The 144,179-nt window shown below is 37.7% G+C and overlaps 1 protein-coding gene across 1 annotated transcript; it reads right to left on the bottom strand.

Annotated features, from left to right (window-relative positions):
• Positions 1-10,792: 10,792 nt before the first annotated feature.
• VIPR2 (vasoactive intestinal peptide receptor 2) lies at positions 10,793-68,939 on the bottom strand. The gene is made up of 13 exons (XM_035564298.2): positions 68,892-68,939; positions 65,888-65,990; positions 54,301-54,408; positions 50,533-50,630; positions 32,233-32,330; positions 27,673-27,814; positions 24,126-24,276; positions 23,102-23,162; positions 21,729-21,798; positions 16,399-16,490; positions 13,030-13,159; positions 12,911-12,952; positions 10,793-11,999 (listed from the first exon to the last, which is right to left on the bottom strand). The coding sequence occupies exons 1-13, from the start codon at positions 68,937-68,939 to the stop codon at positions 11,826-11,828; spliced, it is 1,317 nt and encodes a 438-aa protein (XP_035420191.1). The 3' UTR covers positions 10,793-11,825.
• Between the last annotated feature and the right edge of the window lie 75,240 nt (positions 68,940-144,179).

A 144,179-nucleotide genomic window follows, 5' to 3' on the forward strand; every position in this document is an offset into this window, starting at 1 on the left:
TCTCATGACTGTGTCATCTCAGCTGTAGCTCTGTTCTTGTTCTCCTGCCATAATGATTCTGAAAAGTGTGTCCAGAGACAGTAACAAGGTAGAAACTAACACTAGCAAATAACTAATATATGTATAAGGTCAAGGGAAATATGTAAAATTTCATAAAGTACTCATAGTATTGCAAAAGAATAAACTGTGTCATGTGGAAGTGCAAAAACAGAATTACAAACATGCTGTACGATAGGTTACTATCAGCAAAGGATTCTCAAGATCATATATCATTTGTATAGCTGAAACCATGAAGCTGTATTTATGATCAGCAATACCCCTGATGAGCTCCTTAAGATCCACTTATGTGTTGGGACTTAAATGTAGGTTTAAAGCTAGAAATATGCTAAGCTAGATATTTGAATGGGTCTAAGAAAATGTTCTTTTGTAGGAGATGGGCACAAATTCCTAACTGGTACCATGCTGTCACCTATACACCTCCAGCAGACACAGTAGAGCAGTAGTTCAAAATTGAATACTTAAAGTGATAAAACCTTACGGTAATCAGATATCCATATGCTTCTTACTTTTTTTTTTTTTTTTTTTTTTCCCAGAGTTAAATTGATTGTAATGAAGGACAGGTTAGCCTAGGGTCAGCCAGGCTTAAATTAATAGGATTGCGAGCCATGGGGCACATGTTGTTATGGTTTCATTCCAATGGGTAATTTATTAAAGGTCTTTAAGTTAGCCAAACTGGCTATAGATGGGATTCACAGTAAACATAATCCTTCAGCTGATATAGTCAATATCCCAGTGTTTGATTTTGGTGATGAGACCAAGAATCATGATTTATATTAAGTGCCTCACCAAAAAAACTTATTACCTTATTTGCTTATTGGTGTAAAAATGCTTTATTGGTCTGTTGGTGCTTTTTTGCCTTTTCTACCTTAGCAGATGAATCAGTGTTTCCTGACTTTATTCTTTACTCAGAAAGGTTTTTGTCATATGTGGAGAGCCAAAAAAAGGACCTTCATATCACGTAAAATGTGTAAAAGTTCTATTCCAGAGGAGAGAAATATAGATTGTCAGTTTATAGGTGGATTGTACCTAAATTCCTGAACTATTCAGCCTTAGCTGTGAACTGGAGCAAAACAGTTCAGGTTTTATATGCAGTGCACATTTGTTAAAATATAGCTTCTAGTTCAGCTTCATGTATATAGAGCAGAAAGTGCTCTGGAAGACCATTTGGAGTTCCCCATGAAAATTGTCCCTAAGGAGTGGTCGACTCAAATAGGTTCTTCAGCAAAACTCTTGACTTCCTATCACAACCCTTTTTCCATCCACCTCCTACTACATGTGGTCCCCCAAACCAGGCTTCCTTTAGTTCTTCTATCTTCCTGTCATAAAATCTTATTCCCATTAAGTAAGAACCTAGTTTTGACCCCATTCATTCCACATATTCATATCTTTTTTTTTCTTTCTCGAACTCTCAAAACCCAATCTGTATGTTTTTCTTTTAATTTATTATTTTGAGTTAATCTGAATTTTAAAAATGTCCTTAAGCAGTCAACTGCAAGTTAGTTTTGAAGGTCAGAAGACCCTTTCCAATTTATAAGCCAACCAAACACTCAAGTATCCAGATTGTCCAGAGAAACCACTATTTTTTTTTTTTTAATTTTAAACCTGATGACACATTAGATGAGAAAAGTTAAAAACTACTCATAAACATTGCCAAATGTTGAGAGGAATAACTGCAACTCAGAGGAAATAAACTATTCATCACAGACATTTTGGGAACATATATAGAAGTGCAGTTGTACTATTCATGGATCTGTACATGAATAGGTAATTGGAAGAACTTTTCTAGGCTAGGGATGAATATAGAACACAATAGAGGGAGAAGATGATCTAAGACTAAAAATCTCTTTATAGTACTCACATTTTCTTCCAAATTATCTACGTCAACAGTGCTGTCCGTTCACCCAGGCACGATGGAGCCATGTCACACTGAATCTGCAGCTGAAACCAGTGTCTGAAATAGCATTGTTAGAGTATCTTATAGCAACTGACAAAGTATAAAAACCTAAAGCTTTTTTTTTTTTTTTGTGATTTGGAAAAGTTCGTAACTTTTTTCTAACTTCTCTGATTTCTTTCCAAAACATCACACAAATTCATGCAGTTAAGATCCTGTAGTCATATAAGGGGAAGTTTATGTGCATGGGTCATGAGGTTGAATGCTCCACCATTTTAGACTCATACCACATTATTCCTCTAAGCCATATAAATAGGTATCTAAAAGTGGAATTTTTCTTAGATGCCACTAGGCTTTTTCAAAACCTGTCTTCTGGTGATTGCAAATATTTTTCTAATTTTTAACCCCAGTTTATGGGATGCTAGTCAACACCTGACTTTCTATGGAAATTTGCATAGGTAGCAGAACCAAACACAAACAAAAAAGATCTTCCTGCATTTGTACATCCAGGAACAGTTACTCAATATTAATCCCTTTAAATAAAACCCTCCCCCTTCTCATTGAGCTCTTTCAAAGCATCACTGTAAATTCAATATTTCACTGCAATGAAGCTAGAGAGGGTTGTAAAGTAAATAACTGAATGTCATGGGAGTATGACAATAAAACTAGTGATCACTCAGTTTAAATTAAAACTCAGATTTCACAAGCAGCTGGAAGAATTGGAAAACCTCAACATATCTATAGCACAGCCCTGTCAGACTGCCAATGAAAGGGAAATGTGTGTCTGAGGGGCAGCAGCAGTGCCAGGGTTTGCTGAACACACCATGGGGACAGGGCTCTTCCCCCTGCAGCCCCTTGCAGGAATCAGGCAGGTCCTACGTGCAGCCCTGCCTTGGGGCAAGACCTGAGCTGTCCCAGAGGTGGGATCACTGGATATTTGGTTTTGTATTCAGCCAAAAAGGAGATTTATAAATAAAATGCTTAACTGAGATATTTAAAGTTAGATAGAAACAAATTAGACCTACATGATAAAAAGTCACTACTGCCTGTGTCTTCCAAGCTGGAGTCAGCTCGTATTTGGGGCACCAGGACAAGTCACCAGAGCTACAGACTGAACAAGGTATATGTTGGGCTTTTAAAGGATCATTTTGAACTTATTTTAACAATATTAATTCCATATGTTACAACTCAAAAGGGTATGTTCAAGCATCTAAGTTGATAAATTGTTGTCCCTATTCAAGAAACAGGATGTTATGGTCTTTACAGGCAAAATCATGAAAATGATTCTTTAAAGATGTTGTGTTTTTGAGGAAAACAGTATTTTTCTTCATGTTTTTATTGTTGAGTAATAAGGTCAAGTTAAGTGTTTTTTAACAGAGGCCATATGGTTTGGATACTTACCTGAATAACAGAAGCTAGAATCTGCAGGAATGATTAAAATGTCTAATTCATCACCTGGCTAAGACATAATCATTCTCTACAGCACCATTTTCTATAATACTTAGATTATATTTTAATTTTCAAATTGCTTCTCATGAATACGGCTCTACATAACAAAATACACCCCGTAGTCACAATCCATTTTTAATTATATTGTTATAAACTTGATTATTGATTCTGTCATTATTTGTGAAGTATTTTTCATATCCCACAGAGACAGGCAGCCAAAGCCCAAGGCACTAATTAAGAGCAGGTGAAGAATATAAGCAGGAAACCAGGGATAAGCAGTGGCTGGGGGCTATTGCTAAATAAAGCCTTTATGAACAGAGAATTTCACAGCTCAGCAGGCTTCAGTTGAAAAGCAGTCTCAATTACAAAGGCACCAGCTCAGAAATGCAGAAGGACTTCAACATAGAGCTTGGCTCTTCATTTCAATTTTCTTTTCCAAATCCAATATCCATATTTAATTGAATAACCCAGGGCATTTATTATATTCTCTAGGATATCTCTAGAAAAAATATTTATTTTGCCTGTGTGAAAAATCTATAACTAGTTTGATACAATATATACTTCCCTATTATGGTTTGAGATGATTGTTCAACCTGAATTGCATGTCAGCTAGCTCACTACACATCCCAGCCTACATTAGTAGGGGAAGATGAGGGTATTAAAATGCATAATAGAACTTAATTAATAGAAAGCACTTTATTTTATTCCCCCTTGGACACTGGGATGACCTCTCCTCTGCCAGGAAGTCCCCCCGCCTCCACTCAGAGCGCAGCGTTGTAGGGGGGTTTTACAGGAGCCCTGCCCTTGTACGGCAACCTGCAGCTTGTGGGTAGACTGCTGTTTTTCCTGAGCACAGGCTGTCAGGGCTCACAGGGTTGTTTGCTGTGGTTCTGAGGTTCAGCAGCCTGATGGAGGAGAGGGGAAGGCAGCCAGACTTTCTTACTGCCTCACCATCCCAGGCACTGATCTCCTCTAGCTCTTCAAATGCCCCAGTTAGAAGCTGCTTGGTACAATCAGAGGAAAAGTGGCAGCTTTGTGCTTTATCCAAGCCTGCCTGCAAGGCAGTGGTTGGTTACAAAACTGGTAAGGACTCCTGCAGCTAGTACTGCCTTTCATGATCATGCAGAAGTTGTAACAGAAGTGCTTGCTTCTTGAGTGCAGTCTCCCTTACTCTCTCCTTTCCTCAATATGCTCATGTTTCCTTTTATTCTGGGGACATCCATTTCTCTATGGGGGTCTGACAGCATCAAAAGTGTTAAAACTTTCAGGTTTTGCATCTGACAGGACTCAGGCCTGCCATGGAAACCTTGCCAGCACTGATGGGAAAATGATGTCTGGTTGCTGGCCCCTCTGCTCTCCAGCACCCTGGCTCTCCTGCCCATCCAGGCTCATCAGCTCTAAAAGCAGCTCACCCGTGGACATCGAGGTGACCTGGCTCTGGGGCCACCTGATTAGCAATGGGGGAGAGAGGACGTGTGTGTGAGCAAGGGCACCGAAGTACTTTGCAGGCACGTAACTGAATGTAAAAAGGTTCAGACTGACACTCAACTCATAAAGGCACACGCGTGAGCTGGGAGAGGGAGATAGCCCTCTCAAAGGGTTGGAAGACCCCTCCTGGTGACATAACTTCTGTGGTGCCTACAGATACACACGGAAGGAGCCAGACTCCCTTGTCCATTAGGAACAGCAAAACAGCTCTCCACCATTTATCCCTGCTGGGTGTTGCTGCCCTGAGGGATGCACTGTCCCGTGGGGCACCTTGCTACTCTCACGTCGCAGCTTCTCTGGTGTGTGCTCACCTCCCTTGCTGGCCCGCACCACTGTGAGCCTCGCTCTTGTGAACCCCCTTCTGTGCATCTCATTCCCATGGCAGGAGCTGCCTTGGCATTTCATTTCCCATGCAATAAAATTCAGTTTCAAACATATTGCTGAGGATCCCTTGGCTGCCAACGGCTAAAGATCATTTTCAACTGTGAAAACCTGGTTTCTGAGCACATCTAGTTTCCAAAAAAATACCCATTATAGATATATGGATATGTATCTTCTAGGGAAGAAATACATAATTATATAGCATTCCTGTAGAAGAAATTCCATAGCTTTATTTTTGTTCTAGGTCCATTATGCTGTACTTCTGAAAGATACCTGGACAACACATTTAAGCAAGATGGAGTAAGGTAAGAATAGCTGCCAGCCATCCAGGTATTGACATGCACCTATGCTCTGTGTATGTGCATTTCTTACATCCATGTAAGCACACCTATGTTCCATGAAGCTATGTATTCTTCAATGCTGTAACTTGGGTAGGGACTGGTTTTCTTGAACATGCACATCTTACTGCCGTTGAGTTACAAAGTGAAGTATTAAGCTAGCCACACCTTTCAGCATGGCCCTGACCCTCTGAATCAGTAAGAAAACTGCATCGTTATATGCCTTGAAAGAAATAAAAGAAGTTCTGTGCAAAACATTTAAAATGTTTATTCTCTGATTCCTCTTCAGTCCATTATGGTGTTATTAACTACTATTATCACTGATAGCATAAAGATGTAAACGCTTATTTGTTCACAGCTTTATATACAACAACACAGAAAAGGCTGTTAGGTATGTGACATTAGAAACTGAAAACAAAAAAGAACAAAAAAAGAAAAACCAGAGGAAATGTATGGTGAATTACAATATAAAAAGGAAATCTATTTACACGCATTAATCTATACAACATCATAGTCTGTACAATTTGTAAAAAATAATCACATTCATTTACATCATCTTTAATTTTACTGAACTTGACAGATAAAAAGTTATGAAGACAACAAAAGAGAATTTCAAAACAATGCTCATATCAATGCTCCAGGAGAAAAAAGCCGCATGTTATAAGAAATTTACTACAGTGCTTTGGGAAATAAAGGAGTTTGGGACATTTCAGCTACTGGTTTAGCTGGCAATGGAAATGTTACCAACTTAGATTTAACTACATGCTGTTATCGTTGGGCAGAACCAGGTTCAACACAAAATAGTTAAACCATATAAAAAAAAAAAGCTCTTTTAAATGTTATGTTGATGTAACCTTGTAACACACCAGAATTTATTATTATCATCATTAATTCAATACTCTTTTTTTTTTTTTTTTTTTTTTCATCAACAGAATAGCACTGTATTCTAACTTCTGCTATTTGGTTATGTCAGGGTAGTACTGACAGCCCACAGCTTATATAGGCACTCATGGTAGTGTGAAGGTACTTCGTTAGTAAAAGGTCTTCCTGTATCACAGACAGCAATTGCTCAGGCAATAACCCTTACATACACAGGAGCCTTCTCTGCAGGTTACTTGCCAGTTGTACTTTTTTATCAGGCATATTTAATGCTTAATTTTTATTAAAGATATCTGAACAAAACCCATGGAAAGTGAGTTTGGACTTCACTCATAATCACTTTGCTGAAATGGACAAGTTCAAAGTCAACAGGAAAAGTTTTTTAGGACTCACAAAAATAGGAGACAAATAATGTCAATGACTCATCTCAGTCCTAACACTTGGAGTGTGAGACCCGTGCACTTGGCAATGCCTTATTTCATAAGCAGTCAGACAGATTCTCCAGTTTGCTGAGGCTCTGACTCTTGCTTTCCCCTTCATCATGTTAAAGGCAGAGGGAAGCCTGTCTTGGGGTGTATCAGGGTGTGAAGTCGATGCTACAGACGGGCAGGCTGCCTCTGACTTGACTCTAGAATGATTTTTGTAAAGCATTTCGTCACCTTTTGCCACCAGTAAGTTATTGCCACTAAAGTACAGTTCCAACATGATTAAACTGAGCAGTTCCTCAGCTGGCTACATGCAGCACCCATCACCACCCTGGTCGGGTGCAGTCTGTTGGGCTCATGTGCACTCCAGAATGGTGTGCATGGAGTACTTACTTAAATACGTCTAACTTAAAATGCCATCAAAGCCATCACGGCTCTCAATGGCTAAAAGGATGCTTTCCACAATCCTAAGGTTATTTTGCAAAGCACATTAATGCACCTAAGCCAGACTCCAAGGTCAACATATTTTAAACAAGTTATTAGTATATACAGTAAAAAAACAGGCCAGTAATGTTTTCACTTTATGCCATTAACCAGTACCTGGTCAGCAGCTGATATGACTATGCACAGATTTTAATGGTATGACCAGGTGAGCTGCAAATGGGAGGGAGAAATGTGGTCAATGGTGTGTGCACTCCTGAAGGGATATACTGGAATACTTCCACCTTGTGGCTGAAACCATTACAAACTGAATGGGGCATAGAAGAGAAACAGGAAAAAATTGAGAAAATGCCTTGCAGTCGGGGTTTTAGAGATTTTACATGTCTAGTTTCTTGGGAAATTAAGATTTGATTTCAACAGTGATTCAAGAGACTTCACTTAAAGAAAATTTCTGGTATTCAAGAGCACTTTGTTTTGGTGTATGACCCCTCTACAAAAGACAAAAAGCCAAACACCTAACATAATACAAGAAACAACTGAAAGTTGAAGCCAGGCAAATCAAAACAAGACAGAAGGCCATTGGTTTTATCATGGAAGGCAGTCAACCACGGGGACACCCCACCAAATGAACTGAGGGATCCTCCATTGCTTGAACTTTAGAATCACACTTCTGATGGATAACTTTGACCAACCAAGTTATTTAGCTTAAAAGTTAGTATTTAGGTATCATCTACTAGCAACATAACTGAATGGCCTCTTCTGGAGAGCTCCATTTAACCTGACTGTAGATGTGAAGTAAGAAATATAAATTCTTTCCTTTCCTTTCCTTTCCTTTCCTTTCCTTTCCTTTCCTTTCCTTTCCTTTCCTTTCCTTTCCTTTCCTTTCCTTTCCTTTCCTTTCCTTTCCTTTCCTTTTCTCTTCTCTTCTCTTCTCTTCTTTTCTTTTCTTTTTCCTTCCCTTCCCTTCCCTTCCCTTCCCTTCCCTTCCCTTCCCTTCCCTTCCCTTCCCTTCCCTTCCCTTCCCTTCCCTTCCCTTCCCTTCCCTTCCCTTCCCTTCCCTTCCCTTCCCTTCCCTTCCCTTCCCTTCCCTTCCCTTCCCTTTCCCTTTCCCTTTCCCTTTCCCTTTCCCTTTCCCTTTCCCTTTCCCTTTCCCTTTCCCTTTCCTTTCCTTCCTTTTCTTTTCTTTTCTTGGCTCATTGTAAGTACAGAGAAAAAGGTGGTTTAGTTTACATGCTTGAGCAGCTGAACATAGGATGAATCATTTACAACTAGGGCCTATTTCTCTATGATGACTACTGAAGGCACTTAAAAACAGTCTTTAGCTCAGAAAAAGACATCTAGCTTTTAGATATCTAAACCAGGACAGACGAATTTCATCTGAGTTTATCAAGCACCTAGAATCGTCGATTCCGAAAAGGAAAATTTAAGTCAACTCTCTATATATTTGGATTTTGGTCATGATTAGCAACTGGAGGGTAATCTGTCACTGTCCCTCAGGCATCAGCAGCAGATAATGCTGATACAAATCACTTAGAATGAATGGTGCCACCATTCAAAGCCATTCAATGGCTTATCAATGGGCACAAATAAACCAAACGGGTTTCCTGCTCTGAAGACTTTATGATGCAGTTTGGACCCTTTCACCAAAGGGAGAAAGGAATAACGATGAGCAGGAGAACTAAGTGACAAGGCCATGTGAGCAAAATAGATGTCTGCCTAAGAATTATGTTTAGCGATGACAGATGGCTGAGTGATGTTTTCTTGTCTTGTCCTTTTGACTCTCAAGAGTCACCACAGTGCAGAGCAGGACCATTTAACTCCAGTTTTGTGCAACACCTAATGCAAAACGAAGCCATAAGAATCTATCTTGTTTCTGTGCATTGTAAAGATGCAAAACACTGATCAAGTACTAGATTCATCAACTGGCTTTCAGTTTGTGCATGCATTTTAACATACTGTGTACCTGTGTGTGAAAAGGCAGCTGGAAGTCAAGCAGATCCCATGATGATGGGTTTGATGCTGGAACATTGCATAAGGTTATCTGAAGATCAGAATTTTCTGGAAGTAAAACGAAGTAAGAACAGTGCCTTCTGGGTTTTTATGAAGATAGTTCTCTCTAGGATACAATGAATTCTAAATACATACAGTTGATGATGCATCTTGCAGAATAGACTGATGGAACTGATTGCTTGAAATCTCTATTTCTATAACGTTTTTTTTTCTCTCTCTGTCAACTCAAAGAACCTGCTTTGAACATAAAGATAAGTGTGTTTGAATGCTTGTCAGGTATGCCTGTCCACTCTAGATATTCCAGAAAAGAAAAAAAAAGTACATCGTGTATTTCAAATCTCAGGGAGCCGAGCAGTCCCAATGACACTTCAGGCAAAGAAGCCTAAAGTGCGTAGATGCATTTAATTGAGGTACAGGAGCAGCCCCCGGAGATCAAATGTGTCTTCATATATTTGTGGAGTTTGTTGATAAGGTTGTTTAGAGATCCAGGAAGAAAGCCTAAAGGTTAGTAGCTGTTTCTGAGACTTTGGGAATATGAATATACATGGTTTAAATACAGGTGAAGGGGTTTATCTTTTGACCCTGCAGGACTGCCATTAGGCAGCCTACTTCACTCCAGAATTTCATAGCTCACCAAGCGACAGTCTATAACACTCTGAATAACTGGAGGTGATTGCTAGCTTCTTTAAAGTCAAATTTGGCAAAGTAACAATTCATCAACTGATTATTGTTTAACTCAAACAATACCTACTACATGGAGGTTGGTGTCATGCAACACTCACAAGTGTAGCCCATGGGGCAGTCACAGAGCATTTTCTCTCTTTGATCTAACGTAACAATGTATCACTCCAGGGTAACCCCCTCAAAAATAAATTGTGTTTGACAGATAAATAGCTACATTAAATCAGAACAAGAGGTGTACAGACATTTTAATGGCTGCCAACAATATTCCCAGTCTTGTTAATATGTTCAGGAGTGTACGTGTATGCCTGCCAAGACATACCCTTGCTGCCATTCTTCGCTTTCCCTGGCAATATTATTGACCTTGGATTCTGCTGGGCTTCCTATGATCTGTTATCTGAAATATCAGTGCAATTGCTATTATCAATCAGAGGTACTCATGCAAATATACATTAGTCCCACTTGTTATTTAGAGTGGACATGGTGAAGCGTGACATGAGAAGTAAACACTGGGTTTATTTCTTTTAAGACTGCAAATATTCCATGTGTATTTATAAGAACTTATCAGTTCTACATCTTCTTTTAGAAAGTGGCTACATAAGAGACTTGGTGTTGTTGAGAATTCCTTCTATTTATGCCTTTTATAGTAATTTTTAGGGATTGTGATTTATTTTTTTTCATTTTTTTTTGTTGCTGGAGTCATGGGCAGGACTGAATATTAAATCAGCTTAGATAGATAAGAAATACAATTAAGCTTAAAAAACTTTTATTGTTCCTTAAATGGGAGTTGCATCTTTATTGCAATATTCCTTGTTTTAGCTGCCAAGTATGTAGTTCTAGATATACTTCAATGAAATTATTATATAAAAATGATATTTTCAATGGGTAATGTGATCCAAGGCTATTTATCCTATGCCAGACTACTCTAGCAATAAAGCACCTCTTCAGAAAATTGTTTAATAAAAGATCAACAGAAATCTCTTTGATTTTAAACAGAAGAGTACAACTGGTGATTACAACAGCACTATTGGCAAATGCTGATGTTTTAATCAAAACTATTACAGTAGCCATTTCTGTGTGGACTGCAAAGGCAGTCCTACTTTGTGCACCAAAACATAAAAACCAGGCACTTTCAAAGGGGACCACAGGATAGGAATCAAACTCTGTGGAACATCATCTTTGAAATTCATACAGTGAGCCAAGAAGCACTACTTTTTTTTTTTTTCCTTTTTTTTTTTTTTTTCCCCGTGTGATATTAATGATTTCCTGGATTAGCACATTAAACTCCCAGTGTAGTTAATTATAGCCTTACATTTTTCTTTTGTTTTCCATAATTAGGAAGGAATTTCCTGGTCCTTAAGGAAATAAATGCTACCTGAAGTATAAATATAATGTAAGAAATTTTCCTGCTTCCCATCATAACATTTTCAACATGTACCAAAGCAGTCAGCACTGAACGGGATCCCACACACCTATCTCATAGACTGGTTGGAGGGGAAAGGGACCATTACAACAAATGAGTTTTTGAATAGTTATGGCTAGTAAATGGCAAGAGAACATCAGAATTAATGTGAATGTCGTTAAAAAAAAAAAAAAGCAGGAAGCATCCATGGGGCAGGTGTTTCTGTTATTACCTGGTTGGCTGCACTAACTAATTTCCCAAATACCAACATGTAGAAAAGCAAAGCACTAAATTTTACATGTTAGAAAATACCACATCAAGCTGCATATAACAAATGATATATCCCACAGTTTTTGTATGTTTTGGGGGACATAGCTGACTTAGATCATGGTGGTCTCTGTCTGCATAAATGACTGAGCCCTTGAATTCCGGTGGAGCTGAGAAACACTTTCTGATCCATTTCGAGAAATTGAAGAGCTGTGGAGTCTGTAATCTCTGCCTGCTGTCTGCTTCCAGCACAAACTCCGCCATTTTCTTTTCAGTTCTCCTTGCACCTGTGTTAAAAAGTAAATGCACAAGATGGGCTGAAAACATTCTTTCTATGTGAGGAACTTTTCCACATTTATTGGCTATCAGATGGGGAGCTCTGGGTACAGCTTCTAAACAGGTTTTACAAAATTGAGGAGAAGACTGTGCCTATGCTGTCTGTGACGAGAAGCCCCAGGGCCACTTTCAAAATCAGATTTGCATCACTTGTGCTGCCACAGTGGTGTTTATTAAAATACTAGCTAGTTATTAATCACTTGTACTTAAAACCAAATCAAGTTATTAGGCCCAAATCAGGCATCTCATGAATACCAAAGACCAAACTAGCACTCAGGAGACCTGTATGTTAATTCCCTGTGCAAGCAAGCGTCTTCTTCAGACAGATTCCTCCTGTCATACACTGAATGCTGTTTAATATATATTGTACCTTAAAAAGTGGCTGGAACAAGGAAGGAATCAACAGGAATTCCTTCCATCTTCCTTAGTCAAGATGAGAAAAGCTGCTACATGCCAAGCACTTCTGAAAACCTGCTGCTGTGCTGGTGTTATATTCTCTCAAATTACCCCTAAATACCTACTAAAAGATGCTTCAGGTTTTGGATGAATTTCTAGTATTGTTGCACCTCACTTGCACAATACACATTGCTTGTACAAAGGCTAGAATTAGTTCACACCAAATAAGGATGCCCTTACTCACACCTCAATTACCAAGGAATTAGATTTCAAATGGCTCTTAAGTCTTCACCCAAGTACACTAATTTCTCCTGTTGCACAGAAAAGCATATTCTATAAGCAGGAATGCAAAAATCTGCTAAATCTACTAAATCAGCTTCATGTTACATAGAATGTAATTATTGGGACACTTATACATTTATTGAAAACAATTGCTAACATCCTCAGTAGGAAAGGTGAGACTTACCTCACTGTTCAAAAAACAATACAGGACTGCAACAATCAATCCCTGGAAACAGACAATATTCATTAGTATGCTGCATTAACCCAAGTCAATAAAGCTTGAATAAAAACCTTAAAATTTACCTGAAAAGATCCCAAACACAACTCAAAGATTATTTTGTAAGTGTTGGAAGTGTGGTCAGGAAACAGAGCAAACACTGTGTAGTGAACTCCAAATAATGGAATAAGCAACAATGTGGATTTTGCAAGTCTCCTGGGTAAATATATAAAACAGAAAAATAAATAAAGAAAACAAGTTTAATGATAAATTGTTATTTTACTAAGATAAGAACCTGATGCAATGTCGTTTTGATAAACCTCATATAACTTCAGTTTTACAGTTAGTGTCATTTATTGAAAATTGTTTTCCTTTCAAGCTTGCTATGAGATTAGCCACACAGTAACATTATAAACTAATGTGTGCAGTTACATGCTGTATTTGATCTTCTGGATCTTGCAGTCTTCCAAAAGCTGGTAAAAAGCTGCAAGGCCTCTCTAAACCAAAAGATCCTTTTTCTGTTGACCTCTGGACAGCCTCTGGGGTTGGAATTAGATGGTCTTTAAGGTCCCTTCCAAGCCAAACCATTCTATGACTCTGTGATTCTATGATTCTATTCCATAGGACCATGTTCGATAAAGCATCATGAGCTGTGATCAGGCCTTTTGGGACATTTTTTACTTGGCATAAAGGGTTAATAGTGGAAAGAAATATTTCCTTCCTGCAAAATCATACAGACATTTCCTCTTGTGTGGAAGGTAAGGTCTATGTCCTGAAATTAATATTTTCATTTCCTTTACATTTGCAACCATAAGGTTTGCCTGTACATTTCATATGCACAGTATGGAAACAGTACCTCAAAGATGCAATCCAGAATAATCTCAGCTGTAAAATTTTCATCAGAAATTTCAGATTTATCCCCAATTCCTAAAACCTCATAGCTATACTGATGGTATGAAGCATATACCCATGAATCATTGTAATGTCATCAATTCTGTAATACAATTTAGCATGAGACACTACTGAAGTTAAGAAGACCTTTAAATTATTAAACCGGGCAGTTTTGACAAACTGCCTGTGAATCCACTGAGATGCTGAATTGCTAATTATCCCTTATCTGTCACTCAACTCACTCTAATAACATCAGTTTTATAGATTATACAGGACCAGTCATGCATGATTATGGATGTCTGGTATCAGATGAAATTCAAGAAATTGTAATGTTGAGTCCTAGAATTCATCACTGTTTTGATGAATATAACTGGATTCAACAAAGAAAGGAAGCTGCTGTGATTTCACCTATTTTAACAGAAAAAGGTCACAGTATTACAAACAGTTTTACTTTTTCTTGTGTCAGTCCTCATGGCCTTCCTTTGCATATAGTGTCCCAGAGGCTGCATCTGTCTATGTGGAAATAATCAGTTCTGACAGTGAAGTTTCTCAAGAATAGTAAAACCCTCACACTTAAAGGAGATACCAGTAAGTGGGACCAATAGGGTTTCTGTGGCAGAAGAAATTCATTTACAACTGAAGATGATGATGGCAGCAAATTTCCCGTTTTCCCAAGTGAAGTGGAAAACTGATTTTATTTCAACATAACCCTTCCCACTGCAAAAGTAAATTAAGCAATAAAAAGGACAGAACCAGGTACAAGCAAATGGGACACACAGGAAGGGAAGAAAAACGGTGACTTGAAACGAGTAGTATTTGTTTTAAACTCATCTTTCACTTCCAATTCATTCTTGTTTAAATAATTTTTGTCTAGGTGATATAATTTCTGTATACTTCATTTACATTTTAGTGAAGGAAAGAGCCAGGCAAAAATAGCCTTGTTCTTCCCTATATTTTAGAAAGTGCATTTGCATTTTGAAAAATGAGCCTCCTAGACCTTTAATTTGATCTGTAGAGGCACTATTTCTTGAAGAGGTTAATCTACTGTTCCCATGGGTATCTGCTAAAGAGCATCCAATCCAAACTTAATCAGGCAATGAATTGCTAAAAGCAAAGAATTCACAGGCCTAACAATGAAGGACAAGGTTGCTATTACAAGCACTACAGTAAACTGTCAAAAATAATGGGACGCAATGATAATGATAGCTGGAGAATGCCTCATTTTCATAAAATACATAAATACCACAGGGAAACAAAGAAAAGTTTGTGTCACAAGAAGTAAACTTGAGCAGATTTCATGCCAGTATATATATATATGTGTGTATGTATATATGTACATATGTATATATGTCATTGTGTTAAATAATACTGTGGTGACTGCATAATTTCTTATAGGTTGATTTAACTCTCCCAGATGTTCAATTAATTCAATCAAAAAAACACACAAAAAAGGAACTGTGTAGGTCTGTGAAGCACAGCCTTCTGCCTATCTAGTAGCATCTTCTTGATGCATCAAAATTCTTTTTGCATTTAAATGTGTCACACATTGTAAAACACAAAATGTCCTCTTGGCTTTAAAGTTATTTTTTACTGTAGCACACTATGATCTTAGCTGTTTTAGAACAGGAATTCAGTATTATTTAACTGAAGAGGTATTATCCAGGAGCCCATTTCCAAATGACACTTGCATGGTTTTGAATTTTCAGCGTTCATTTTACTTTTTGTCATTGAAACACCATATTAGTGTCAAAAAGTGCCAATTCGGTGTCTTTATCTGGGCTTTCAAATAAGACATAGTACAACAGAATCTCGACTCTAGGTTACCGTATTCAGCAGCTACTATAATAAATAATAATAACTGATATGGTAATATAACAAAGAATAAATCCAATTTTAGCAGTGTATTTAAACTACCCCCCAAAATTCTGTGATTCTAAAGCTGTGGAAATAACAGATGTTAGGATTAAATGATGAAATCGAAACACAAAAAAAGAAAGCCTAATCAGAAATTATGTTGATCTAAATCAGAAACTTTTTTTTTTTCCCTTTGGAAAAACAAAGACGTTATTTTAAATCAAAGATGCTATTTCTTTTTAATTTCTGAGAACAACAGAACTTCCTTCCAGCTCTTAAAATACATGTAAATATTAAAATGTATTTTGGAAATGGAAAAAAAAATGTTTTAAATTAGGTTGAAGCAATAAATTCTGATCTTCCAAAAACTTTTCTTAATCTTGAAATGTAATAACTATACATTAAATGAAAGATAGTAGTCCTCATATTTTTTGCATAAGCATATTCATTCATGGTATTAAACTCAAATTCAAGAGTAGTTTGTTGGCCTTTATGAAATTGCTTGAAATTGCTGAATTTGGTATTTGAAAAAAAGTTAATCTCTATTTCAACATAATGTTAAGATCTTTATTAAACTACATTTAAAAGTAGGTACTCCTGAATTAAATGTAGTTATAGTATCGTAGCAATGGCTGCTAACAGGTTTCAGCACAGTAAATCTTACTGAGATTATTTAGGTTCTGTATGTAATGTCTAAAAATATGACTCACTTGTACTGTGACTGGTCATTTCCTCCAACATCTGGAGATCTTAACTTCTGCAGTAAGATTCTTATAATACTAATGAAAAGTATAAAATTCAACTGCAAAGAAAACAAATAGAACAGTGATTTCTGACTTCTCCATTCCATACACAGCACAAAGAAATGCTTATCAAGTCAGACTCATCAACTCAGCAGTGAGTGTTGTGTACCTCCTGCCAGAACATGTTAAGCTCTACACTGCCAAACCTATTGTCTGTTTTCTGCCTCACTAGCTTTGTTACGTCCAGTGCACCTCTACATGGCTACCAGTTCCAGTCTGGCTGGCAAAAGCCTTTCAAAGCCCCAGTTGTCAGCAATGACCTCCTTCCAAAATCTCAACTGAAGACAGATTTCTTGGCAGGATGGGACATGGGATGTGATTTGGTGCCATCAAGCATTGCCCTAAATTTTCATGTGGATTCACAACTGGAAGCCCAAAGGACAACATGAGTCCCATATAGTTTTGACCCTCTCTTGCCTCTCATCTTGACTTTTATTATTTTCCGTCTGGATTAGGGGAAGAGAAGGTTGTTGCATGGGTGATCTGCCCACTCCCATCGGTGATCTGCCCACTCCCATCAAGTATGGAGAGGGCCTCTCACATATCTGTCTGCCTTGGGTACTGATGAACACTGATGAATGAAGCAACTGAATCCTTGCAGTTGAAGATTTTATCCTCATAACAGTTCTCTGAGATGGAACGGTAGTATTGTCTTCTTTCATAGAAGGAGAATGGAGGCATTTCATTATAATCATTGTGATCAGGTCCTGATCAGTCTAGAACATTCAAGATAAAAATTCAGTAGATCCTAAATCTCATTCCCATAGTATCTTTGTTGGCTTCTGGCATCTTGTGTTCACCAAGTTTTCAAGTTGAATGACTTTTTGTGTCTTCTCTGAAATACCCAGTACAATTTGTGATGTTAATAAATGAACTGTGATTGTAACAACTGCATATCCCTCTGTACTTTATACTTTGTTTGAAATGACAGGTAATGTGAAGTGACAGAAACTGAGAGGGATGAAATAAAAAGCTGGGAAATTTCAGTATTTTTGAAAAAGAAAAATAAAAAAGAAGCTGTTAGAAAATATAGGCCTTTAATGAAGGCCTTTAATGAAGTAAACACACCTTTTTCAGGAGGAAGACAAATTTCAAGTTTTACTTGATTAAAGTCTCCTATAAAAGTAATAGGTAGCAGCCAGTATTCTCGCTGATTTTATCTACAGAATTACGTATCACAGCATAGTGTACAGATCAATGGAGGTACATTTGGTATGGTACATGCACTGGAGGTATTATTTGTGAACAAAGAGAGAGCTTCCACTTCATGGTATATTTGTTAGCCACAAAATAGGAGAAAATAGAAAAAAAATCTTTACTCTGCATTTGCACAGAAGCAGAATAACTTATTGTTCTTGACAGGTCTCCCTATTTTCTACTGCAATAGTCATTCTACTACAACTGTTATCCTTTTGGTTTCTGAGGCATCACATCAGCTGCCAAACTAGACACAGGTGACTCACATTCTTGACTGTCATTCATGTACTACTTTTACATCTGTTTTCAAACAAGTCTCTTTCTCTCTGTAAGCACGATTTTGGATTAATGAAAAAAAGGCGTTCTTGTTTGGAGTTTGTAACACTCCTTGACACTACTGACCTTGTAAATCCAGCCAGAGAAAACTGGGTATTGGGAACTAAAAGTGGCAACTGCCACTTACCTTACTGCAGTGCAGCAATTTCATTTCTGTAAGATTATCATTGAATAAATCATTTGTTAAAATCCTTTAAAATATACATCTGGTCTAGAATAATACGTTTCAATGAACTATGAAACAAGCAGTGCCCTGAAATTTCACTTTTAGTATTGCAGCTTTTCAGTCCTGTAAAACGACAGGACAAGAGACAGTGGGTACAAACTGAAACACAAGAGGTTCCTCCTGAGTATCTGAAAACATGTTTTTACTGAGGGTAACCAAGCACTGAAATGAGTTTCCCAGAGAGATCTTCAAAAGCCACCTGGACATGGTCCTGGGCAAGCAGCTCTGGGTGGCCCTGCTTGAGCAGGGGGTTGGACCAGAGGATTTCCAGAGGTCCCTTCCAACCTCAGCCATTCTTTGGTTTTGTGAAGATCCTTTGAGCATGATCTCTTTAAATAGAATATATTATGTATATTATTGGATGAGTATCTAAGAACAGTAAAATAAGAAAATAAAGTGAATGCAGAGAAACTGCAAGAGTGATGACAAATGATGCCTCTTTGCTGGAATAAAACCAAGATGCTGCTGATACTGTTTTAGTTGCTGACTTCTGAGTTTTTGAGTCTAAACACATGGCCTGAGCATGCATCATTTAAACTATCTTCATATTGCTTCTCTCTTGCTATTTAGTCTATCACACTAGCTGCAATGTGAGATAACAAGATGAACATTTTTCAGATACTTTGAAGTAACGTAAGTACTGTTTCCACCTGAAAACCTTTCACCACTCTTTCTCAAATGAAAGCAGTTTATTGTAGTGGAAGTATGGAGAAGGCAGCTGTGGAAGCATTTGCCAAATGAGTAGTACTCCAAATTAACTGTCTGGAATAGTCATCTCCAATTAAACAACTTTGAAATGTGTACAGCATGAAGCATGGAAACCTGCCAGTTAACTTTTCTCAAGCCAATATTGTCAAAATGAGATGCCAGGGAAGGCTTCTGACACTGCATTAACTGAAGCCATTCCCACTTTGAGAAGTGACTTCAGAACTTGCTCTCACCAGACTATTTATTGTTGGATGATAGCAATATAGATAATACAGTCTTCTAACCAGTGAAAATGTTTGGAGGTAACAGAGAAGTCAATGGAAAAAAGTGAATATGGCATGAAGACAAAGTGGACTTCCAGATAAATCAAATGCAGTTAAACTACTGCTCCCTAAGTACTATTTGATTTCCTCCTTCTTTCAAAAATATAGTCATGGCATCATCTTCACAAAAAGGCTCTGTTCTAATCTTTTTTCTTTTCTTTTCTTCCTGATCTTAAAGATTTTCAGTATCACCCATTATCTGTGTTTTTCTTCCGTGCCATTACATAAGACAGTCTGTAACGGTTTTCAACTCCTGTGTTCTACTCTCCTTTATTTTCCTGAAATCCAGCTTCTCTCAGAATCCTGCTTTGTCCATCTAATTGACTAATTATAAGTCTTTGTCCTTCCTAATAATGAAACCATTCGTTACTCATCATTGTTTTCACTATTCTAAGTTTTCCGGTCCTTCTACATTCTCAAGAACTGACTGAAGGCTCTGTGTGAGCATGATGTTGGCACATCATACTTTCATTCAGAAATGTCATGACTTTCACAACTCCTATTCAAAGAAGTTGCAATGATCTATTTTCATCTCTGAATGGGAGGCAGCACCGACCTCATTATTCAAAGACTTGTATCTTCAAATTTTATTTTTTTCTTAAAGGTAACTGAAAGTACTTATATACATTGAAAACGATTTTCCCATGAATGCAGTATTTTCACTCATCAATGACTGATTTTACATGACATTTCACTAGCTACTTTTACTCTTTGAATGCGTTCTGCACAGCAGTAAACTTATATGGCATCCTAGATGCCACAACAAATGTGATGTCTGCAGGCTGATGCTCCAACAAGATAGGTTACTTATCCAGCAGGAAAGGGTGAGTATCACTGCTTTATATAACTCCCTGTACTTCTGAATTCTCCTTTCAAAGCTTTACTTCCTAAACGCAAAATGTGAAAATGATCAAATCTTCTGGAGACTCATCTAATCAGAGAACACAGTACATCATGTTGCAGAATCACTTGGCCATCTTTAACTGCTCTCATCCCTAAAACACGCCGCTTAAGACAAGAGACGTCTTTGGAAGGCAACAGCAGATTCTAAACATGTGCACCTGGCAAACCAGAAAAGGTCATTTGCAAAATGTTTCTGCATGTCGTACAATCCCATCGTATGATAGCAGTAATAGAACCAGTATAAAAATGGAGCAAGGCTGTTCCTTCACCTCCATGATCAGGGTCCATGTTTTATGATACGTTGGACTTTTGCTGACTGACTAGTTAGTACTCCATTTTCTTAACGCCTGATGCGTTTACTAGTCTATGCTAAGAGCCAGCTGGAGTTCAAGTCTGCCAATGAACACTTGGATAACTTATGTCTCCTGGTCTAGGATTTCTTTGGAGATGCACTGCTTTCTGGCACATGAAGTCTCATCTGTCTACCAGATAGCTGTTTAAATAGAACCTCCAGAGAACAGGCTTTTATCTTTCTGTAAACACCGGGTGGTTTGTTTTGCTTTCATCTTTGAGTATATTTTCTTTTCTCTGCACCGTCCCCCATCCTCCAGCTCCTCTGAGGTACACGTATCCTCTTCATGCTGTAGTTCTGTTGCACACCTATTACTTTGGATAATAAAACATCTTTTCTGGGAGTCCTTACCTCATGTTATTTCACACATACATGTACTCTGTTTCTCTTTAAACACTGTAGAATTCACTCTGATGAAAATGATAGGAAGTTCTCTCAAAATGATTTTCAGTAGGCGCAGATTGAAAGGAAAGCCCAGGTGTAAATGCTGGACTAGTCTGGACTCTTGAAATCTTGTGTAATCTAATAATGCCTTAACTTTTCTGGCTGAAATGTTAAAAACAAAGCACGTGTATCTGAAATGGATTAATTTGCACTGTGACTATTTTCAGAAATGGACATAAACAATAGATTATTATGCCCAAATTTAATTACACAATCATCACAATGAACAGGAATTTTATTATGCTACTCCAGTAATTCTAATGAGCTCCATACATGAAAAGCTCCATGAAACATTCTCAAATAGTATTCTTTTGCAAATATTTCATGTTCATTATGTATTTCAGTAGACTACCAATTAAAGAAAGATATACACAGCTATATTTTTTTATGGCTGCAATAATATCAGATTCTTAGTTGCAGGGCTATCTATTTACAAGCAAAATCAAATCTGCATTTCATTGAAAAGTGTAATTAGATTTTTGCTTCCCCCACGCTCATAAACAGAAGGGATGTTAAAGAAAGAACAACATACAAATAAAAGCAACTGTTCATTTAATAGGAGGCAGATAAATTTTGAAGGCAACAAATTTTAATGGCCCTGGCATCTGTTTAACATGTCTCCTACAGTGCAATTTCTTTTCATTAAAACAGAATTCTGGCCTGTCTGTAACTAGCAGTAAAGAATAATGGCTATATGTACTGCACAATGCTGAACTGATATATAATTCATGCTTCAAAGTTTACTTACTATAATAGAAATTAAAATTGGTATTCGTATAACCCACCAGGGACCACCATGCTCATTTGTATCCCAGCAACTACAAAAAAAAAAAGAGGGAAAATGGTGTTGACACTAATAGCATCTGGCAAGCATGACCTATGAAGAGAAGTATTTGGTATATACAAGTCAAAGAGCACTAAAATAATGTTCTAGCTTAGAATTTGGTATTTATTTTTTTCCATGTTTACTTTTTGTTTCCCTGTTTTCAATATGCATATTCAAATCAGCTGAAACACCATGCGCTGCACCATGCCTTTAGAAACTATGGAGATCATTGGCCCTTAGGGAAAGTAAGCTTAGTTTCACTTTGAGTCAGGATACTTCTACAGTAAGCACTTAACAATAGCCTCTAGGTAGCAGGAAGATCTAAAGCAACTGACAGATACAATTTAAATGACATAATTTCCTTGTGGGATATTTAGGTTGCGGATGGCTGGAACTGGTTTAGGAAAATATGAGACTGAACCTGAAACTTTGTCTGAAAAAATGAAAATTTAATTTTCACTGTCAGCTCAACAATTCTGGTCTGAGTACTCTGAGAATAAATGCTCTGAAAGACTAATTAGAAGCAACAGCAATACCCTTCAGAGTTCCTCTAACTGTGACAGTAACAATGAAGGAGAAAGGAGTTAGCCTTCAGTCTACATGTTAGAGGTCTTGCAAGGAAAACTTAGAAATTATTTAGGACATGATTTTTCAGTTTAAAAACTGAAATGGTGAAAACCATTTACCCCACTAACTAGGAATGCTCTCCCATTCCTTGGGGCTAGCAAAAGGAAGTCTGATCTTCCTACAAAATTCTTATCTCAGCTCCCCTTCCCATGCCAGGAGCCAGGCTTAGCTCTAGCTAGTGACAGTTTTACCTGAATACATGCATCTTACATATGTTTACATTACATTGCTTCTTTTCTGGGAATGTATTTTAGATATACCAAAAAAAATCTAGATTTCAATCTTTTGCATTGCTAGTTAGCAAATTAGGATGCCTGGCAAGTTACAACACTGTATGGCAGCACTGAACTCAAGGACCCCCACTGCTATTTTAATAGTTTGACTTCCAAGGCAGATAGCTCTACATGTGGGTTTCAAGGGCTAACATTAGTAATAACCTGTCTCTGCCCACTCCTGCCCTTAGCATTTCCAAATAAACAGGAAGTATAGGCTGCATGCCAAAGAGCTCCTAAACACCTGTCCCTTTACTGCCATTTCTGAAATTTTAAGTTCTGTGTTTGTCTCCTTCAGAACAGCAAACTACCTTTGGATGAACAACACCAGATCCAAGGCAAGACTAGCATGGGCACAGATGGAGGCTGTAAGCTTTCCCTCCCTGACATACTTACCCAGTGTCCTCTAAAATAATCCGTGTCACTGTCCATGTAATAATGAATATGGTAGGAATTCCTAAAAAATAAAATAAAATAAAATAAAATAAAGAGGTTTAGAGAATGATCATAAGAAAGTAAGTCCAGCCTGCTAGTAAGCATCTATTTCCCAAATATGCAGCATATAGAAAACAGTTTAGTGAATGGAGGGAGAGGCCCATGTGATGAGCTATATGATGTAAGCAATGTGTTTCAAATACTATAGAGAAGTGAGCATATTTCTTATAAAAATGTAGCTATAACCACCAATACACAAAGCATGTATCTTAGATTTCTTTCAAGCTGTCACAGTGACCTATAGGGATATAGATACAAATTAGGCATTCCCAATCTATTTGCAAGGACTACAATATAAAACCGAAGAGTAAATCATTTCATATGGAACCATTCCCACACTGGTTTATTCTCATTTCCAAGCAATACCTAATGTTTTATGACCACTTATTACCGGAAGCTTTAAACTGCTCCAAATATATATATCATTGCACTTTCTGTAAGTGAATGGAATGTGTATTTAGAAACAGATGGAAAATATCATTGTGCTTTTGTAAAAGGCAAGTAGCCTGTTGCTGTGCAGCTAAACTTCCTCTCCCCCCCCGCTAAATCAGGACAGCCTGAATTATGTTTTGTGGTGGTAGTCCCACACCATCCCATCCCTGAACAATCCATGAGTGTTGTCAGGGAGTGCAGATTGGCAGAGGTCAGAGCCAGCCAAGAAGCAAGCTAGCATTTACAGGTCTGCAGGAACTAGAGGGATGAGCATGGAGGTTTTGTGTCCACTCTCCTCCATGCCAGAGTGGCTGTACCTACACTGGAGCTGAACAGAAGAACTAATGTGCCCAAGGGCTCATGTCCACCGACCAAAGTCATCCAACAGAAACTGCATGAATGCTTGGTATGAAATACTGAATTTGACTAATACACACATTAAATATATATATATATATATATATATATAATTGGAAGATGCTTAAGTTCTTACCCCATCCAATGAGCAGATAGACTGTAAAGTGTCTGTTGGGGGAGAATATTAGCACAAGGAGGATGTGGAGGTAAAGTCCTTCAACTAATAGCCAGTAAAAGTTTGCCATAACACCATACTGAAAAAACACCAAAATAGCCTTGCAGCCCACCTGAAATGTGAGAACAGGGGTCCAAGTTATTGCAGGAAAGATGGTGTGTAATTCTGTTACTAATATATCCTACACATTTTAACTCTCCATGTAATGCTAGTCCCAGGTTCAGTAGAAATTATTTTCCCTCAGTCAAGCAAATTGAGACATTTAAAATGTTACAGTATATATATAAAAAGAAATTGAATTCTAAGAAAAAAAAGCACACATTTTCAATAGTTAGTTAATGAATGGCTATTAGATTAAGTGATCATCCAGTAGGTGGCTGATAAATACATTAAAATTTCATCTGTCTTCCTAACAGTAAAAATTAACAAAGCAATTGCTTTATTAGTTTTTAAAGGCTAAACTGGAAACTGAGGGAAAAGAATAATTTCATATGCTGAATCCTCTAAGCAGACTTAGAAAAAAAATCTGAATGGACTTTTAAAAATGTTTTCCCCTTATAAAATGCTTTAGTGTTTCTTAATTAACAAGACACATAAGCATGTATCATAAAATGATGTCCCACCATACTTATAGTCTCTGTGCTGCTCTTCAGAATTAATTTTCAGATTTCTGCTCTGCTGATGTTCCACAGTGCTGGCTGCTGCTACTTTGGCACTCCCCAGTAGGAATCTGGGATGTGTGAATTGAACATAAAAATGCTCCTGCTGAGACTGAGCTGAGAAATGTGGTGATACGGTGAATGTAACAGACTAAACAAAATGGACTAAATAAAACTTCTAGTTTCTGCCTGCTTTATTCTTTTCCCCACTTTAAATACCCTTCATACCTGCACTGTTTCTGTTAAAATTCCAAGTACATCAAATACCTAAGTAAGTAACTTACTCGTTTAGTGATTGATTCCGCTGTCTAAACAGGTGTCTGTTAGGTGAAACTCTCCCAGGTACCCCAGCCTCCAGCTGGTGGTTCATAATGGCATGGGTCTCCCAGAGATACTTCTTTGTATCCATCAGCCCAGTGTGGTGTCTTGGATAACTCACTGCATCCCCAGGAACACTACATGCCCGTATACATGTCTACATTCAGACAACTAGAGAAGAGTCCAAAGTCTTGAATTCATTTCACCCAATGTTAGCTGCCTAAAGGTAAGGTTTCTGGTGTAAGCTAGACACCTACTTGCCCCTTCTACAGCTCATAAAGATAGACAGGCATGTCCTGAGAAAGCTCTGCAGCAGATGACATAAGCCGTCCAGTGAGAAAGGCAGAAACCCAGAGAAACAGCTTAGTTCAGTCATCTTGTTTGGTAAAATTAACCTTGCCTCTGGACTTCGTATGCATGGAAGGGATATCCATTGCAGACCAGTACTGGGCCAGAAAATATAACACAGAGAACATTAAGTATTTTAAAATGAAAGTCAAAATTTGTTTTGATGTTTATGGCTGCTCGCAAACAGATTGGCGGTGAATGTCTAAATTTTTTGTAAATCCCTTCAGAATTCCACTACAGATTTACCACACATACTCCCCTGTATTATATACTTGACTTACATACCAGAACCCTGCATTAAAATAATTTCCCTTCCTCCTGCAGTTAATCCTGTATCGGGCACATCTCCAGATGCTGAACGGTCTATCTCTCATTAAAGAGTCAGCCAAAATTACGGATCTGTGTTATTCAGATCTAGTTACCCTGCATTTTGAAGTGTGCACTTTTAAACATCTTTGTGTGCAGCAGAACTGTGGAACATCACACCCATGATGAAAGGGGTCACTCCTGTGTGCTGTTATGTAAGGAAGGTAGGATCCAGCCAGAGCAAGGCAAAACAGCCTTACCCATCTGGTGTCAGATCATCCCACGTACAATGCAACAGAAATTATTCAACAGTCCACAAAACTGGACAAATTCAAACAGGAAAGTATGAGGCTTTGCAGCCAAGAATAACTGGAGGATAAAAGAAATAACAAAAAGCAAATGGTATTTGAGGGTCCTTTGACCAACCTTTGAAGGATTTAACAATGGTTTACTCCCCCTGGAAGTCTGCCTAACTACATTGCCTACTTTGGTCCTACTAATCCAAAACAGTTACTTCTTCATTGGAAAGCTCTCAGATTACTGAGTCATACATACAGCTTGGTAGTCACTGCTAAGGACTGTACTCTTTGGGATAATGTGGCTTCATCTGTATAAAAACATCTTCCATCCATTTTATTTTCAAAAGCTTAAACTCTAGTAAATTACTTCTGAGGGTATTCAGCAATATTTGTAGGGTTCTTTTGCTGAAACAAAAAAGGTAAAGAATGGGGAATATTATATGGTCGCCAGTCTTTTAGCAGCAAGACTTGGTGTTTTTCTAACCCTTGTGCATGAAAATCTAGTAAATACACTAGCGTGCTGTTGTGGTTTAACACTGACAAGCAGCTCAGCACCACACAGACACTCTCTTGCTCCTGCTCCTCTGGAAGGGATTGAGACAAACTTGTGAGTTTGAGATAGGGGTAGCTTAATGGGGAAAAAAAAGGCTATATAGATGCAAAAGCAGAAAAACTGTATTCTCTACTTCCCATCAGTGAGTAATGCTCAGCCACTTCTTGGGAGGCAGGGCCTCAATACGTGCAGTGGGATCTTGGGGAAGACAAATGCTTTCATAGCAAGAGCTCCCCCTTCTCCTTCACCCCCAGCTTTTATTGCTGAGCCTGACATCATATGGAGTATCCTGTTGGTCAATTTAGGCCAGCTGTCCCTCCCCACCTCTTGCCCGGCCCCATTTTACTGGCCTTTGTGGCCAGGGGTTGGAGATACAGCCTTGATGCTGTACCACCACGGCTCAGCAACAGCCAGAACAGTGGTGCCATATCAACACCATTCCAGCTGCAAGTGCAAAGCACAGCCCTGTGTGGGCTCCTGTGGGGAAAGTTAACTCCATCCCCCCCAGAACCAGTGCACTTGCCAAGAACACAGACCACAGCAATTCTGTCCTATTCAGAAAGTACAAAGGACTTGTTAGAGGTAACTCCTGCAAATAAAGGATAAAGAAAACTCCTCCTTCCTTATTTCTTTCCCTCCACTGGTATCTGCCTGGTCCCTGGACTCCTGATAGAGCTGTTGGAAAACTTCCAGACAAGCTGCCTTTCACCCTTCCCATCTGATGGCACTCCTCTTAATCTTAAAATCTCCCAGGATTAACGCAGTGGCTATATTTATTCTCATCTATAGCTGTTTGTGATTTGTTTTGGCAGATTGATCTGCTGTCCGTACATGGACATGCAAACCAACAATAACTTCTCTTACTTCTTCTCTGGTTACTTCTAATAGACCTCCTGACCGGTCATTATATTCTCTGCAGAACTGTGTACGCTGACAACTCGGTATTTCTGAATATTTACAAGGAGCCAGGAGGACAACTTAGTGACACAACAGTATTATGCCAGGTAGTAAATGAGGTTTATTACCCATGAGGTTTGATCCTCTTCACAGGGAGCAGTGTTGGAGCTGGAATAGAGAATATCATCCTTGACTAAAACAGAGATTGCTCTTAGAATGAAGGAGAGGAACAGGTTCAGATGGATGTAGTTCCGAGTACAGTGAAGTTTTCTAAGAAATTAAAAAACAGGCATTTTAGATTTCAAGACAGAAAGGCTCTTGAACAAGCTTGTATTACTTTCTGGTTGTTTCTTAGTAATAGGAACCTTAAGAGCCTACCCTTTCTTTCTCTGTCGAATTGTCAGTACTGCCTTGTTGTTTTCTTTTATCATCATCACCATCATCATTATTATGTGCTGTCCAAAATATACAAATAAAGTTTCTCTTACACCTTTTCAGTATCAAAGACCAAAAGATCACAGTGGTGTTTTAACATAAGTTGACAGTAAACATATGTAATCATATCCTTTTGTGTGTGCACTCATTTTCCAGCAAATAAAATGTTGATTAGCCTGGAAATATTTCAGAAATGCTACCTTCTATTTTTTTCTGGTTTCATTTTTTACTTCTTTAACTCCTTTATTTTGCTAAATAATGCTTTTTTTATCCTACTATGTGAGTCTATGCAAGAACAATTAAAAATGCATGCAGAGCATTAGATGGCCTATCCTTTCTGTCCACTGAGATGTAAAGCTTTCCTTCTTTAGTCCAGCAGACACGCAAAAGCCTTACAAACAAATGACAAATTAAACCTTCCAAGTAAGTGAATGAGTGTTTGGGGGGAGTGAGTTAGAAGCCGAGGGCATTTCACTTAAGACACACTCCTTTCAAGATCTTCCCATTTTACAGATATTTGTTTTAGCAAATGGCCAGAAACCAAACTGTTAAGATTTTTTTTGGTCAAAAACAGAACCTTGAACTACATCAGGATATAAACCAGAAGCCAGGCTATTTTAGCAAGTATGAACAATGAAAGAATGAAGATACAATAGAATGTTATGGCTAGTCATTGTGGTGTGCGATGTCAGCTTCCACGCAGTCTTCAGGTTTTGATTTTTACAGAACACTGAATAATGCAATGACTAAAGTAAGCACAGTTGCAGTGAGCTTTGGGACATAAATATGTCTATCTTGCTAGCCTATGGTTTGGCAAAGGACATAATACCAGGCTAAATTCACATCAGTTGTTAAAAAAATCAGTGATTTCTGTGGCTGTATGTGTCCTTTGCTGAAAATGGTTCTGAGAAAAACTGAAATACCACTATTACTCTGGACTGCATCACATGTTCCTATAGGACTCAGAGATACGTGCAAGATGCGAGTGGGAGAAAATATTTTTCATGAGTGACTAACTTAGATTATTAGTTCTTCATCCCTTTCAGTAGAGGAAATTATAAATGTTAGATCTACAAAAGGCTGTCAAACCAACATTTTGGAGGTGGTGGGCAAGAAAGTCTCTTTAATTAGGGTTAGGTACTATGATTCAGAACAACAAAAAAATGCTGTTTTTTAACAGTGAAACAAAAGGTGCTATCCATTTTTCCTGTGATAAGGCTAAGTTATGATAGAAAAATGTCATGTGAAGAATGTTGACAGTTAATGCACGGGAGCACATCTTATAAAAATGATTGAGATTCATATTTTTCTCCTTGTTAATAAACACATATTAGAAAAACTGACGTTTTTGGTAAGGTTTGCTATACAGGAGTTACCCTGAAGAAAGTATATTAAGGTAACTAGAATTTCAGTGTTAAGCAGAAATATGCTGTTCTACAATTTGTTTTCACTCTGAGTTGAAACAAACCAATATGTTTTAAAATATTTGAAAAATACTTATTTTCAAATCAATTGTTTTGTTTCCACTTTTCTAAAATTTTATGACGTTAAAATTCAGACATTCAAAATGAAGAAACATGCATTCTAAGAATGGTAAAGGCACTTCTCTTGACTAAATCAAAATTATTAATTTGATGTTCATAAAATGTTTATAGAAATGAGAATGTGCCTGACAAATTGGCAACCTCTAAGAGAAAAGTATTGTGCCAGAAAATTTACAGTTAGCTTTAACCACAGTAACTACATGGAGTATTATGTGGGGAGTGACACTGTAGTAACTTGAAAAATGCTGCCAGCTTAGTCTAGCAAGGTATTTTGAGATATTCATATTCTATGTCTTTGTTCTGAGATTAGAAGATCAGCCAGAGATAAGATCCTTTTGTTTTACAATGCTTCTAAACCTATCGTTTATATTAATAATGGGAGCCTATGTACTATTTCTATAAAAATCAAAATCTAGTAAAGTGGCAACCATCTTTTGAAGAAATGTAAAACAGAATATTGCAACTGCACAGAAACTTCCACCAAAACCAAACCAAACCAAAACAAAACACTTTTCAACACCCGACAGTTCTGCCTTTCATGTGCTTAAAACAGCTGATACTTTAAGCTGATACTCTAAACAACTGCAAAGCCCTGAGGCTGAATCTGCTCTGCCAGACGATACATAACAATTTACAGTGGAGTGCAGAAGTAAAGCAGTAATACCTAAAAAAGAATTTCCACTTCTTTGTCATGAACACATGGCCTACACTTAAATTAAATTCCACATCACTCCATGTTCTTTCAGAAAATAATACTGCACATAGTTGGGATTACATGCAGTATAATTTGAAGCATACATATACAAATCCAGCAATGCACAATTTTAATTATCTCTGGGTTTAGTAATATCCAGAGTTCAAAACTTAATCCTGCTGGAAAAAGTCAGGATTTTGACAACCCCACTGCTTTAGTAACTTCTGATTCATAACTCACTGCCTAACTACCAAATCTCCTTTAGACAGTTTCACTTAGAGAAGTTGTTTGCTCTGCTTTTTAAACACAGCAAGGTGAAAGTTTGCAGGTTACATTCAGAGGTGAATATACCTCAGGGGTGAGTGAATGATCTTTACAAATACAATAATTGACATTGTCTATAAAGAACACTGGGACCTTTCAGGGCAAAGTATGCTTCTTGGGTAAGAGGTGTAAATAGCTGAGTAGTAAAAAGTTAAATCTGAGAGAAACATTCAACTTTTCCAGTCTCTGTCCTTAGAAAATAACCAAAATGTATGGGATGACCTAAAATGTGTCAGAGACATGCACAGACATACACACATAGCCCTTTGCTTTACAATTGCTTCAGCTGTAGCCTTACACAAGAACTGTCTCTTTGCTACTTGCTTGGGAAACCAAAACAGGGGTATTTTTACAGTTTATTTGGGTTCCTAATTTATATAATTATGTTAGGAGTCTAATACCCTAGATTCCCTGTAGATAATCAAAAGAAACAGACAACTTCAGGGTAAGACTTGGAAGACCTTATGAACCCCTGAAAAAACTCTGTGTCTTTCCGCTGAACCAACAGAGAGACTGGGAGATCTCAGCTTGGATATTTAAATTGTTTGTAAAGTTGCAGGACTTGAGTGAACCTCTGAAATTCTTGATCTGTTTGTTACAACTGACTTCTGGGTATGGACAACATTCATATGTCTATAATGTAATGTCTTCGGTGTGTTAGTAGGTTTTAGCAGTTTTGAAAATGCATGATTTGCCTGTAGTGTTTGGTAGTAGAAACCAAAGATAACTATGAATGACTCCTTTTTTTTTTTTTTTTTTTTTTAAAGATATTCCAAAAGATAATCATAGGTCATGTATCTGCTCTTAATCATCTCTGAATATTTAAATATTGAGAAAATTTTATGTTAGTCTCAAAGATTTACAGAATGTGGCATAGGAACTGTTCATCAGAGGACTGAGGCTCTGTCAAACAAACATGCAGCCCTCTACAAATTACATGTACTTTTTTTTTCCCTGCTAATCTGAGAGATGTATTTGCTTGTTCTTCTTGGCGCAGAGTGGAACTGAAAAGTTGTATGAGGTTAATAATGGAGAATATGAAAGTTACTCTATTAGACAGAAGTGAAACATAAAGGCATGAAAGTGGAGAAAGTGAGAAAAGCTATGACATCAATAATAAGATTTTGCTCTTTATTTTGCCACTTGGGGATTCCTTTCCATCTCAGAAAACTCCCAGAAATAAGGCAAAAACAATACACAGTACTGCCTTTCCCAACACTGCCTAAGGAAAACATTGTCCACTCAACACTATCCTTCAGCACAATCACCCACCCTTGCTACTTCTCTTGGACAAATTAATGATTACCTTCAATTATAGTACCCCTGGAGACAACTCAGAAGCTTCTGAAAAGGATGGCTGCCCACTTGTCTGGTTAAGACCAGCATCCTCCTCATTTTCAAGACCAATTTGTAGTATAAATTTTTAGAATCAAAGAAAAAATACTCTATAAGTCCATTCCTAAATGACTATTCTTTTTTACATAGGCTGTGATGTCTGTACATTTGTTAAGTGCTTTGACATTTTTAATATGATTGGTGCTAGCAAAAATCATGTTAGCATCACATTACTGTCAGCTGTTTGAGAAAAAATGCAAAAATTATGCATTTTCTAAAAATCAGAGCAGTGAGTTATCAAACAACAATTAAAACAGCCTTACCATTGTTCATATTTACTCATGAAAAATACATACCTGAAAAGGCAAAGGATTATACTTCCTGTTGTAAGAGCAATCAGAGATACGCTGTGTCCAAGGGTATAAATTGCCTTCACCCTTACATAGAAGTTGGCCTGCACAGAAATATATATATATGCAGAAAGCACTTACTGACATGCAGAATTGACTGAAATTACGTAATTTTCCATTAAATAGACCTGGAGACTAAATAAATAGCATTATTTTCATTCTTTGCTCTACAGAATGTGATGAGAATGTCTTACATCCTTATTCCATCATATTTTTGCAATCCAACATAACAAGCCAATTGACATCTGCAGAAAATTCAGCCTCAAGAACTCAGATGCACAAACTGGTGCAATTTCAGCTGATTATTCCATGTCAGTGAGGTCAAAGAAAGTATGAGATTTAAAAGCTTCCATAAACAATTGAAATGAAGAATGAGCCACAGTTTGAAGGAATGTATCATCCCCGAAAAAGACAGTCTCTCTGTCCTTCTGCTCCAGTGTGCTTAGCAATGCATTTATACATGAGTTTAATTTTAATGACATATCTAAATCCCATTAATTTTGTAATCTATGTGTTCAAATACTTGCCACCCAAAGAACCCTTTCCTTATTTAGTTAAGTTATTTGCTATAACTTGGAAAGGAATTTTTTCAGCAGAGGAAAAGCAGACTGAAGCACACAGTCTGTTGATTAACTGCAGTTATGTGTAAATTTACCAGCTACGTATTACATTAAATCCCATTCTAAATGACAACATCGAGTAATGCTAAATACCTCAGAATTAAGCAGCTTCTTCATTTGTGCTTACAACGAACACATTAGATTGAGATTGTTTTCAACTGAAGCTAAATAAAATACTAAAACAGTTGAGTTTTTTAATATTCTGAAATTGTTTTTTATAGCAGTGTAGCAGTACATGTGCTATGTAAAACAGACAGAATTTCAATATTTATTGCACAGTTATAATACCTAGCTTCTAAAGCAGTGTCTGTAAAAAGTAGCGAGAAAGCAATACCTTTAAATAAACCAAGTTAGCAAAAAGAAAAGTAAATCACTTCATATATTTATTTTTATAAAATTTAAAAGGCCAGGTGAAGAGGCAATTTCAGCAACTTCAATTCATGCTGAAATTAGCTGGACATTCATTTAACACATTATACAGATCATGAACAAGACTAAATGAAATGTGTTAAATGAAATTAAGAATCTTGGAACTACAAGCTGTGGTTAAAGGGGAAAAACAAGGAAAACAGATTAACTGCAGTAGTTCTTAAGACTATTCATTGCAACTGTCATGCTTGTTAGGAGCTAAAAGTGGTATGCAAGGTATCACAGAAAACAAAAATCTCTTTTTTTAATTAGAGAAGGAAGACGTGATGACCTTTTTGACAGCAGTCCTGACATTATAATGCTCTGTAAGCTTTACATAATATTCATGTACTGCAGACTACATACAAAAATATAGACTTACTGAAGGTTCCAGTGTGACTAGAATGACCGAAAGAAAGTTTGTCATTTAAAATCCTGAAGAATAAATATTGCTATAAAAAAAAAGGGGGGGGGGGGGTGCATCCCTGACTGGTTAAAATAGTAAAAGATGAAGTATTATTTTATTGTTCTCTCCAAGATTTGACTCTATAACAGGTCTGCAGCATATTTGGAGAACTCTACTGCCTTCCTAGGGACTCTGCAGGCATAAATTATAGGCTCTATTTCACCTAGCATTAGGTGTCAATACTGCAAATATTAACATTTAAGACAATGTAGGGTCTCTATAAGGACGTCTAGGAAGCACTTCATGTAACTATGTAAGCAGTCAATATGGACTTCACTGGATATATTTCTACTGAGAAGCCTCACAAGGACTAGTGTAGCTACCCACAGACTACCAGCTTGCACTTCGATGGATGCCTGACAAAGATCATTTTTTTCCACATGAATCCCATGATTGCTAAATAGGACTCTAAATAGTTCAGTGTTTCTTGAAGTTATTTCTAAAATAGTTTTCAAGGATAATTCTAAATTAATTTTTTTTTTTCAAAATCAACATAATTTCACACAAAATCAGTTCTGAACTGCCCTTCAATTCCCTGCTAGAATGGCAGAATTATATTCTCCAATTTGGCTCATTTTTGGACAGCTCTAAAAACTATGCCTGGAGACAACTACTTATGAGCACTCCTGTGCTTCTTTAATTTGACTTTTGTCATAGCAAAAGGAACGTCAGACAATCTCCAGGCAATTTTATGGTAATAACGTGATAGTTTCTCAGCAGCAATTACTACAGATCACTGCAGCAGGAATGTTACAAATACATTGGGCACCCTATTTCACCTGTTCAATCTGACCTGCTCTGCAAAATCATGAAGAAAGGATGTTCCAATAAATGACTTAATTTGGCAGCCTTATACACCCGTCATGAGTATTCTGGGAAAAAAAAAAAAAATCCTGATCTTGTGCAGATCAGGAGTTGCAAATGTAGGCTGTAAAGTTTGGAAACAATGCACAGCAGAACCACAATATGTTCTATTTGTTATCATCTTGTTGGCATTTGGAGGCCCCATTAAAACACATTTCTACAGAACGTACAAACAGAAATCAGAAGGGTCTCTAAATCAAAACTTCCTAACATCCACTATGTAAATATTGTAAATTTGAGGGAGATAAATGTCATTTGCAAAAGAAGTTGCAATGACAATAAATCTGTGTTGTTTAAATACTGACTGGAAATTTTCATTGTTCTCTTTCTCAGAAAAAAAAAAAAAAAGATTAGCAGAGATACCCTTTTACTAACAATGATGTTCAGCTAAACAGAAGTCATCACATTGTAACAGAGTAGAGGCAGGGTCTCCCCAGGTGTGCTAAAGGCATGCATGAAAAATCTGGTAAGAGAGGACGTAGAGACAACTTTAAAATGCTCTCATCTTGTACTGGGAACTACCAAGTAGCTTAACCAAAGCTTAACCAAGTAGCTTTAAAACAAACAAACAAACATTGTCTTTCTGTAAATTGTATTTGCTAATAGTCTTCAAAAGGTAATCATGGAAACCAGGACTTCTGATGTAAATTGTGTCCTGGCCCAGTGGAAATGTCTTCTTCCCTCTCATTCAGGTTTCTCACTGTGCTAGAAAATCTTAAAAAAGCTGTAAGGTCCCTTTCTGCTGCACAGTAGCGGAGTAGTTCTATGAATTGGTTATAAGAATTGCTCCAAAGACAGTCTTAGGTCTGCCTGGCTAAGCAGCAGAAATAACTCCAAGATAAGTTTGTGAGTTTGGCACATGCAAGCTCATGCATTTGCTGCTAAACAGATTACTCAGCTGACTCAAATGTACACCTCTCTAAGTACCATGGTCTTCTGGTATTCTCCAGACTTAAGATTAGTTCTCTCTGCGTAGAACCTTCCTTTACCTCCTCACTTGATTCAAAAACTCTTGTGTTGACTTTCTCACTGCTGGTATTTATATTAGGCCTTGAACCCCTTTTCTGCAGATTCTGTGAACAACTCTGGAAATATATAGAATCCTAGAATAATTTAGGTTGGCAAAGACCTCTAAGATCATCAAGTCCAACTGTTAACCCAGCACTGTCAAGTCTACCACTAAACCATGTCCCTAAGCACCAGATGTACACGTCTTTTGAATAGCTCCAGGGATTGCGACTCAACTACTTCCCTGGGCAACCTGTCCCAATGCCTCACAACTCTCAGTGCAGAATTTTTCACTCATATCCAATCTAAACCTCCCTTGGCACAACTCAAGGCCATTTCCTCTTATCCTATCACTTGCTGCTTGGGAGAAGAGACCAACCCCACCCCACTAAAACCTCCTTTGAGGTAGTTGTAGAGGACAATAAGGTCTCTCCTGAGCCTCCTTTTCTCTAGGCTAATAAATGACCCCAGTTCCCTCACCTGCCCCTTGTAAGACTTGTTCTCTAGACCCTTCATAAGCTTCATTGTCCTGCTTTGGACACGCTCCAGCACCTCAATGTCTTGTTGAGCCTCATAAAATTGGCCTTGGTCAATCGATCCATCCTATCCAGATCCCTCTGTAGAGCCTTGGAGAGAACTGGGCCTAATACTGAGCCTTGGAGGACACAGCTTGTGACAGATCTGCAACTAGATTTAACTCCATTCACTCTGTGGGCCTGGCCAAAGTTCTTTACCCAGCAAAGTATACGTCTGTCCAAGCCATGAGCAGCCAGTTACTCTGGGAGAATGATGTGAGAAACTGTCAAAAGCTTTACTAAAGCCTAGGTAGACAGCATGCACTTTTCATTGCTATTTTGATGTAAGGAACCATAAGAATATTTGAATTAATAAAATACATGTACTTACAATAAAGATACTAGCAATTCTATTTATATAATTCTGTTGCTAGTGACTACTTATCCAACATTTACTTGAGAGATCAAATAGTCCAGCAACTATGAGAAGTAATTTCAGCTTACACACTTCCTTTCAACGGTAGGAAGTAGCTATTCTTGAACATTTCACTTTTTTGAGAACCCATTACTCAAGTATTTGACTTCTGCCTGGCACTGAATATAACATTAATTTCTCAAAAATGAGTCATAACATCTTTTACTAATAATTGACACAAAGGATTATCACATTTGACAATCTCACACATGGAGATCTAGTCTCATCTGCCACAGTCCCACTTGCAATATTTAATGTTGTCATCATGTTTACCCAGCTTTTCTGACTTTCATAGCAACACACATACTAGCTCTCCTTCTGCAGCCAGAGATACTGATTACAGAAACAAGACCTGAAAAAAAAAATGCAGTCAAGGGAGACATTCAGTTCATTCTTAAGTAGACATTACCTTTTGGTCAGCACAATCCCACCAACGTAATTAAGTACGTACTTGCCTAAATGTAGTCAACTAGTACCTCTTGAGATGCCCCACGGCATCTAAGATATCTGCATGGCAGATATGACAAAGGCCTCTTAGCTGGAATGGGAGTGGTGTATAAAATGATGCTAGATGTCTATGTTTAGGCAAACACATCAAGCCCTGTTTCCACACACTAGTGATTAGTCAGCTACATCTCAAATAAATATCTAACTTTAGGAATTCTGATTTACAAGTTGAATTTCAGCCTTCCAGATTTTAAAATACATGGTAAGTAAGCTTATGTAAATGACTGGAAAGAATTCAATGTGGTTGACTGTGCAGATGTGGACAAGACTGAAAGACATAAGAAACTTGTTCCAGGACAAGATCTGATGTTCTGAACATAGTCAGTTTCCACCAGATTAAAAAAAAAAAAAAAAAAAAAAAAAGCTACCGTGTACAGTGAAACTTTTCACATTTGAGTTCTATTTTGAATGGAAAAGAACAGATCTCTTGTCTTCGGACCACTTCTCCTGATGCAATATTTGCTATTCAACAAGTCCATTGCTTATAAAACAGACACCACTTGTGTCACCATCTAATTCTCATCTATGTATTGCATTTTTATGATGTTAGTAACATTTTAAAAGGCCTAAGCATACCAGATCTAGAGAGAGATAGTATATTCTCCTTAATTTTTGTCTTGGCTTGGAAGTATTTGCTTGGGAAATATGTAAATTGTTTGGTGCCAAGTATATCACATTTATATCTATGTTTAGTCTGCATTGCCTTTGCTCACTTTTTCCATATCTTTGCCCATCTTCACTTCAGAATGACTTGCACTGGTCCTACGCTCGTTTCTTTCCTTCATTGCTGCTCTGGACAGAGAACCTTGTACACTTGCATAAATAAAGAACACAGAATCAACTGATTTACAGACACGAATGACCCAAGGTCACTCCACTCCTTAGATGGCATGCACCAAGAAGTTTATAGGAATGATTCTGGACCAGAACTCATTATTGGGAAATTGCAGTCAGACCACTGTTCCCATGGGAAACCCTCAATTCTGCTTATATGTTCTGAATTACTCCATGTCAAGAACAATTTGAACTCAATATATCTTTTCCTTTCCCTGTTCTTGGAATCATAAGGGATTCCATTACACTGAGTAAAAACACTGAAATTTCTCTGCTTTATGCAATTCAACTTAGATTTTTTTTTTTTATGGCATAATTTTTTTTGGAGATCCCTGTAAAGTCGATCTTAGGAAAAGCAATTTCACTTCCCTGTAAATGTTTTCCATGCCCAGGAATGTACAGTTTCTGTTTACTTCCTCGAAATAAGTTAGAATAAAGTGCAGGATAGTACAGTGAAGTAACAGATGCACTAATTCATCTGTTACTGTTACATCTGTTGAATGCAACAGATGCACTTAAGCTGCTGAATTTTACAGAGGTGAGTTCATCTGAACTAGGTACCAATTTTCTTATTATAACCTAGGAATAGAAGCAGCAGTGTTATTCATCTTGTCCTACAAGAGACATCTAAAATAATTTGGAGGGACAGTGAAGTAAAAACACCTACTTCTTCATTAAGTACAAAGGGAACCTAGAAAGACTAGAGCAGATGCAGATGATAGGTGTCTACATTTAGTCAATATGACTCTATCTCAGGAGTTTCTCCACTGACTTTGTTGGCCTTCCAACAGGCAGTAAAAGTATTACACAACTTTGGCTCTTTATTTAAGATTTTTTTCCTTTATTCTTTTTTTTTTTTTTTTTCTTCTCCTATCTTGTTTTAAAGGCCATCATATGAAGTTTAGCACTTGTTTTTGCCTCTGTTTGGAAGTTTTTGCAACTGAGGTTCAACTCCCACAGAATTTCAGATATCACGTTTTCTCAGTAATAATATCATGAAAGCGACAACCCTAATATTCTTAAAAAAAAATTCAAGTAACTACCAGTGACTAGGTAAAATGAATAACGTAGGTCTCCTTTAGCTTAATCCATATAATGATGGTATCTAATCCTTCTAAAAGGTAGGCAGCTCAACAGAACTAGTCATTCTCTCTCCTGAGAGAGAGGGAGTCAGTGGAGGAGAACAGACTCTTCTATGCTATGATTCATGTTCTTCACTGTGCTCATGATGATTCAAAGAAATTAGGAGGAAATTATTTGCATCCAGGCTCCAAAGACTTGGTCTACTTTGACAGTACAGAAGGCATGGGCTGTCTGGAATAAATGCAGGTGCGTACATTGTACAATGTAGTCAGATGAAGTTTGTCAGAGTTTTAAATCTTAGCCACGTAAAAGTGTGTATTTTTTTGCTTACTATTCAGAAATATCAGTTTTGTGATGTGTCCTTATGTTACCAGCCATTATATTATTATTTTTGATAACTACACACAATCCTATAGCGATGCCAGCATGTAACAAAACGAGCATGTATCTCAAAGTTACTGAAATAATGAAAAAGAAAACAGTAGTGTTTGGTACACAGATATTACAGAGAAGTGAGAGAGGAGACATTTTTGAAAGGAAATTTACCTACAGATCAGGTGTCAGAAGCTACTGATTAAGGTATGCTTTAAATAATCTTTTGAAATAGAAATATATAAAAATTATGGATTTTAATATTCTGTTGCACCATTCTTACAATATATAGGAACTTTAATATGTATATATACAGCTGTGTGCACATATATTATGTATATTTTATAAATCAGTTAGATACTAAAGTAGTTCAAGTAAACCTGATTTAAATCAAATTAAAGACAATGTTCTTCAATTCAACTTAGTTCAAAACTACAGTTTAACTGATGAAAGCATAGCCAGAGTTTGAGATCCCATCTTTTTAATTCCTTTCTTCTGTTACTATTTACATTTATTCAGAGTAAGACATCGGTGAAAGGACTTGTCATTCTCAACAGATCTAAAATGAGCAGAGTTCTTCACACAAAGAACATGAACACATCCCAATTCTAGATATGACAATCTGCAGATGTTATTCTTGTTCAACATATCCTGTCCTTTTCTCTTAAAGTGCATCTTGCAGAAGACAACACTGCAGAATGATTTTAGAGCAAGTCAAAAAAAAAAACACAGGATGTCCATTTCAAATTTGTTCCTCCTTAATAGCACCCCTATGTTGCGTTTGTGCAAAGAGAAGTTTTGATAAAAACTTTAACAAAAGTTAAAATCCCTTCTCTAACACATTTTGTATCTTACAATCAATGTCTTAAAGCTATGTTGCCTCTTATTAACTCATCATATAACTTGCCTTTCTGACTTGTGCCCTCTATTTTCTGAGATGTGAATCTAAACTTAAATAGGTAGATAGTGAGAGAATAATATCATTGAAAGGTATTTTTTGCCTCATGGCCTCCTTACCTTAGGAATAAAATTCTATCTTCTGTTTTTACCAATGAAGTAAACTCCACTGTACGGAGTTCTTGACTAAGCTGTCCACAGTAATATTTCCGTAATTTCCTGGAGAGTTGATGTCTAATTCATAACCCCTGGGTGCTCTTGGTTAAATGTACAAATTGTTCCTTTCAGGTCTGCTGTCAGCTGGCTGGTCCAGACTATGATCTGCTATCATGTTGCCATGTTACCCAACTTTGGCTGCTGTAATTTTGCAAACGCATTAAATGAATGGGCAAAAGCAATAATATAGTAAGAAAAAAATGAAGGATGTTCCTATTAAAATTGTTTATGCACATTGAAAGAGAATGAAAGCAATTTAAATGGATTTACAGGCTGTCTCAGAATTCAATACAAATGTGTCCATTTCTGACATTACTGTTATTTAAATAGTGAATTTCCAAAGTCAGTAGTAAATAATCTGCTAAAGCAAACGGTGAATGGTCCACAAAACCCCTGAAGGCAAAACGGGATTCCCATGTCCTTTACTCCAGTTCTCTTCTGATTCAGCTATTATCAACTTGTTACTGAGGTGATCTCAGTCCTTAGAAATTTCTTGGAAAATTGGTAGGGGGGAGGGAGAATTGGCCTTGGGAGGCACTCCTGAAGGACAGAGGAGTCCAGGAAAGCTGGACACTCTTAAAGAAGGAACTCCTAAACGCACAGGAGAAGGCTGTCCCCATGTGCTGAAAGATGAGCCAGAAGGGAAGAAGACAGGCCTGGCTGAACAGAGAGCTTTGGCTAAAGCTCGGAAAGAGAAAAAAAAAAAAGTTTTTGAAATTGGAAGAAGGGGAGGGCTACTCAGGAGGACCACAAAGATGTCATCAGGCTGTGCAGGGAGAAAATTAAAAGGACCAAAATCCAACTTAAGCTCAATCTGACTTCTGCTGTTAAGGACAATAAGAAACATTTTTATAAATAGATAAATGAGAAAAGGAGGACTAAGGAGAATCTCAAGCAATTATTGGATGTGGGGGGAAACACAGTGACAAGAGAAGAGGAAAAGACTGAGCTACTTAATGCCTTCTTTGCCTCAGACTTTAGTAGTAAGACCAGTTGTTCTCTTGTTACCCAGCCCCCTGAACTGGAAGATAGGGATAGGTTTGCAGATGAAATAGTGTTGATCTGCTTGAGGGCAGGAAGGCTCTGCAAAGGGATCTGGACAGGATGGATCAATGGGCCGAGGCCAACTGTATGAGGTTCAACATGGCTAAGTGCTAACTGTATGAGGTTCAACATGGCTAAGTGCACTTGGGACACAACAACCCCATGCAACGCTGCAGGCTGGGACAGAGTGTCTGGAAAGCCGCCTCGAAGAAAGGGACCTGGGGGTATTGGTCGATAGCCAGCAGTGTGCTCAGGTGGCCAAGAGGGCCAACAGCATCCTAGCTTGTATCAGAAATGGTGTGGCCAGCAGCAGCAACTCAGGAAGAAATTGTCCCCCTGCACTCAGCTCTGGTGAGGCCACACAGTGAATACTGTGTTCGGTTTTGGGCCCCTCACTACGCAAAGGACATCAAGGTGCTGGAGCATGTCCAAAGAAAGGCAAGGAAGCTAACGAAGGGTCTAGAGAATAAGTCTTATGAGGAGCGGATGAGGGAACTGGAGTTGTTTAGCCTAGAGAAAGGAGGCTCAGAGGAGACCTTATTGCCCTCTACAACTACCTCAAAGGAGGTTGTAGTGGGGTGGGGCTGGTCTCTTCTTCCAGGCAACAAGTGATAGGACAAGAGGAAATGGCCCTGAGTTGTGCCAAGGGAGGTTTAGATTGGATATTAGTAAAAATGTCTGCACTGAAAGAGTTGTGAGGCACTGTGACAGGTTGCCCAGTTGAGTCACAATCCCTGGAGCTATTCAAAATACATGTACATGTGGTGCTTAGGGACATGGTTTAGTGGTAGACTTGACAGTGCTGGGTTAACAGTTGGACTTGATGATCTTAGAGGTCTTTTCCAAAGTAAATGATTCTTTGATTCTATGAAATTTGGTAGACGATTCTATAGCAAGAAATATCTGAGCCATTATATTGACATTCTCCCCATGCCCTCCATTTACACACTACAAGTCACCTGTCAAAGCAGATGGAACTATATCAGTTATATTCACTGTATTCATATGATTTGAAAATTGAAAGGTCCTTCATCTTGTCAGATCTTGAAGGCATAGTAAAACCCCATAATTCAAGCTGGGAGCTGGACTATTGTGTAATAACACCAATTGTGGATGTTTGTATATAAATTGCATTCAGCTGCATAAACTTAGAAAAGTCTTTGCAGTCTATGAACAAATTTACACGACAGGTGTTGAGAATACAGAACTGAAAACGTTACTTTAAATATTTTTCAGCCATTAGACTATAATAAGAGAGTGTTTTATAATTTGGTGTAAAGAAAGTAGCTGTTGTTCTAATCATAGAATCTAAGAGTCTTAGAATGGTTTGGGTTGGAGGGGACCTTGAAAATCACCTAGTCCAACTCCCCTTCCATGGGCACAAACATCTTTCACTAGAACAGGTTTCTCAACACTGAAAACCATCCAACCTGACCTTGAACACTTCCCATGATGGGTCATCCACAACTTCTCTGGGCAGCCTGTTCCCATGTCTCACCGCTCTCGTGGTAAAAGATTTCTTCCTTCTATCCAGTCTAAATAGTGTTGGGTTGATTGAAACATGCCCAAAGATAAAGCTGGACTTGTTTCATTCTTCTATCAGAATTTCTCTGATAAAAGTTACCTCTGTACTGTCTTGAAAAATCTGCATATATTCTATTTCAGAGAAACTCCTTTGACCAGATCTTTTGAAATGGGACTTATCTTACTTGTATCTGAGTTCAGAATTATTAAATGAAGAAAGGATGAAACCCCACATAAACTTTCTAACAAAACATCAGTTGTCCAACCACACTGATGTAATTGTGCCTCTAATTTCGCCTCTAGCTACATACTCTGAGCTTAACAGTAACTGTCAGGCAGCTTGGATGTAAAATGACTCCTGTCACTTCTACCCAGTAGGAAGAGGATGTCTTTCTGCAGAAGAAAAAACCATGCTTTATTTAAAATAATGTTTCTGGAATTCTATACACACACACAACCCCTACAACAAAAAGTCTGACTAAAACTAAAACAAGAATTCTGTGTACTTTTAGTTTAGCTTTCAGTGCCAGTAGGACTGAATCTATCTGCTGGCCATCCACCTGCCAAATGAGCAAACACGAAATAGCTACATGGAGGTATAAGTCAATATTGAAGGAGCAGACAGCTAATCAGCCAAGAGTACTTTGACATTGCCATAACACTGACCATGGCCATTTTGTTCAAACTAAGTACAAGCAAATAAGGATCAATCAAAATGATTTTATCATACAACATACTAGCACACAATGCACAGATTTTTAGGTAAATCTATTCCAAGCTTGAAAATGTGGCGAATAAGCACATTCCTTCTTTCAGGCCATTTTACTGGTCGAGTATTATATGATTTTCTACTGATCAAAAGATAACCCTGCTTCTCAAAGTATTGCAAAGCTAAGTTAATGCTAATAGATCTTGAATCCATTATTTCAAAATTTATAATTATTTCAATTTCTGTGTTAAGATTTGCAAAAACAACCAAAATACTTAGCTGATTAGCATGAAGTACTTTACCAGATTCACTATCAGAATGGATGTAATCATACTCCTTAAATTTTCTGTATGAGAGTAAATAGAAGTGTCTTACTATGTCTGTAAGACCTATATAACTCTTACAGACTCAGCAATAAATAAATAAGGCAAATGATGTTTTGAAATTATGTATTTAATAAATATTAAAAAAAAAAAAGGATGAAATTCCACATTGTGTTGTGGCAGTTGAAATACAGAAAAAGAAATTACTTTAGAGTAATACTGACCTAGATATAGCTATTAAATATTTGTCACTACTCTGTATTTTATGTTGTACAATTTAGAAACAGACTATTCATATTGTATTACTGCAAAACAGACAAAATGATACAAAATCCGGTAACACGTGAAAATTAATCTCTTTCATGTAATCTGGGCATATTTTATTCCTTATTAACTATTTTGTGTCAACCATAGTCTGCCATAGTTAAACTTCAGCTTAACCTCTAGACTTAATAAAAAAATTAGACTGACAGGAGTAAAATTAGTACAAAGAAGGTATATATAGACTGACCAAACCAGAATTTAAAACTAAATTATATATATATTTTTAAAAGATATTAACAAAGAGAAAATATCAATCCCCCTTTAGAATTTGTAACTCTATTCAAATCATAAACTGATTTAAAGCATGCATATGAATTTGAAATGACAATTATGATATTGAAATGACATGAAAATTTCTGCATGTGTAACAAAAATGGTATTTTTGCAACGTGATTAAGAATAGGTGGCCTTGCAAAATATTCACATGGTTATTTGAGCAATACTGATTCCAAAACTGAAATTCAACAATTTACTCTTCATGTTTTGAGGAAAGTACTCAAATTACAACCAGTAAACCAACTCAGTTGGTGGTTAGGCACTACAAAAATCAGTAGCTTATGATTTTCACAATTGTATGGAAACATTTACATTATGTCTATTTTCTAGACAATAAAGATCTAATGCTAAAAAGTTTAAACTTTTTTTTTTTTGGCTAACTAATTTTAATAGGTTTTACAAGTATATGAAAACACTACACATAAAAATAGTTTTATTACAAATTTGTGTAATTTGTGTAACTTTCGATACATTTTTGCTAAGATTTGTTCTTATGCACTGTTTTGTTTTGTTTACTTAGAATGGACAACTTTTTCTGCTAATGCTTCCTTTAAAGTTAGTTTCATGTTATTTTTATTAAGTTTAGGAGACAGAAGTATTCTGTTTGCTTATAGAACAGAGACAGTGCAGAAACTTCCTGGGAAAGGTTACATTTACCCAGGGGACCTTTCCACGTCAGCCTTGGTTTGGAAGGACCTCTAGGGGTGAGAGGGTAATTTTGTGCTAAAGGACAAAACACGTCGAGTGAAGCACAGGACTGGATTCTTTATCCAAAGGAGTTTCACTATTGACCAGATATTACCCTTGACATAAAAGATGAACACAAACCTCCCTACTTATTTCATCAAAAAATATAACTACTAAAAAATATAACTACTAAAATATCACTACTAAAGTATGATCATCACAGATGACTCTATTTTGTTTATTCTGGGGTCCAGTATATTCCTGTAATACTGTACGTAAGAGTTTAGTATTCACAGATGTGATATTTGCAATTATATTAAAATATGAGCTCTCACATTTTTATAATATACATGTCAGAGTACATTCCATAATATACAAATATTGATATTGGAAGAATGTATCAGAAAACCTTAAACTGCACAATCAATATAAAATTGTTTGGGCCTAGTAAACTAGTTCAGTGCATTAGAAATACTGAAATCAGCAAATGTAAATGTGAATATTATAAAAAAAAAAAAAAGCTCATTCCTTTTGTAAAATTAACTTCAACAGCACAGTAGCCATTTCTAAACACTTGTAGCAGTTAATATGAGTGCAAATATATACTGAAATAAAGAAATGGATGATATGTTATGTACAATTTGCTTATTTCTTATTAGGCACACATTTTTTGATGGCATGGCACAGAACAGAATTTACTAAAAATATATCTAACAAAATTTGTATTCCTCAGTATTTAACAATCTTTATATAACAAATTAATGATATTCCTTTTTCAACATGGTTCTCTTTCAGTTCACTTTAAGCCTAAATATCATCCAAGAAAAGAAGAAACCAGCAATGCTTAAAGTACCTACTAAAAATAGAGATTAATTTTAGCTGTTTAATAAGAATATCATCTTATTCAAAGTTCAAATCATAAAGGAGAGATGGCAATTTTAACAACGCAAAAACCTCATTACTTTCCTGTGTAAATATATACCAGTATATGTGTACCTGTGAATGTGAACTTTCTCAGTATGTACAGACATTTTTCAGAGTCTGTGGGCAATCTGCAATTAATAAATTAAATTCCCACTGTACTCCCACAGGAGAGAATATCAGATTATATTCAAGCCCAGTCCTTCTCACTTGAAGCCAATGGAAGAAAATTTTGTATTTATTTTAAGGAATACCGATCTCTTAATTACATCTTATGAAAAAGTAATGAAAAATGCAGAATGTAATGTAAATAACAATAGCATGACTCACAGGCACACAAAATAGCATTGGTAGACAGCAACCTGCATTACATTTTCTTGAGAGGGAAGCATTCAATTTAGATTCGGGACAAATGATCTAGAGCAATGAACCACTTCATGGATAGTAGTAATTAATCTGTTTTCTAAAGGTAGCTATAGAAATTCAAGACAGAGTTTGTCCGAGTCAGACAAACCTGACCTTGCTGCCATGACTCCAACTGTCTTGGGTTGTGTACCTCGAGGAGCACACCTAGGATATTATGACAGCAGCCTAAGAGTAGTTGCTTCAGGAAACTTGCCAAACAAGAGGATATTTCTCTCACCAACGTTTCCACTTATGCACAAGCAGCAACAGTATCCTCATGTATAATAGCACTGAGGATCTTTCGCTTCATGAATATGTCTTCATATGACCCAAGTATTCAAATCACATAGCCTGTGACTTGTATTTATTGTACGGTGTGTGATTTAATAAACCTTGGGCCAATTCAGACTAAGATTAGATAAAGCTGTATTGGCTGACCCAGTCATTACTTTAAATAAAGTGTACATATTGCAGTCCTTTACATTCACCATGCATCTTACCTTGTGTTAGTAATGCAGACAGAGAGCCTAATACCCTATGAGGACAGCTAATACTCATGAGTCTAGATAAAAGATGTCAAAATACGTCCACATGAAAGAAAAGGTTGCAGCAAGACTTGGGTTGGGTTTACACACCTTGACATATTTTTCTAGCACGGTCAAATCAATTCACTCATTTTGCCATTGTGACACCATGAGCTCAACAGAAATACACAAGGAAAAAAAAGAAGATACTTATTCGAATGACTGGGATGAAGCTAAAACATGATCTTGAAGGTTAGCAGCATTTAATTTTCTTATAGGAATGAGATTGGAAGTATATAATAAAGGTTTAAATACACAATTTGATGTGATGACAACAATTGTTCAGTCACACTTGTCGAAGTAGTCTATAAATACAGACAAGCACTGAAGACTACTAAACTAAGATCTAATATCAAATAAAACATTATATTTAAGGATTCTGTATCAGCAACTTATTGTTAATTTCAAAATGTTATGCAAATATTTTCTTTTTATAGAACCTGCTAAAATACCATTTGACATGGAATAAAAATTGAATGTTTTAACTCTGAGTAAAATCAATGAAAGCTGTGGAAACAGTGAAATTTTTCATACCCTGAACAGTATCAGTGAACTTGGCAGAGAAATAATGGGTGACCTGCTTTCAGTATCTTATTTAAACTTTCTCATTTCAGTGCATTTTCAGTCTAAAAATTTGGTACCTATGAATTAATCACCTCTTCAATATTTGTTCGCCAATGTCTTTCTCTCAACCTCTTCCATAAAATTCATAATTGCTCCGAACAGGAGCATATCTGGAGATACATATACATGTGTGTGTGCATACATACACACATATTTAAATAAATATAAAATATGTATGGAAATATACATACTTTACACACACATGTATAGAAATATCCATATATCTTTTGAAGTTAGAGATATAAGTCCATATCCTAAAAGACCATAAAAATACAGAATAAATACTTAAAAATACATAAAAGACCAGAATAAATACTTAATTGGATATTTAGTGGAAACTCATTCAGCAGTGAAGTAACAGGCAGCAAACTGCCAAGAGTTTCTACCTCCTCTGCAAACATTTTCTTCAGAGAAAGCATACAAAAGAAAATTTAAGACAATTAAATACAATAATAAAATAAAACTATAAGAAAAGTATTTTGTCACCTTTCCTAAAATATTATGTCCTTAGTCACCGTAACTCTGAGAGTAACCTCATACATTGCCTGCAAATCATATTGTCACATGAAATTTTTGTGTCCAAAGTATTTTGTACCTGAAGACTTAGGAATTCATTTTTAACTCTTTTTGTTGAAATTCTAGGTCAAATGTAAATGAACTATGCTGACTAATGTTGAGGAAAAACGTCTTGTTTTGAGGTGCTACTACTGAGCTCTAAGACTCAAATAGAAGAAAACATCTCCTTTCTGTGTAACAGATGGCATTGGAATGCCTCCTGAAATCTCTGAAATCTACTGAAAGATATTTTCATTATTTATATTTTCTCCAACAAAGAGATGGATTTAAACACATGATTTTCTGTTTCCCTTTTCAGATTATTCCGATAATTTCATCCTTTCTTTAGCTACCAAAACCAACCAAACAACCCTAAGACAATTGCATATTTGCATTAAAATATAGTATTTGCACAGGAACAACTTACCATGTGGCAAGCCAGCACTGTTGTATAAATTTTTATTTTTGACTTGTCAAATTGAGGTTAAAAAAGAGTTATTGCCATGTCTCACCAAAATAACCAGCTTACGATATTCAGGCAAAGAATATTCTCAGAGCAATGACACCGGTACGTGAAAAAAGAGGACAAGGACCCTCAGGCCATGTTGCTTGAAATGCATTTTCCACTTTCCATCCCTGCAACTTGCTATGCACTCATGTCGTATAGTATCTATGGTAGATATCTAGGATATTCTCTCTATCGTGCTATTAATATTTTTTTCGTTACCTGCTTTCCATATTTCTTCTGATTTTTATCCTTTTTGGTTTATTATTTGCTCTTTATCATGCTTATTCAAATGTCACTACTACTTCCTATTTCCAGTTTCTCTAGGTTAATTCCTGCAAGTACAGTCAACTTGCATTTCAAATTACTACTTCAAATTATTATTAAATACATCAAACAAGAACTGTTTCTATTTATAATACTTCCTTCTTCTGCTAATTAAGTACATCTCACTACTTGAAATAATATCATTTGTTAATTTGATTTTTTTAAGTCTTGACCAATTTTGCCACTATGTGACAATGTTTCAGTTGATGATAGTGTTTAAAACAGCTGTTTTAGCAGTAACGTGTGTGTGTTCCCAAGCAATCAGATGACACTGATATTTTGGAACGTGTATACAGAAAGGATGGTAAAGCCATCCAGAACCATTTTCTTTATTACCTGTTTTCAACTATAGTGATGGAAGGGCTTTTAAATACAGAAAGTGATGACAAGAACTTCATGTCTTAGCTAGAAACCAGCACACCTCTGCAAAACAGCTGGAAGAGGTCTGCTAGAGTTGTTCCACACATACTACAATTCAGGAAAAAACAACCAGCAAAGTATTCATGAGATGACTTCATCTGTTCATGATAACAAAAGTTCTACTGACACTGTGAGCTCACGCCTGTAAACAAAATCTTGCACTGCTAGTCTCAGCAGACAACTGATAGAAAGTAGGTAAAATGTCATGGAAAAAGCACTACCCTCAACAACAGAAAACAAGGAATAGTTTTACAAACTGAACAAATTAAGGTTTCCATTTTTGCTATATTTATGATATCTCAATAGCTTTTTGAACCATTTCTACTTACTGATGCAATTTGAAGTCCAATGTAAATCTGATAACTTACACACAAGCAATCAAGTGGTACATATATTATCAACAGATTATTACTGTTTTAGGGTTTGTTTTAATAGAAATATCTAGAAATAACACAATGCAAAATACACTGTGCACAAGCCCAGTAACACTGCGGTATCAGAAATACAGACCCATTACTGAAATCAACACCTGCTTATAGTTTTGAGTTTCAAGAGGTTAATGAGTTCTACATTTCTGTTTTTGTCTTATATGACCTTTGCAATCCAAGCATATGGCAATTGATGTTACCAAAAACATCTACAGATTTCCATTAATTCTGACTGAGCAAAATGTGAGTTATTTGGAAGCAGACTATGTTTCATAGCTCTTTTGAACACCAGCATCTAAATGAATAGAAAGAATGTTTTTCCTACCTTATACTCATCCTCATAGTCATTATATCCACAAGTACTTAAGATGTCAGGAAAAATATCTGACCATCCATTACTCGTACAATTTTTGCTAATATTTCCTGTAAAGCAAAATTTGAGAGTTTAAATCAGAAGGATTCAAAAGTCTACTCATCAATGAACTGTTAACCAATCTAACGTTCTCATCTTCTGTAAATATGCTGTCAACGTGTTCTATTTCCTAGCTCTCCTGCATACTCAGCCATTTTCTCTCATGTGCTCTTCATTAATTTTACTTTGGCTTTTAATGTTGTTCTGAGTTGCCTTTGCACTGAAGAAAACAGAAACAATTCCAAGCTGTGATTGCAGGCTTCTTCTCTGGTATAATAGCTATTTCCGTAACATCTGCAAAAGTCTGAAATTTATTTTGTCTAAAGTATACTGGATGGAGCATTTCAGCTTGCTCTATAAAAGGGCTAATTTGTAGATAAGGTAATCTGATAGAAAAGAAATTAAGTGAGAGTTGTTCTAAACTCCTATTTAAGCTTTCTTGAGAAGGCAGTAACAAATGAACTTATGAGTTATTAAAGTTCTTAAATATTCTAATATTATTCTATATTATTCTATATTATATTATATATATATTTTAATATATTATTTTATATATTATTATAATATTATTCTATAAATAAAGTTCTTAAGGTGAAAAATTACTGCTACAGCAAATTTTGGTAGGGTTGGTAATGCATTCTAAAGGCCAAATTTGCTGATAGGTTGAAGAACAATGAAATAAATACATATCTCATCCTTTGAACCAAGCACTGAAACAATGTAGTTATGGAAGGTACAGGAAATGTGCCTGGAAATGTGTATAGTTGGAAAGTAATTTTGAACAGTTTATTTCAAAATAAGCTTTTGATTGGAACTGAGAAGTTGATTCTTTTCCCTTGTAAAATCACTCAAATGAAATTGGGGCAACCCATGATACCACTCCTTATTCTAACGAATATGTACTAATGTGTATATAATATGGAACAGCTTCAATAGAAAACTGAAGAGTCCGATGTCAAAGTAAAAAACAGTCATTAAAATTATTATAACATCCTTACAATGTTAAATCTTGAGCTACTTCCCTTCACCTTTCCTAGAGCAATTTTTTTATCTATGATGCTTGAATTTATAACAACATATTGCTGTGGTTTGGAGGTTACTACTGGTCTTTAAATGATATGGAGATGTCTGTTTTCCATCACACAGGAACAATTTTACATGTCACAGATCAGCTTTGTCCAAAAATAACTAAATGTGTTTATATACACTCCAAACTAAAACCTTTGTGATTTTTATCTTGCTCATTGGTTACTGGAATTTCTTCTTTGTATAAAGTCTTCAGCTGAAAGTTGTAAATATCCTACAAAGGGCTGACCGACAAACTACAAAATCTCTCTAGCTTATAACTAGACCTTGACCTCAACCCACAGTATCTTCTCAAACCACAGAACCACTTCTGTAGTTTGGCATAGACATGACATTTTTTAAAGTAAATGTAACCTATTTATACATTCTGAAGAGTCTTCACTTTAAAAGTACATGAAGATTCTCTGATCAGGCAGAGCAGAGGAACATGTTAACAGAACCACAAACTACGTCAAAGCCATTTTTGCAAGAAAAAGACTATGTACGTAATATGCTATAGTATTTTCTTCTGTAAGTATTGTAAGGCCATCTAACTTAAACACAGTTAGGCCATGTTCTATGGAAGGCATTGTTTATTTCTGTACCATCTTCCTATGCAATTAATATTTCAGATAACAACCTCACTTAAAATCTATAATGTTACTTGACACATACATTTTAATATGAAACTTCACTGATTAACTACCTGATATTCATATATGTACATTGTCATGTAATACAGAAGCACTATAGGATAATATGACTGCTTTTATAGTGAACAGTCATTTAAGATGAAGTCATTAAATGTTCAGCAGAGAATTGTGTAGTATGCTTAAACTGTAATTCTGATCATCACAGAAGAAATTAAGAGCCAGTTCTCCAAAAGCTGTAAAGATGAGATGACAACTAATTTTTTTAAAATTCCCAGTTTAAATTAAGAAATCATTTAAAGAATTGTTGGTATTAAAAAAGTCTACACGTGACTTGGAAGAATTCTATGAATGATAAAGTACTCCAGATATTTTTGTAGAAGAATTTAAATTTCCTCCCAGGAAAAAAAAATGCATCTCACTAGTTTGGATAAATAAAAAGATTTAGATTTCTCATTTAAAGATATTTTGACAATTTCCTGCTATAATAATCAAGTGAAGTTGCAATGTTCTGTATACAAATTAAATAAACAATATATTGTGGAACATAAACAAATTATAAAGGTGCTGAGATACTTAATTAGGCCATAATTGAATCATCCATACAAGATGTTTGCTGTCTTCCTTCTCTGAAATTACAGAATGACAAGATTTTAAAAGACCTCTTAACTGAACAGGCACCTCTAAAAAAATCCCTCTATTAGCTCCACAAGCAAACAGTAAACAGGTGGCTATGAAAAAAGCTGTGTATAAGACAAATTATGGCAAATGATAAAAAGGAAATGACCTTTCTGTCCTGATGCCCAAGTGAGATAGAATTTAAAATACTGGGAAGAGTTTAGATAGGAAAAAGAAAACGTTACTGAAATATAAGACACTAAGAGTTGTTAAATATCAAATGTCCAAACTTTACATAGAGAGTAAGCATGCTCTAGCTTTTGGCAAAGAGAAGCAGTGTGATTTAATTCATACTAAGAATTTTTGATATTTATTATTTTGCCTTGTCTTATGCCAACATAGTATTTTCTATTGAGTAATTTGAATACTTTTATAGATTTCACAAGATTTTGTCAAGATTACACATACTTGCTCCTTTATAAACTGTTTAGACTGTCCGTGATAAACTAATCAAGATTCACCAGCTCCAGGAATGAAAACCTTTGCTCATCTGTAAATTGCTTTATTTGTCTGCTTTTTACTGGAAAAAGACTTAATCAGCAGTTTTCAGAATAAAGGCATTTTATTCATATCCCAAGTCAGTCTTTCTGTACAGTTTTATTTTTAGAAAAGGGCTCCACAGACAGATTTAGAAGACATAATTAAATCACTGTGGTAAGTTTTGCATAGTTCATCATGACAAAGATTTCTCACGTGGGCAACAAGGATAAGAATTTTCCTTCTGCATTTTGAGATACATATATGAAAAGCTATAATTCCATGATCTATTTTTAAAAACCCACTGACAAGGCAAAGTACAAAATTAAACTGCAATATGGCATGATATCAACAAGATTGCGCAGAAGATCGTGGACTTAAAACAGGTCTCAGCAATCTGAAGAGACAACTGAGGAGCTCCTTTCAAGTTTCACTAAAAAACAGTATAAAAGGAGCATAAAAAGCACAAAAGGAACAACCTGTATGTGACCCGTTGGCAACTGTTAAAGAGGTCTGTTAGGCTCAGCTGCATTAATAATTAACATAAACAGGTCAGAAAAAGCAAGCAATGTCTTCAGCCTTGATGAGCAGTATCAGAATGTATGTTTAGCTCCTCAAAGAATACCATATGGACCACAAAGACAATTATTTGTTTTTTTTCCACAATGTATCATGAATAGCTTTGTTAAAAATTTACTCTTTTAACTCTTTACAAAAGTAAAACCTGTAAACTGCAAGTAAACATTTTAAACATATTATTTTATCAAATACTAAAGTGCAGGCAGCAAAAATAAACCTTAAAATGAAATACCTGGTTTGCCAGAAAAAAGACTAAATACTTTTGGGCAAGGGACAGTGACAGTCTCTCCAATCTTTGCAGGACGCCAACAGGTGATGTTATCCCAAACTCCAACACATCCTGTAACAAAAGCATTAATAACAGACATGAAAGCTCAGTTTGGCTCTAACCACTCTACTACATATATCTTGTAAATAGGTTAAGACTTGGTAGAAGCTTTGGATGAGTAGTTCAAGAAAGTTTAGACTATTTTAAGAAATAGGCGAAGATAATATTTTCTATGAAAATTTTAAGGGAATCATAAGTCTGCTGATTAACCAGCTTCTTTTAAGTCAGTTAATATACTTGTTTGCAATATGTCTCATCACAACTATGTCATTTTGATGGCATAATGCTAAGGAGCTCAGAAATGGAGCCCAGATGTAGCCTCAAAAGTGCCAAATAGCTGCTTCCCTTGATCTACCAGGTTGCTAATGCAGCACCATATACAGGTAAACCTCATCTCCATAAGGGTGCACTGCTGCCCCATGTTTAAATTCATATATTTCTAAAGCAGACACCTAACAGAGTTCAGAGGAATTTAATCCTAAAAATGTTTATTTCTTCCCAACAGAGTCTGAAGTTATTAATTCAGTTGCAAAATCTAGACCACAAGTATTTGCATTTGTTCTAATTGATCCCTTGTCTGCTTAATACTTTGTGTCTAACCTTGGTTTGTCACTTTTTCCAGTTACTTCAAAATGGACTAATTACTTTGGTTCCTTTAGTGACTCTTGACTCCTAGACTAATATATCTGACTTCATTTAGCCTTACCTTAGGGTAAGGGACACTTACATAGGAGTAGGAACTATGAGAGTAGCATTCTTTCCAGCTGTATCCCACAGTCTGCTGAGAAGTGCCTCTTCCCGCAGACAACTTACTCTTATCAAGTTTTTCATCCTTACCCCTTGAATGAGTGTTTTTAGCAACTGACTGACAGTGCAACTTTACTCCTTAAACTCGATAATCACTCTTTTTTTTTCCCCTCATAATCACAAAGCATGTGTCCTTTTCAGTGTTTCTGCCCCTACAGTTCATTCACGCATTTCATTAAGAATTGGCTCATGAGTTTTATCTATCCCGTGTTTTATCTGTTTACCTTACACTCCCTCTGGCACTTGTAGCTTTTTTTTTTTTTTTTTAGTGTTAGTAATACTACCTTTGAGGCCATGCTGACTTGGCCATCTGTATGTAATTTAAAATACAAACTTTAAATCTGAGCAAGTCATCTTTATACCCTTTGAAGTCAATGGAACTTAAACGTGCTTAGGTGCTTTCTGAGTTTAAAATTAAGTCGTACTCTCTATGATGTAACACCAGGGCTTATGCAAAGTAAAAGAATGCTAACCCTAGCCAATTCAGGTCATGCTTCCTTTCCAATTGGTTTTAAGCCAGAAACAACGTCGACAACATCACATAGAAGTAATCAGAAAGACAAAGAAACTATTTTCTTCATCCACCAGCACTCAGAACTATAGTGGCAAAACGAAACTCGTTTGGCTTGGATGGATGCACTGCTTGAGCCAGCATAAACAAATCCTGGAGTACACAAGAATAATTAGCATCTTGTGCGACTTCAGACCTTTTTAGTTCACCCCCATTTTCAGTAACAAGTGAGAGCTGAGATGAGTCATGGAAGTGTTCATGCACGCCCATAAGAGCTGATGACTTTCACAAATTTTCTCTTTTATTTAACACATACTCTGTAAGATGGTGGACTTGCTACAGCAAGCCGCAAACTGTTCAGAAGCCTTTACAAATTTGTGCCATGCAACTGTATGGACTGGGCTAAGGCTTTGCTAAAAAAGCAGCTGAACAATGTGGACTTCAGAGCTTCATCAGTATTCGCCCTGCACCCCAAATTCTTATTCAAGCATCACTCACATAAAATATCGTATAGAAATATGGAGGTCCAAGTCCTATTCCAATCAAAATCATCAATACAATTTGCAACAGTTCTTGAAGCTAGCTTGTAGAAAGTAAAACGGTATACAAGTTTTTGTTGTTCAAACCATTACAAGTCACAAATGATTTCCAGGGAATATACTCTTTACCCCAGTTTTTCCCCAGTATCTTAGGACTTTACAGGTATATACCCCAGAGAAAAGAAAGACACTTTTTCATACTCCTTAAATCAAATAGATGAAATAACACAAAAGATGTATTTCTATAAAAAAAAGGCTACATTCAAATGCATCAGCAATCATGGAAGTGAAACCTGAGTGGCTGTCATCAGAATTCCAAGAACATTAGGTCTCGATTTATGCATATTTACTGGCTTATTTATTATTGTACAGGAAATCTGAGAAAACTGCTGAAATGTCCTGGAGGCATTTATATTCACTGAATGACTACAGTGTGTTTCTGAAAACTGGTCTACGGATGAAAGCTGAAATTCTGGTGTTACTGAACACCGTGCTGATAAAGACTGCTGGAAGTACAACTGTTAAACAATATGCACTTTTCTGGTCTCTCAGCTTACGCTTTTCCTCATTTCCCCCTCCTATTACTACATAGTTTTGACAAGATTGCAGTCATATATCATTTTCTTCTCTTAGCAAAATGTACCTGTTCTGCAGAAGTGGGATACGATTAACAAGTTTATACGCTTGCATCAGTTTGTCTCTTCCACCCCAACAACATCCTTCTATTGTACAGCATAAGCTTAACTATGCACAATTGAAAATAGCAATTAGTTTCCCACTGATCTTGGAAATTCAAGATGTGTCACACCTAGAGACCTAGGTGGGATTCACGGGACTTCAAGTAGATACTGCTCTTTAGCCACCATAGACCCATTTTACAGTTAACACAAAAACACAAAATATTGTCAGAGGGTGACAGAACACAATTCACCCCATTCTGAGACACATGAAAATAGGCCAGATTGATTGCTCCCTACAATTGACTGGTTTTCCCCACTGGCTGTAGAGCTCCCTAGAGAGCTGCAAATATCTATACTGCTGGAAAATGAAGGCGAGATAAGGGCTAGGTTTAATGTGTCTCTGCACATTGAATATCTAGCTTGATTGACTGCTTTCTATACTCACTCTCTACTACTCTGTCAAGCCATTTATTCAGTCAGTGTTAGGATTTCTGGACTGTTATTCATCACTTCCACATTTCAGAAAATCATTTTGTATGCTCATTCTCTGGAAGTTTCACCCATCTCCCACATACTAAACCTGATTCCTACTGCCTCCAAAGGATATTAACTAATTCCAATATAAAACATTTGAATTAACATCTTTAAATAAAGTTTTATGTTTTAGTTATAATAAGTATTCTATCAATAATTGCAGTAATATTTTTAAAAGTTTATTAGAAAATGTCAAAAAAAGTAAAATGTTCCAATGTTTATTTCATGTAGTCTCTGCAGTTTTCTATATTTATCACATTAAAAAAAAAAAAAAACTGTTTCTTTTATTCTAAGTATCCAAAAGTATATTTATGTTCTTTTTTTTTTTTTTAATTTTATGGATTTAGTCTCTATGTTTGTATACAGCTCTAATAAATTCTCAAGCCTTGAATGTTTTTGTACTTTCACCCTGATATTTACACACATAAGATCAGCTCAACTGCTGCTCTGCCTTGGCTGCCTAACTTTTCTGAGTATCTCTACTGCCATTCTCTTTGCTTCCTACTTTACCTATTAATAAGGCTAGCAAAGGGGGAAAAAAAAAAGGTAAAAAAAGGGTTCTTCATTCCTATTTCTGTGATGCCTAGAAGAACTCTCCTGCACCCTACACATAACAAACTCTTTTCATCCTCTTCATTTCCATCAGTTACTTCCGTGGTGAGTCACTCAGACTATCCAAGCAAACAATCTATCTTCCCGGAAAACCTTTTTTCAGTGACTCTCTCATCAGCTTGGCTACTGTGTCACTACTCTGATGCTCCCCCCTGTTCCTCCAGATGATACTACTGATGATATTCTTAGTTGAAAAGAGATTACTTACTTGATTTGAATGTTTGGTCTTTAGTGCTTGTAATGCATTTGCAGATAATATATTTGTAGATAATTCATAATGAAAGGAAAAAGACAGCAAAATTTTGTTTCTCTTTTTTTTTTTTCAGCTTACGTATTTTTCTCAGCTTACCACATTCATCATCCTGCTGTCTGACACTCAGTCTTTGAGTGACAGGTTTGCTTACCTATGCGTGCTTCTTCACTTGTAAAAATTTGTAACAGTGGCTTTGTACAGGAAAGCTTTGTTTATACACACATCTTACCCATACATTGACCACTAGGTGGCACTTCGCATTTGTATTTAAAAATTGCCGATTCAAGGAGAAGTTTACAATTTTTTTTTAAACTAAGCGTGCATGATACATGAAACAAAATGAAAGAAAATCTGCCAGGAAGTTGTCAGCTAGTCTATGGTTTATTTTTCAAACAGGGAAACATTTTGATTTTTGTACTTAACTTGACAAAGCAAAAGCAAACTCACCTCTTACGGGCAATCTTTTCTAGACTGTAGGTCTGAACACTGCAACATGTAATTTAGGCTGCATGAGAATTTATGAACATATAGAAACTGAAAGACTGAAACATTATGAACATATAGAAACTACAGACTGATTTTTTTTCCTGCAATTTCAAACAAGTAATAATAAAGAAAGGAAAAAGAGGGGATCAAGAAAAAGTGAGTTAGCAAATTGGAAGCAAAGAAAACACAGCAGAACTGCTTAAAGTGGTAATAATAAGAAGACAGTAGCAAAAGCACCACTGCTCCAAGGTACTTTGCTGAAGTTATTTGCGTCTATGTAAGTCTGGACCCTGAACACTCCAATAGGCCTTAATGTCCCTGACCAGCATCACCTGGGTGCTGCCCCGCTCCCCCTGCCCAGCTAAGCTCAGGTCTGGGCTCACCTTCAGCTGTGCTGGGGGTGAACCTGTCTTCAGCGTCATCACCGACGCCTGTGCCTGCCTTGGCCTGGGCTCCGATCCACCCCTGTGGTCCTGCCAAGCCATTCCAGGGCTATGTCCAACCCTGGTACTCTGTACCAGGCTTGATCCTGACCCTCACCCAAGGGCTGATGCCCCCAAGGAGGTGCCTGATGGCCCCGGCCTGCTCTGCTCCCTGGCTGTGGGTGGGACAGGCCCTGGGAGCTGGTGGCCTTTGCTCCTGTGTACATGAGGACACGAGCTGCAAAACTGTCCAGAAACAGCTCCACAATGCCTATGCTGAACTATAGCACTGTTGTGAAACCTTGCAGAATGTATACAGGCTCTGATCAGGCACAAATGCTGAGGAAACGTGAATATAAACATTTTTTAATTACTGATCAACTAAAATTACACACACACAATGAGAAGAATTTAGGGACGTTACACAATATACACCAGATTTAACTAGTCAAACAAAATGAAAAATACAATAGGCTTTATCTCATATCCATCTAAAATGTTTTCTGTTTATAGATTTTTAAAAGCCAATCCTTTTACTAGGAATGGCAAAAATGCTGTTATTGAGGCTTCTGGGGGATTACTGGGTTTCACTAAATTAAGAAATTTCAGAAATACTGTATTTCCTTTCTGAAGAACAGTTTCCCACCAGAATATCAAAAATATGTAGGTCAATTTTAGTTTTAAGGTAATTTACATATTAGAGCACTGTAATGAAATATGGAAGTTTTGAGCTAAACATTTAAAAAAAAAAAAAAAAAAGCTCTGAAAAAGAAAACACATTTCCATTCAAATTTTCTACCAAATAAATCTTGCTTTCTAATTACTTAAAATGTTTCTTGGAGACAACAGAATGTGTTTTTGTATGAATAGACAGCACTCTTATCTTACCATAAGAACATAATTTTGTCTTATACTGGAAAAATACGTGTTTATAGGCAAAGCTGTAAGAGCTATGTTCACCTTTGTCTTGCCCCAATTTAGACATGCTGTCCATTCTTCACAAAATACCATTAAATATCAATCTCCTTTTCATATAAAATTCACACACACACACACAAAAAAAAAAAATCCATGTAAGGTACTGGGACTATAAATTTCTGTTAGTTTGGATTATTTCTCACCTATGTGCTATTTGATTTATTAATTGGAAATTTTTTAGTGCATTCAGGACTGTTTCTTCATGGCATCTGAACTTTGGATGTAGTAGAGAGTAGACTGTCAAGGTCAAAGTTGTCTCTATCAAGACTCAAATTCAAAACTGTGTGTGGCTGGAATTTCTTTCAGAATCTTCCAAAAACTACAATAAATTCCTTTATGGTTGTACAATTACTTTCTTCAGGGTACCAAATGCCATTTGTTAATATCCACTGATGAATTTCTACTTACCTTCTGGGGGCGTAGAAATTTTAGACCTTCAAAATTGTAGAATAGAACCACATGTTGCTTCTTTTCCTTTCAGAAAAGCTTCATTTGGTCACTCTTAGTAACTTCATGGTGTGAGTTTTGGAACGAGGCTGACCAGGACATTTTTTTGTTCTTCTCCACTTTTTTTCATGTTGATTAGTTTTCCATAGGCTACTACACTTCCCATACCTCCTTTCATTCAAGGTGCTTTCTCACCTATAGCCCAGCTCCTTAAAAGACTAGCCAGCTCACTCTGTCTTCTGCTCTCAAATAATTAAGTATAGCTTACACCAAAGCCCAGATGTTGACAGTTTTATGTGGTTTCATTAACAATGACACTCCAATTAAGGAAAGCCACAAATAACCAAACATTCAAAACAGTCTCCTCAGCTTCTCAAATATTTGAAAAAAATGCATGAACCAAAAAGTAGCAGCATGCCTGTTCTGCAGCTAGAAAAGCAGCAACTCAGCTCAGAGAAGTTGTCTTGACATGAGCTACTGGTGCTGTGTGAAAGGAAGTTCCATGGTCCCCCTATCTTTAAACTCTACTTTTAATGCCACCTCAGATAACTCTTAAGCAGTGCTGCAGTCTAAACTACTGACTCATCTTACAGAGAAAGCTGCAAAAACAAACATTAACTGATTAAAGACCTTGATGAAATTGAGAGGATTAAGAAAGAGGGAACCTTGAGAAGGTTCCTTTTCATGCAGCAAAAGACAGACCTCATCCAGCTTTGTGTACGTCTCTTATTTACTGATATGGAGAAGAGAGTGATCTTCAGGTTGGTATACTTATACTCAGAGTTAGTCCTTCATTTGTGTGATACAGAAATATGTATGTGTGTATATGTGTGGGTTTGGAATGCATGATAGGCACCTAACTGTAGAAGTAACCTTAACAGCAGAGATTTGTTAGACAAACTAACTTTTCAACCAATATTTGATTCCCATCATTGTGAACAGCTTTCAGAGAAATTTGGTGCGGCAATCACTGAGGGAAATTCTGGCAGTGTAGTTCAGGAGATTAGATTATACAGTAACATTGCTTCCTCTTTAAATTTATGAATAAGTGAGCATATCGTTTTGGTAGTCCTGTCCATTTTAATTTCCCATTACTACGGGCATTAAGAAGCTGCTCTTTGAAAGGTTTATGAAATTCTTTCCAAAGCCATTTTTCTTTCCATCTACATCCTTTCCTCAAAGTTAAGATGTCATATGTAAAAATAAATGCATTGTTGGGCATATGGGTCTCACAAAAAAAAAAAAAAAAACATTTTGGAAAGCAAGAACTGAAAAGATTTATTTAACTGTGTAGCCACTCAGGCCAATTTTTTTTTTTTAAATTGACTTCAGTTTTTTATACTGAAATCGTTTTAGAACTTTTTGTTGTAGAACCCTGTTATAAAGCCTATTAACTGAGTTTCAACATTGTTGATTATAAGATTTCACTTTTCACTTAAAGGTGAACAGAAATTAATCAATTGCTCTATAAGGCAAAATTCTCAATACTGAGCAAAGACAGAAACTGGTGGTGTATTTTTGTGTATTTGCAATCATTTGTATTGGGACCTTTTTTTCGTGTGTGTGAGAACACAGGTCATGGGTAGAATGTAAAATACGAAATAGTGTTTTCTCATATGAACCTCAAAGCCCATAAATTATGGGCAACTTAGAATGGAATTAATCTGCCCGCCAAAAACAAGACAACAGCCAGAGGTCTCTTAGGCTTCTAGCTCAGGTGCATCCATACCTTACATGTCAAATTATAGAAGGAGAAAAATGTGGATGGAAGCTAATGCTGTCTACATAAAATAAACAACTAGATTTGCTAAGATCACAATCACTACACAAATGAAGGCACTGCCATGTATCTTTGGAGAGTGTCTTTTTCATTAAATGTAGTGTAATACTCTCCACTATGGAAGAAAGGCTAACGCCTGAAATTCCCCCAAAGGGTGCAAATCAGAAAGTCATGTGCTTTTAATATATCCTTAACATTGTTCAGAGGATGTTTACACAGTATTTATACAGTGTTTCCTTGGAAAACCCACTATTGCTTTATTAAACCATGAAGCAAGAAGGTCCTTCATGGACTTCATAGCCAATAATTTTAAGCACACTACAGAAATTATGCAGTGAAGTAACTCTTCAGCACTTTATAAAGCAGCTCACGATGACTATAACATCATTTTATGATGTCAGAAAAAACCAACCCACAGTCATCGTTAAATCTTTCCTTTATATATTCCTAGCACAGAGATGAGAAGTATTAGTACACATACGGTATTCCGCACATAGTTGCTATTTAGGCCAAAGGGACAAACTGCCTGTCCTATGAAATTTGGACCCTCCCAAACTCATTAACTGTGTATGACAGTCAAATTCTGGAGCATGTTACACAGAGATGTGAAGGCTTCCCAGGTGCTCAAGAAGTTAATGGAAAAATTCCCACTGATTTTGATAATGGGGACCCAAGCCTCCAGTGAACCTTCATTTCCAAATTCTAGACAGGACCTTGTATTTCATTGTAACTTTTGTGAGGCAGGTATCATATACTGAAGTCCGAAAAGTGTGACAAGGGTTGTATAACTGTCTTTCTCATTCAGGAAAAACTGAAGTGGGTTTTGTGAATTTATTGTAATGAATTATGTTTCAAGAGCAATACAAGTTTTAGGTGTGGAGCTAGGGCTTAGACTAGTTCCAGCTTGCCAATTCTCATTAGTAACTCTTCTTCATTAGCAGCCAGAGTATTGCTGTGAAAATCTGCATGTCTCTGTTCAAAATACTCCTTACATCTTAGTATGAATTCAGAGATTTTATTTGGAAAATAAGGACACATTAATATTTTAGTAAATACAAACAAATATTTTTAACACAGGCTCTTCTGGACAGGTTGTTGGTAAAGGTATCTGTAACGTGAAGCATAAGATAAATTCTCCTGTAACATTAAACATAAAGTTACTACTGGTTCATTACCATAGGGGCTTTATTACAGTCTCCTACAAAATTGAATATTCCATTTGTTTCAGCCAGGCATTCAATTAAATTCATAAATCCTTCCACTGCTCTTGTATCTCTACCTGCACAGCTAAATCAACAGCATCAGATACTGTCTGCTTTGAGGTTATAAAGTTCTTACACAGCATTTTGTCTTCAGGAAACTCCACTCTTTCAGCGAAAAGAAGCTTTGAAAGAAATATTGCCAGAAAACCTCTTCACCAGGGAAACCCAAAATGAAACTGGTGTGCATGACAAGGATACCCTTAGAGCAGCACAGCATCTGGATCACAAAAATACATCTTGAAGAAAACTTCACTTTCAAAGCCTTGTAACAGCTAATAGTGAGTTTACTAATTCATAATTTAATTCATTAAGCAAGGCTAGTAATTATTTCTGCATATGGCTTCACACTGGTATTATTTATGTAACAGACATCTCTCATCGCTCATATAAATAAAAAATCTAAATGTAAATAAATTATTCCATTAAGAATTTGCTTGGAAGAGACTCACTGTTATTATAATTTTTCTAATTACTGATTTGGATTAATCAAAATGAGAAACAATAGTAAAATACAAAACTGATGATGATCCTTTTAATCATTGTATACAAATTGGTATTAGAATACGCACTGAGGGATTTACAAATTCAAATCAAGAAAAGAGGTGGAGAAGGGATTATGATTTGGGACTTGTGTTTATGCTCAAAGGGCACTGCAGTTTGCAGGTCCTTTAAGTATCACAATCATCTTCAGAGACTATTCAAAACGGAGAGATTATGCAAAAGCAAATATACTGCATATCACCTAATTCAGCCAAAGAAAAAATACTGCACTGCAAGAGTCTTCCAAGGAGCCACATAACGGCACTACAACAGCAAAATGCAGGACACCAATGAGATATTTCAACTAATTTGAAGTGAAATCCTTCCAACCACTTGAAAAGCATTTGACAACAGAAAGTTAATGATTAGTTTTAGATGTGACTTTACTTTGTAAGAATCAAAATTCTCTTTTGAACCCCAAAACGTGCCCTTAGATCTAAATTTTCCTTCCATTTTTCTACATCTCGCTGAGAATCCACCTTTCCTTCAATATTCTGCATGCTACCAGAGGAGCACTGGGCAAGTATCGTATGCAAATGAAGCGCTCCAAGAAGCACTTTTACCTTTTCACCAGGAGGGACATAGAGACTGCTTTCTGCTCACAAGTTCTGCATATGGTTTACAAAAGATAACTAATTACAAAACATTAGTACATTTGGCAGTTTAAAAAACAAAACAAACAAACAAACAAAAACCACACAAATATAATAAATACAGACTTTCAACTTTCCTAAAAACCCCAACTTAACCAAGTTCCTGGCATCCTACATACCTTACAGATTATGTTACATATGTTACAGATTTGCTTTTCATTTTCTGGCTGGATTTATCTGTCACCTTCACATTTTGCTTGCTGAACAAATGGCTTTATCCACAGCACCAGCTTAAAAGAAAACTGTCATACTTTTCTGTTTGTTCGTTTTTGATAATCTTATGTTCTACTCACGTGAAACTGTATCAGGGAAATCTAGGAAAATCTAAAATAAAATAAAAATTTTAAAAAAATACATTCTCCTCTTCCCTTTTTCCTCTGTCGAATTCCTGTTGGCTATATCTGCATCTGTGTATTTCTTTCTATCTAGACAGAAGATAAAAATGCTATAGTAACAGAGCAAATTTGTTTTCTGAATGTAACACTAGTGTCCAATTTTTCCTTTGCATGACTGTGGCCTTATGCAGGTGAATCTGATCTTGTGTCTAAAACATCTCCTGCCTGGAAAACCCAGTGATCATTCCTGCCACTAGTATTTTACTTTCAAACGGTGCTAGAGTGAGACACTTGGATCCAAGGCTTTCAACTTTTCCTCAGACTTGCTCTTTCTGCTGGTCCTATCAGAACCACCCTGCAGCTTTTCTGCCTGTGAAAAATAATAGCAGCAACAGCCTAAAACATCAGTGCATATTTTCTCCCATCTAGCATGCCTAGCCCAGCACACCTCTCACCACATGTTTGCTGTGGCTGTAATTTTAAGGCAAAAAGCTTTTTAAAGCTTTTTTTTTTTAATGCATTTTAAAATACATAGAAATTATAAGCACAATACAAAGAAATATGACAACTGCAATTGAGCTAGCAAAGAAGGTAAAGGGAGAAAAACCTCAGTACTCCAGTTGTCTCGACATTACAGCTCATCTTTTCTTACCTTTGTAGTCCACTGGTTTTGCATTCTTTAGAAGTTCCATGCACCTTGTTTCCTCCTTGTGAATCTCCAACTGAAATCTGCATTCTGGATGGACACCATTCACCTGTGTCAAATTAACAAATGGGCCAGGGTCTTGAGAAACGAATTAAAATGCTTTATAAAGGATCCAACTACTAATAATGAAATCTAAAACTTAAACTGATACTATTTTTGCCTAAGTATGTGCTCAACATTTTACGCACACAAACGGTGCCCATTTTAGCTTCTCACACACTGACTTTTCAAAACAGAAGGTTAAAATAATGCACTAGAGCATTCACTAATTCCTGCCTGTAGCATTCTCAGGTTAACTGTCATTTACAAGAAAATATTTAACCTTCTAGTGCATTTGCCAATACTTTCTTCCTCCAACAAAACAATGAGTTAAACTGAAGCAAGAAAGTAAACACAGAACATAAAACCAAATCAAACTGCATTATCTTTGACATGGTCAATTTTGATTTTCTTCCCATTTCCACCATGTATATTTTATGTCACGAAGGCCTCAGAGCATGATTATTTGATTCAAATCTCATTTGATTGAGAAAAAAAAAAAAAAGGTGTTATTTTAAATTAACACAATATTGCCTTTACTCACTTACGGCCCTGCCCCCAATTATTTATGTCCATGGGAAGAGACAGGGATATAGATGGGGAGAGAAACAAGACACTAGGAAGTTGTGCTGACATCAGTGGGACTCACAGAGATCATAATGAAATAAAACACGAATATGCTGTACTTCAGTCATCCTCACACTTTTAGCTACAAAGAAAAGGGTGGTGTCTCTTACTTTTTCTGGGAGACATTTAATAGCAGGATCTGGTAATAGTCTCTGATTCATCAGACACTATTTTTCAAAACTGCAATGCTTAATGAAGCTGTGATTGGGGACCTGGAACCTGGGACCCGGAGTTAGGACTGAGAGCCTGGTTATTCCACGGGCTCCCTGTGGGCAAGCCAGTTGCACAGCTTTTAAAAATACATCGTGATAACCATAAGCATAACATAACATAGCTTAACTGTAAGATAACAGCAGGAGATGTTTTCTACAGAAACTCCAGAAATCTGTCTCTTCTCCTCAAAGTTTGTCATTTCATCATCTATGAAAACAGAACCTTATTTCCATTTCCCATATTTTGACTATTTAAATTATAAGCTTTCTGGGCAGGTATTTTTTTAAAGGAATTTTTACAAATCCTTAACTTAAATTAGGATTCCTAGCAGTTATTGTAGAAAGTTCAGAGTTAAACTGAAAATAACAGCATATTGTTATGTATTATGTGCTTTCCAGATAGCTCCTACTTAGAATAAAAGGCTTATGTAAACATAATGACTTTTACTGCATTTTCCTTCCATATAACAGATTTTGTAAAAAAAAAAAAAAAAAAAAAATGTTATTTTGTCAATTGCAAGCATTCACTAGCTGACAGTAGACCTCCTACTCATCAAAAAGTGCAAGAATTAATGGGTGTTGGAAAGGTGGATTCCAGTTAATGGAAATGTTAAATAAATGCGGAGTAAATCAAAGCAGCTACTGCCATGAATGAAATTTACAAAATAAGTACTTAGAAAAGAACCACAACTTTCCCACTACCAGTGATCTAATATTGAAGATTACTTCGAGAACATAAATTTGGTAGTACCCTAAGGTAATGCAACATTACTTTTCAAACACGGGATGCATGCCAAACCGTAACATACTTTGTTCCAATACACAGCCCAGTTTCCTTCAGATGTACTTCACCTAGCTAAAGAGATTTAGGGCTCAAGACTGTGTAGCACTGATGGTGTCCCGAAACACATCGAGAACCCCAAAATGAATTTTGGGGGCACTCACCAGCCTTCAGGGCCAGCCAGATATGCGTATCTGTCTTTCCTTCTGCTTTACCAAGTGTAGGCTATTCTTTGTAAGTAGTGATTACAGACCTGTGTGCACTGTAGTGTGTATTACAAAGGTACAAAGGGACTTGGAAATCCAGCTGAAGAGTCTCTCAGCATTCTTAGTGGCTGAACAATCTTTAAGGCACGCAGAATAGCAATCGGTTGGCAAAAACGTTTTGTTTGACAAGTAGTTTATATTTACCTTCGGCATGTTTTCCCAACTCTTGTTGGAAATGGTCTCAGATTTTAAATTTACAGTAACAAAACAGTAAGATTCAGAGGGTAGATTTTTATTATTATTTCATTTGAGGTCATGTTTTTTGAAACATTGTAGCCTTTTAAAGACTGCAAGAAACTGAAGTTTCTTACAACTGAAGAAACACTTAAAAATATACAGATGTGGAAGGAAGACACCTTAAAAGAAATTATTTTAATATTCTGAATGCTTTTTTATGTTAATATTACAGAGGAATTAACTGTGCACGTACTACAATTGCTAATGACCCTCTAGACCGTACCACGGCAATGCTCTGCGGTGCCTGTGGAAACTCTCGGTGTAGTTTTCGGGGACAGCCGAGATAACTAAAACAACCAAGAATAACCCACAGCCACCGGGAACAAGCCACAATAACCGGGAACAAGTCACAACCACCGGGAACAAGACCCAACCGCCACCGGCCCGGGGGGTCCGGCCCCGCCGCCCGCTCCCCTCAGCCCAGCTCGGCAGGGGCAGGAGCCGTCCCCGCCCCTGAGGAGCAGCCGGGGCTGCGGGGTCCCCCCGGAACCGCCACCTGCCGGGGTGCCGGCGGGGCTGAGGAGCCCCAAATCCCTGTGGATGGGTGGGGATCATTCGCCGTCCTGCAATAACAGCGGCACAAGTCGCTTATCTCCCGCCCGGAGAGAGTTTGCCCAGCCGAGGTCCCTCGCACCTGCTACGGCTGCCTCGGAGTCCCCTCAGGGGGACGGGGGAAGCTGTGAGGGAACAGCCACAGGCGGCTCCGGGGCAGGAGCGGGGCAGACGGGGCAGGGCTGGCAGTGCGGAGCGAGGGGCGAGCGCTACCCTCCCTCCTCAGGGTGACTTACCCGCCCCAGGCTCCAGCAGAGGAGGAGGAGGATCGGCAGGTTCCTCATGCCAGCCAAACGCCGTTGGGCTCCGCTGCCCCGCGCCGCTCCGCGGGCCCCCTCGGAAGGCGGCGAGCAGGAGCCGAGTCCCGCCGCGGCACCATAGGGCCCGGGGGCCGCCGCTGCCCGGGCCGCCGAGCCGAGCCCCCCGCCCCGCGGGCGGCCGCCGCCCTGCGGCTGAAGGCAGCTCCCGCACCTGCCCCCGTCGCCGCCCGCTCCGGCGGCCGTCAGCTCCCGGCCCCGCCGAGTCCCTGCCTGCCGCTTCTCAGCTCCTCCTCTACGCCCCGGCTCGCTTCCCTCCCGCTTCTCTCCTCAGCCCCTCTCCGCCGCTGGCTTTTCTCCTCCTCCCCCTTGCCGCCGCTCCCGCTCCCCTCATGAGGTGCGGGTCGCTCCCGCCGCCCCTCAGGTGCTCCCGCGCCGCCATGGGGCTGTGGGCAGCCCTCGCCCCTCGCTGCCAGCCTCCAGGAGCCCGAGAAACCCACTCAGGCTTCTTTTTGAGGGTCCCGGGTGCCCATCCCGACGGTGTGCCGGGGTACCGGTGCCAGCTTTGGGATTTTGGGATCCCTGCTGCCTGTCAAAACACCGAGGCGATCGGGCGCGGTCCCCCCGGAGCAGACACGCACACACAAACCTACACGATGATGTGGGGTCAGCCAAGAGACCCCTGGGCAGATCAACAACTGTATTACAAAACCTTTCGTGCCCCCTAGCTGTTTTTTTTCGAGGTGTCAATATGGCACAATGTTTTAAGGCAACTTTGTAAGATTGCCGGGCAGTTTATACTGGGTATGGATCTTGCTTTTGCCTCACAAGGCATTTACAATATATAATAAAGTGAGAATCGTGTTAATCCATGTCTATTGTCGCAGAAAAAGCTGAGTTCATGTGCTGGCTTTTAGCTGAGAATGAGAATAAATTAGTTTTATCTTTCTGCTGTCTCACATGTGCTGTAATTTCAGTGGTATATACTGAAACGGACTGAGTAGGCGACATAAGACTTCTAAATAGTCTTATGCCACCCAAAATAATCAGCTATAAGCAAAGCCAAGGACACTTCTGGGACAAAGCTGAAGAGAATTTTCATATTTTTTTAATGTATTTGAGAAAATTCCCTTCATATTTTAAGAACATAGATCTGATTACAACCTCTGCGATATCATTAAAAAGAAACACTACAAACTGTAATGAACAGTGTTATGATCTGCATGCTGAGAGCAGAGGGACATATTAATGTAGAAATAAAACCTTTTTCTAGGATGGCATATGATCAAGTAATGAAAATATTTTCATTATAGCAGAAAATTGTACCCCTTCAGATTGACTTTGTTCTGTGCAGGACAGCTGAACTGAAATGTCAAATTGCACCTACTCCTAAAACAACTGGGTTGGAGGAGAACCCGGGTATGCCGCTAGCTCTCAGACTCCAGGGCAGAATCCCAGGTCAAACCTCTTGGAAATGAAGAATTGCACATTGCATCCCCCCGATTCCTTAGACCAGCGTCCAGGGTTCCCCTTTGGGCTCCTGGTTGTTGACACATGCTGACTGGGGGTGCTCTTAGCACTTTCTTAAGAGCTATACAGCTTTCCAAAATAGCAATCTCAAAACAATTTATCTATTTTTTCCCTATTACAGGAATCTAATGTCTTATTATTTCAAGATTTTGGAAAATCCTTACTATCTTTTTCTTTAGAAGTTATTTCTTGCACTTTGTGATGAATGTCTAAGAAAGCAGTCATTAAATGCAATCACTCTGAGTGAAATTTCTGTGTGTCAAGGCTCTTCAGGTACTTCAGGTACAGCAGTAAACCTAACAGCAGTCCCTGTGCAGAGGAGCTATCAGGCAGACTATCCACCAGCTGGACTCCCACAGCAGCTGAGGACATAAGGGATGCCAGACACCAAATCCCAGTGTTTGATTCTTTGAGCAAATGATTCATTAGGCTGCTGAAGCTGAGTAGCCTGGGAAACCAATTAACAAATTAGTGTTAACGTTCTGTGTGGAAACAGTCTTGGGAACTGTCATCATTACTCCTTTTGTTGAATGACAGAAACTCATATCTTGGGTATAAGGCAGCCCCCGTGTCCCAGAACTGGCAAAGAATTTTTGAAACTTAAATACATTCTGTCAGAAGGTTGTCCGGAGTCAGATTTTTGTCATGTTTTGTTTTCAAAGAATCAGCATTTTGGGACAAAAAGAAAAATTATCAGATATTTCCCAACCATCAACAACAACAACCATAACAATGGTTATTACTTCTGTCACTATTCCTAATGATGACTCTTTGACATGAAAGAGACACCAGATGAAAGAGATGCATCAAATACTAAGATTTTGTTTAGATACAGCTGAGTGCTTGTTTTTTGTTTTTTTGTTTTTGTTTTTGTTTTTTTTTCCTGAAGAGAATACAAATCATTCACAGATGAAGCCTGGAAAGTGTGGTTCAAGTTCTTTTTACTTAAACATAGCACCGTTCAGTGCCAGCTGTTGAGGGAAAAAATAAAGAACAAAAAGAAATTGAAACAGCTGTTGATATATGGAGATATATAAAAATTAGCCTGATACACTTATGCAAAGAAGACTGGATAGCGTTATGAAGGAAGCAAGGGGGCATATAAATTTAGACAGTTGGTGTAGATTTGATGTCATTTCCAAGAATGTCCTAGCAAATTTGGAGGAAAGAATAAAGAGGGAGATTTTGTGGAGGTTGTGGAGTTATCCTCTAGGCACAGATTGCACAGACATGGAGGAAAAGATTTGAAGTCCAAAAAAAGGGAGAGAATTTACAAAGGAGGTGGTGGAGAAGTTTGACTGAAATGGTTATTACTTGGAATCAGCAGGGCCCAGGTGTTACAGAAGGGGCAGTAAAGTGATAATGGAAAGTTCGTCATCAGGTAATGGACCCATTGATGAGCAATGCCAAGGTTCTGCAAGCTCTGTGCTCCCCTAACACTTGGAGGAGCCAAAAGGTTTGCTCCAGTTCCAGATGTTGGAAAAGTCTGCCTTCATAGGAAAGGTCCATGTCAGTAGTTATCTGTGATACTTTCTGTTCTGCCTGGCCAGCTGTCTCTTCAGAAACCTCTAATACATGGTGTAGGAAACAAGTAGCTGATTTTTGTCAGGCACATGGAGAAGCTGACAGCTTTCCATATTGAAGCAATGACATCAGCCCCATTGAGCTGAATCTTTATTTATGTTGTTTATTGAGTTCAAGATGTTTTGACAGTTTCCATTCTATCCACAAATCATGTTCTTGTCATGTGTATAAAGACTAAAAAACCGTTGCTTTTATTGTTTAAAAGTTTTTCTTTTCTTCAATCATCTAACAATTATTGTTTACTGAATTCATAACATACAGTTGCCAGAAATACCCAAGCAGCATGAAAAACTTAGAAGGATTTTCCTCAAAGCATGTGTACAAGCTGTCTTAGACAACGTGTCACTTCCAGAGCTGGTTATCTCTTTAGCTGCTCAAGTTATTTTACGTGTTTCCAGTCCTTCTTTCTACCTCAGAGAGATCTTTTTCTTTCACTTTGTGCAGAACACAGTACCAAGTCAAACTGCAAAAGGAGTGCTCTTCACACTAAGCCTTCATGAGATATTCCTAAATCTCCCAAAGATTCACTCTACAGTTATCTTGCAATTTTTTTTTTATATTTTTTTGTTCGTTTGTTTTTCTGCAATCAAGATGTTTAAGGGAAGATTTCATCAGCAATAGAAATAGACTTTAGAGAGGGTTTCCATGAAAAAGGGGAGGTTTGCTTCTGCCTTTAACGTACATGCTATTTGGATCTGTTGTATTGAAGAAAATGAAAGTTCCCCCAATTTTTAGCCTTGGTAATTTTTCTGAACTGTTAACGCATGATATTATTGAGCCTGGTTCAATGAACAGATCAAAGCACAACAGAAAAGGTGCCATTTCTATTTATGTATGCCTGAGTGGGGCAAGCTATTTGCATCCGGCTTGTGCCAGTGGGAATTCAAACCTTGCCAGGCTCCAGGGGACTGTTGGCTACAATGCCATCCTGTGAGAAGCATCAGTGTTGCTACAGTGCAACAGATGACCCATCAGTACCAAATGTAGTAGTTGCATTCAGAGGTGAATGTGATGTACAGATTCTCTGAATGAACAGAAGAAACATTAGTCAGTGGGTTTCATCTACACCTTCAGCAGATTTTCATGTTAAAAAAGTCCGCCTAGCTATTTTGAACTTTTGCCATCATTACCGGTCATCTTCTGTCTACCTAATCTCCTGAACTCTATTCTTGTTTCTTAGACAAAGAAGCAGCATGATATAGAGAGGAAGTTCTCTAAGGAAACGCTTAAGTGTAATCTCAGCTTTTTCATTGTCTTCCAGTTCAGCATCACCAACAGTGCCTTTCTGTTTCTAGGCATGAAGAGTAGCTTGAGGCTATTGCTGGGATTGTGTCTGTTAGTGGTAATGTTCAAATACCTCCATGAACTGCTTTTTTATTTTATCAATGGCCTGCAAAATGACAGTTTGCCAACTGCCCAATACATGCCAAATACATCCAAACAGTGCAAATAACTAACCAATAAAATAATGATATAAAGAAGTCTTCGGCATAATCTTGCTATAATTTGCAAGTAGCTTGGCTACTAAAAATATATTCCTAAAGACAGAGAAGTTCTATATAAAAAAAAAAAAAAAGGAAGACTTTTTTTTGCTATGTTAATCTCAGAACTCATATACTTTAAATTGGCTTGATTAAAGAGATGTCTGTAACAATGAAGTCTTCAGTCTAAATATGGCACAGGGACACTGTTCTCAGAAGACTTAGAGTGTAATCTGTAATAGTTAGTTTAAAGTATGCAATTTCGTCCTCACTCCCTAAAATTTGTAAGACTCTCAAGTCTTCTGTGATTTCAAAAGAGTGAGAGAAGGTCTCTTCAGTACAAGAAGATTTTCCAATTTTGTGACCAGGGTATTCAGTTTTTCCTATTTCCCTTATAGGCAGGTCCTTTCATAAATACCTATTGAATGCATTAAATTAATGGGTATTCTGTTCATTAACATAGATAGAGAAAATAGAATCTGGTATTTTAAATTTATGAATAAAAAATAATATAAATAATTTGGGTATATGACTTGCTGGAAAATACTTGGCTAATGCCATGACAACTATGATTTACTACAAAATTTCAGGTTTGATCAGTGATTTTTGAGTCCTCTGTTGGACATGAAGAAATTAAATATTTGTATTTCTGAAAATTACAAGTATTTTATATACTAATACAATGAAGGGAAAATTGCCCCTCTTGGTTTTAGGGTTGTTTTAATGCCAGCAAGCCCTACAGGCAAATCTAACAAAACTCAAAAACTACAGGAAAAAAGAACTGATAAAATGGCAAACATGGCTTTAGAAATGTGAAGAAGAGTAAGTACAGAAGGGAAGACAAATGAAAAATAGAATCATATACTTTACTAAGACTTATAATCTATGCAAAGAAAATGCATCAGACTTAGTCTCAATAGCTGTCAGTGAATCATTTGATACAGTGTCATAGAAGTAGCTAGTTAAAACTGAAATGATGTAGCTTAAAAAAAAATTGTTATTTGGCCAAAATGGGGTTAAATGAACCTGGCAAATAATGCAGATATGTAAATAGGTGGATAAAAAGAAATAACAGTGAATTTCCTCAGAGATCAGGCTGGGGTCCGATTTTGTTAATTTCAGTAACGATTTTCATTTTGACAAAAAAAAAAATCTCTAATGATTCAAGATGTCAATAGAAAGCAGGATCTGGATATTTTATGGAACTGGATCACCTGAAAATGAAGTACTAAAAAAAAGTTGGAAATTTAATAGAGCACAATGGAAGGTCATGTGTTAAAGAACAATGAACAAGTGTTTCCTCTATAAGATAAAGCGCAGTAGCAGGAATTTGTGTGTGTACAAGTCAGTGTGTAGCAAACATGAGTATTAGTGTGACATGGCTGTGAAAAATAAATGTGATCTTAGGACATATAGGAGTGATAATTGCTGTAGAGTTAGAAAAGTAATGAATCTAGGTGACACACAAAGGACCGTTCAGATCTCAACTGGAGTGTTGTGTATAATTTTAGCAATCCATGGTCAAGGCAGATGAATTCAGCAGGTGCAGAGCAAAGAAATGAAGACATAAGAATTTAGAGAAAGCTTGGTTCAGTAACCTGCTAAAATATAAACTGAGATAAAAGGAAAGAAAAGGAATTATGTAGGCTAAAGAAAATTTGGCAGAAAAGTAGGTGGATTAACCTAGGTGAGAGTAAACATAGGGATTGACATTCAGGTAGCTGTTCAGGACAAATATTTTAACAGTGACGGCAAAGAAAGAAATTGGTTTATAGGGTAGAACTTGATCAGCCAGTGAAAAGGATTTTGTAAGCTCTGTGCATCAGTAGATCAAGCTTTTCTAGAGGTCTTTCCCAAGCCCCTGTGCTATTTTGTGGTAAGCAGACCCTCTCCAAATGTTTCCATCAATATTGCTGTTCTATACAAAATTGACTGCTGGATTCTTTGGCTTTTTGCAGAGACAAATTGGTTTTCTATATAAAGTGCCCGTCTTTGTGGAAAATTTCTATTTTCCATCACAAATAAACAATATGATGACTATTTTGGGCAGAAATACAAATATTAAGCATTAGGATAAAATTTTCCATTTGGGGTTTTTCAAAAGCAGCATAAATTTTGCTAGAGAGGAAAAGAAGTCTACCAACCTCTACCTTCTGAGGAATTTTGTTCTGTGACAAGGAAATTTAAGGTCAGTTGACAAGAGTTGGATCTGGATTTTCATTTTTTGGTAATCTGAGTGTATTTGTATCAGGAACCTTATACTGGGCTCTTCTCCAGCAAGAGGGGAAAATGTACTAAAGGACAATAGAAAAAGGATGAAAAATCCAGGCCACCCTTAGTCCTGGTAAAGGAAGAGAGGGAGAAATAACATCGGTATAGTCAAAAGATTGAGTGCTATTTTGCATGACTTTAAAATCTTGGAATAGAACCAAACAAATATGTAGTGAATATTTAGTTAGAGTAAGTTACAGTTTAAGGTTGTTTTGATTCTTGTTTTTTTTTGTATCTTTAGAATAGAGACGGAATATTGTTTAGGACATGATTTTATTTTTTTCTTTTACTCCCTTCAAGAAGACTGAAGCTCAGTGTGCTTTAGGAATTCAGAACACCATTCTGTCAAAAACTTCAACTAACCATCAGCCTAATGGTAAATACAAAAAGCAAGAATTTTAGAAAGAAGAGATATGAGATTTCAATGTCATCATCAATATGGTGTGTGATTTCTATTGCTTAGCTCAAGTCTACCCAGGAGATATAAAAGGAGAAATTTCAACTCTAGTGTAACCAAACTTTTAAAAAGTCCAAAATTGCTGTCTCCGTTCAGAGAAAAATTCAATAGCATATGGTAGTAAGCACAGCCTAATAGTCCAAAGCAGTGTGAGTTGAATGACATTCTAATCAGGAATGGATTAATGAAGGTCATATGAGAAATTTTGCCACGTAATAGGAGGATGAGAGAAATACATGTTGACAAAGCAAACCCCTGTAATCCACAGGAATGTTCTACAGGCAAAATCAATACCACCCACTTCAGGTGTCCAAGTTAAACAGTAAGCATCTAAAAAGCAGGAAGAGTCAGGGTAGTTGTGACACAGGTTGCCAGTGTCAGTGGGTGAAGAAAGATAGGCATTCGGGTAAACAGGGATCTGTCCACAAAATGAAATATTAGGAGCAGATGTGTGCTCTGTCATTCTGTAGAGATTGGGTGCCTTTGTCCATTCAGGATCCAGAAAGCTCTGTGAAGAACAAAGGCCTACCTGAACAGAATTCATTCCTAAAACAAAACAAAACAAAACAAACAAACAAACAAACAAAAAAATCACCCTGAAAGCCAGAAAATAACTTTAAAGTAGGAGGAAGTAGCTATGAACTGTTGTGGTGTAGTAGTGTCAGGTTTGCTGAAGACTTTGTTTCCATGTCTTCCTTGGTCCAACTTGAATCAAGGCTATTGTTGTGATTGAGAAGAGTGTGACTGGAGGAGGGTTGAGATTGTGCCATTCTCTGTCACTTGGTGGTGGTGACAGACAAGCCTCTTTCATATTTGGTCATCTGTTTCCATGAAAATTACATCTTTGATACTTTCTCTCAGGCTGAGAGGGGCTAACTGGTTTTAAAGTTGTTAAAAATAGATGGATAGAAAATAACAGCCACCCCCACAAATATTTGCTCACTGATAGGCCTGATTTTATTACAGCGCTAGTTTAACAAAACAGAAGCAGGGACCAGGACTTCCTGACACCCAGTTGATGGCAACCCTTTTTGTCTGGTGTTCTGGCCACATTTGTGGCTGCATAATGGCCCAGCTTCAGGACACGTGAAGGACATCATTCAGCAGAGAGCCTGGTGGACTGGACATATAGTTGTTGTGTCTAGGTTTACATGGCCCTGGACACACATATTTTCCACTTCTTGGGAAAATGCATTTATTACTGAAGTATTGCACAAAATGTGGATATTACATAAAATACGGCTTTTAGTAAGTGTAATGAAGTGTGTGTAAGCCCTAGATGCTTACATTTTGCTTGAGAAATCTATGTACATGGGCTGAATCTTGCCCCATATTCCCCGAATCTTTCTTCACCAAATGCCAACGAAAACCTGAGAATCTAACTTCAATCTAGCTTCTCTTGTTCTGATTCTATGGAGGTGTTGAGTGTCCTTGGGTTTGAGTAGCTGCAGTGGATATTGAGGAAGCTCAGACTGGAATCACTGAACTCTCAGGAGAAACCAAGTCTCGTTCTGTTCCCTTTAGCCCTACATTTGTGGCCCAACCTATATATTATATACTCAAACTATGTATTGAGGAATGACGTTCATTAACTACATATGCCAGCAATTAGCTGACTGAATCTCCAGAACTGAAATGCCAGTTCAGTTTTCCCCCAATCACAATGTTGTTTTGGGTTGGAAACTTAGAAATTAATCCTAAGAGATGCAATTTTTCTGCTTTAATATATAGTGTTTTTAATGGAATTGTGCAGAATGATTAGTGAGAGGCAAATGTCAAAATATCAGACAGAAACTGACTCACCAGTCTCAGGACTTAATATTAAGGTCAGGCTATGGAAGTACAATGGAGCTCAGTCTTAATTGCCTTGCACCTTATGTGGTGATTTACGTTGGAGCAAAATGACTGGAGTGGATGTAATGAGCTGTTTTTCCAAATTTGACGGTATTTAACATATTCTTCCCACAATTGTTAGAGATGACACAGGGCACAAAGCAGCTGAGACAAGAAACCAAAACAAAGGAACAAGCTCAGAATGTCCTAGAAGATGATTATGAAGAACTGGGGAGATTTTCAAGTGTTTTTATTTATTTTTATATTTTTTAAAGGCTGGGTTGTGATGTTAAAGTTCTGTCCAAACAGAGCAGAGCAAGAACATACACAGTGCATGCTTTCCCTTCCTAATCATTCCACATTTTTCCCCTTTTTCTTAATGCATTTGCATATACCAACTGGTAACAAACCCTTAATGTTGATATTTTTTATTTGAAAAACAGCTTTCATCCCAGAGATTTGATTGCATGGACTGCTCTGAAGTAAATGAGCTCCAAATTACATTATGCTTGAACTAACTGCATCTACTCACTAGAAGTATCTCAGTCCACAGCGGCACAGGAAGACATGAAAGACTGTAAGATCAAATGCTAACACCAGCTTTCATGCAATGCTAAGCTTACATGTTGCTGTTATTTATTTACCTCTTTTGTGTTAGTGAAAAAGCCCCCAGCTCTCACATCCTGTAAGTCTTTGGTACAGTTCTGTGCCTTAACTGTTATTCATCGCCCTATGTCACTGACTTGCATTTTGGTTGCAATATGATGATGAATTACAGGGCTCAGATTCAAAGTATCATCTACTTGTGTTCTCACTGTTTATTGTTTTGTCTTCTGGCCTTTCTGCACTGCTGTCTATCCACCTTGTACTAACTGAACACTAGATAGCATATGGTAGTAATTTCACTCTTGTTTTCCTCAGCAACCTGTTAAGGTCATTAACCAACTCCCACTTGTCAAGCCATGATGCTAACTTACCAGGGGAATGCAATATTTGGTGAATATCTGGATTTCAAAATACCCAGCAGCTACGATTTGACCACAGTAGCCACAGTCACTTCAATACTACTTCATTTTGAATATATTGCTCATAGAGGTCACTTACCTAATTAAATTTGAAACTAAGGTCCTTTCTGTTATTTCTGGAAAAAGAAGAAAAAAGAAAAAAAGAAAAAAAAAAAAGTGTTTCTGAAAATGAATGGTATGGAGCTTTTTTGTAGCTACTCTTGGATATGAAGGGTTTGCCATTCTGCCAAGGTCTGAGTGCATTGATTATGTTAATGCTGTTGGGAGAAAAAAAAAAATGATGCAGACATGACACTGCAGAAAGGATGCATTAGGGAAAAATCAAATTCAAGGAGTTAACACAATGTGAAAAAATAGATGATTGGTCATAGAATGATGAGTTTCATTAAATGTTCATGGACTGATAAAGTATGAAAAGATTTTTAGGATGATCCTCAACAGTCATACAGTTTCTATGGAGTGTGATGCCCTTGAGCCTCATGAGTTAAAAGATTAGTGATGACTCTGGGAAAGTCCTAGATGTTGATGTCATTTTGAATTGTGACAGGAGCTACATAAACAAAAATGCCACTCTTGTTATTCTTGTTTTAAACAATAAGAATTACATACAGGGGAGGAAGCTCAATAAAAGGGATGGTCAAAGGGCAAAACTGTGGCAAGCAGCAAGGAAAATATACAAAGACTCCATATAGGAACTCAGGGCAAGTGTTCAATTACAGAAAGACAAAAAGAAATCTGGTATGGCTGTACAGAAGAGTTGGGAAGGTTATTAGAAGAAAAAAAAGAAACTTCCAAAAGCTGAGACTGTGCCCAAATGAGGAAAACCAATAAGATCGACAGATTGCACTTGAAAAAGCAGAATAGAACTGGAGATGAACTTCCAAATGAATCATAGAGTCATGGCATCATAGAATGGCTTGGGTTGGAAGGGACCTTAAAGACCATCTAGTCCCAACCTCCCTGCCATGGGCAGGGATGCCACTGAATAGATTAGGTTGCCCAAAACCCTATCCAACCTGGCCTACAGTTTGCTGTGTGGCTTTCTCAGCAGACATCCAGGTGGTTGAAATACCCCATCACAATGAGAGTGTGACTGTAATGCTTCTTGTAGCTGAAGCCAGAAGTCCTTGTCAACAGGCTCCCCTTGATCAAGTGGCCTGTAGTAGACCGCAACCACTAAGTGTCCTTTATTGGTTTGGTCCTTAATTTTTACCCACAAGCTCTGGACCTGTTTGTGTCTGTTTCTCAGAGGCAGTTGTTCATGATCTATCCAGTTCTTAACATAGAGGGCAAAATCCCTGCCCCTCCTTCACTGCCTCTCTCTTTTGAAAAGCTTGTTGCTCTTGATTGCACTATTCCAGCATGTGTTTCATCCCACCACATTTCTGTGATAGCAATTAAGTCATAGTTTCCAACTGTGGTGGTTTCCAGCTCCTCCTGCTGTTTCCCATACTGCCTGGATTGGTGTAGAGGAACTTCAGCTGGTCTGTTGGCCTCATCACCTTTTTAGAGCAGCGCTCTCTAATTCCTTTGGGACAATTCACAGATATTTCCCTGTTGCTTCCTAAAGTGTTGGTGTTCCCTGGTTCTTCTCTGTCACTCAGAAAATTGTATCAACACTAATAGTTAAAATCTTTTCCAAACACTTCAGAAGCAGCAAGCCTGCCAGAGCATCAGTATAACAAATAGAGGATCAAAGTACATCAACATTTTTAAAAAGATAAGAAGAAGAAAAGACAAATAGATTTTTTTACACCTGTGATCTCACCAGAAGAGTCTAGAGAGCCCTTAGCAGAGACTTGCTTGTAAGCAATGATTCAGTAAAGTTTTGGTAGAAGTTATGGAACAAATACATAAAAAGAACCATAACTGCCAGGTCTGATATTATCCCCAAAGGATCCTAAAGGAATTTGCAAGTGAAAGAACTGAGCTGCTAACAATAGCATGCAATTTCTCACTTAAACCTTCTTTGATGTGGAAGATTAGCAGTAAGTTTATATGGCACAAATTTTTAAACAATATTCCAGGGGAGATAAATAGGTGGCATGAAGACAAATACTGAAAGAGTGCTGGTACTCTCTCTCAATACAAAGACTAGGGGGCATGAAATTAAACTAGCAAGCTATAGACAAGCAAGGGTGATTTTTTTTTCCCACACAATACATAGACAATGCATGGACCCTTACAGTTGATGTTAGGGTTGGTAAATGTTTATACAGATTAAACATTAAAAAGAAATAATAGAAGAACAACCCACAGAAGGTTAAATACAAAGATGTTTCCTCTGGATTAAGAAACACAAATCAGTTGATTCTGAGGGAATACTTATGAAATACCAAGTATCTTTGTCCTGTTCTTATATTCTTCCTTACATTCCATGCTGTTTGCCACTGTTCAGGACAGGGTGTTGGATTAGTATGGAAGTCCTGTTGGTGTTAGATTTCTTGTTCTAGCAGTTTGAATAAGCAAATGTATCTTTAGCAAGTAGTTCTTTGGCAAGTAGGAAACTTCTCCAGAATCCTCCTTGGTAACCTGCAGCTGTGCAGGATCTGGGATTAGCTGTGATTTCCTGGGAGCTGAACAAGTGATGGAATTAATCCTTGTATTTTTAACTCCTCTACAGCTCTACCCAAAATATGTAAGAAGAAACTGAAAACAGATAAAGAAACAAAGAACAGAAGGGCTGCCAGCATCAGAACTCAATGTTTTATTTTTTTATTTTTCACTTTAGTTTTAGTTTTAATTTGCTCTTTGGATTTTCATGTACTGTGTAAGTGTGTGCCCATTAATAAACACCTTGCTAACTAGCTTGATGTGCACATTTGTTTTGTGCTGACAGTCAAAATTATTCATATTTTTAATGATATTATATTTGCCATCTTATTTTATTTTTTTAAATGAATTTCTGGTGTCCACTTAATTGTAAGAAATTGAAAGCTGCAATCATATTGACCTCAAAATATTTTTTAAAGGGCAGAAACATCAACTAGCAATATATATTAGCCAAACCCATGGTACACCGTGTTCCCAAACTAGCAGGCAGAGAAATATCCATTTTAGTTGACATTTTATTCGGCAAATAAATTGATTCTTACACCACTTATTCCATAAATTAATCAGGTAAAATATACCTCAAAAAGTCTAGGAGTCTTATGCTTGAAGTTTAATATAATATTTCAGAACAGGAGCTCCAAAGACTTGTAACGTATCAGTAATGACCACAGTAACTCACTGCTCCCAAAACAAAATTTGCATTAACAATCAGTTAGTGTCTGCAGCATGGCTCACCTCTGTCAAGAAGCAGAACTGAAAGATCTTCCAAGATGCTTTTATTAGTTCTTGGCACCATGAATATGGTATTTCTGTGCATTCTCCTAAGCAAAATGCATTCTCCTAAGCAAAATAATCACAAGGAATTTCCCTTTAACACAACCCCTTACACAGGCTGAACATTGCAAAATCGTGGAACAAAAAACAAGTGGAATATAAAGAAAAAAAAAAAGCAATATGTCTCTTGAAGGGGAAACCAATATACTGTTTTGTAAAGCTACAGAGGGGAAAAGTAATACATTTCCATGAGTCTCTAATGTGTAGTGCTGCAGCCAGAAGCACGCTTAGGTTTCCTCCCAGCTCAGGTGTAGGACATTCAAAGGAGGAACATCTTTTGCAGGTACTGGTAGGACTGAAAAGCCTCTGGCTTAAGAACATGAGTGTCTATGTAAACATATCCATAAAGGTTGTCTCCCAAAGGAGAGCTATCCTCAAATGAATGTCAATGGTGATTTAGGACAGTCTGCGAATGTCATCCTTAGAGAGCTTGTTGTTACTCTACTAATAACTGAGAAGTTACTGGTTTAGCAAGACCAAACGAGTTACTGGGGAACATGTAGTTTCCTACAGTGACTAATAAGTAACTTGATAGAATGAGCCAATCACTTCCATATTGATGTGGGAATTTGGGATACTTCTTCACAGACCTTAACATTGCACACAAGTTTGAGCCGGTATGGCTAATGCAGAAAAGTGGGGTATGGGGTGTTTTAGAAAAGTCTGTGTGCACACAGAAAGGGCTATTTACTTGAATCTTGTTAGGCAAATATGAGTAAGGTGCTAACTGTTCCTATAGAAGCACTGTATGTCAGGGTCATCTTAAGATATATGATAAAATGTTATTTTATGGTTATTTTTTAATATTCACTATGGTAGTATGGCTAGCTTTGACTGGATTCTCTCTAAAGACTATCCAGATTTCTCCCACAGGTTATTTATTTTATTTTATTTTATTTTATTATTTCATTTCATTTTATTTTACTTATTATTTTAATGAAGAACAAACTTTCAGGGATAATTTTAAAAAATATTGTCCAAGGAATGGCTAAAAGGAAGGTTTTAAAAAGGAAGAGTGCTGTAAGTCCCAACCCCAATTGCTAGTGGACAAAAGAAGAATGTGCTTCTGAAAACTCTGGGCTCAATCCTGGTACCTGCAGGCTGCACCGATGAGAAGAATTGGTATATTTCCAACTCCTGTTCATGTTCCTGGAAGACTGTGGTTTTCAAAAGCTTTTGACAGTGTTTCTAGACCTTGGCTATGCTTTTAGGACTCCATCCTAAAAAGGTGCTGCAAGGTGAAGCAGCCTTAACACCACAAAGCTGGACTGGGTCCTAATACAAATGTTCAAACCGTGTAGCTAGCTCCAAATATTTATACTTTTAAAATGTATTTCAGTAACAAACTGTGTATTATTTAGCAAAGTTTTCTCTGGAATTACCCAGAAACAGAAATAAAAATTAATTTCCTGCAAGGTCAGTATTGCTAAGATGAATACATATCCTTGTTTATTATTTCTGTTCCAAACTGCTTCATTCCTCTATAATAACTTTCTCTGAAAGATAAATCTAATTTCCAAATCCTTCCTACTGAATTATAAACAAATCAGATAAACAGCTATAAACCAGTTCCATCCACAAACAGAAGATGGAGAATTTCTCCTCCAGATTTAAAAACATATAATTGTGTATCAGGTCAAAAAAAATTAAATACATTCCTGAGTGTTAGCACAGGTCTTTGCTGCCATGCCAAAAGTTTTGATCGTCATTCCTATTTCTAAATACCTCCAATGCAACTATTATACCAAATCCAAGCTTTCATACTATTTACAGAGCTCTATAAGGTTCTTTCTTCTTGTCAAACCTTGCTTCGTGAGTTCTTTGTTCCAAGTTACAAACATCTGTCTGGTAGTTTCTCAGAGATTTGTGCATGACCTGTCTCTATCCATTAATCAGTATTATTATGTATTAATAGCCTCTTATCCCCAGGGCCTGTAAAGTGAATGTGGGATTTTTTCACATCTTAGAACAGCAACCACAAACACTGTGAGTGGGGGCAGCCCAAACCAACCTATGAAAAACACTGAAGACAGATCTGTGAGCAAAGGTTGTCTCCCCATCAGGTGCACTGGGGCTCTGCGGCTCAGGCCAGCACATTGTGAGGATTCATCTCTTGGACCACCCTTGGACAGATCCACTTTTGTAAAGTCCACTGAGAGGAACAATTATCATTTAGCTCCAGAGCCTTGCAATTAAAGTATTAAGTTAGCATGCAGGGTAGCACGGTCTTTCTTTACATTATGGGGTTTAAGCCCATCTCTCAGAAAAAGTTTATTTCAGGGAATGAGCATTTGTCATTTCCCATGTTGAAGGTCCCTGGGAGATGATGTATCTTTCCTGAGGTTGGTCTGTGGGCCAGGGGGTGAACTCCACTCTCCAGAGCCTTAAGACAGCATTCAGTCTCCAAGGCTGAAAAAAATGAAGAGATGGTCTTGAAATTTCCTTGAGACTAAATTGGGGCATCTGCTCAAAGTACTGCGGAAAATATGACCAAACATAGTTACTGTATTTCCAATCACACCAGTAGGGCAGGAAATACTCAATTCTTCTCTTTTTTGTCTACTCCAGTTGCTAATTAAACAAAAAGTAAACTTTCTTTTAGCATTTTCCAAAATGAGACTGTAGTATTTCTTATGTCCTGCCTTTTATTTCTTTACTTCATTGCATACACATAGGCACACAAGGGAATGAACTCAGTGCGTAAGATATTCTCCACTTCCCCCTCCAGCTTGTAAAATATTCTCCACCACTTTCCCAAATGCACTGTCCCAAGATGCATAAACACAGGAAAACAAGCTGAATTAAAACTACTAGGTTAAGAAGATGGCATAAATTTCTCGCAATACTGTGTCAACATAATTTTGGTTAAGGTGCTTTCAGTTTCACATCAATTGGCCTCAAAATAGTAATAATTTTTTTTCGTAGTTCCAAATCTTAGAGCATTACTTTGACATTTTCATTTTAGGCTAACATTTGTGTACACATTTCTTTATAATATTTTTTCATTTACTGACCATGGAGAAAAACATCTGTTTGGTTATAGCCTGTAAATTGTATGTCAGCTGGGTCTCGGACATTAAAGTAAGAAAATTTATCATCTCTCATGAACTTGCATACTGAGATTTAAGATGAAGAGGTTTATCTGGAGATATATGTCTGCAAATTTGAAGCCCTCTCATTTAAAGGCAGTATGAAAAAAAGAGAAAAAAAAAAAGTATACGGTTTCCTAAGGCTGTGAGCCCTTTGTGATTGCACTGCTGATATAGATCTGTTATCTGTATTTATTTGTAAAAATGGGCATTTGGATAGAAGTCTGATGGGTGGTTTTGTTTGTCTGTCTTTCTTTTCCTGTTACTTTAGAAACCCCCATAAATATCAACTCTTACCTTGTTTTGTTGGATCTTTTTTTTTGAGGAAGTAGAGGTGTTTAATGTAAGTAAGTTCTTAATATCTTCTTTTCAAATGGGATGCCAAACACTTTTAAAAGGGTTTGGAAGTTAAATAGGAAATAATAAAAAGCCACGAAAACCCAGAACGTTGTGGTTAGCATGAGGGAAAGTCCTTTCTATTCTGAATAGCTCAAATTTCACTGCTTTAGGGCTTGAGGTGTCACTTTTGATCTGGGATATGTTGCTATTATACTAATTTTTCCAGACAGACTTTACAGTCTGCCCATATTTAAAAAAAAAAAAAAGATACAACTTTTTATTTTATTTATTTTTTATTTTTTAAGGATTTGTGTTTAAGTGAGAACATGAGTGCAAGGAACTCCCATGGAAGGAAACTCTTGAGGGAGGAGCGAATTCATCAGTGCCTAATAAGGTAAGGTTCCCACTGACACTTTTCCCATGGTTAGAACATTTCTAACATTTCTGTCCTCTTTGTAGCAATGGTCTGAACTATGATTGCATTCTTCTCCTATATGGGGACTGAATGTTTGACAGAGCTTTTCCTTGTTTGATCCAGCTTTCATTTTCATAAAACTTCAGGGAACTTAGTATCTTTCCATGGTAAATAAGGTGGCATGAATTTGGAGGGTTCATACTTGAATGCAAAAATCTCTGTCCTCAGTATACTTTACTGTATAAAAAAGTCCACTACAAAAAAAGGAAAAATTAAATAGACCAAAAATATTTTTCTGGATACCACCTTTTTAGAGTGAGACAATTGATTTATACTGCTCTAAGAATATATGTCTTCAGCTTTATTTTGAGCATCTACCTTAGATAGTTATATGATATATTTTTATATATATTTTTTTTCATCATGCTTCTGTTTTTCACATAATTTTGAATATAAATGTTCACACAGAAAATATTTTAGCTTTGGTATAATCATCATATTGCCAGCCTGAAATCGGAATTCTGTTGCAATTTGCATTTATTTTTTTTCTGTGAGTTGAGTGAGGACGTTGTAATTCAACCAGGTGCTTATAGAAAAGAATGAAGGGTAAATTTACTTGAAATGCATTTCCTTGATAACTTTTTGCCGGCTTTTCCAAATTGGATCCTACCCCCACTCTCAAATTCCTTTGTTTCTGGAAAAAGTATTTTCTGACCTATACTAATAGCCATCTACTAAGTAGCTCATTTTGCAATGGGGTAGATATCCTTAAACAAAGACAGATGTTGAACTGCTGAGATTTTTTTTTTCCTGAAATAACTGCTGTAGCTGAACTGAGACTTGGTAAAGGGATCAGACAGAGAAATTTAGTCGCCTATACAGGAGGTTGGATTGCACAGTAATAATATTCCATTCTGTTTTTATAACATATTAACCTGATTTTTAGTTATTGTGCTAACATTAATTTTCTCACAAAGTGCTCACAAAAATACATGGGAAGAAGATGGGACAAGACGAGCCTGTAATTGAAATAAAAGCAATCAGATTTGCAGAACTGCTAAGCTCCCACCAGCTCCTTCAGTGTGTGGTTCTTCCTCTGCTGTGACTTTAAAACACATGGAAACCTTCAATATGTAGGAAGCATAACTAGTGTTTTGCGAATGCTGCCAAACATTTGTAAAGATTCAGCACAGCCCGAATGTTAATAAGGAGTTGTGTTTCTGTGGCACCTCCAGGGACAGCTCTAGCCCTGGGCTCCATGCTGTTAGGTGTTGCTCAAACCTGTACTTTCAAGAACTGCGGGTAAAAAGAAATGAAGTGACTTGTCCAAGATCATATGCCAAGTGCACACTCTGTATATACCTGTTAACACTAAGGGCGGGCAGTGTTTTTGCTGCTCAAGTCCCTGAGATGGCTGTGGATGAGAAGTTCTTTGTCTCTTGTCTGTGTTGCTGCAGGGCAGAGAACCTACAAGCTTGATTTTCATCCCGTACCTCAGTATTATCTATTTTTTTCCTCACCCTGCCCATCAGCACTGTGTAATGATTTGCAACTATAATTTTAAAACATTTTCTAAGCCAGTAAATGTAGCTGTATGGATCAGTGGCCCAAAATCTCTTGTTGGTTTAGGAATTTTATTCCTCTTACAAACATAAACCAACAAACTTTAACTGTCACTTTGGTTTATTGTTCTCTGAGTCCTTGATCCAAGTTCTGCTGGATCTCAGCACACAGTAAGGACGAGAGTCACATGCTCACTGCATTAGAGCAGAAACATCTGAAGATTCTGATTTTTTAATTAGATGACTTTGAACACTATACAAGATCTGGATGCTATCAGGCTCTAAAAGTCTGGGAAAAATCCAGTGAATTTGAGACGCCTGGAAGTATTTTCTCTCTAAAAGTCACTTTCATGGTGACAGAAAATGTACTACATTCAAAAATGATATTCTAAAAAGAGAAGGAAAGAGGGAAAGAAAGAGGGGAGAGAGGGTGGGAGGGAGGGAGGGAAGGAGAAAGGAAGGAAGGAAGGAAGGAAGGAAGGAAGGAAGGAAGGAAGGAAGGGAGGGAGGGAGGGAGGAAGATGGATGCACCACAGTGGTAAAGGCAAACATTCAAAACTTTCAAAATGGAAGACTTGAATTTGCCTGTAACTTGTTTTTGGCCTTCTGGTGTGTGCACTGCAATTCGGACTATTATTATGTGATTATATTTTTCCCCAGATCTCTGCCTCATTCAGTGCATGGATATATAACATTTCCTTTTATTTTTATTCAGTATGTGACCTTAGAGATCTTACTTGATTCTTGCTATCCAAACCCTCCTCAGAACAGAGATTTGTCAATTTTCTCAACAGCTGTTCTGTGCACTCAGAGTATTTGGATACTTCACAAATGTAATGGATTAATTTTCATAGTACCCAGCTGAGGTGAGAGGAATTATTATTAGCCCTTTGTAGGAACCTAGAGATGAAGGTCAAAAGCTAACTACCTAATTCTGTGTTCCAGGCTGAAATGCTTGGGGTCTAATTGCTTGGGACTTCTTCCAGTACTTTCTAGCAACCTACATATTGCAATTTTAAGACACTTTGGTGACAGTGCTCCAAGCAGTGCCAGTCAAATCAACTTTGAGTTTGGCATGATCAACCAGTCTTTTGTAGCAGAGAGAAAGGGAAGCCTGGCTGAACTTCAGCCTCTGTGACACTTCTTATTTTCCCTTCTACCTCCAAAGGCCTGTTTGCACCTACAGTCTCAACTCTTTTGAAAGAAAGTATAGGGAAAACTCCTCTCACACACCATGCCGACTACCAGCATGACCCATGGCCATCATCTTCTAGGTACTGGATACCACCTCCTGCAGGATGCCTCTGTGCCAGGCTAAAGCCAACAAAACACATCAGCACCTCACATGGCCCTTGGTGACGGCAGTCAACTCTCCACGGGCTTTTTATGTCTGTGGGGTGCATATTTGGGAGACAAACCTTTACTACACTACCTAGGACAGATCTCCTCAGTCCTAGCTCAAGCCTCCCTTTACTTGTAGTTCAGCCTTCAGCTCAAAACCATGGCTTATATCCTCACGTGAAACTGAACTGGACAGAAAAAGACACGGCAACCCAATCTCAAGTAGGAAAATAGCCAATAAATGATGGCAGACCCGGACCTCCAGTGTACAGCAGCCCTTTCACAGCTAGCTCCCTCACCAAGCAGGTTGTTTCAAAAACACAATCCCTTGGTTATCCTTACTGTTCAGCTTCACAGGTGGCATAAGGAAGGTCTGGGAGGGCCTTTTGGCCAAAATGTTCCTGTGATAAATATAACAAATGGTTCCTGAGAGATCTGTAGACCTTGTTGTCTCATCAGAACGTAAGCAGTCAAACTGAGAAGAAACCAGCATAAACACTGTATAACAAGAGGATCTTTCCCTCTTTAGCACAATTAGCTTGGGAAGTCCCAAGACAAAGCTATCTGTGATAATAACGATTTAAAAAGATCAGGGAAGGGAATTTTGTGGACAGTTATAAACAGGATGCGAGCAGAACAAAAGACAGAGATTCTTGCCCTCTCCTCTGTGTCCACCATGCTCTGCAGCCACCACAGGTGCATGGGTAAGTGCTCCCAGACTGGTGATGTAGAAAATCACCGAGATTTAGATCTCCTGGACCTCACCATAGCACGTGACGCCTATGCACATCTTGTTGTATTTCTTCTTTTAAAAGATTATTTTTTCAACCATTACATTACTTAGATTAAGTTTGGATGTCATTGCAAGTTGCCACGAAGGGAAAATAACATCCTTGTGTATGGCATAGGGAGTTATCCTGCTGATAAGTGTATCTCATGGATTTCAGCGTGCTCTTCTGGCATATATTCAGGATTCAGGATTCCAGTTTTTGCTAACTATGAATCATATTTATATTATGCCCTGAACAATTTTTCCTCTATTTCTTCTGTTTCCTCCCTCATACAGACCTTCTGTCCCCTGCTCCCATGCCATTACCTTTTCATCCCTACAGTAGACATATTGAGAGAACAGTGAAACTTTCATAATGGTTTCAGCACCATCAAGAGAAAAGAGCAATTGCAAAGAAAGAACAGTTCAAGCTGCGCAGGCATGGATTGCAGCATTCTGAGTACAAATAAAATCTCAGGAGAGTTACCTAGCTATGAAATACTCACAAGCTTCTTCTGCTGAATGATTTTTCAGAACTTTGCAACATGCTCAAATTTTGGAAGATTTACTTAGGAATGAAGCCAGGACAATCCTCCAAACCACAGGAGTTCCCTAACTTCTCAGTGGAGTATTGTTTTAATGTGAAATTATTATAAGCAAAATGTTGCAGGGAACCTCAAACAGAGTCTTAAATTGAAAATGCTAGTCAACATTGGTCAATTCTGACTGCATTAATCTCTTCTGGAATAATATATAGTTGTGGGTTTTTATTTTTTATTTTTTATTAATGCCATGTTAACCTTATCATCATGACATTGGTCAGCTTTTAACAAGCAAACTTGCAGTATATTCGGACTTTTTATTAAACAGCTGATAATTGCAGGTCATGGAAAGTGCTGGTACTGTCCCTAGAGTATTACAAAACAATGCTGATTTTTCTTTATTTACTTTCCAGGTACTCTTGTTTCATTTGAAATTGGTGGGTTGCAGAGAACAGGAAACAGCAAGTATCTTGTTTAAAAAGAATAAAATAACACAAAAACATCGTAGTCTAGATATTAAGAGATTTACAGTTATGCATAAATTTATTAATTAAATGATAGAGCAAGTTCAGTGGCTTTTGAAGATTTTGGTGGTGAACCCAGACTAGATGGCAGCTATAAAAAGAAGCAAAATAGGGTTTTCCATATTGAATCAGCAAAACCAACATCCCTAAAGCCTTCAAGAAAGCAGGCTTTTTTCTCTTTCAGGGGTCTTACACAGAGAGCTCTCCTTTGTTTTCACTCTTTTCAGGTTTAATCTCCAGCTGATATTTTCTGGGATTCAAACCATTGTCATCAAATCTGTTCTGTGGCAATGAATTCAGAGTTTGCCAGGCACATAGCTCCAGCTATGCTCCTTTTTCAGCTCCAGGTGCAAACCAACAGGATTTCAAGTGCTTTCTCTCACTGCCTGTCCCAGTCCTGAGCCCTGGAGTGACTGTGCAGTCAGGGATGGAAGAGGAGGAGGATGCAGAGGAGCAGTACTACATGCACACGGTGTCAATCACAAATGGGCACTTCCCATGCTGACTGCTTTTCATGTCCATGTGGCCAGCCAAGCCTCCAGTCTTCATCACTGGCTCATTAATACCAGAGAGGAGAGCTGAAGTGGTGGACTCAAGTTTTAAATGAACTGCTGACTTTTATGAAAGGATACAAATAATTTTAAAACCCTTTCTGGAGTTCAAGAATAGGCCAAGCTATTTGTACAGACACAGCTGATGTGTTTTCTTTTTTTTTTTTTTCCTATGTGAAGGTTAATATGAAGACATCTGTTAGCTGGACCCAAAATTTCACTCACACAGCCTGTCTGAAATCAAAAGAAGGGGTGTAGGAAAAAGACAAGCTGGCAAACGGCGAACTAAATAGCTATCATGAAGTATTTTGAGATGGGTTTGTTGCAAGACTCGTTTTCACAACTTCAGGCTGTAGTAATCCTTCTTTAAAAAAAATAAGAACTGATTTGCTGGATTACTGGCTGGTAGAGGTTGTTGGTTGCTGCTTCAGTAATTGCAGACTATGTCTGCAAGACTATGCCATTTCGTAAGGAAAAAAAATAAGACATTTTCAGATGCTGTGAAATATTAATATGGAATATATCAAGAAATTTCTGCAAAATCTCAGGGTTGCATCATGATACTATAATGGAAATCAGTGCAGCAGAGCTTTACTGACCAGTGTAAAAATTTTCCTGTTATAAATTCACAGCTACAAGATGTTTGTGTAACCACTTTTCTGCAGCACAGTCATCATAATATTTCATCTACAAAATGAAATGATGGAGAGTCCAACAACAGTCTGTAAACACGGAGAATTATGTTCATCTGTAGCTACTGTTAGCATTGGATTATTTCTTCCTGCAAGTCATTTACTCATTAGGAAGTGTGCTTTTGAACAACCCCAAGCATTTGTAGTTGCAGATCAAATTCAGAGAACAGTTGATAATGGAAATTATTACTTAATATGCAATTGCTATATATTATTAAAAGTTAATAATAACTGTTCTTGTATTTAAGAGGAAAAAATGAGGGTGTGCTGTAGCTTCTGGCCTGAGTCTCCAGTGCTCTAATCCAGATAATGCTAAACAGAATGCTTATTCCTTTGCTGGAAAAATATCTGTAAAAGGATTTTGTCATACAAATTAACAACATTAACAAATTAGCAGCATTTGTATTATATTCGCATATAGCTGACAGCTCCAGTCAGAACAGGATCATCTTATCATGCTACCTGTACAAACAAATGTTTCTGACCTGTAGAGCTTACAGTCTAAATTCAGACACAATAAACAAATAAAATAAATGGAGAGACGAGAAGAGGACAGGAGCGAAACAATGATAAGAACACTTAGTTGCATAGACCATGTACATGCATAATTGCAGCTCTATTTATAAGCTAGAACTAAACATGAGATATTAATGAGGTTAGTAATCCCTGCTGGCCAGCTGCCTAGCCATTAAAGGAAGGACAATTTGTCTGTAAGGAGAATATTCCTACACCCTGCTGTGTTGCTGAGCAGGATTTTATAAATGCCATGGGGTTTATTCAGTTTCTTAATACTGCTGGCCTTAGCTTCTTCAGTCAACTATGCAAAGTCAGAAGTAGTACCTCTTATGGCTATATTATCTTTCATCCACTTTAACACTGCAGCTAAGGGAGCCCTTTCCCATACCATTCTTTGCAAGGGGACCACTTGACCTATCAGATTAGAAAGTACATTTGTGACCCTAGTGAGTTAAATGTTGCCTCCTTTTAAATGACAGGACTTTCTGTGATTTCTGTTTTAGTGGTAGCAGAATCTTTTATAATATGCAGATATATTACATGGTTATAAACATGTTTCAATAATAAAAAAATGGATCGAGATCCAGTGGTCTCCTCCCTTCCTCTCTGCCTTATGAAGCTTAATCCTGATTTAAAAGACTGTAATTGCTTCTTGTGACATTGGGATTTGTTGTTAACATGATGCTCTCTGCCATTTTCCACTTAGCATGTGGCCCTCAGCCCTGGGCATGAATGCACTGCTGTCCTCAGGGTGATGCTTCCTCCCCCAGTAATGTGTGCTGATGGACACCATGGGGGACAGCGTGTTCATAGGAAACACACACACCTGTGCCTGACTAAATACTTTTCTGACAGGTAAGCCTGCCTCTGGATTGCAGAAGCTGCCTCTTTCTGTGTTGGTGCCTTTCTCCTGGGAGACAGAGCTCTACACTGCTTTTGTTCACATGAGATGGGACCTGAATACAGGGAGAAATTAGCTGTAGTTAACAGTAGCAGTTAACAGGAGGGAGGTTGATCTCCTATCTTTCCATCCACCCTTCCCTCACTCCCATCAGTTGTTTTGAAATTGTTTCCTAGGTGGGTGTAAGGCAAACTTCCACTCAGTACTCTGCTGATAAGATGCTTGTGCCCTGTGAACGGTCTGCTGTACGTGGAAAGACCAGCCCAGACAAGCAGGTATTGCTTGTTGAAAAGCAGGAAAGCTACTGGTAAGTGGGTGGTGAATTTGGAGGTAGAAAGAAGATATGTAACAATTGTAGTCTCCCCACACCCCATGGGAAGGGACTGCACAACCCATCTCCTAAACAATCAGTGCTCAGCACTGGGCTGCCATCACCAGTTCGAGACAGCCGTAAAACACAACCCACTGGAAGCAGCCCCAGGGAGGCATGAATATGTGCCTGTGCTGTTCTCGTACTTTTAACTTGCCATCTGCTGCTGGTTAGATACCAGGCTAGACAAGTCTTTGGTCTGAGCAGAGCTGTTCTTGCTTTTTTATGGTCTTGTCAACTGTCACGTTAATTTCCTATGTTTAGGAAGTCATCTCAGATCAAATTACTGGCCTAACCATCTACTTGAGTCCTCTCTCCTCAACCCATTCATCATGAGCCTCTCTTTCAACTTCAAGTTTTTAGGCAATTTTAAAAATTATTTTCCATTTTTGTTTTCACACTGGCCCAGGTCTCTTGGGACTAGAATGGGAATAACTGAAATACTATGAGAAAGCCTTTTCTCAGGCTATTTACAGCTTATAGAGAAGCAGAAAGGACTAAAAAAACTCATAAAAAAAACAGTTCTCACAAGACTGTCCAACCCAATTTAGCAGATAAAAGGGATTTGAATAGTTTTGAGAACTATTCACAATTTTGGGTGGTTCTCAGTCCTGACTTGATAGGTGCCTAACTCGTGTGCACTGCATGCATTTCTAGAGCCACCAGAGATAACACGTTGGACTTATTATTTAGTCACCTGCTTAAGAATCAGTGTCGAATATTCCTGTGAGCCTCAATGTGACAAAATTCTTGCCCCAAAACAGCAGTCCTGAAGTCACCATTGAGAGTGTCCCTGTTGTGGTTCCATTCAACAAGTGAAAATTGTTTTTCAGGCCATAAACAAAGCTACTTCTGAAGAAAAAAAAAAAAAGTCTTCAAGCTTCTATATCGTGGCTTTTCAGACAGATGGCTGAGAGGTTGTCCAGAAGGTGAGAAGGGAGCTCTTTGTTTTACATTTCATGCCTTGCTTGAAAGCTGAAAGGAAGTTGGTACTGAAGAGGATTCACTACAGGTAAGTGCTTTAGCATTGTCCCTAGCAGGAAATGGTTTATCAGATATAGCAAGAACAAATCCAACAGTGTTGTAAGACATCTACGGTCCTTGAGGTACAATAACTTCAGTGGAAAAACCTTCATTGCCTTTAGCTGGATCCAGGTTTCTCTCAGATAATGTTGTCAATAAAGAGCTTTTTCCCTGAGGCGTCTTCAAAGAACAAATAAAATTTATATTACTGAAATTTGGAGCACTGACATGATTATAAGCAGAGTCCAGCCCCCTTCCACCTCCCCTCTACCCCAAACAGAAAATCAACCCCAAATCCCTGAATGTAGTACAAAAGTGAACTTTTGCTCTTCAATTCTGAGCAGGCGAGTGGCTGCCTAATCAGTAGTGTTTTGGTACCCTTGCTTGAGTTAATTCTGGTATGGAAGACCTTAACAAAGGCTTATTAATCATACTGAGAATCAGCCTGCAATGTAGTCATACCTATCACACTCAGTCATGTATCTAGAACTGATTACCAAGAAGAACAGAATGGACCACAAACAGTATGAGAGCAGGCTGTAGCTCTACTCTCTCTTTTTAGTCACTTGTGTAATGCTAGAGTGTCAAGGACAAGGTTTTAATAAATGAGGCCCTGTGTCATTCATCACTACTCTGTCCAGGCCCTAAACAAAAACACTTTAGCAAGCCAAAATATAAGGATAGAATGGGAAACAGCTTGATGGAGAGCAGTGTATGATTTTCTACAGCCAAAACTCAGGCTGAAACAAAATCTTCTCCTTTTAGGTTACAACTTACCTATTTGCAGCTAACACTGTAGCTGCCACCAGCTAAGTGTGTCCCACCACGCCAAATGCAAGCAGGCTTGCACTGCTTATGCCGCAGCAGATCTGGGGACCTGCTCTCTTCACGCATAGTTTGTGTTTCTCTTCCTTTTTATGGCAAAGTAAAATGATTTTCTGAGCAAAGTTGATGCAAAATCCTCAAACTGTCCCTATGCATAGTTGAGCAAAAATTGATTAGACTAGAAGAGAATCAAGGGGGCCTGGCAGTGAAAGAAAGAGTAGTTAGTGTGTCCAAGGTTAAGCCTGCATTTGCAAAGTTCTTCCATCGCAGATATAGCTAAAACAGAGTCATGTTCAGATTCAATGGAAATTCATTGAGAATTAACAGTAAATTCCCATTGGCTTGCTTTTTTTTTTTTTTTTCTTTTTCCAAGTCATTAAGGTTTGCTCTGGAGAAACAGAGGCAGTTTATTCAGGATACAGGCAGTATTTTCTGAAGGATGGGTGGGATTTGGGTGCACTAGTGGAGGAGAGGGAGGAAGGGCAAGGAGCCACAGGACATTTGGAAGTGGGGAGGGAATGCAAGGCCGATAAGGGTGATGTCGAATAGATGTGAAAGGACAGCAACAGAAATAACAGAGTCAAGGAAAGCTTAGGCTGCATGCACGTGGTGAGACCAAGACATCTCCCATGTCTCACTCAAGTGGAGACTTAATTCTGTTTGATCTCACACTGGCCCAAGAGAAATCCGTGTCTGAATGATACAAATATCTGTCCTGCTCTGTTTATAGCACTTTCAGTCAAAAATAGCTGCACAGGAGGGAGTCATTTAAGGAAAGCAGTTTGCTTATGACAATGTTTTTTTCCTGTTTCTATATAATTTATATACACAACCACATACTCACATGTGCATAGCTGCATCTTACAAACGAGTTTTTTCCCTAAAGAGGCTCAGTAAAGCAAACACTCATAATACGTTCTCAGAGCTTTGCTTACTAGCAGTGTTCAGAACAAAGAGCCCAGTTCAAAGTCCATTGGAATCAGTGGAAAGATGCCCATTGACTTCACTGAGATTTGGATCAGGTCCCAAGTCTCTCCCTATTTAGAAGCTGGAAAATAGGCTGCAGATTCTCAGCTGTATGTGCTGGGCTAGCTGGGCCTGAAACTAAGTACTCAGAAAAGCCCCACATACCCACGGCTCTACCTTGCAAATGAATCTTTTGTCTCTGTCTGCTCACGGATCACTGAGTTCTTCAAAGTCAGTCAAACAAATAATGCTCCCAGTCATTGGATTTTCTGTCCTTACAAGGTTTGGCAGCTCTCAGAGATGTTATCTACAAGATGTAACCATCCCTTTGGTCATGCCAAAAGATACAAAGTTGGTCTTCTTCAACAATGAAAAGTAATCTTTTTTTGGAAATTGGGGTGGGGGAAGGAGGTAGAATATATTTTGAAGAAAATTTTTTCAGATTCTTTTCTACAAAACAGATATTCTTCGATCCTCCAATAGTCTTGAATATAACAAAGTGTCTGTGGCTTAGTCTTGGGTTAACCCTTAAATTTCCTCCTAAAGCACAGTTTTACCAAAGCAGTGTGGCAAAAGGTTAAAACAAATGAGCAGTGGAAGCTTTTGGGATGTATTGACCATGCTGGTTCTTATGTGCTTCTTGAGAATTATTTTCTTTATCTACTATCATACTTTTTTTTTTTTTTTTAACTGCAATAACATTTTGAACTAGCCCACTAGATTTTTGGTTTGCTTTGCTTTTAAACAAGACTTACAATTGCTACTTCAAGCTTAGAAAAGGAATGGATTATAGACTAGATCCTGTCTTTTGTCTATGAAGAGATCTTCATCTTTGAGGCATTTTAGAATCGCTAAGAGTTTTTCCATTGATTTTAGTATGAAATGTATTGATTTCAGACTCAGGAGAAGGGCTGATGGGAGGCAAAGGTAGCTTTGAGGTGGAAGTCAGCACTGATATTTCCGCACCAGAGGAATCCATTCCAAGTCTATTGTTTTATGCAGTGATACATTACTAAAGTGACAATTATGTGGGTGGCATAAAATTTATTATACCCTTAATTATTCATTTCTTTAAGTGCTTGGAGTTGCTCCTAATGTGACAGATGTACAAAATTGTCATGGTACCAGCAAAACGCTTTATTTTTAAAATAAGTTTATTTTACTTTTGGAAAAAACAACAACACCAACAAAAACCACAGATGTTGGTAGTCATTTATTTTTTTGAGTTTAATTTTCAGTCAGACTCATAAGAGAATTTGTTTAATTTTCTTATCTTTATTACATTTTAATGGCAATTTAATTATTTTAGAAAAATTAATAGTTCCTCCACTTCTTTGTGTTGAATATGAGAAGAGTATTATACAATAATTGTAATGAGTGAACTACAACTGACATCAACAGAATTTGTCACTACACATATTATAAATGAAATCAGAATATTGGGCAATAACTGGAAGACAGTCTAAGAAATAACATTTTGAATACTATATTAATGAAGATGCTGACTAACATGTTCATTTAGCTTAAGAATCTCTGTGGAAATAGTGTTCTTGTCTACTGACTTTCATGTAGTCTGGAAAATGCAAATAAGCTGATTTCCATGCTAATTCTGCCCAAATGTACTGAGTCATATTTAAATACATCAGTTGAACTTCAGTTAGAAATTAGATTGAACTGCAATGAAGCCTGATATAGCCAGAGGATATGGCACTTTCAGGATAGTAGTCACACTTGTAGTCACTGTGAGTGAAAAACAAGTCAAAGGCTGAGAAAACTCATCTCCAGCTCCAGAATTTTGAAAAACAGGTGAAGTCCATCATCCTGTTGTCCATCATCCTGTTGTGCACAGGAACTCATTTTGCTCATTTGTCATCAAAAAAAGAATACTCTAGATTTTCATCATTGGCTGCATTTATCCCATGCTTCCTTGGTGTAAGGGATATTCTTTTTGTTGCAATGCTACAAGAACAGGATCCATCCCTACATTAGGGAAGTTTCTGCAGATAGAAATGGCAGGCACACAAGCAATCTGTGATGCACGTGACCATGGAGAAAACAGTGGATTTATTTCTAGGACAAGGAATTACTTAAACAGTGCAGGAGTAAAACAATATTTCTCCATTCAAATATCTATTTCTTAATATCTCATAATATCCCAGAATATATATTTTTTCTTTCATTAAGCTGTCAATGAAGACATTACTATTACTCTGTAAGACTGTTAACACTGGATACCAGAAATTGGTGGTGCATTCATGCTGCAGACATGACATTTCTTGGCTGCAGGTACGCAGATTGATTTTGTGTAAGTGAAAATTTAGAGCCATGCCCTTGGTATTGCATGTACATGTCATGGATCCAAGAGAAGACAAAAAGAAATCATCTCACTGAACCTAGTGCTCGCCTTCAGTGGCTGAGATGTCGTATGACAGCCCTAGCCTCATCAACTTATGAACCAAAGAATGTGAATGGAAAAACTGTGTGTGTGTGTTTGTGTTTGTGTAATCCTTCTTGGAAAGGAGCAATCCTCTTGAATATATACCTTGAGTAGAGTATCAGGTTGCTTCTGTTCCCCTCACTTAGCTGCCAATTACACATAGCAAACACTGAGACAATAGACTTCTTTTAATATTTCCCCTGATCCCTTGATAAGCTTAATGCTCACCGAGGAAGGTGAGTGAACATGCTATTTATCTTTGCTGGTCTCTGTGAAAATGAAGATATTTTCTGTTAAGGAAAGAGAAAAGATGACTTGGCATAAGGATTTCTAAGTCACACTAGACTAGGCAAGTTAGGACAGTAATAGAAATTGTTCCTAATTGTTCCTAAGTAATTGTTGAGGAAATTCCTTAATATCTGATGGCATTTTCTCAGTCTTCTCATAACAAAATATGTATTAAAGGCTGATTTAGTGGGACTCAAAGTTCATCAGGAGGTAGAACTGCGAGTCCTTTGTCCAGAAAACTATGACTATGCTAATAATAATTGAGGGGGTTTTACAGACTAATATAAACTTTTATTAGAATGCAAACTAAAAGAAGGCGACATTAAATGGATAGAATTCTGATTTTGAAGATAGGATAAAATGGTAATAAAATTGTATTGAAACCAGTTTTCCTTCCTATATACCTGAAGGACAGCTTTTACTGAGTCCGGAAAGTTTTAGTTGCTACTGGATAGCAGCAAACACTTCAAAATCTCCCTTGGTCCCTGGGAAAGCCTTGTTACAATTACAATTTCTGAAATACATTTCTGAATGTATTTGCTCCCTGCATCTTTTGCTATCTCCCACCTCTGTTCTCTCTCCTGTTTTTTTGTACCTTATATCGACTGCCCATCCCTTCACATGTAGAGGTTTCTCCAGCTGACCATACTCCATACTCAGCTTTTCCTTCCATGAAAGCAATCCCCAACACCTTGGGGCCTCTCGATGACCCAGTCCCAGAGATGTCAGCCAGAACAAAGACTACAGGCAAGTATTCTTTTTTTGCCTTCTTGTCACAAGTTTTAAATGCCATCGCAACACTGTCCTGGTTCAAACTTAACTGATTATATGATTAAACTGTACCAAACAGGTGAAATGTAAGTGTACTTGCTACAGTGACCCATTTTTTTCCTGCGTCTGGGTAGTCTTGACAATGCTACCTTGATCCCAAAGTTTGTCATTTTTTCCAGGTCATTTTGGTCAAATAAAAGTATATGTTATTTCCTTGTATCCTGTTTTCTGCACATTGGAATGGGTTCAGCTGGAACAGTTTTGAGCACAACCCATCTCCAGAACAATTCAAAGCTTTGTGCTGAGGGAGTTTTCTGAAGAGATGGGTGCAGAACTGTTAAGCCTAAGACATACATTAATTTCCTTTTCTCACTTAGGACTATGTGCTCTTAAGTACAATGGTGTAAAAATAGGGAAATCATACCTGTGTTTAGAGAGGAAAAGATGTTTTACTCAGGCCAAAAAAGGGAGAAGAACACATTCCTCTTCAATGGATGGTTACAGACCATAGAACTTGGGTATATAGTGGAGCCTTTGTACAGCTCAGAGAAAAGTACTGCAAGGTGGGTTGTGTTTCTCATGTAACCTCAGATTTTGCTTTTAGTTTGCTTGAGGTTTCTGATGAGTATGACGAGAGCTGGGTAACCTCACGTGCAGAGCAAGGATAAGTGCAGTGGTCCGTGTTCAGGGCAAGGTTTTAGCAGTTTGAAGCATCTAACAGCATCAAATCAGATAAAGCATGTAACTCTTAAGTTCCTAAATCTTTAGATGTAAGCTTAAGTTTCTGAAAGTTTACTTATCCCAGTGTCATGTTAAGGGGTGTAGCCGATTAACCGTTATGGGTCCGGTCGGATTCAGGGTACTGAACTATCACAATCACAGATTCACCAATAAGGCATTAACCGATATGGGTCTGGTCAGATTCAGAGCACTGAACTACCACAGTCACAGATTCACCAGTAACGTATAACTGCCCTTACTCTAGTCGCTTTCAATGAGAACTATCACGGCTAGAAACAATGAAGTGAAGTGCAATTTATTGCAGCAACAGGTACACAGGTTCTTTGGATTGCCGGCGATATTTACTGTCTGCAAAAGCAAGCCAGCATGCATGAAATACACAGGTGCGCAGCCTGGAAATTAATGCGTTAAAAGGCACAAAGACTCTGTAGAGATTTCTAAGTTTCCACGGAGATACACAGTATAACCAAGTGTTCAAATCTCACCCAAAGGCATCCCAATGGGGGGAGGAGAGGCTCAGCCCATCGACTGATCCCAGGAGTCAGGAGGTCCTCGGGACGGTGTATTCCCTCGGGATGGTATCTCCCCTGACGGTGATATCTTCCCTTACGATGGTATCTTCCCTAACATCCCCTCTCTTAGGCCAATTTATATTATTTTCTATCTTTTAGGTGGAGCTTGGGTGACTCTAGTCAAGCATATCTTAGTTATGACTGGTGAAAAGTTTTCCTGTCTCCATTTAAAGTAATAGGCTCCGAGAAATTCAGAGCGCATACTCAGTGAGGGGTGGTCGCACCTTGGAGGCAGGTAGCTTTTGGGATGGAGGTGTGTTTTAGTATTATAATGATATTATAATGAGGAAAAGTACACTAGAGTACAACATTTGTCAAAACATGACAGGTCGTTGGCTCAGGGTAGCAAAAAGTGCGGCTTATCGGTCTCGGTATGCACAAGAACAATCGAGTCCCCACCTGGTCACAGAGCCTAGCCGTGGTGTCTCCACTCCACTCTACGTTCTGTACTGTTCCTTAGAGCTAGCACACCAGGTTCCCCCAGCGCGATAGCATCTAAGGTTGGAAGCCTAGGGAACGCTTAGGTAATGCAGCTACACCCTACCCTGAAAGCCTCTTCAATGCTCTACATTTTCTTTAAAATGTGAATGTTAGTTTTATTTTCCTAGTTACTTTAGGCAATTGCACCACACCCAGAAGGCATGAAGAAATAAGGCCAACAGGCCAGTTGGGTAAAAAAATAGCCATTTAAAACTGAGGTAAAAATTTAATTTCCTTTTAAGGTTGTTATACTTTGCTATATGGTGAAAAGAAACTTCACTGTATTCAGGATTTCACAGGGTCTGGTGGGCTACAGTTTTTGTTCACTAGTAAAATCTACCCAGTGTGTTAAGCATATCACTTTGATTCAATTTCTATTTTATTTAATTCTTAAATGTTGTCCTCTACAATGTTTCACGTGTGACTAGACTAATGCTTTTTGTTTGTTTGTTTGTTTGTTTGTTTTGAGGGGAAGAGGACCATCCTATTAGCACTGACAGTCTCTGTTTACCCTTCCAGCAGCATACAGACTTTAAAAATTCCCATAGCTACCTGATATTTATAGGCACATTTATTATCCAAAGCATAATTTTACTTGTGGGAAGGCACACAAATGCCATGAGTTACAGAACTTCTGTTTTATGTTGTTGTTGGTGGTGGTGGTGGTTTTTTGCTTGTTTTGTTGTTGTTTTTTTCCTCCAACATTTCTTTGAATTTATTATTCTTAAATGGGAGTCACTTCACCTAAGAAGGAAGTGTCATAACAGAGCTATTTGTCCCCTTCTACCAGCAATTTATAGTGAAAGGGACTTGGGAAGTAGCAATTCATTCCAGCTGTCTGGGATATTTAAGTGAGAGGATTTCTCTTCAGGAGTTGCTTTTGTCCCATTATTAGTAGATGGTGCTTAGATGTGCTACCTACCTTTTAAATGGTGAGTTTAATTCTACACTACTTATTTCAAAAATACTTGACACATTCTGGGTAATATTTTGACCAATTAAAAAAAATACATATAGTGCATGATTACAAAGATTTAACCTACTATTTCTGAGAGGAAATCTTCAATCTGAAGACTCAAAACGTTTTTGTAACAAAAATATTTTAATATGAGGAAAGAAATCAGTCAGCTACAGAGATAATGAAAATTATAGGTTCATGCCGAAATTTTAATCTAGTTGCACAAAAATATACTAAGAACACCAATGGTCTATGCAGTGGTATCTAGGTTGTGATTCTGACATCAGTTGTGGACAATTCCCATTTATAGTGCAGTTAGAGGATTAGTGTGGGCTATTCTCCTATTTTTAAATATAAAAAAACCTATACAGAAATCTAGGTACTTTGGATTAAAAAAAGAATTTTTGCCTACATAAGAATGTTACCCCAAATGAGAAACACAGCAAGAAGGAACAGACAAGCAAGTAAATGAAGCAAAATTCCATTTCTGACAATGGAAAATGAAGAAAATATGAAGTGTTAAGCATATCTGGAACTATATTTGAACAAAACTGGTTAAAAAAATCAGAGATTCTCTAACCACCCCAAACTCTTTTCCAGTGACAATGCTAACGTAAATCTGAGTAGTTCTGCAGTGAGAACAGGATTGGACTCTATTTCATACTGACTGTGTTGCATGGGACAGAAGATTTTAATCTTCTCATTGATTTGCATTTAGGGAAGCACACTTCCCACCTGCAAAAGAAAAAGAAGCAAAGGGATTCACAAACTGCAACAATGGCATTAATACAAATTACTTGGATGTCCATGCACCCAACCACAGCTGTACTGCTACTTATGCCCTGTGTGTAAGGAAGGAAGATTGAAGTAAATTCTCAATTCTTTTTTTCTTTCCTATCCTGTGAGTATAAAGACCGTGGACATCTGGTGTTGTTACACTCCCCTTGGGCTGTTTTTTTTTCCCAGCACATGGAGCTCTGCATCCCAGGATTCACAAAATCTCTGACCAGGCAAACAATGATATAACTCAGACCCCTGCTCTTAGGGAGGGACCACTATAGTGAAATTTCAATACTTTTGAAGAGGATGTTAAAACTCTTGGCAATTATTATTAGAGAAGCAATGTAGCCAGTTCTCCACAAATCCACTAATGCTTCATAGTAAATCCAGCAGCATTCAAATCCCCATACACCACCAACTTTCAACAGCAAAGAGATGAAGCAACATCTTTTGTTACCAAGACTGCATTATCTAAACAGAATATGATGTACCTTGCCAAAAAGCAGGAAAAAATAAGCACAATAAGTACCAAAAACATGGGCTGAATTTTACTCTGAATTACCCTGATATGAACTGAAGAGAACATGCACAGGGTTTTCTTGCACTTCCAGCAAGTAAACAATATTTGGGTGCTATGCTCTGAGATGCATAACCAAAATTTTGTTTGAAGAGGGTTTACAAGAAGATCACAGAACTTGGCATATTGATGCAAATTCAGAAAGTCAGAGTTCTGGGACACACAGGAGACAAAAGAAACCGCTAAAGCTCTTGACTGTGGCTAACTGTCCAGATTGTAAACAGAATGACTACAAGGTTGCAGACAATATAGGACGTATGAATAGATTTCTTCCTCTTAACACTCTTCATAACCCACTTTGAGGGAAACACAAACACACAGAGCATGAATAAAGTTTCTGCTGTCTTTCATCTTCCCACTTTTCAGAAACTGGGCAAGCTTTCAGCCTGTGGCTGCCTATTACTAACTTTAGCTTGTTTAGTTGCTTGTTTGTGCCCAGCTAACCGATTCATCATGAGAAATGCTCCATGCTGGCTCCAGAGCTGGCACCTCCGAAAAAAATTACTTCCCCTTTTCTTTTGTTATTGTTTAGTCTCCTCTATTGTCAAAGTCATATTACACACAAGAGATGGGCTAGTCTCCCCACTGAAGTATAAGATTGATATAGGAATATGCTTAATGCACATCTACTCAGTACTCTCAGAAGCAGATATTTAGTGTACTGATTTTTATTTTTTATTTTTTGGTCCTGAATGTAGCATTTATTTGCTTGGATGTGAGAGCTATCTTGAACTCCATCATATACTTATCAAGGCCCAGTTCCTGCACAAGTTGATTCTGTATGAAAAAAAGCGTGTAAGTGTCAATGAGGTCCCACCAGCAGGTTTGCTTTGTTGACTGGGACCTCATAGTTTTTCTTAGTAGAGCAGAACGTTTTCAAGACTCCTTTGACCCTATGAACTCAAGTCTGTACTTAAAAATATTGTAATCTATGTAATCAATGTAATAGATTATTTGTTTTCTGAAAACCGAGGATGTTAATATTTAAGACAGTCCTTTTGCAGTTTTTTGCTAAAAAAAAGGAAGTTCCATATGATGTCCATTAGATATGGCCCAAATCTACGTGATTTGATTTTCGAAGCAATGTGAACACAAATTTGTTTCTAATCTTCTGTGAACCTTCAGTTCTGGAGCATATAATAAAGTTGTGGATGAGATATTCTCATTTTAAATAGGAATCTTACTTTGGATGAAATAATCTCATTAAAATAATAAATATAAGACCATATTCTTATTTTAATTACCTCATACAGATCTAGAATATGTGCTCTGATGTAAGAAAAAAAAATGAGATTTGCTTTTCTGGAATTGTAACTTAGATCCAGATTTGTTCTTAAAAGTAATATATCTGAAACAAGCTATCTGCTTTCTCCTTTTCCTAATCTATAATATCTAAAATAATACATGAACAAACAGAAAGAAAAGGTTTCAGTTGAAGCAAAAAGATTGACTTGTTTATCTCTAAGGACCATAAGTGACATAGGCCACAATCTTTGTGAGAAATGCACAGGCCATTCAGGAAATTATAAACATATTATGATAGAAATATAGTAGATACAGTCATGGTAGCTCAACAATACTGCTGTAAATATTTTTTTCCAGCCGAACTGTGTTCCATTTCTTCTTTTCAATTCCTTCTCCCTCACTTCACTTTAAAGAAGCCTAATAGAAAAGACAATAGAAATAATGGAATTCACTCAACTATAAGGAATGTTTTCACAGCAAAATAAAAAAAAAAAATCAAAAAAGCTATTAGGATGAAAGAAAAACATCTCAAAGATGCCCTTTATCATGACCTCAATCAATCATAAAATAAACACTGAAATATCAAGAATGTGAAAACAAATTTTCAGTCAAATAAATAAATAAATAAATATCATGTCTTTCCAGATTGGAAAAAGGAAGAATGAAAAAATAATCCATTCATATTCAAGTCATATGGAACAAAGTGAAATAAAGGATGTATCTTGACATATTTAAGGCCTAAAACCACAGGAATTTCCACATTTTTCAAGACAAATGACATTCAGAAGGAACTTAGCCCTGGAGCAGGGTATATATTTATAGTTATTCCATAGACTTTTCCAGCACAAAGTAAAACACTAGACTACTTTCTTCATTAGCAGAGGAAGAACTGATACACTTAGGGCTGATAACAATAATGTAAAGACAGAAAACCCCTGAAAGAAAGTGGAAACAAGCTCTTTGGCATGCCAGTCAGTGTGTTCAAGTGATTCTGTCTCAGCTTTAGGCCCAGGGCTTACTCATATATAATGTTTGAGTGACCACAGCAGAGGCAGTGATACCACCTTGGATTTACTCCTACATAAGCAAGCAGGGCAGAGTACCAGCTTGGCTGAACAGGGAACTCCTATTAAAACTTGGGCAGAAAAAAAAGGTATATGATCTCTGGAAGCAAGGTCAGGCCACAATGAGATCACAAAGCTGCAGTTCACATTTGTAAGGAGAAAACAAGAAAAGCCAAAGCTCAACTTGAGTTGATGGTAGCCATTGTGGTGTCAGACAACCAAAAAAAAATAAGGGCTTTTTTAAAAGCATGTCAACAGCAAGAGGAGGTCTAAGGAAAATATTAGTGATACTTGATGAAGATGGTCACCAAACAAGTAGGGATGAGGAAAAAACAGTGGCATATAATGCCTTTTTTTGCCTCAACTTTTAATATAAATGATAGATCTTAGGTTGTCCAGTCCTCTGATTTTGAGGACCATGACCGGGAGAGCAGTGATTTTCTATTTGTGGTCACCAAAATTGTAATGGGCCAGTTTTATCAGATGAATGTTCATAAGTCCATGGGGCCTGATGGGGTTAACCCCAGAGTACTGAAGGAGTTAGTGGATGTTATATGAACCCGTTTCGACAATTCCTGCTGGCTGGAAGCTAGCCTGTTGATCTACAAGAAGGGTACAAAAAGGAGACCCAGGAAACTACAGGCCTGTTAGTCCAGTCTCAGTACCTGGAAGTTATGGAGAAGATTATCCTGGGTGCTATGATCTTATAGATGGATGGGACTTTCTGAAGCTCTTCTGTTACTTCTCTGACCTGTCTGGACATAACTTTCTCCAGGCTGGAAATCATTTTAGGAGAGCATACTCCGGCAGGCTTTTAGTGTGGCTGGCCCATACTGACAAAACCCAGGTCTTCAGCTCATCCACACTATACGTACAGACGTACTTTCAGTCTTTAGTACCAGATCAGAGCCTCTCCAGAGTGTAGACACCATTTCATTTTCATTCTCCTGCTCCAAAACTGAGGGACTCTCAGACCTGGCCATTTCTGCTGAAAAAGAAAGGGAAGAAAGCATGAGATAATCCAAGTCAGACCAAGGGATTGATAAAACACAGCAATAGAGAGCTGCCTGCCAGTAACAGAAAAGGTTACTACTGCTTCTGGGGACAGGAAAAGGGGTTACCAGAACCCCTACCTCCTGCCACATACCCAATGGTCAATGCAGCAATGACTGTATTTTTTTCAGGGCTTCAGGGCAGAAGTAAGTTGTGAGCCTACAGAGGTTTTAGAGAATTTTATCTGTGCCTAGAAATTACCCTGCCCAGTACGTTACCTGCAAGGCCAATTCTGCAATGGCATCTGCATACCCTAACTGATTTCCACCCACTAGCTGAGTGTGACTGTGGGGCTTGGGCACTAGTGATTGGCAACAAAAGCAAGTCTTCTGGGCTGCATATGAATATTTGCAGGTAGAGGGGAGGAAGAATGAGCTCTTCATTTCAAAAAATAGTTCCTCAGAAGGATAATCTAACCCTAATGACTTTCAAAAATTAGTATTGCATATTGCCAATAGAAGAGGCTAAGAACTTCCTATGGGCATTCTAAAGTGCTACTTAGCACTATAATTCAACCAGCAATTCAATTTTCCAAGGTATAAATTCAGGATATGATGTGTAAAAAAGACACAATTCAAAACACATATGAATGAAATTGGAAATGTAAGCATGTGTGATTCATTCTGCCAGCATCATCAGCTTTATAAATGCAGGTTCGAAATACCCAAGGTCAGTATTTCTGTTAGAAAAGTGAAAGGAAACCGCATTCATGAAAAACAACAACTTCAAACATATAATGAGGGATTTTGTGAGAAGTAATAATTTCTTTCAGAAATTAGTTCTCCCCATGGCATAAAATGTAACAAAAACAGTGCAAAGATCTGAGTGTCAAATTTGTCAATGGTTTGTCTCAATCTGGATTCTCCCATACAATCAGATGAGATCTAGAAATAAACAGCTTTTCTATTACCATTTCTTCATCCCCTTGATATTCTGTAAGTTTCCCCCACACATTGCTGTACCACAAATTGCTTTGCTCTTTTCCATGTTTTCAGTCAGGTATTGATACACCTGTTATCTCCATTGCCTAATTCTTAGCACATACTGAAATTAGTGCACTTTTGGATAAGTCTACACTTTTGTTATAAATTCATTTATGTTCAGTATTTACTATTTTCCTGAGGCATTTACTTTTAAATTTGTGGAGTCAATCATACATAAATGTTGAAATAATATATTTGAAACAAAGATTAGTTTGATCTTGAGTTCCTAAATTTGCAGAGACAAAATTGCATTTGATTTAATGAATAATGCATCTGACTTCCCAATTCATAATATCATGGTCATCTGATTATTCTTTGTATCTGCATGTTACAAATAAGGTACATGAAAGCAAGTTGTTGCCCTCTAATGGAAAGCCAAAATTAGAAAATATTGGGTGCTCAGTATGTTCAGTATTGTTTTTTTATGACTACTTATTAGCCCATCCTTTTTTTTTTTAATGATTAAAACTTATATTTTGTTTGCCTGCTAGCTGATTGTCTTATAAAAGAGCCGTATCATTAGCAAAACACAAGCAATGTTCTGCTGTCAGACTATTCTGTTCACATTTTATCTGTCTTGACTTCATCTCCAAATCTTACAAATTCAATGCTAAACGCCATGTTGAAAGAACCTCTCTGATATTAAAATCTGTAGTGTGCATTTTAAATATTCACTCCTGTTTGATGAATCTTTGATTTGTCTTTTACGGCTGAAAATGTGTTTGAAAACAGGTTAAAATCTACCCTGCTCTCGCTAAGCTTTGTCATTATTCTCTTAAAGATATTTTTGTAGCATATTTTGGTTTATTACTTCTGTTGTTGATCTTTTCACAGTTTGAGCTTCATAATTTATTTAGCCATTATAACTTAGAATAGTATAGATGAATATAGCAAATCTTGTTATTTACTACCACCTCTTCCAACAGTTGTATCAATTTCCTTATAACTCATGTAAATCCTCTTGGATTTTTCTCTACTGCTTATATTGATGTGATTTTTATTGATTTTGCTTCACATTGAAGGGTTGTGGTTCTGTTGAAATTTTTGAAAATGTTTTTGAGAAATGAAAGGTTATTTTGGCTAGTTTTGTTTTGTTGATAGAGGTCTGTATATTCTTATTTCTATATGTGAGGGGATTACTTCTGTATTTAGACTGTATTTTTTCTAGAATTTATGATACTGTCATAGAGGAAGGGCTTCAAGATGATATCCTGTGACAAATCAAGACTTTCTGCATCTCAATCTTTATTTCAGTTTGAAATTGCTGCAATAAATGGCACTATTCTTGGTCCATTGCAGTCAGTTCTGTTTTACTTTTTGGGATTTTGTTTTCTTTTATTTTATCTCCTTTCTTATCACATATAACTTGTTATATTTAGTTATGATAATCTGGATATCCACATATTCATGTACATTTTTTCCTATATATATATGGTACCTGATAACTCTGTTGGGAGAAGTCCAAATTTACTTTATGAATATCTTCATGAGGAAACAGATATAATTCATGGGCCTCTCTACCAGAAACAATCCAGACATCTATGCATCATTCTGTTTTGGAAACTCATGCTATATTTGTACATTTATTTCTGGTTGTTTTCCCAGCCACTGGGTTTGAAGTTCCTCATTAGCCAGTTTGCTGTAGGCTTATCTAAACAAGATGAGGTTGAAGCTTATTTGAAAACTGGAAAAGTTCTTGCCTTTATTCTTCGTTTAGTTCAGATTTATTTTTTCTTGCTTTTTATTTCTTTGTTTCTTTTTATTTTATTTTACTTTTTCTAGTCCTCAAAAGTTTCACACAGTTAGATTTAGACCTAGATGCTATTATAGGAATGGAATGAGACACAGTAAGACGTTAAATATTTCTTTAATTATGCTCTCAATGTCATTGAAAGTACATTTTTACTTATCTATAACAATTTTAAAAATATAACTTTCGTAAACAGGAGTGTGTGCCGGTACGAGGTGACATGCCTGGTGTACTAGCAATCCGGGTTTAGTTTCCAGTAGAGCCTTACTGCATATCCTCGCTGTCAAGTTGTGCTTAAGCCTGCAAAGTAGACATTAATCTCTACTTCACAGGAATAACCAATGTTTCCAATTCTACATTAAAACATACGCTTTAGTTTGAATTTAGAGGTAAATCTTATTTTCCTTCTAGCTAGGGACCTAGCTAGTTGCTATAAACAGAGGTAGATGGCAGAAGTACCATTCCCATAACCATGTTATTTTCAAATATTTTATAACTTTTTTTAGTACTATATTGTTGATATGAACTAGGGGTTAGTAGCACATGTTTTTGTTTTTCTTATCTCTAAGTGACCAATTTTCATCTACTGCAGTACATGATAAGAATATATTGCCATGGATTTAATAGAGTTAAATGAGAGAAAGTGAAATTGGAATGAGGCCTCTTAAATTCAGTTATGTTCACTATATGGTAAGAATGATTATTATGCAATTTACAAAGGTAAAGCATTGTTTTAAGATAAAACATTTAGAAAAGCCTTCCTAGAACTCCAAATGCCTTTAAAAAATTCTTCCAGATTCCTAATCCCTGAAACGCCTTTTTGACCATTAATCAAGCCATACTGGCTTTTGCCCTTCACATTTTTCTTCCGACTAATCCACAGAAACAAGCAAATAAATTACACATTAAAATTTATGAGTACAAGTTTTTCCTTCCCTCTAACTAATGTGTGTGGTTTTCCCTGGAGAAATTCCCTCCTGCATAAGAAATTAAAGCTTTTAAGCAGAGAATAGTTCCACTGTCAGAAAGAAAAGCAAAACCATTGCCATAACCATATTATAAAATATTTCATAGTTTTGAATACTATGCTGTCCATACGAATGAGGGCTTAGTAGCATATATAACCACAGTTAGCTCCTGATTGCTGCAGTATAATACAGGACAAAAAATCATTTTGTAGTTTAAATGTTTTTTTTGCTGCCAGCAAGAAAATTTAGTGATGGTTTATTGTGTAAAGAAGCCTCAAAAGAAACAAAACTCTCAAAGCAGCAAACCTTTCAGTTCTTTTGTTCCCCTGGCAGTTGAAATTAACAATTGCAGAGCCTGCAAAGACTTTGGTTTCCAGTCCAATCAACCGCATTTGAAGGAGACTATCTGTTTATAGTGAATGGACAGAAAAAGACAAACTCATGACTTGAGAAGACTGTCTTAATTTAGAGGAAAATTCTCTTCAGTTTCTGAAGACTTTTCAAAACCCAAAGATAGGTTGTTATTTTAGTCAAGAGTAACACTTTGAGGTCAAAATGGACCTTCTGAAAACCACAAAGACGAAGATGTCAGTGGCATTGTAAACTCCTGCTTACCTGATAAGTTACAATGGTATTGCTGATGGAAGTTACTGCAGCATACTTTTTAACATCATTTTTGCATAATAAGCTTTTCAAAACCAGATTATTTGTGCAGAAAAGTGAGGACTTTATCTTGTCTTCCAAGAATATATTCAGTGCACAGTTATCTGCTACACTATAAATACACATTTTTGCAAGTGAAAGAAAGCATAATTGTCTACTGCCAGTAGAGCTGATTGTGAAAAGGATAGTGATTTTTTTTTTTGGGTCACATCAAGATGAAGCCTTGATTAGTTCTATATTAAGCCAAACCAAGCTTTGCTTCAAACATTTCAGCCAAGACAGCCTTAGTTTTAACATAATGTATGTAAGAATGTTATCTATACATTCTCATTGAGATTTTTTCCAGTCATAGAGTGCTACAAAGGAAGGACAAGACCATGGCTGCTAAAATTTCATCTGCTGCCCACCCAGCATTTTAAGAATGTGAATCTGGTTGTAGGCCCCTAGCAATGAGCTTTAACAAAACAGAAAGCAGTAGACTAACATTCTGTTTGCAATCAACCCGTTCAACGCAATTATACCTAACAGTTGCTTAGGTAGGTTCATTCTTCTAAATGACAGAACAAGGGGCACTACTTTTTATTTGAATTACCTGGCAAACAGCTTTACTGAGATCAGCTGGGTATTATTCACAGAAGAAATAAAGTTTAAAAAAAAAATCCTAATTATAGATTAGGTTTGAGTCAGCCCTGCAATAAACTGGCAAATAGTTTTATTCTATACAGCACAAAACAAGAAAAGTTCACTTTTTCTGATAAGAAAAAAAAAAAAAGCATGAAAAATACAATATTAGAAGTTACTAGAAAGCTTGTATTTTCTTGTTTTATCTTCAAGACAGCTTATCTGGAGGACTTGACTTTTCCAGACTAGGGGGTATTTTAAGACTGGATTATCAGAGGAATTACATAGATTTTTATTTAGCAGCCAGACACAAAGGTATTATTTAGAAGAGAATTGCAATCTGTTTGTAAAAAGCATTTCTATTGAGTCTTAAAACTACAGTATTCAGAATATAACTCCCAATTTGGTCATGGCTGCTTAGCTCCAACTTTTCAATTTCAAGGTAAATTTGATTTTTCTTTGCAAAGCAAAGGTTTTCCATGTTCCGCAATGTTCAGAAGAGAGCCTGCTGTGCTCCAGAAATGAGTACTGATGCTTTCACTGGAACCTTCAAGTTGTAGTCGGTCTCTGGATATGTTGAAAAAATGCAGAGTCTGTCTTGAGTTAGTTGCTGAGCTTTCACCCAGAAAGAGATTTAATGGACCCAAGAGATAGCGCAGCTTCATGCATTTTGAGGGAAAATAGTTTTTTGGAAAAGGGGGCTTTGTTTTTGAAATAACTCAGTGGCACTTCAGGGCAGGTTGGGAATAGAAAGGTCTTTCATGTCAAAATAAAAAAAAATAGAAAAAGGAATGGATATCCAAATAATTACATAAATTTATCTGACATATCTAAATTCTCAACTTAACTATAGACAGATAGAATTGCATATCTGAAAAAAAAAAAAAAAAAGGTACATTCATTTTCTACGTTTTAGTCTTTCCAGATCTGCTTTAAAGACTGAAAAATTTCAGCAAAGCCACCAAGATTTTGGATGTTTAGTCTAAGCCAAAATTTACTGCCAAAATGTTGATTCCTAGCTCACTACAAGTATTGGAAAAAAAGCATGACCTGAATTGGTACTACTTGTTCTCATAATCTAGAAGAGGAAGGTGGGGAGGGGTTGTTATTTTGTTTTGTTTGTTTGTTTGAAAACTTAAATACGAAAATTGCCAGTGACTGTGGGAATGGATACTCATAATAGCAGCATTTTGTATTGCTCTTCACAAGCCTAATCAAAGTATCTGATTATAACCCTTCCCTTAGTACTTCATGCATTGTCTCCTTGAGAGCACAATAGATGTAATTTTACTCTTTCAGACTAAACGATTTTCATGCTAATTTCATTGCCGTTATCCATACCACACGTGGTGCTTTTGTATATAAATGTGTCTGACCCATTGCTTCTAACTAGCAGTCTGAAAAAAAGCAGCTTTCAAACACAATAAAAGGTAGAAGTCATAGCAAGGAGAGTTAATAACAGAAAGTACAGATATAAAGGCACAACTTGGACAGCACAAATTTGTTAAACAGAAGCTGAGTTAGAGGAGGATTTCAAAACCATACTTGATTACTCTTCACTTGAAATAATTCTTGTAAGCATATCATAGATGTTAACTCCTGCTAGATAATTCTGCATATCAACAATTTCATTTACATAAATGTCTGAGGTGTCACAGGTGTCTCTGTGTCTGAAATTTGTGATTCACCTTTGTCTCTGCTCAAGTATTACAACTATGGAAAAAAATTCTAAGGTAGCTGAAACATTAAGAGAGCATATCCTTGGAAGGCAGCAGAAAACAATAGTCCAGTTGAAGCATTCTACTGGTAGTCATGGAAGAATGCTCAGTGTTACTGCTTAGACATAATCACAGAATATCTCTTTCAGTACAAACATTGACTTCTTCTAAAACGTAAAGACGATAAAGTAGAGTGGTACAAAAAACAGTGTGGAAGTACATGGCAAGTTATAACATGCATGTAACAAAACCAATTTTGTTTGTTTATTCACTATTCAGCTATGAAAAAATGAAAGAAAATTAAGCTGGAAAGGACCCCAATTCTAGAGGAATTCAAAAATTCAGGATCCCCTTCACAACACATGAAGTTCCTGTGGAGCAGTTAACTTTTGCTGTTCCCCAACAGTGTGAAGCATCACAGCTACCTTGGCATTCCCAGCTGGGACCTGTCTCCTGCAGTTAGCCACCTGTATTTATTCAGATCCTTTCTTGTAAGAGAGACCCTCACCTGATGGCAGCCCTCCAGTACATAAAGGGGGCCAGGAAAGTTGAGGAGGGACTCTTTGTCAGGGGGTATAGTGATAGGACAAGGACTGATGGCTTTAAACTAAAAGAGGGTAGGTTTAGATTAGATTTAAGGAAGAAACTCTTTACTATGAGCATGGTGAGGCCCTGGCCCATGCTGCCCAGAGAAACTGTGGATGCTCCATTCCTGGGAGTGGTCAAGGCCAGGCTGGATGGGGTTTTGGGCAGCCTGGGCTGGTGGAAAGTGTCCCTGCTCATGGCAGGGGGCTTGGGATTAAATGATCTTTAAGGTCCCTTCCAACCCAAACCATTCTATGATTCTATGATCTATGAAAATTGTAACATTCTTCAATATACAAAACATTCTTTGAACATAATTCGTGTAGTGTTTGGTTCCTATTTAAAAGGCTTTGTCAGAAAGACTGAGTCAGATATGGAACCCAGGATTGTACTGGAATACAGTTTTAAATTACTTTCTACTGATCTGATAAACAAACCTTCCCTTACTATAGAGTGCCAGTTTATTGTATTTTGCAATCATGATAGCAAACTCACTGTGAATGTATTATTTTTCCCCAAACTTTTCATGAAGGAAACCTTTGCTTTACATCAAGACAAACCTGAATTGTTTGATAGACCAAGTTAAAGCTATCCAGCCTCAGCTTTCATCCTTGGTTCAGTTGAACTTTCAGGTTATCTTGAAGCAAACACCACATCACATCAGATGGATTTGGACCACAGCAGAGCTAATACAACCTGCCTTGCCCAGGGTTGTGTCCAGTCTCCAGGGGATCCTGTAGTTCCTGCCAGCAGTGGTGTGCTGCCCATCGGTGACTGTGAGTGTGCAGAGTGGGAAGCTAGTCTGGATGGATGCAAATCCTGCCTGCCCCTTTGGTGTGCCAGCCAGCTGAAATTGTTTGGTGTTGTGAATTTAGGAAACAAGAGGAATAGATCCTGTCTTGAATGATGTCTTCATTCACAGCAATTGGCAGTGTGTCATAACCACCATACCCTGTGAGGGTTTGGTGTGCCTCTGATATTCCCAATCCTAATTTTCTTGCTGCTTTCCCATTGTGCAGTGGGAATGTCTTTCTGTTCCTGTTTCTATAGAACCATTTATTGTCTATTTAGGTTTGCTAGCTTGAGCATGTACCAAAGCCAGCCCTGCTTTTTCTTTATTCTTGGTCCTTCCCTTTCAAAGGACTTTCAGGAGAGCAGTCCTTGCACCCCCTCTCATGGCCTGGGTGAACATCTAAGCAAAGCTTGGAAACATAACGAGGTGTCCCAGAGCCCTCATAGGCCTAGTGTGACACTCACTATCTAGTTCATAGATGGGACGGTTGTCATGGAAACAAAACTACATGGAAATACTAAAAATAAAGCTGGCCAGACAAGCTTGATAGTTTTTTAGGCAGAAAACCAAAGTGAGGGAGTGCCACGGATATACTTGGATTTCAGACAAGCATTTGATAAGGTAGCATATGATAGTCTAGGGAGAAAATTAAATCAATTTGGCTTAGACAACAACATAATTAGCCCAATCAGAAACTGGTTTGTGAGCTATCGACAATGGAAAATTATAAATAATTCATTAAGGAGAGAGAAATTGGCTGGTAAGGTCCCACAAGAATTGGTATTTGGCTACCTGACTGATGTCTGGATAAATATACCTACAAAATTGCATAAAGAATGAGGAGTTTTCCAAGACACACTTAGAGGAGAGAACAATTTGGACTGATTCACTAGAGTAGTGACTAACTAATATGAATCACCATACTAATTGCTGTGAGTAGTGTGTGTTGAGGGGAGACTGATGAGAATGCATGACCAAATTTTCCAGCCTTTCCAACCCAAACACTTTGGGCTTTTGCCTGCCAGTGCAACCTTTATGCAGGTAAACCTGATTTTACATGGCTCCTTCCAGCAGAATTGGGATAATGGCTCAGAGAACTGGGCTTTAGTTTTGTTGGATGGAGAATCAAAAAAATCCTTCACTCACACTTTTCTCACCTTCAGACCTACATTTCCCAACATTTCCTTCAATATCAACCATATTGAGTAGCAGCATAACAGCAGGCCAGCACAGTAGGTCCCTGGGCTGGTATCCAGCCACATTAGAGAACACACAAACCTCTTCTCCATTATCAGGTAGCTCAATATATAACAGCAACTTTATTCAGAGGTGTGAACATGCATGATTAAGCTAGACTACTGCTAGGAATGTCTATAACAGAAAAAGTAATTATTTTATTTTACCTTCTTAATAACAAGAATATTGTTACTGTCTGATCTCCTGTAGTGACACCTTTACTGCAGAGAGCACAGTGCTAATAAGGTAAATGTACTACACAGAAACATTTAGGATGGCTGTAGTTATTCAGTCTCTCACACTATTATTAATCATTGAAGTCATCCAACTTTTGCAAACATCAACTTAAAATAAGCACCAGCAGCCAAACTTATAAATAGTTCAGAAGTCAAGACTTGTTTATATTTGAAAATGTGGTGGAATAGTCAGAATAGCTGTTTCAATGTAAATCCTCAAACCACTATTTTCTTAAACAGCTATTTCACTCAATTTTTGAAGATAGGCAACCTCTGAGTCATCAAAATTGTCTCCCCTGTCACTGAACAGGGTTTTTTAGATAGCCGGTTTTATTTTAGATCTTTTCCTCATAGTCTGCTGATTTATCTATTATTCACGTAACTGCATCTTCCTCTGTCCTTGAATTATTTAAACTGTTGTGCATCTGGAAAAACACTCTTTCCACTCTTTCCAGTCAGATCCTATTATAAGTAGATATTTGCATCTAATCACAGGTATTAGTGAACCTAGAGATTTAATATATCTAGTATTATGATCTTTCCTGGATGCAAAACCCCATCAATACTATTTATAAAATACTTAGAGCTTTCAAGTTACATTTTATTTGGCAATAATTTTTTCCTTGTTGTTGTTATGGAACCGGACTGGCTGTGCTAAGACCAGGTTCTCCCATGAATTGACCTATAGAACCTTAGGCCAAAGACAAAATTTATATTTGTGAATTAAAACTGCCATCTTAATGAGAATATTATTGAGTTATTACCCCAATGCTCAATAATCCATTTCTTGGAGATATTTTAAATATGAATCGATAGCTGATTCCCCTGAGATCAAATAAGTTAAGGAACTGAATGATGTAAACAAAATCTATTTCAAATTAAATTTGGGAGGCAAGTTGGTTATCAGGACACAGAGCTACCCAACGCACAGCCTCTGCATTAAGACCCTGTCTCCTGGAGGACCAGGGCCCATCCATCTCTCTACTGCAGGCAAGTGGGCAAGGAGCATCCTGCTCAGCACATGCTCCTCCAAACCCACCTTGCATGAAGAAGGGGTTCTTTTTTCCTAGTAGCTCTGAAGTGTTAAATTCCATTGCAATGAATCAATCTCATAGGGTTTGATGCCAGTACATAGGGTGTCAGATCTGCATGCAATACTCCAGCAGAATCCCAGCCACAACCTGCACAACGTCATTAAAGCTACTCTGTCTCTAAAGAAAGTACACAGCCTACAGCAATCCTACCACTGCCTTTCATTTCTGATGGGTGCACCATAACAACAGATCAAAGTCATTCTATAATCAACTAATTCAGCCGGATTTCTTTTTATTTCAATGCAAAGAGGAGATAAACAACAGCCAGTGAACTCGTTTGTATTATCCATATTATCCCTGTACAGTGCACGTTCAGCTCTGCTCCCAAACGTGTTACTTCTGCACTGAAAAAAGCAGTTAAAAACCTCAGGACCACTGCAACCAACCTACACAAAAATCCAAAGCAGACTGAAGGTGAAGGCTACACACACACACAAAAAAAAAAAAGTAAAAAGAGGAACCTTATTTATAGCAAGTCACAAAGTGCAGTTTATTGTGGTGTTTTATCCTCCTATGCCACACATTATTGTACATACAATAACAATGCACATGTAATAACATAGTTTATTTATAATCTCACAAAGGTGCATTAATGTAAATGAACTGTGAAGTATTAGGAAAAAAAAAACAGTTAAATGTACTAAATATTAGCATTCCATTTCCACAGCCCTGGATTCAAAGGTATTTGGATATTTTAAGTAGAAATATAAATAATTCAGTGTTGTATAATATAATGCAGAAAAATTCTGGAGGAAAGTGCTATTGTGATGTTGCTTTATAATTAGGAAAACATTTTGAAATTAGCTTCCTTTATGGCATGAGTAGTTGTGAGTATGAAAAGAAATGCATTTTGGCTTTCAAAGCAAATTATGCCCTCATCTTAGAGCACAAATTGATGTAGGTCAGTCTGCAGTTCTCATGCACTTGTGTGATTCTCTGAGGTATGTGTATCCAGCATGGCAGAAACAGGTTTAATTTCAAAAAATATTATTGTTTTCACTGACATTTTCAAAAAGCTTGGAAGTATTTGTATCCTGAGTAGTCCATTTTAGGAGCAAATCTAAACCTCTGAGTCTTAACATTGCCTGAAAACTCTCTTATCAGTGCCTATGTTACCAGCCGTAATCCAACCAGAACTTTCACTGTTGAACTAAAGAAGGAAAACAAGGATTTCTATTTTAAGAGACTCATGAACCTTGTTGGAATTAAAATACACTGCAAATGTAACCCCTGAAGTTACAAGGAGTCTTTTAAATTGCTTTCTGAAGTTTTAATGGAGCTGCATATATGAATAAACTTACTGAAATTCTGTTGAATCTTTTTAGCCTAAAATTCAATTTCCCTGCATATTTTTTTTGCCAAAAGGGTAGAAGGTGACGATCAACACCTGAAGAGTTTCAAACCTGAAGGCCCTCACAAGTCCCCTGCCAAGCAGGCTTACAGCCAACAGCACGTTATTTTTAGCAGAGAAGAACCAACATCAGACTTCTGCTTAAAGTCTGAGTTCTCCCAAATTTGAGGCATACCTGTAGTTTTGCTCTGAACTTTTCATTCCTCCCATAATACAGAAATAACAGTTTGCTTAAGTGCTTGGATCAGACTGAAACTGAAAGTTTTTACCATCTTGCAGTGAGAAGAATGACACTGTTACTAAATACTAGTGCTGTGTGTTAAAAATGGAACAAAACCATCAATGCCTCCCACCCCAGGAAATTCAGAAATGAATGGTGGGATACGCATTTGAAACAGCAACTGTCATTGCTATAAAACTTCATTTCAATCTATCAATTATGCTGGAAAGAAGAGAATCCTGATTCCTAATCTGTGCTGCTTGTTTCAAGCTGAGCAGCTTAGTTTTTGCTACTGGAAAATCTTTCCTCATTGCTTGTGACGTCTATGTTCCAGAATAGTAAAATATGGGCAACAATTTGCCCTAACCAGCTTTATTCCTGGTGTATCTGTAACATCATCCACCTCATCCTTTTCAGGCTTTTTTAACTGCATCCAATGAACAGTTAAGCAATTTTTCCTTTTTAGGCTGTCTCCCTAAAGACAGAGATAGAAGACATGAGAGACAGGAAGGATGGAAAAGAAACAAAATGAGGAGAACCTTCACGGAAACACAATTGCTCATGTGCACCATATGTGAACTATGGCATAAAGTGAATGAATCAAATTTTGCCTTGCCATATTATACTTCATCAAGAAGCATCGCATGCTACAAAACGTGGCCGTGGAGGAAACAGAGTACATTGGTTCATCGTAACAGAGCAGCTGGGGCAGTGCAATGAGAAGCAAAATGAATTAGAAAGTTCTGCTAAGGACCCAGAATGGCTCTGGCTCCTGCTGTCTGTTGCCTCCAGGAAGAGTATCTCCATGCTCTGCAATATGATTCAGGATACAGTATTTGCTGTGGTCCCATTTTACAGGTATGGAGACTGAGCTCTGGAAAAGCTAAAGAATTTGCTCAGAAACTTGACCCATTCCTCAAATCTTCCTCATGCTTCCTTATCCTCATTTATATATTCCAAGAGAAAGCTGACAAATTCTGATATGTTTTTCCCTTTATGCTCATCTCACCACATCTTGTCCTCTTTCCTGTGTTTTTCCCTAATCTCTAGTTCCTGACTTCAGTAAATAAACCCTCCTACCTTTCTAACTGTTCCTTCAGTAAGTTCTTCTGTGAATCCTTGTCCTTTTCCAACCCCTTCTGGGGATTCCCTACAGCTATATTTTCTGTGTACATCTTATCTAAGTAAATGTCATCTACAAACAAATTCTTCGCTTGTTCCTATGCCTCACTTCTACACCTGTATTCTGTCCCTATAGATGCGAATCATATCTATAAATGTAGATATTTCTGAATCAACAAAAACAGGCTCTCTCTGTAGTCTGAAAATCAAGCCAATAATATTCAAAGAACTGTAGGGTTCACATCATCCTACTGCTAAAGAGCATCTCTAAGATAAAGCACGTGAACGATATCCTAAATGTCCTTGTTTTTGTTTACTGTAAAGGGTAATATCTGTATTGTAGCTATATAAATGTAGGTGAGATTAAATTTACTCTTTTTTCCGAACTAAAATCCTAGTCTGTCTCTAACACTTTGTAGATGCTTAGGTTCAACATGGCTAATTTAAAACTAACTTTCTCCCTGGTATTTTTCTGCTTGTTCTTGTGGACAAACATATCAAGCATTTGGTTACACAAGACCATAGCCTGACCTTCATGTTCTTGAGCACTCAAAGTCTTACAGTGTCTTTCTGTCTGCCATCTCTAAATACACCATTTCTGATTCATTCACGCAGCTAATATTTCAGTACTTGAAGGGGACATAAAAAAGATAGGGAGCAACTCTTTGCTTAATCAGATAATGACAGGATGAGGGGGAATGATTTTAAACTAAAAGAGAGGAAAGTTAAATTAGAAGTTAGGAGGAAATTCTTCACTCAGAGGGTGGTGAGGCACTGCAACAGGTTGCCCAGAGAAGCTGTGGATGCCCCATCCCTGGAGGTGTTCAAGACCAGGTAAGATGAGGCCCTGAACAACCTGATCTAGTGGGTGGCATCCCTGCCTATGGCAGGGAGGTTGGAACTAGATGGTCTTTGAGGTCCCTTCCAACCCAAGCCATTCTATGATTCTGTGATAAGATTGTCATCAGATTCTTATCTCATGAATGTAGCATGCTTTTCTTGGGCCTGAGTAAGTCCCTTGTCTTGCATATATACCAAGAACATCTTTGCAAGGATAATTTTTCAAGTCTGTTTATCGATGCCACTAGTCTCTTTCTGTCTCTCTCTGCAGTTCCTCACCTCTATCATATCCAAGAAAGGCTTTTGAGGACCTTCCCAGCCAATAATATATTTTTTTTTCTTTTTCCTTTTTTTTTTTCCCCTCTGAAGCCAACTTCAATCTGTTCAGAGAATGTGGCTAGCCTGTACCTGGCCAGATTTTCAAATAGCAGCTTAGTGCTTTCTTTCCAGCTGCAGCTCATGTTTGAGAGCAGCCTCCTACAAATATGTGCAAAACTTACCAATTTGTCTTCAAACTCTTTACTAAACTTTCCTTTTCCACTATGATTGAACAGCCCTTTGGTTATTTTGGTAATTTCATGGGATCACCATCCTCTCCCTTGTTTTCATGCACTTAACTGAATTTTATTGATCTGCTGCCTCTTCCTACAGGTTAGATTCCAAGTTTTCAGGGCTTTAACCATTTTCTGTTCTTTTATTATTATTATTATTATTTTCTGTACAGAGCCTACAACATCAAAGTCCCAGCATGTGCATTCAAGTAGACCACATAAGCTCCTCCAACTCAACAAATGTGTCAGATTGCAGACAATTTTTCTACTAGAAGTATTCATCAGACACGAGGATTTTGACCAACATGTTCATGAAGCATCTATATTATGCCATAATTGATTTATTTATACTTATTTCTTTTCCCAGCAGAAAACAACTTGCCCTTGCAGAGCATAAGAGACTCAATTTACAGAACAGTTTTAAAAGTATAAATGATTTGTCGTAAGACAATAGGCAATAAGGGAAAGGATATTTATGTATTAATATGACTGTCAGGCACAAGGGAAGGAAAGGAAACCCCGCTTGTTTATTTAATTATTTTTACTTGGCTTTATATTGCATTCTTAATTAACCAAATCCAATAACAACAAAAAGCCCCTGTGAATATTCTCCAGTTAGCTTGGAGGCATAAGGACATTTTGCAGGTGGATTTTCTAAAATAATTTCCCTTGTGGAAATAAAGCTTTTAGTGCATAGTGCATTGAGGCAAAACAAAGGTAGAGACAGATGCTTTTAAAGTGTTTGTTAAGTGGACAAATGGCCTTTGTTACACAGTAGAGACTCAGAGTGTTATTTTGTAAAATCTGTGCAAAAGCTGTCATCCAACCTTACCTGGGGGAGCTGGAGTTTCAATTCCCTCTTGTGTTACAAATTCTGGGCAGCAGCAGGTTCTGAAAAATACAAAGTGATCCTCACACAGAATCATTAAGGTGCTACTTCAGTGGTGAACAAATGCTGAACATGGCTAGTAAAAGGAGCTAATTGAAGGTGAACTGAATGATGGAAAAAAAAATAAAATCCATTCCTTAGCTAGCTCCAACTGTTGAAAGTGCTAGTTCAAACAATCAAAAAAATTAGTAAGAGACTAAAAGGAAGTATTTGTAATATTGGCACAAGAAAGACACTGTGCTTCACTCCTCCCTCTGTCTACTTCAAAAGCACTATGCCTTGCTAAATCTGTTTTATTTCTCCTCCTGTGCTACTTGGAAAGGTCTGATTACCAAGTAGACAGTAGTTATTTCTCTTTCCTTTAGTTCTGCAATGTGTCTGTACAGGTGTAATGATGCTTTCAACCTCGTTATTTCCACTTTATCTCAAGACTTACTCCTGAAAACAAGATGAATTCAAAACAAAGAGGTGTCCTGTTCTCCTCTACAAATGAAGCACAGATGATAAACTGAAGCGACTGTAAGATGAAGGCTGCTATAAAGAAGAAATTAAATAAAATTCCTTTTAAAAGAAATCAAAACATATTAAGGCAACGAATGTATGGCAGAAAAATATAGAACTAAAATAACCATATGTTTGCCTGGAAGGAAACTCACAAAGAGGAAATATCCACTTCTTCTGAAATACATAATCTAAAAAGTACGAATAATAAAATGCTCCTGACATGATAATAGGGCCATTGCATGTTTTCACGGTGGAGTAGATTTACAATTGCCCTAGTAAACTAGATACCATTTTCAGATTTAACTTGTTTAGATTTTTCCTTACAGTAACCTTTCTGAGCCCTTAAGTGGAGGTAAGTAATGATAACCTAGAGTACTGTGTTCAGCTCTGGGGATCCCAACACAAGAAGGACATGGACTTGGAGCAAGTCCAAAGGAGAGCCATGAGGATCACCAGGTGTCTGGAACACTTCTCCTACAAAGACAGGCTGAGGGAGTTGGGGTTGTTCAGCCTGGAGAAGAGAAAGCTCTGGGGAGACCTCACAGCGGCCTGCCAGGGCCTAAAGGGGGCCTACAGGAAAGCTGGGGAGGGACTCTGTGTCAGGGGGTATAGTGATAGGACAAGGAGTGATGACTTTAAACTAAAAGAGGGTAGGTTTAGATCAGCTTTAAGAAACACTTCACTATGAGCATGGTGAGGCACTGGCACAGACTGCCCAGAGAAGCTGTGGCTGCCCCATTCCTGGCAGTGCCCAAGGCCAGGCTGGATGGGGCTTTGGGCATCCTGGACTGGTGGGAGGGGTCCCTGCCCATGGCAGGGGGGGTTGGAGCTGGATGGGCTTTAAGGTTCTTTCCAACTCAAACCATTCTAGGATTCTAGGATTCTACAAAGATTTTTTTTTAATCACAAATGCAAACTCCATGTTCTCAAATTTAGCATCATATTCAGTGGGCGTGGGTAATAATGTGAATATCCGTGCTTTAAGAGGTGTAAAAATGTGCATAATGTCAAAGAATTTGAAAGTTAATTTGGTTCTGATAAGAAAAGATGAACAATTTTCAAAGAGGGAAATCAATTACGATAATTTGAAATTGAAAGCAACCTTGTGAATCTAGTAGCTCAGAAAGAAAGCGTGAGATTAAATGTAATTTTTATAGTGTAATTACTATCCCATACTCTTTTCTTGTTATACTTTTTGTTAATCTTATTGTTCATGTACAGGTATTGAAGTCTGACTACATTCCCTGGACGCTGAGAACCAGTTTGAATCCAGAGAAATTAGCCCAACTCTGAGATGAGCTTCCAAGTCAGCTGGGGAAATGTTCTCAAGTGACTACATGGAGGTACTGTGGAGAACCACAAGTGTAGCAGTAATCTGAGGACATCTCAATTATGAAGAGAAAGCATAACTTAGAAAATTCTAACCTCCTTCAGAAATGCTGCTTGGTGTTTACTGTTTCTTCTCTTGTGTATCAGCACTGCAACCCTCTGGAAAAATTAATGCCCAGAAAATTGAAGGGATTTGAATTTGAGCTTGAGCCCTGATTCTGTTTTGAATCATTAATAGCTTGTTCCTGCATGTCAGGACTGAGTTCACATTAATTTCAGGTAGGGAGCCATCTACAAAAGCCCTCTGGTGTTAGATGTTATGTGCCGACTGAATAAAGATTAGACAGACATCCAGCAGGGAAAGACCTACAAGTCCATTTATCTCTCCAGTGGCAAAAACACTTTTACATGTGAGGGCTCCACTGGGCAAAACTTGATGATGCCTTCAGGAACCAAAAGATCTCAGGAGTTAGGTGGTTTCTTGGTAGACCACTCAGGAACTCATAAACACATGAGTTGCGCTTAAGCTCCTTTGTGTGATATACCATCACTGAAGCAAGGAACCAGAAAAAAATGGGTCTAGTTTAAATGATGATTTTCAAGTCCCCAGTCCCAGATCCAAGCACTGGAAACCTTCCCACCATGCAAAAGCAGAGCCCAAAACTATAAGAATATACCAAACTACAGCAATAAGATGCAGCGGGTGGCAAGTCTCAGTTTGTTGTTCCCCTTTCATTGAATTGTTCTTATCTATAGGCATCCTGTATTTAATGGGGGTGTTTCTTTTTACAAACACATTTGTAATTAGCCTCTCAGTAGAGCTCGCGTTGGCACCCCAAGGTTGTAGCAGACTATATGTGACTTCAGTTCTTTTATATTATCATTATGAAGCAGAGTGGCAGGAGGCCAGCAAGTCGTGAATAGGGGGGCAATAGAGCTAATTACAGCTAACTGCAAGCTGAGCAGTCAGCAGAACAAAAATTCACTTTCATGGCTGAACCCCATCTTGAATTTCACTTCAATGCAACCTGTTCTGAAAAGCAAAAAATTGGAACATAACAAAGTCCTTGCCAGGACAGTTCCTTGTGCATCATTTTACTGACTTTTCTCATTACGAGTTTCATGCATTGGTGCAAATGACAGGACTTACAGTGTTCTGCACACCTCCAACTGACATCCTGGATTATTACCCAATACAACTCTCCCTCATTGTCATGCATATTAAATCAAACACACACCAAAAAAAAAAAAAAAGAGAACTCTATGCCACTAATTTTTCTCTAGAAGAATCCAGGGGTTTATTATTATCACTGATCTAAAAAAAAATGCCCTAAAAATAAAATAAAATAAAATAAAATAAAATAAATAAAATAAAATAACATAAAATAACATAAAATAAAAAGCACAGGATAAGGATAACAAAGTTATATCTTGGGCCAATAGGCACAGAAATTGCAGATTTGCTGGGCTGGAGCCTCTTGCCACAACCCCATCCTTTCCTCAGCACAGAGCAGGGTCTAGCAATCCTGCCAGCTCAGAGGAGTTGAACTTCTTGGTGAACCCCCTCACTGACATATTCTGGTTCCAATGCTCATGAGTAGGTCCCATATTTGATAACCTAGAACACTGGGCTTCTTCCAGTAGTTTTAAAAACCACAGGAATCCAGAAACACATCCTCTATTGCAATGAGACTTCAGGGCCAGAAAAACACTACACAGTTTTCATCAAAAATCTTTAAAAAAGACGTGTCATTATTTGGCTTCCCTCTTGCTGTCCTGGGTCCCTTCTTGAGGCCTCATGGGAGATGTTTGCCGTGCTTTGTGTTAAAAAAGTAAAGTCATTGTGAATATAAAAGGTATGGTTCAGTATCTTTGGTTGGTCACATACCCATACACATATTACATACACACCCATACACATACCCATATTAAACCAGTTATTGCAGTGGTTACAATGGGACTATTGGCTGAACTAAACCTATGAAAATGACTATTTGAGACCATTTACAGGAGAACAAACAAACAAACAACAACAAAACAAACAAACAAAAAACACCAAAGGGAATGAATGCATATTCACCTTCTTTGCTATCTTTTAGACAGGCAGTAATAGCACATATAACAGTTTGACTTTGTAGTATTTGACCAAATAATGTGCTTTTTAATGATCAATTTTTTTTTAACATGAATCAGTGTTTCAGGCAGAAACAGAATATTCAGTGAGACCTGATTCAGGTAATTTATTTTTATGAGCTTAATACCAGAACTTATCTGAGTTTATTTTTTTCTCAGAAATATTCAAACAAATGGAAAGCACAGAATTCAATACAACTTTACGAAAGAATCAACATTTATCATCCTCTAGACATAGTTGACAGGACCCTGGGAAACAGGACACTGCATAATGCAGTAACAGTGGGCACTGAAAAAATTACAATATTTTTTTTTTGTGGTGAATAACCTGTAAATTAGTCCTTTCTTATATTAGATATGACTGTTATATGTCCCTGGGGTATTTTAACTTGAGCTTTTTTTTTTTTTTTTTTTTTTTTTTAATTCAGTGCCTGCTAGGCAGGATAACCAATTTTTCTGGAAAGTTTTCATTTACCTTTCCAAACAGAAACAGACAGGGCTGCAATTCCACAGCACACATTTTCATTTAAATAGTGTGCACAGGACTTTGTTAATGGAAGACTGCTCTTATTATTTCAAATGTTATTCCAGGTGAATTGAATCATTCAGTAGGAAAATTTGCATTTGTTTTCCTCCTTTTGGTGTGCTTGTCTGACAGGAAATGGCCATACTGCCAGGGTAGAATATAGCTTCTGGAAAACAGAGCAAGAAAGGAAAAAAATGCTGCAGGTCTTGTTAGGAGTCTTGTCCCTATGAAAACTGAATCAAAATAGCCCTCCATCTGAATGTATCACAGAAGTACAATGAAGTATCATTCCCTACATTTTTTAAGCTACTGCTATATATAGGTAAAGAAAGGGGAGATTACTGGGTTTATTTTTCTCTTTATCAAAAACTAGATAAAATACTTTACTGAAAGAACTAGGTTTCAAATGTAATCAAGAGTAAAAATAATTGTTGAGAAAAACAGGCCTTTTTTCCTCTGTTTTGTGTTGATGAGTGCATATGAGATATTCAAAGACACAGTTAAAAGGAGCAATTTTCAGCTTGACAAAAGCCCACTACTGCAGGGGCAGATGGCTGACCTTGGCCAGTTCACCTCTTAGCAAAATTAGGCCTTTTTTCTATACCATGCTCCCTTCAGATAGCACCTACATTACTTACAGACAATAAAAGCTATGAAGAAACTGGTAGAAAAGCAGCCTATTTGCTTTTGAATAATCTACCATGTTTCCACTTCATCTTTACCAACAAATATATTTGAACGTACTTCTCTACATATTCTAGGATTTAATCCTCTTTGAAATATATAAAATATATGAAATATATAAATTAATCACATAAATAAACAGCAAATATAGCAGTAAATACAGCTTAGAAACCCTGGCAAGGGATTTAAAGAATATTTATTGACTCTTTCTTGTTACCACAGGGCTGATGCCCAGGCTCAGTGAATGAAACAGTAAATGTAGCAATAATAATAACACTCACGGATTCTCTTTTAGCTCCCCACAGCCCAGAAAAGGAAAATAAAGTAACCCAAGACTGGTTTATATATGATTTGGTTGTACTGAAAGATGTGTCATGGAACTTGGCAAACTTTCTCAGGTCATAGACTTTGTGACCGCAGTGCAATGTGAGCGGTTTAACTGATCGAAGTAAAAATAATCATTTCCTATCCTTTAATCATAAAATGTTCCTAAATAGACCACAGATAACTTCCCCAACATACTAAAGAGATGCAATTCAGATTTTTTAAGCACGTGAAGTAAGAAGGCACACAGCTCTGTGGTTTTTAGGATCAATTTGTATTTCCAAGCAGAGCATCAGATTTGGCCATTCACTTCCATAAACTAAAGAGGAGAAACCTGGAGATGCACCCTTGGCTGTAGAAAGCTCTTCCCTAGCAGCGTCATCCCTACCTTGGGGCTCTGCTAACCTAGTTTCTAAACTAAAGAAGGAAAAGCCACCTGGAATATTTTGGAGTTTAGGCTACTGTCTGGATTAATCCCATTGAAATAATGAAGTTAAACTGTCCTGTACACCTTGAAAGATGTTGTTATCTCTGCAGATCCTTTCTCACTTCGAGAAGTCAATAATCATTGGCATAACCACCTCACTGTGATTTGAGGACAGGTTGGGATTGCAGCTTCTTGCAAACCACGTAGAATGGGAAGGCTGGGAAAATTCATCTGGGCTTTAATTACAGACAAATTACTGCTAATGTTGAAAGACATTTAGCAACAAGCTTATTTGATGAAAATTTCTAGTCTTATTTATTTATTTCTAACAACTTTAAGTATTTCACAAGCAGCAGGATCAGTTCGGCCTGCATGTAAGAGTGTGATGACGGCCCTGTAAATCATCCAGAAATCATCTGCTTGGGACATTGATAAATAACAGGCCAACTACCCAGCCAGCTCTTGGAAGCAGAGCCCCTGCTTTGGAACAGTGTGAAACCACAAATACTATCCATGTGCAAACAAATGTGACTTACAGTTTATCATTTATATTCGAGCCGCCCTGAAAATGTCTTTCCTCTTCCTGAATCATTAACTTGTCTGAAAAAAAATAGAATCAGACACATATTAGAGGAGGTCAATAGAAGAAAGTCAAATGACAAAAATTAAACAAAACAATAGGCTGTGTTATGTTTCCATGGAAAGGCAGCAAAGGGAAAAAAAAAAAAAGGCCAAAAAAAGAATGCTGAAAGGATTAAACAGAACATAACCAATATTTCAGCAAGCAGTGGCATGTTTCGAAAATGTTTTGTGTGTCAATAGCTGCAGATCTTAGGACAGGCAAGCAGGATGTGCCGGGGAGAGCTCACCCTCCTGAGGGCACCCCCTCCCCGCTATACAAAGATGTATTTATTTTGTGAATGGATTTGAAGATAGATTTTTTCATTTCTGAGGACTTCTGCGTGTATTCAGAATTATGTCAACCAAAGAGAAAAAGGGTATTTCCTACCGGAGTGACAGACAACCACTGCTGTCATTACAGCCAGAGGCTGCACATGCAGCGCATGTCCTGAGAGACTGAAAACAGCTAAGTGGGTGCTTGCCTTTACATGGAGGCCTTGATGGAGCATCTAGGGCAGATTTCACAAAATATGTTAACCTGGTGTTTGCAGAAGTGGCAAACAATCTGCAACTGTGAAAACAGTATCAGTAGGCAAATATGAAAGGCAACTGTTGAACACATTGTGGTATCAAGACTGTGTGAAAATGGGACCTGATGTGACAGCATTTACTGTGTTATAGGTTTGTGCTACCCATTCTGGTTACACCAGGAAATCCTTTTTTTTTTTTTTTGTTTTTCCCCAAGGTGCTGCTTTGACTTTGTATGTGGCATTAACACAATTATATTTTGAAGACACAGAGCACAGTTTGCATTTTTTCCACATGCACTCAGTTTTGGGGGCTATTTTTACCAAGAATTAAAGCCATAAAATAAACACTATTCTAAATATTTGTAAAAGATATTTTTCCCATGTTGCATTTATGTATTTTCTTTTACATTTGATTTCCATTCTGCTGTTTCCCGTTCAGAAAAGGAGCTAAAGGGAAGAGAGGATGATAAAAAGCAGATATCATACAGATTGTGGTTTTCTTGCATTCTATTTTCATTTGTCAGCTATGCAGAAATAAGTCTGGCAATGAAAATTTGTCTTCCTTTAAGAATTACAACAGAAAACCTGGTGCAAGTTTGCATAGAGGTGATGTCTATTTCTTGTGGGTTGTTTTCCAGCAGGTAAAAGAGATGGGGCTTATCTGCTGTTCTGATAGCCTCACAAAAATATGCGTCCTGAAAAAGAGAAAATTGAGTGTCTCTCAGATCAGGATGCATGCTGTAAATATAGGAGCTATGCCCAATATTATTCTCAACCCACCGTTGCTAAACTGCCTCTGCTGCAGTCTTTGCAAGGGTTCTGACTCCAGCCTGGCGTCTGAGGACCAGCCCCTTGCCATGGTAAATGGTCACAGCCCCGCTGCAGTCAGAAATGCTTCCTTAAGTCACACAGCCTGGCCTTTGGTTTAAAGAATCTTGAAAAATATGTACTTTTTTCAGTAAAATAATACAAATACCCACATGGAAAACCCTTTACAAGGAAGTTGAATATTACTGTCTGATCCACAAAAAACTTTCTCCAAGGCTAAATTAAACAGCTGCTCTTAAACATTCACTGTCTAAAAAGATGAGCATGACTTTAATAAATAGCAGTATAAATTAACATATATTTTATATGGGATATTTGAGTTTACAATAAATTTAACAAGCTCACAAATTTTACACTAGGCACAAGATCATGCTTAGGAGTTGCTGTATAACTTAATTATCAGAGCAAATTCATTTGATTGCTCATCTCAGCAGAGTAGGCGTTAGTTTCCAGAATTCTGCCAGCACAGAAAGTAAGGAAGTCTTTTCTGGGGTAACATGGGAAGTGGTCACTTTTCAGTACTGTGGGAATCCTCAGATAATCATATTTGTGTTACATCTGTGGACCGATACTGGCACGTCTGGTTTCTGTTAAAGGAGATCTTTTCTGCTGTCAAAACCCAGAGCGCCATGCATAATGCTGTATTACAACTGTAGCAGGCTGCTGGAGTTACTTTCCGAGAGCATTTCTGTAGCAGGAGATGAGGGACTGGAAGAATGAGAGGGGCTGTTTCTGAGAGGTGCTGCCAAGAAATCTCGGCAATCATGAGCTGTCCAATAGGGCACCTTGCATGAGAAATTCAGCATCTTGGACCCATGGTAAGGATGCTGTGAATTGTTCAGTTATCTAACCTCTGAAACAAGGTTTGTACAGTGCCCTTGCCAAATGCCACCTAATGATAACACTACCAACTTTAGTTTTTTTTGGGAAAAAAAATGACAAAAACCTCCAAAGAAATCACAACTTCGCTTTTTCTTTTCCACTCTTTTCCTTATGGGCACAAAAAAAGCAAAATGCAATCTCACACAGTAGCAAAAGATATACATTATAAACCACCTGATAAGTGTCACCTGACCATTTTACTGTTTTTACCATGATTCAAACCTGTGTGAAGCACATGAAGAAATCAGCTGTTGTGCTGGGAACCCTCCTAGAAGAAGGCAGAATTTGGAGGAGTTTGCTGTGAGGAGAGGTAACACAGCTCCCAATGTAAAGTGCCCGCCCTATCTGAAGGAATTGATTTCAGGGTATAACAACTGGGGATATTGCTGCATTTTAAAAGCACAGAGTGGTTTTTTTTTTTTTTTTGTGATTTTAATCTAGATAGATGGCACTTTACATGATTACAGCTCTGATAGGGACGGAAAAGATTAATATTCCTGTAATGGTTTTCATGATCTGTTATACTATTTTTCAACTCTGTTAATCCTAAAAAGCAAAGAGGCATCTGCAAAGCTCCAGCAGCCCCCCTTCCCCTCCCAGGAGCGCCTGCAAGCCCTGACCCCCGATCCCCACACCAAGGATGGCTGGATGGGGCTCCAGGAGGAAAGGGCTCCATCAGGGCTGCTGCCCCAAGAGAGGCGTGGCATTAACTGGAGACAGCCCCAAGGCACCTGTACACATGCTTGGGATGACCCACACTCAGGTACCAACATCCTGACACAAGATGCTTCTAAAAAACTAGCTGAGGCAGTATGTGTAGTCCTTCATTTACACCAGCGTGCTTCTCACCAAAGCACCCCAATGAGGCTGTCACTAAGAGCTCTGCAGTGGTGCTGGAGCCTGCCTCGGCCACATGGCTGGGACCCGGCATGCTCCTTGCCTTTTGGCAGCATCTCTCTACTCTCTGTCTACTCTTTGCCCTCATCTCACAAAGCAGAGAGTCAGTCTCTGGTTTCAGCACTGCAGACCCCAGCCCAGCTTACCCTGGAGGTGCCTTGCTCTCACTGCCGCAGGAGCAGCCACCCCAGATGAGCAGGGTTTCCCTCAGGCCACATGGCAGCTGTTTAAAGAGAAAATAGATGGACAAAACGTTTAAGATGCAGCCTTGAAAAAGGAGATTGCTTTTTTATCCTCTTTCTACAGAAATGTTTTCATTGGACTTTCAGTTGTGTTTTAAATTATGGTAAATAATGGTTTTCAAGAAGAATACAGCTCTATAAATACCAGGAGTTTATCATGGGATATAGTGCTACATGCTCCAGTAGCTGGTAACTGCCAGGAGGCTGAGAGAAACCCCAAGACAGGTAACCACCAGGTCACTTTCTTTCTACATTTTTTATTCTCTTTTTTTCTTGAAACTAACTTGCTCTAGGCACAGAACTAAGTAAAACTGAGACCAACCCATAAGGACAATACAAATGCATTTGATCCCTCTAGTCATCTGCCTCATAGAAAGGGCTCTGCTTTGGAACACAGCCTTCCTGTCCCTTTCAAGGCTCCGTGTGAAAGGCAGTCACACTGATAGAGAGGAATGCTGGATGCCTTTCTTCTCAGCCCCAGTCAATGCTGGTTTTGAAATTGCCACAGGATTGTACCGAGCGATGTTGCAGATGTTCGTGTTCTCTTCCTCTAGTCCAGAGCTCAGCCAGCTGCGTTTGTTGCCATTCCCACATGGCCTGTGTGAGAAGCTGGTTACTTCATTCCATTTTAGATTTTAAAGTTTAATTAACTTTAAACATACTTTAACTGAGGTGCTTCTGTGGCATCTCAATAAAATAACTGATTATTTACAACTGACCACCTCCTTCAAGAGCTCCTGTCACTGGATGATCTATGTGTCAGGTAAAAGACCTCCAAGTTAATAAATCCTGACATTAAAAGTTTTATCTTGGAGAATGTGATTTACTGCAAAGCTCCAGTAATAGCTCAGAAAATAGTTTATTTCTTCAGTCTCTGTGATCTTTCTGAAGTCTTGAAATCAACTTTAAAGGAAAGAAGAGAGTAAGGAATGGGATGGGGGAACTGCTTGGCACCGTTATGGAGCAGAGACTCTTCACTTCTTTGGGCTCTTCAGTCTGCTGAGATTTGAGGTTTTTCTTTCGAAATCTATGTATGCTCCAGATGTGCCTTGCCAAATTCAGAATAAAAGGTATCTATAGTCTGGATTCATACATCTTAGGAACAGACTGTAAATAAAATGCCACACTATGCACACAGTAAAAACATGAGAATTTTAGGGTAGACCTGTGTGGTGCCAGGAGTTGGACTTGATATCCTTATGGGTCCCTTCCAACTCGGGATATTCTATGATTCTATAATGCCCCCATGACTCATCTAGCTCAGCACCTTGAGGCCAGTTCCTATTGACAGCAGATGCCAAGGAATGACTATGGGAACAGGGGCAGGCATAAAGTGCGCGCTCCTGTGATGTGCTCTCCTCCCCTCCAGCATGCTGCTTTTGGAACTTGTTGACTCAGATGTTTTCTGTGCCATCAAAAGGCGTGGCTTGCCTTTGGGACATTTGTTCCATTGCTTTTTGCTCTTTAGGCATTCATAGTCTTGTGACAGAGTCATATTATGTAGGAACAACAACAACAAAAATCCACAATTCTTTGTACATGCTGAATCTGTCATCTCATAGTACATGAATTAGGGGCATTAATGCAACTAAGAAGAAAGGTGAGAAACAATTTCCTATTTATCTAGATTTCATATGCCCTTCCTGATTTCATATGCTTTTTTGGAAATGTTTTTCCAGACTGACTAACCCCAGTTCATTTACTGATTTCTTACACTGGGACCATTCCATAAATCTGAACATGACCCTCACATTTCTATGTCCTTTTCAGGCAGGGAATATCCGCATGCCTGAAACCAGAGCTCAAATGATAAAACACCTCAACAGCTGCAAATTCTCAGGAATGAAGAAGACAAAAACTGCAGTAACATCACTTTCTTGATTTGTAGTTTTTCTAAAAGCTTTAAGGTTTCCCTTTAAAATCCACTAATTATAAGGCTTTTGCTCACACCCATCTATGGAAAAAAATAGGTTGGAACAATGCATGGAAAACCATTCATTCATAATGGAAAACTATTGTTTTCCATACATTCATTCATTTACGTGATGAAAAACAATGTATGTTCTTTAGATCAAACAAGAGAACTTTGCAGTTTATATGTAGTGCATAACATGTATCATAAAATATTATTCGTAGTCCAGTATTATATGTAGCTTGGTATTGTCTTAGTACTTGTCTTTCTCAAGGCCGACTATGAACTTTCCACCTCTCACCTGTAACATTAAAGATATTTGGTTAAAAATGTCTCCTGACAATGGAGGGAGGAGTAGGGGTCAGCATCTGTTCACTCCTGCAACTCTCATTCATACAGGGGAAAAATGAACTAACATTTCTGGATTCTTGGTCCATCATAACCTGGAGATCATCAATCATCCAAATTAAGAGGCTTATTTTTTTCTGCAGGAGCTGAAAAACAACAAAAAAAAAAAAAACAGATTTAATCCCTGACACACTAATTTATTTAGTGAAGTGCTTTTCTTTCACCTATTAGTTTTTTTCCAACACATCTTATTTAGACCATTGTCTCTAGTCCAAGAGCCATCTGTGACCCTCACGAATGACAAGTGAATTCCCAAAGAATAAATAGGAAAGGGGTTATTCACGACAGATTTTTCAATCACACTCATTTCACTTACAGGCTTCAATAGTAACCTGGAATTCAACTGATGCTTCTATTAACTTACCCCTTCATATTATTTCAACAAAACAATTATTATAAGTTTAACTAATAAAGATAATGGACTATGAGAAAATAAAGAACAATCAGAAGAAATATGTAATCTATACAGATGCTAAAATAAAGTTAAACAGAGAATATCTCTTTTCACAATTGTGAAAATATTGGGAATGAGTCACTGCAGAACCTGTTAAATGTTACCTGTGGAGATGAGGGGTCTAATAAAGGATGAATCTTAATGGGTTACTTGCTCTTAAGTCCTTCCTCTTATTGTTTCTTTGTCCTAAAATAAACCTGACAGTATTATTATCAGGTTAATGAAAGATGCATGTGTTGTGAAGGTCGGATAAGGTCTCTGGTTAAAGAATTTTCAACACAAAAGCCTGAAGCAACCTGAATTTTTCTTGTGCTTCTGATTTCCTAATACATCCACTAAAGAGGCAGTTTGACAAACACAAAGCACTCAGGGCTTTTTGTCCACAGTTGTCAACTGCTTTTTGCTCGGTAAAAGCCCAGCAGAAATAAAGGGCTTTAAATAGTCATTTTGTTAACATAGAATTTGGATTTAATATACATGCATCTGTACCCAGTGGTGCTTTTTGCACTCTTCTTTGTAAACTGTAAGTCGCCCATATGAGGAATGTGCAATCTACACATGGGAGCTCATCCACCTTCCCCTACTGTTTTTGCTTTTTTTTAAAAAAAGCTTCTGTTTAGCAGTCATTAAGGGGAACACAATGTGCAAAGGTTTTTAAAAGTAAATAAGTAGATTATTTGAAGTATTCATACTTGCATTTTCCTAATGAGCTTTGCATTTCTGATTGTATACATTAACACATCTATTTTTAAGTTTTATTTAAAAGATAACTAGGCCTGTCTGTCAACATGCAAGGACAAAAAAAAAAAAACAAAACTATAGCTTCATGAACATCATTTAAATCAGTGGTTTTACAGAACTGTCAGTAGGAAGGAAATAACTCAGTGCTTTATTCCCTGTTTTTTATTTTTTTTTTTATTTATTTTTTTTTATTTCAGTCTTCGTTCCCTGGTTCCATTCATGCAGAAAAGGATACATAAGAACTGATCGATCAAGTAAAAGTAGTGGTTCATAAACATACTTTCCTGTCTCTTCCAGAGACAAATGCCAAAAGCTGGCATAAAAACCCAAGATGCTTAAATATTGATTTCTTCTTATTATTTTATTATTTTATTTTATTTTATTTTATTTTATTTTATTTATTTTGATGTTGTTGTTTTTGGTGGTATAACCAACTGCTGGGGAAATACCAATTTACTTACACACTTCATTGGCATCTAGGAAAATGTTCAGAAACTTCCCAGGGGCCCAAGACAAAGTTTGTAGGTTAAAGACAAGTGGCAGGCAGTGGATGGGCTTTGGAGACAATTGTCCTCTGGGCATAGGGTACAGTAACTAAGATCCATGCTTAAAGGATTAGGTATTAAATTTCAGAACAATGATTTCCACATTGTGGCAAAAGTACTGCAGAGGGATGCTTTGCATGGGCTTGGTATGTGCAGACCTTTATGATTTTCGGTGGTTTAAAATGATTTGGTTTTGTTGTTCTTCAATGCAAATACCTATCAGGATGGGCTCTGGCTCTGGCACCTGGATCCCCATTCAGGTTGGCATCTAAAACCCTGTCAAGACTGCAATTGGGCAGTGGCTGCATTTTTAATCCCAGTCAAACCTTATCTTGGCAGCAAGATGTGAAATCCTGGGGAATGAGCTGGCTTGGGAGGAATCTGTAGTGCTTCCTAGGGCTTCTAGGCGCAGAGATTTGCTGCGGAAAGATAGCATCTAAAGTCTTGTCCTTGGAGAGTGAAGCCCATTATTATAAATGAATTTTAGTTAAACTGCCACCAGGCAAACACATTTTTCCGACCCACATCAGCAGGACTTGAAGAGGTGTTAGAGGGGCATTGCTAATCTCTGTTAGGAGAAAGAGGGTGAGGTATCTTCTGATCATTACAACAATTGAACTTTTACGTAGAAATAAAGACTCAAAAACTGTAACTCGACTTTTAAGAAAAACTGTACTGCTGAGTCCAGCTGTCAGATTGATTTACCAAAAAACTTAAACTATTAAATGCATTTTCTTAAGAGAATGCTTAGTGATGGTTCACAATTCTGACTTTGCTTCTTCTGGGATTGTTAATCATTCATTCCCTTGTTTTCCAGAGGAAGTGAATTTTGCAAGAGCAAATGATTGAAACCGGCTTTTAGACCTTCTACCTCTAGTGCCATAAGGGGAAGACGGTGATATCAGGTCATGTCAATGGATGGTGAATCCATTGTTCTCAAATAATGATGGGGAAAATCAAAGAGTAAAAGTCTATTTGGGAAAAAGGAGAGAAGAAAACCAGCCCAATCTCTAGATCTCTAGATCTGGTCTTTCCTGCATAGTAGCTCATTATACCTACCTAAAAAGTGTGCACCAGGATTTATTCTTATTAAAACGTGTCCTAATTTGGGGGCTTTTTTTTTCCTCTGATGTTTTTTTCTCTCCTTTCTTCTTCCATAATTCTGATCATATTACACAACCTCGTGATAGTTCCTCACAGCTTCACATCCTCTGTATGTTTAATTAGCATTCTTGCTTTCCATCCTTCCACAGCTAATAAGGCCAGGCTCTGAAGCATCCCCCTTGATTATCAGTGCAGAGTACCTATTCCCAGACTGTTTTGCACCTCAGCCTGTCAAAGTTCTATTTAGAAACTTATTTTCAAAGCATGCTTGTGAAAATGCTCTATAAAGAGCACAGGCACAGACAGGGAATCTTCTACTTCTCGCTCATTCACAAAGCTGCAGAAGGAAGTTTGAAAGTTCTGACATTATTTGTTCTTGCCAAGCCCACGCCAGCCATCGCTCAGCTCTGTATTCAGCTCCCCGCGTTCCTCCTTTTACTCTGGCTGCTGTGCAGCTGCTCTCACCTTTGCAGCTTTTCTGCCAGCAGGCTCTGGTCCCTTCCACTGACAAAACTGTTTGCTCTCTGTGGGATCCCCCCATTACCCCTCTGATTTACCACCTTCACATTTTGATTTACATTTTTCTCCCCCTTTTCCAGATATATTAATGCTTTTCTATCTGTTGCGACAACTTATGAAAGTCTCTAATTCTTTACCTCTAATTATATTCCACCTCTCAGGCTGCATCCTCAATTTTTTTCTCACTGCTGTGCCTGTGTTTTCCCCTCTGCCCCTAGTCCCTCAGACCACCCTCTGATTTCTCTTCTTTCTTCTCTTTCAAGAGCCCCCACTGCTATTTCTATCATCTTTTCTTGCCATTCTTGCTAGTTCAAACCAACAAACAAAAAACTCCTTTCACCTCATCTGCATCAGATTATGCTCCACTACTGAAAACTGATAGATAGAAACCTTTTAAGTATCTTTCTAACTTTTGAAAATGAAGAGGAAAAGATTAAGCCACTTTTACTGATTTAATTTGGGACCCATGAGTGTTACGGTAATGCAGGATTAGATTCACAGAGTTGTTTTTTAAAGTACACAACAACATTCCTTTGTGTTCGTCTGACATCACAGTAACATAGCCATAACTTTTCAAAAATTGACAATTATCCTAAGGCTTCTGCCTTCTAAATATAGCCATTCCAAGTTTCCAGCTCTTATAAAGTAATTATGTTTTGTGCTACATTTACAATGGAAATGGATGAATTCAGTCTAAAGAAATAGGCCTTTTCAAAGGAAATCAGATGGAGGGAAAGTGGCTCTGTAATCTGAGAATTCACACAAAGAAAGCAGCTGATCTTGCCTACACACACACTGGGAATTTCTTTTAAAAGGAAAGGTCTAATTACAACTGGCACTTTGAAGCCAAAGAATTCTGCTTTGCTGAAAAGTGACATAATTTTTCTGACACTGGAAGCATGAACCACAATATGCAGTAGTCCCCATCCTCTCACCTCCAATTCAAAATAAATAAAATATAATAGGATTTCTGTTTAATTTTTAATGTAAGAATTTCAGCATTTCCCTCTACAGCATTGTGTCAGGGAGAGGGTTTAAAGAAAGATCAGGCCAGTCAAACTGATGGAAATCAAAGGGCTTGTTTAATTCCCTGCACAGTGGTCATAAACACAGTGCAACAGTATTTATGCTTTAAAAGTATCATTTGAAGAATTTGCAAATGGTATTTTTAAAATCTGACAGATGACCACCAGAGGTAAATCCACTTAAACAAATCATATCCTCTTAAAACAAATGTCATTCTCTCTACTCACAACAACATGCCCCATTCGCTTATCAGCACTTTCTCTAGCACTCCAAAAACTCTTCAGCTGATGCTGGGATCAGCAAGCAGTACGAATGGGAAAGCAGACGATAGCTGTATGCTCTGAGAGGAAGGTTCCTTGTGGAAACATGAATTGGACTCTTCAGATCATTTGGGTGGGAATCAGTCAAGGGCTGCCTACCTGGCCCAGTCTTAGGACAGGGAAAACCCTGGAGTACCAGCTATGAAAAGCAAGGGTAACAAAGCCTACCAGTGTATTCATGATGAATGGATGAAAAAGGATCTGGGTAATTTCACCCAGGATCCTTTCCTGAACTTCCCCTAATTCCATATTAAAACCTGATACCCCTATTTAAAATGTGTTTCTTATCCCAGTGAGGTGTGACATTTCTCTCCCTTGCTATTCCAGACTGGAGTACCTGATTTTCTTCCCCATTTATCTCTTTTCACAGTGCCACCATATTTTATATAAAAACGACTTCAACAACCTTTATCCGTTATATATGAATTTAGAAGTCTCCAACCCTACAGAACAATGAAACCACCAAAGTACAGACTCTGAAAAATGTTACTCCATTGTCCTACTCACTTTCTAGCACCCCACAGCACGGAAGTAAACCTCGAGGTGCCTCTGCATCCTCTCCTTGCACTTGGGTTCTTCACTGAACACTGGCTTCCATTTTGCGTTCATCGTTGCTTCTCAGTTTAAAGCAGCCTGAATGGCAGAGTCAGCCCATCTCCACAACCAGGCTGCCTCTGAGCTGACTGAAAAGCAATCAGAAGTACATTGTTTGCAAAAGTCCAAGCTTTAAAATATCTTTTTGGTCCTTGACAGTCAGACCGTCAAACAGCTGCACAGCATTTACACAAGAGAATTGCGAAAGTTTATATTCTTTCAAGCTGATAATAATAATCAGTTTCTTCCCTGTCTGCCAGATTTATCAGTCATGAATGACAAAATGAGAGAGCAGAGGGAAAATAGGGTGAGAGAGAGAAAGAGAAGGAGACCCGGCTTCTCTCCGTGTATACAGCTCAACCAAATTATTTCATGGCGTGGCTCACTCCACCTGTGCCAGAGGCAGTGTGGCAGGGCATTTCCAGGAGGGACTTACTGTTATTTGCAAACCCTACAAACAATTTAAATTAAAATGCCATACAGAAGCCTCTCAGACAGGTCTATATAAAGGACCAGTCCCCTTGCTGAAATGGAATACGTCTATATATCAGTTCAGATGCCACATCCCATTAGAGGCAACACAACCCTTAAGTTTCCTAGTTCTAACTGAGGAAACTTTTGGAACTAAATTCTCTAGATTCCAAAAGCTGCAGAGCCAGAAAGCCCATATGTGCTTTGTCCATGCCCAGAACAACATGTCTCAACAGTGCTGAGCAATTAGGCGTTTAGCTGATCACAAAGCCTTGAAAATATCTCAAAACCCTCCCGAGGTCTGATCTGGAAGTTCTGCTGTGAAAACCCCAACCCAGCTGGACTCGTGCAATGCTCAGCTATGGGGAAAGAGTGTCCATACTGCAGGGTGGGAGGTGAAGGAACATTTCTCTGACAGGACATTTGAACCCACCTCTTCCATAGAGAGTCCTAAATCACTAGGTCAGAAGATAGATGAGGATTGTGACCTGTCCTGTGGATGAAGTGCTTTATTGCACGAGAAAATTAGATATGCATTCACACATATGATAAGGAGAAGAGGAAAGAGAGAAGAGGAAAATGACTTTTCATCCTCACAGTTCATCTGGGACCAAGGATATCTGTTATTCTGTGCCTGTTCCAAAGAATATCCACATGTTGTTTCAAGATGCTGTTGTTCTGGCTTGTAATAAAATGTGATTTTAAACCCAAGAATTGTTGGACTACACAGTGAATGTGCACTTAAAATTACTGCATTTGGGATACGATCATTTTTAAAGAAGATAACATCTATTTGAAAGCTGAACAAGAATTGAGCTCATGGGTTTGCAGGAACTTATTAAATAACATAAGACAGATTATCTTTCTTTCATACAGACTTTGCTTGCTTTTTTCTTTTTTTCCTTCTTTGAAAGGAGAATTACAAGCACCATGAGAAATGAAGTCAAAGGCTGCTAACACTTCCACACTACAAAGAGTGTTTGATAGTATTTACAAGATCAAGCCAGTATTAGTCGTGGTGTATCCCCACTGAAATAACAACCATGCAATTTTAAATAGTATATATCCCTATATCATTGCATCTTGTCTCTGCAGCCTTTGCTAGCTTTAGCTCTGTCTGTGTTAGCAGAACTAGTGTCTCTACACACAGCTGGCTACACCAGAATTTCAGCCTCCTCACTAAGGTATTTTTTAAAACTCAGAGGTGTTTGTTTCATATCAATATATCTGTTGAGTTTTACAGGTGTGATGTTAAGAAGGGGGTAGCATAAAGGTATTTTCAAAAGACTTTCACTAACAGTGAGAAATTAGTTTCTTCTCTTAAGCATGTGATGATATATTTTGTATAGTATTTTAGGTGATAACAGTCTAATCATCTAATCATCATAAAGTGGTCAGTTTAACGTGACCTTTTGAAGACAAAGATGGGTGAGACTTCTGTTTAGGTGGGCTGTAACTCGGCACCCTTGCTGCTTTGAGCACCACAACAAACCCAGAGCTGTCCCAGGAGAACAGCATGCTAGGTAGGCCCCAAGGAGGCTCAGGCTGATGGTACAGGGAGGGGATGCAGCTGCCTTCCATAGGCAGCATGGGGTCTCCTTCTGGAAGCCTTAGAGTCATCTTTCTCTCTCTATTGACTATATAGAGAATTTACATATTTCATTTATGTTCATGAGAAGTCTCAGTGCAGGAGAAAATTTGTTACTTAAGCAGGCAGATGGATCCTTCAGTAGATTCCAAGCCTGATTTTTTTATATATATATATTATTTCCTTTTCCTTTCTTTTTTAACCTTATTTCTTTAGTATTTGCACCCAGAATACTTTTCACAAATTCAGTTGTCTGCCTGTGGATGCTTTTCCTTTCTCTTAGGTCAGTTTGCGCCAAAATATCAAAATTTCACTATTTTTGAGGTTTCTCCCTCAGTAGTCACAGGGACCTATGACTTTGATGTGCTCAGTAGAGAGGTGCACAATGACTCCCAAACACAAGAACAACATTAGCAGAATGAACATCCTTCCAAGGTCCAGGCCAAGCAGAAGAGGATGGGATAGGGAGAAGTGGTGAAAGAAGGAGGGCAAAAGAGAAAATTGATACAGTCAAGCCCACAAAATAAAACTTCTGATAATCACCACACTAGAACACACTTCAGTGCTGGGGAAGTTCATCACATTCATGTAGTAGCACAGTGATTCTTCATATTGTATAACAAACACTGTCAGCTGTATGAAGTGACCACGTCTGCAGCTCTCAGGGAGAATTACACTGTTTTCTCATCAGAAAGCAAAAATATACATTGGACAAGAACAAACTGTGAAACTTGCACGTATTTATTTTAATTCATTAGCGTTATCTTATGGAGCTTAAGAGATTTTCTATATAAAAACAATAATAAATGATAAAATAGATATGAAAAGCATTTTTTTTCCTGCTAAGTACTTTTTACTGCTAAGTTGTTCTGCTAACAACATGTGCAAACAAATCCAACAGTTGTTTTTATTTTCATTCTCTCTCAAAGACAAGCCTCTCTCCTCTGTCAACATGACTGGCAAGACCCAGCAAGCAGATTCATTTTTTTCAATAATGCTGCTCTTGGTTGATTAGTTTGCTGAAGTTTTAGCGGTATGTTCCCACTGAGGACTATAGGCATTGCAGTTTTTGTTGTACA

The sequence above is a fragment of the Cygnus atratus genome, chromosome 2 (assembly GCF_013377495.2).
Source record: "Cygnus atratus isolate AKBS03 ecotype Queensland, Australia chromosome 2, CAtr_DNAZoo_HiC_assembly, whole genome shotgun sequence".
NCBI classification, from domain to species: Eukaryota; Metazoa; Chordata; class Aves; order Anseriformes; family Anatidae; genus Cygnus; species Cygnus atratus.

Bases quoted from the DNA above. Each gene is read 5' to 3' on its own strand.
- VIPR2 (XM_035564298.2), bottom strand. From the start codon at position 68,939: ATGAGGAACCTGCCGATCCTCCTCCTCCTCTGCTGGAGCCTGGGGCGG. The intron at 27,815-32,232 runs GTATGTATTTTT...TTAATTTCTTAG, and splicing joins ATAATCCTTTGCCTTTTCAG to AAAACTTCACTGTACTCGGA. The intron at 12,953-13,029 runs GTAAATTTTAAG...GTCTGTTTCCAG, and splicing joins TGTGTTTGGGATCTTTTCAG to GGATTGATTGTTGCAGTCCT.